Consider the following 144,179-nt stretch of genomic DNA (forward strand, 5'->3'; position numbering starts at 1 on the left):
TCTTTAAAGGTGAAGCAGCCAATTTATGTTTCTGCTGAGTCATATAGGGAAGTGAATTCAGTACCAACCATGATTACAGAATAAAGCACATTAAAACCTGCATACTAAAGCAACAGTACAATGACAGTAAATAAACAGCAATCTCCTGGGTATCACATATCTAATCCTATCATGTGTGATACTGTCTGCTGAGCCACTGTATCTAATCCTATCGTGTGATACTGTCTGCTGAGCCACTGTATCTAATCCTATCATGTGTGATACTATCTGGTGGGCCCTATATCTAATCCAATCATGTGTGATACTGTCTGCTGAGCCATTGTATCTAATCCTATCATGTGTGTTACTATCTGCTGAGCCATTGTATCTAATCCTATCATGTGTGATACTGTCTGCTGAGCGATTGTATCTAATCCTATCGTGTGATTCTGTTTGCTGAGCCATTGTATCTAATCCTATCATGTGTGATACTGTCTGCTGAGCCACTGTATCTAATCCTATCATGTGTGATACTGTCTGCTGAGCCACTGTATCTAATCCTATCATGTGTGATACTATCTCCTGGGCCCTATATCTAATCCTATCATGTGTGATACTGTCTGCTGAGCCATTGTATCTAATCCTATCATGTGTGATACTGTCTGCTGAGCCATTGTATCTAATCCTATCATGTGTGATACTGTCTGCTGAGCCACTGTATCTAATCCTATCATGTGTGATACTGTCTGCTGAGCCATTGTATCTAATCCTACCATGTGTGATACTGTCTGCTGAGCCATTGTATCTAATCCTATCATGTGTGATACTGTCTGCTGAGCCACTGTATCTAATCCTATCATGTGTGATACTGTCTGTTGAGCCACTGTATCCAATCCTATCTATAGTTGATAGGGTCGTAGTGCTATAGATATGCTATGCTGTCTCATATACACACATACATTTTTTTTTGGGGGGGACACATATGTAATGGGGCTATTTCCCCTGACATTTTAAGACCTTAGTGACGCCTGTAGCTGCTAGTGCTGCATTGTTGGGTCACTTAGGAGACCCAGCGATATAGCTGAAAGCTGCAGACCGTCGGCCATGAGAAGTTTGCGGGGGGGGGCCCAATAAGAACTTTTGCATCGGGCCCATGAGCCTTTAGCTACGCCCCTGACGCCAGGCACTAGGAAACAACGACTAACCACGCCCAATATCCCGCATTAACACATCAATTCACGGTCAGATCCTTCTGCAAATAGCATGTGCACATTGTCACTTCGGATCTCTAGTCTGTCTGGATATCACAGATATTATGGATCTGGTTATATCGTCTTTGTGCTACTTCTCCTATCTTGTGTATAACATTTGCTCATCACGGCGGCAGCAGCTGCAGGACAAACCAAAAGGCTGAGAACAATGAAAGTCAAGAGGAAGACCCTGTGGTTGATGACTTTTCAATTGACATGTAGCAGAGTTACCGGTCAATGGAAAAAATCATCCACCAGAGCCCCAACTTTGGATATTGCTCCACACACAGCCCCCCTGTAGATAGCGCCAGACAAAGCCCCCCTGTAGATAGCTCCAGATACAGCCCCCCTGTAGATAGCTCCGCACACAGCCCCCCTGTAGATTGCTACACACACAGCCCCCCTGTACATAGCGCCAGACACAGCCCCGCTGTACATAGCGCCAGACACAGCCCCCCTGTGCATAGCGCCACACACAGCCCCCTTTAGATAGCCCCACACACAGCCCCCCCTATAGATAGCACCACACACAGCCCCCCTGTAGATAGCTCCACACACAGCCCCCTGTATATAGTGCCAGACACAGACCCCCTACCGTAGATTGCTCCACACAGCCCCCCTGTACATAACGCCAGACACAGCCCCCCTGTAGATAGCTCCAGATACAGCCCCCCTGTAGATAGCTCCACACATAGCCCCCTGTAGATAGCACCACACACAGCCCCCATGTACATAGCGCCAGACACAGCCCCCCCCCAGTAGATTGCTCCACACAGCCCCCCTGTACATAGCCCCAGACACAGCCCCCCTGTAGATAGCTCCAGATACAGCCCCCCTGTAGATAGCTCCACACATAGCCCCCCTGTAGATAGCTCCACACATAGCCCCCCTGTAGATAGCTCCACACACAGCCCCACTGTAGATAGCTCCACACACAGCCCCCCCTGTAGATAGCTCCACACACAGCCCCCCTGTAGATAGCGGCACACACAGCCCCCATGTACATAGCGCCAGACACAGCCCCCCTGTAGATAGCTCCACACACAGCCCTCTGTATATAGCTCCACACACTGACCCCCTGTAGATAGCTCCACACACAGCCCCACTGTAGATAGCTCCACACACAGCCCCCCCTGTAGATAGCTCCACACATAGCCCCCCTGTAGATAGCGGCGCGCACACAGCCCCCCTGTAGATAGCGCCACACACAGCCCTCTGTATATAGCTCCACACACTGACCTCCTGTAGATAGCGCCCAACATAGCCCCCATGTACATAGCGCCAGACACAGCCCCCCTGCAGGTAGCTCCAGATACAGCCCCCCTGTAGATAGCTCCACACATAGCCTGCCTGTAGATAGCTCCACACATAGCCCGCCTGTAGATAGCTCCACACATAGCCCCCCTGTAGATAGCTCCACACACAGCCCCCCCTGTAGATAGCTTCCCACATAGCCCCCTGTAGATAGCTCCACACACAGCCCCCTTTAGAGAGCTCCACACACAGCCCTCCCTTTAGATAGCGCCACACACAGCCCCCCTGTAGATAGCTCCACACACAGCCCCCCTGTAGATAGCTCCACACACAGACCTCCTGTAGATAGCTCGACACACAGACCTCCTATAGATAGCGCCACACACAGCCCCCATGTACATAGCGCCAGACACGGCCCCCCTGTAGATAGCTCCAGATACAGCCCCCTGTAGATAGCTCCACACATAGCCCCCCTGTAGATAGCTCCCCACATAGCCCCATGTAGATAGCTCCACACACAGCCCCCCTGTAGATAGCTCCACACACAACCCCCCTGTACATAGCGCCACACACAGCCCCCTTTAGATAGCTCCACACACAGACCTCCTGTAGATAGCGCCACACACAGCCCCCATGTACATAGCGCCAGACACAGCCCCCCTGTAGATAGCTCCACACATAGCCCCCCTGTAGATAGCTCCCCACATAGCCCCCTGTAGATAGCTCCACACACAACCCCCCTGTACATAGCGCCACACACAGCCCCCTTTAGATAGCTCCACACACAGACCTCCTGTAGATAGCACCACACACAGCCCCCCTGTACATAGTGCCAGACACAGCCCCCCTGTAGGTAGCTCCAGATACAGCCCCCCTGTAGATAGCTCCACACATAGCCTGCCTGTAGATAGCTCCACACATAGCCCGCCTGTAGATAGCTCCACACATAGCCCCCCTGTAGATAGCTCCACACACAGCCCCCCCTGTAGATAGCTCCCCACATAGCCCCCTGTAGATAGCTCCACACACAGCCCCCTTTAGAGAGCTCCACACACAGCCCTCCCTTTAGATAGCGCCACACACAGCCCCCCTGTAGATAGCTCCACACACAGCCCCCCTGTAGATAGCTCCACACACAGACCTCCTGTAGATAGCTCCACACACAGACCTCCTATAGATAGCGCCACACACAGCCCCCATGTACATAGCGCCAGACACGGCCCCCCTGTAGATAGCTCCAGATACAGCCCCCTGTAGATAGCTCCACACATAGCCCCCCTGTAGATAGCTCCCCACATAGCCCCATGTAGATAGCTCCACACACAGCCCCCCTGTAGATAGCTCCACACACAACCCCCCTGTACATAGCGCCACACACAGCCCCCTTTAGATAGCTCCACACACAGACCTCCTGTAGATAGCGCCACACACAGCCCCCATGTACATAGCGCCAGACACAGCCCCCATGTACATAGCGCCAGACACAGCCCCCCTGTAGATAGCTCCACACATAGCCCCCTGTAGATAGCTCCACACACAACCCCCCTGTACATAGCGCCACACACAGCCCCCTTTAGATAGCTCCACACACAGACCTCCTGTAGATAGCACCACACACAGCCCCCCTGTACATAGTGCCAGACACAGCCCCCCTGTAGATAGCTCCACACATAGCCCGTCTGTAGATAGCTCCACACATAGCCCCCTGTAGATAGCTCCACACACAGCCCCCCCTGTAGATAGCTCCACACACAGCCCCCCTGTAGATAGCTCCACACACAGCCCCCCTGTAGATAGCTGCACACACAGCCCCCCTGTAGATAGCGGCACACACAGCCCCCATGTACATAGCGCCAGACACAGCCCCCCCTGTAGATTGCTCCACACAGCCCCCCTGTACATAGCGCCAGACACAGCCCCCCTGTAGATAGCTCCAGATACAGCCCCCTGTAGATAACTCCACACATAGCCCCCCTGTAGATAGCTCCAGATACAGCCCCCCCTGTAGATTGCTCCACACAGCCCCCCTGTACATAGCACCAGACACAGCCCCCTGTAGATAGCTCCCTGTAGGTAGCGCAACACAACCCCCTTGTAAGAGGTAGCTGGCTCTACTGCTGCCACTCTCCGCTCTGCTTTTACTCTCCGTCAAAAGAAGGCAGGAGTCTTGCGGCGGCGTTCTCACTGGTGTCAATGCCGGCCCGGCAGTGGACCAGTCCAGTCACATGACCTGTCACCTGACCGGTGAGGTCAGATGACAGGTCAGGTGACTGGACTGGTCCACTCCCGTGCATCGATCCCAGCGAGAACACCGCCACAAGACTCCTGCCTTCTTTTGATCGCTGCTGCAGTCGTCTGGCATGCAGGGCGCCTGTCAGCAGTGATCAGCTGTTTTCATAGAGCTGCAGCGCCCGGCGGGACATTTTTCAGACCGCCTGGGACGGCAGGACAGCGGTGAGAAACCGGGACTGTCCAGCCAGATCCGGGACGGTTCTGAGGTATGGTATCACCTGTATACAGCATCAAGGGAGTATCAGGGGAGTATCGTGCATTCAACCCTGTATCCTAGGCCTTAGGGACAGAGAAACACTCTCTGTATAGACAATCCATGGGATGTCTATTCACAATCTCTGCACTTCGTTACTCTGTCTGTGGTAGTTACAGCAGAGGACACGTAATCTCGTTGTAACCTGTCATTTACCGCGTAATCTCGCGAGATTACGCTTCCTCTGCTGTGACTACCACAGACAGAGTAACGAAGCGCAGAGATTGTGAATAGACATCCCGTGGAATGTCTATTCTCTGTCTAAACACTTCAGTATCATTAATGTGTTCGTATAAGACAGCGCATAGCGATCTAAAAGGATCCCTATGCGCTGCCTAAATGAATGGAGAGTAGTGCACGACGCTGATTGGTCAGCGTCATACACTCCTCTGTACAACGCCCACTTGGTACATAAGGAGATGGGCGCTATAATGTAGGTGACAGCAGTGCTTTTTATTTAGAAAAACGATCTATTTTTACCACATTATTAGCGATTTTAGCTTTATGCTAATTACTTTCTTAATGCCCAACTGGGCCTGTTTTTACTTTAGACCAAGTGGGCGTTGTACAGAGGAGTGTATGACGCTGACCAATCAGCGTCATGCACTTCTCTCCATTCATTTAGTGTGCTGTCAGTTCTAAAAAAACGGACATAAGACGGATGTGAAATACACTCATGTGAATCACGCCTTAGGCTTTATGAAGGGAAACAGAGGATTTTGGAGCTCTGTAACTGAACTTCAACCCACTATAAAGACACTGTTATGCCCGCAGAACTGCATCTTCATTTTGTCGTCTCCCTCCTCAGAGACACCGAAACACACGGCTGCAGCGCTGTCTTGTGTCTCCTAGGGTACGCGCACACGCTCATTCCCGGCCTCATAAGGGCCATCCCGCACACCTGTCTAAAGTTTCCCAATCAACCCAGTACATCCTGGACTTTACAAAGGGCTCCGTTGTTGTAAGTAAGCAAGTAACTACTAGAATGCACAGCTATGGCTAGATTCACTTTTTATTTCTTAACCCCTTAACGCACCATGACGTAACTGTACGTCATGGTGAGCAGTAAGTTCGCGCACCTTGACGTACAGTTACGTCAGTGCTTTGACAGTTAACCGCCGCGCGGCGCTACACCGCAGCGGCGGTTAACTGTGCAGGGTGTCAGCCCTGCTCTCCCCGTTGCCGATCAGCGGCCTGTCGCCGCTGATATCGGCAGTTAACCCCTTAATTGCGGCGCTCGATTTTGAACGCCACAATTAGGGTATGTGCACACACACTAATTACGTCCGTAATTGACGGACGTATTTCGGCCGCAAGTACCGGACCGAACACAGTGCAGGGAGCCGGGCTCCTAGCATCATACTTATGTACGATGCTAGAAGTCCCTGCCTCGCTGCAGGACAACTGTCCCGTACTGTAAACATGATTATACTACGGGACAGTTGTCCTGCAGCAAGGCAGGGACTCCTAGCGTCGTACATAAGTATGATGCTAGGAGCCCGGCTCCCTGCACTGTGTTCGGTCCGGGACTTGCGGCCGAAATACGTCCGTCAATTACGGACGTAATTAGTGTGTGTGCACATACCCTTAAGGTCTTTAGCGCCGATCGGCAGCCCCCATGTGAAATCACGGGGGCTGGCGATGGTACCCATGGCAACCGGACGCCAGACAATGGCTTCCGGGTTGCCATGTACAGAAGCCTATGAGGACCACCCCGAGGGTGGTCGTCGTAGGCTTCCTGTCAGTGTGACTGTCACGTCACAATGACAGTTAGAGTACATCACACTACGTGTGTAGTGTAATGTATTCCAGCAGCGATCAGAGCTGCAAGTCTAAGTGTCCCCTAGTGGGACAAGTGAAAAAAGTAAAAAAAAGAATAAAAATGTTTTAAAAAAAGTGTAAAAATAAAAGTTATAAGTGACATAAACAAGAACTGCTTTTTTTCCTATAATAAGTCTTTCATTATAGGAAAAAAAATGAACACGTAAAAAAAAAGTACACATATTTGGTATCAACGCGTTCGTAACGACCCCAACTATAAACCTATAATATTATTTTTCCCGCACAGTGAACGCCGCAAAAAAAATAAACGAAAAACAATGCCAGAATCACTATTTTTTGGTCACCACCCCTCACAAAATATGTAATAAAAAGTGATCAAAAAGTCGCACGTACGCCAAAATAGTACCCATACAAACTACAACCCGTCCCGCAAAAAACAAGCCCTTACACAGCTTTTTTGACTGAAAAATAAAAAAGTTATGGCTCTCAGAATATGGTGACACAGAAAATACATTATTTTCTAAATAAGTTATTTTATTGCTCAAACGCTGCAAAACATAAAAAAACGTATATACAAATGGTATCGCCGTAATCGTACCGACCCGCAGAATAAAGTATAATAGTCATTTATAGCCCAGGGTAAACACCGTCAAAAATAAATAAAAATCATTGTCAGAATTGATGGTTTTTGGTCACCTGGCTTGCCGAAAAATTGAATAAAAAGTGATCAACAAAATCGCATGTACCCCAAAATGGTACCAATGAAAAATACAGATTGTCCTGCAACAAATAAGCCCTCACATGGCTCCGGTGGTGAAAAAATAAAAAAAGTTCCGGCTCCCAGATTATGGCGATGCAAAATGTGCAGAGTGTTCCAAAAGTGGATAAGATCGGGCACCATTTATCAGTGCGACACCGGCCACATATCTGTGGATTATTATTTATTTACCCCATTATTATACCCTCTTATTATGCCCCTGATGTACTCTGCCCAGCCTACATGTGCCCCAACATTATAAACTGAAATACCAGCAAAACGCCAGAGCTACTACCAAGCAAAATATGCGCTCCAAAAGCCAAATGGCGTCCCTCCCTTCTGAGCCCTACAGCGTGCCCAAACAGCCGTTTATGTCCACCGATATGGCATCGTACCAAAAAATGGTACCAATAAAAACGACAGCTCGTCCCGCAAAAAATAAGCCCCCACACCGCTCTATTGACAGAAAAATAAAAAAGTAGTGGCTCTTGGAAAGCGGGGAGGAAAAACGAAAAAGCAAAACATGAATCAGTTCGTAAAGGGTTAATTACTTTCTAATGAAAAAACATTTATGACCACATGTGGGGTATTGCCGTACTCGGGAGAAATTGCTTTACAAACGTTAGGGTGCATTTTCTCGTTTATCCTTTGTGAAATTGAAAAAATTCAACATTTTATTGGAAATAATGTTGATATTAATTTTCACGGCCTAATTCTAATAAATTCTGCAAAAGACGTGTGGGGCCTAAATGCTCACTATACCCCTAGATAGATTCCTTAAGTGGTGTAGTTTCCCAAATGGGGTTACTTTTGGGGGGCTTCCACTGTTTCTGTCTCTCAGGGGCTTTGCAAATTCGACATGACACCCAAAAACATTCCAGCAAAATTTGAGCTCCAAAAGCCAAATAGCGCTCCTTCCCTTCTAAGCCCCGGTGTGGGTCCAAACAGTAGTTTATTACCACATATGGGGTATTTACGTAATCAGGAGAAATTGTTTTACAAATGTTGGGGGGCTTTTTCTCCTTTATTCCTTGTAAAAATTAAAAATGGCTACCTTTTTTCAGAAAAAAAGTAGATTTTCATCTTCACATACTAATTCAAACAAATTTAGCAAAAAAACTGTGGGTTCAAAATGCTAACTATACCCATAGATAAATTCCTTGAGGGGTATAGTTTCCAAAATGGGGTCACTATTGGGGGGTTTCCACGGTTTTCTTCCCTCCAGTGCATTGCAAACGCGACACGGCACTGAAAACTATTCCAGCAAAATCAGAAATCCAAAATCCAAATGGTGCTCCTTCTCTTCTGAGGCCTGCTGTGGGTCCAAACAGCAATTTATTACCACATATGGGGTATTGCTATAATCGGAAGACATTGCTTTACATATGTTGGGGTGTTTTTTCTACTTTATTCCTTGTAAAAATTTAACATTTCCTAATTTTTTCACAAAAAAAGTAGATTTTCACATTCACATACTAATTCAAATAAATTTAGCAAAAAAACTGTGGGTTCAAAATGCTAACTATACCCCTAGATAAATTCCTTGAGGGGTATAGTTTCCAAAATGGGGTCACTTTTGGGGTGTTTCCACTGTTTTTGCAGCACAAGGCCTCCTCACACCTGACATGGTACCTAAAATATATTCTAATAAAATAGAGGCCCAAAATCCACTAGGTGCTCCTTTGCTTCTGAGGCCTGTGTTTCAGTCCATGACCGCGCTAGGGCCACATGTGGGGTATTTCTAAAAACTGCAGAATCTGGGCAATAAATATTGAGTTGCATTTCTTGGGTAAAACCTTCTGTGGTACAGAAAAAATTTATTACAAATGAATTTTTGAAGAAAAAAAATGAAATTTGTAAATTTCACCTCTACTTTGCTTTAATTCCTGTGAAACGCCTAAAGGGCTAAAATACTTTGTGAATGCTGTTTTGAATACTTTGATGGGTGCAGTTTTCAAAATGGGGTGATTTATGGGGACTTTCTAATATATAAGGCCCTCAAAGCCATTTCAGAACTGAACTAGTCCCTGAAAAAATAGCCTTTTGAAATTTTCTTGAAAATATGAGAAATTGCTGCTAAAGTTCTAAGCGTTGTAACGTCCTAGAAAAATAAAAGAATGTTCAAAAAATGACGCAAACATAAAGTAGACATATGGGAAATATAAACTAGTATGTATTTTGTGTGGTATTACTATCTGTTTTACAAGTAAATACATTAAAATTTAGAAAAATGCTAATTTTTGCTAATTTTCTCTAAATTTTGGCGTTTCTTACAAATAAATATTGAATTTAATGACAAAATTTTTTCAGTATCATAAAGTACAACATGTCACGAGAAAACAATCCCAGAATCGCTTGGATAGGTAAAAGCATTCTGGAGTTATTACCACATAAAGTGACACATGTCAGATTTGCAAAAATGGGGCTGGTCCTGAAGGCCAAAACAGGCTTAGACACTAAGGGGTTAAAATACTCATCTAAACTGATTGAAAAACTGATGACATACAGTTGTTTTCAATCTGTCACCCATTGACCTCAATAGTAAAATAACAAAACAATAAACAACAACAACATCATTATGACCCCCCAGTGATGAGCTGTTATCTCTGGGAGAAGCTGTGGGTAGCCAATCATTTCACCTGCAAAGTTTTTTGTTTTTGTTTTATGGCTTTTACACTAGCAGAGCACACTGCTATATAAATATTGTAATTTTAGTGTTCTGTACCTGCAGAATGATAGGTATTTTTTGTACCTTTGCCATAAGTATAGTGTACTGCTCTATCACCTATTACATAGTGTTATATCATTCCATAGTTGCCAACAGTCCCGGATTTGCCGGGACTGTCCCGAATTTACAGAGACAATCCGGGCAAATTACTGTCCCGGACCGTGTCCCGGCAACTTGATCTAGCGACTGCTGTATTCAATTGTATACAATTTAATACTATGGCAGAGAAGGGAGCCTGCTCCCTGATCTGCCATTCACTAGGCTATAGGCCACGTTAGGCCTGCAGCCTATAAAACGCTGAGACAGGATCCCTGCACATGACAGCGCGATGACGTCACTGGATCGTGCTGGACTATGCAAGGATCCTGTCTCGACGGCTCATAAGCTGCAGGACTGAGGAGACTGTGGAGCTCCATTCTTCGCAGGAACGGGGCTAGGTGAGTATAAGTTTTTTTATTTGTTTGGGGGCACCCGGGCACTATCTACAGGGGGCTGTGTGCCTCTATCTATAGTGGGGATGTTTGGCACTATCTATAGGGGGCTGCATGGCACTATCTACAAAGGAAGGTGTGTTGCACTATCTATAAAGGGGGAGTGTGGCACTATCTATAAAGGGGGAAGTGTGGCACTATCTATAAAGGGGGAAGTGTAGCACTATCTATAAAGGGGGGAGTGTGGCACTAACTATAAAGGGGAGTGTGTGACACTATCTATAAAGGGGGTGTGTGGCACTATCTGTAAAGGAGAGTGTGGCACTATATACAAGAGGGGTGTGTGGCCCTCTCTACAGGTTTCTGTGTGTTGCACTATCTACAGGAGGCTGTGTGTGGCACGGTCTACAGAGGGCACTGTGGCACTATCTACAGAGGGCACTGTGACACTTTTTAAAAAGGGGGCTTTGTGGCACTATCTACAGGTGGCTTTCTGGCACAATTACAGGGGGCTGCGTGGCACTATTTACAGAGGGCACTTTGGCATTATCTACAGAAGGCACTGTGGTACAATCTAAAAAGGGTGTGTATGGCACTATCTACATGGAGGGGTGTGGAACTATCTACAGGGGTGAGTGTGGCAATATCTACAGGGAGCAGTGTGTGGCACCATCTTCAAGGGGCACTGAGTGTGACACTATCTACACTGGTTTACGCTACCAGTAGTGGTCAGCATATATCGCCTAGCCCTAGTGATAAAATGAGACATCCCCTGCCTGTATACAACCAGATAACCAGAGAGATATACTGGCTACCATAGTAGTTGTCAGCCAAACTAGTGCAGACATTGTTTATTTGCATGCAGAAATTCTGGGATAAAAGACATGCCTTATTAGCCACACCCACCAGATAAACCATGCCCCATAAGACATACCCACCACATAAGCCACACCCTAAGTCTCCATGGAAAAAAAATCAAAAGTTGGCAATGTATGTCATTCACGACTAAACAAATTGATAGAGATAACTTACTGAAATGTTTAGATCCGCTGATTAGGACACCTCCACCGCTGATCTGCCAGGACTTTTCTTGATTTATTTGTTTTTCCTCTGGACTACCAGAAGCCTTCTTAATAAATTCATATTTCATTCGGAAAAGGGAGCTACGTCTTCCTGACCGTAAATATTTCTGTGTGGCATCGCATATGACCAGAATAACAGACTGTTGTACATATGGCACTTTTAGATTATGGGTTCCTGTACAGCACGGCTTTTATCAACCCTCTTTGTTCTCCCATTGGCCCTACTTTCCACCTTTTCCATGCCTCTAAACATACTCGGTCCCAGCTCCCTTCCCTCTATAAACTATATTTAGTAATCCTGCCTTTTTTCTGGCGCTTGAAGATGGACATTTTAAAACTTAGTGAGAAATTCAAAACTGTCCATTTTCTATAAGCATTGTCATGGCTTTAGACCCTTTCTCTAACATCCCACCCCCCCCCCCCCTCCCCAGACCTCCTTCCCCACTGGTTTACATTTCAACTTCAACTTTTCCTGAATTTGTTACCTCCTGTGAGTGACCTTGTTGGCTCACCTATGAACTCCCTTTGAAACCATATGCTCTGGTCAAGGTACTGTCCGCCAATCAAACGTTCATTCTTGTAAATGGTTTCTCTCAGCCCAACTGAAACCGTACCCCTGCACTTTCTTTTGAAGTGGGAAAGATATTTAGGGGTCACGTTGTCAGTAGATGAGAGGCTCTACACACTATCCCACAAGCCATATATTAGTACTTGTCAGGAAACATGCTTTAACATTTTATCATAAGATCTTTCCAGGGCAGAAAGCGGTTGCTGGAGATGTAATGAGGATGTAGGTATTCTTCTGCACATCTTTCGGAGCTGCCCTCGGTAATAATCTTTTTGGTCGCAGGTTTGTGCCCTTACTTCCCGTATTATGGGTGACTCCAGTACTTTGCTCCTTTACAGCGGGATCCGTGTTAAGAAATATAAGTCATTTCTCCTAAACCAAGGTTTACATTCCGATTTATTGGACATCCACGGACCCCCCCCCCCCTGCAATGGGGGGGCATCTCATTTATATGAAACATTTGCTCCCGTCAGCGGAAGGCTCCTCTGTTCTCTCTTTTAGAAAACTTGGTTTTATTTGGTGGAATTTACTACAAATCCAGAATTTTAAAAATTTTATCTTCATCTTAAATGTGTTTGCTTTTATTTTTATTTATTTTTTCTTTTATCCTTTTCCCCTTAATTTATATCTCCCCTCATTTGCCTTCCCCCCCTACCTTATCCTATGTACTTTTATTGTTCCCCTTAGTCTTTCACTTTGATCCTCTATATAATGCTGTTTTATTCCATTCAATAACCGGTGTAAGCTTCGAGGTTCTTATCTGATATTTAGGAATTTACCTATAGTGCTCATGTTTGTCTACTTGCTCAGCTGTATTTGTGATCTGTTTTCGACTGTGGGCATGTTCAGACAAGGCGGAAATTTTCCATTGCGGATTTTACCGCAAATTTGCGGCAATCACACAACAAATATGCAGCAAAATTTGCATATTTCAGGGTTGGACCAGACATGGCGGATTTCGCAGTGGACTGGTACTTAATTTTTAACTAGATATCAAATAGACAGCCGGATTTGCCGAAATAAAAAGTTTATCCAACCTCTATTTAGGAGGTAAACTCTAAAGAAGAACACTTGATGCTGGAAAAAGAAGCGCATAAGTGTAAGGGGATGGGGTAGTGAGTAAGATGTGAACAATAGGTAATGGGAAAGCAGAGAAGGGGCAACAAGAATAGACAGGGGAGAATGAGGGGAGGAAGGGCTGGAGAGGGAGTCACTGACTGAGACGCATGCTGCAGCCCAGTGATATGTTTGAGCAGCAAGGGAACAGCACAGAGTGACTGGGAGGAGGGACACACGCCACAGACACTGGGACACACACACTGAGCGTAAGCTGTACGAGGATGAGGAGGGAGAGGAGCACACGGAGGACACAAGCGCAGTGAGTGTTGGATGTATTGCGGTCATACTGGCACAGCTGCATGCAGAGGGGACATGAAGAGCACAGGGAGCTGCAGTGCAGGCTGGGGTGCAGTAAAGGGGATGTGGGGGTCAATACGGAAACAATAGCAGGGTACAATTTACATTGTAATGTTTGGTAGTATCAATGGCATTGTGTAGAGTGCAACCATTAAACCAAAAAGAAGGATACTATATTATGTTAACACTAAACATTTAACGTAAGCTTTCAGTAAAACCCAAATATGTAATAGATATTATAACCTTGTACACATCATGTCATGTAGATATCTCTGACAGCACTGTGTAGAGGAATTGTTGTGTTGAGTGTATATTTATTCTCACCTTAGTGGAGCTCTTTTGAGAATGACTGCAATAGCTCTGCATGTTCAATGTGTACAGAAGACTTCAGGGCATGTGTTTATTGCTGCTACTATGCACAGAAAAAGGCAAATACCATATAGAGCAGTGCAACAAACAAGCAAATTTAATATTCCACTGAAGCAAAACACATGTAGCCAAGCATAAACTACACATTATGTAGAGGTTGATGATTTAAAATCTATTAGAAGTATTGCACTGAAAACAGAATATCATACGCACACTCCTAATACCAGTATATCATGCTCATAGGCAGTCAATATATTACATCACACACAGCCTCCTAATAACAGTATTTCATGCTTCGTTTGATAATAAGGGCATATTATATGTCAAGTCTAATACATGAGTAAATCATCCTCGAAGGATTGAACAGAGGATTGTAACTAATGCTAGGTTTTAGACGTTTTGTCCCCAACAGTAGTCCCAATACTTTATTATCACAACGGTTGTCTGAGCTGCCATTATCATACAAAAATATTTAGCTACAATGGAAAATATTTTTTTAGAGGAAAAGTCATTACCTTTGTAGTAAAATAAAATGCTTCTATTCCCCACACTGGGATTTTTTCTTTCACACTCAATTAATTATTAAGTAGGTCAGATCTATTCTCAATTTTCATTAGCATTGGATATATGTCGGCGGATTAAAGCAAAAATCAGTGTGTGTAAATGCCTCCTAAGTATATTATTTCACAATTTGCGTTTGACTTAATATGTAATTCCAATGACAAGTTTCGCACTAGGCGTAATGTCACATTATACACAATACATGAAAAAATTATTTAAATGATTCACTTAAAACAAGGTCAAACTAATAGGTACCATACGTGAGCTTGATATGCCATAATACGCCTCTGCATAACACAGAAGTAGACATTGCCAGGGCCATGGAATATAATATTGTGGCCTCTGTACAGTTTCAAAAGTAATTACATAATGGGAACAAATGGGAACAAATGCGAGGGCTGCTAATAACATAGTGCATAGTGCTCTAGCATTGCTTACCTTGATAATATATGACACATAGCATTTGGTAACCCACTGTTAAAACATGGTGCACAGTGCTTACCAGCCAGTCTGTGTCAGCTGCATTGAAAATGCCAGCACAAGCGGCTGAAATGTCTCACTTTTCTATACTGCTGAGAATCAATTTGTGCTTCATTAATGCTGTTAGGAAAATGTCTGCCACTTTTTATGTGTTCTTTGCTGATAACATGAAACAGCTATAGCTCTCAACCTACCTGCTGTATGTCTGTGGGTCCTACAGACGTCAGGAATCCTTTATATGTGCCACAGATTAGATATGCAGCGCTCTCAATCTGTGCTTGGGTTGAGGAAGTGTCCATGGTGCTGACATTTTACATTTTTGGATGTTTACAACCGTTTCTTTTCGAAGTCCTCATTTTAACATTGCTATGTACAACAGTGAAATGCAAAACAGTGTTTTTCATATCGAGTGCTTTGAAAAAGTATTTACCCCGTGGTGATTTTCTTGTTTTGTTGCATTACAACCTGGAATTTAAATGGATTTTAACTTTGATTTTATGTAATAGACCTGACAAAATAGTCCAAATTGTTATATAGGAATGAAATAAATACCTGGTTTAAAAAAAAAAAAAAAAGTCTAAAAACCTGAAACAATGTGAGCAGATATATGTTCAGCCCTAAGTTTCGGTTAAACCAATTAAATTTAGAATTCACATAATTAGTTAAATTAGATCCCCCTGTGTGGAGTCAAAGTGCCACATGATCTGTCACATGATGTCATTATAAATACACCTGTTCTGAATGGATCCTCCAAGCAAACAACATAAAGACCAAGAAGCTCTCCAAACGGGTCAGAGACAAATTTGTGGAGAAGTAAAGAACTGGGTTATGTTCTAAAAAAAAAATATCCCAAACTTTGAACATCCCACGGAGCACAAATAAATCCATTATAACAAAATAGAAAAATACGGCACACCTACAAACCTGACTAAAGAAGACTGCCCACCATAACTTACAGACCGGGCAAGGGGAGCATCAATCAGAGATTCAACAAAGACACAGAAGATAGCACTGATGGAACTCCAAAGATCCACAGTAGAGATGGAAGTATCTGTCTATTAAGAAACCAATTAGCATAAATCTAAAATTGCTCATAACTTGCTCAATAATGATCGTTTTTCAAAATAAAAACCACTGTTCTTATTTACAATACAGCGCCGATAAGATTATGTAGGAGAAAGGGCACTTATAATCTGGTGACAGAGCCTCTTTAAAGAAAAACATAAGATACAAATTCTGAGTTGGCAGACCCCCCAAACACATGGAAGAAGGTTCTCCAGTCAGATGAGACTAAGATTAAATTTTTGGGCCATCATGGGAAACGCTATGTGTGGAGCAAACCCAACACTTCCCATCACCCTAAGAACACCATTCCCACAGTGAAGCATGTTGGTGGCAGCATCATTCTGTGGAGAGGCTTTTCCTCAGCAGGGACTGGAAAACTGGTCAGGAGTGAAGTAAAGATGGATGGCAGTAAATACAGAGCAATTCTTGAGGGACAACTTGTTTCAGTCTGCCAGAGATTTGAGACTAGGATGGGGTTTAGCTTCCAGCAGGACAATGACCCTAAACATACTGCTAAAGCTACACTGGAGTGGTTTGAGGGGGAACGTTTAAATGTCTTGGAATGTCTGGGTCAAAGTCCAGACCTCAACCCTATTGAGAGTCTGTGATATGACTTAAAGAGGCTCTGTCACCAGTTTATAAGTGCCTGTACCGTAGTTAACAACAGTGGTTTTTATTTTGAAAAACAATAATTTTTGAGCAAGTTATGAAAAATTTAGATTCATGCTAATTAGTGTCTTAATGCCCAACTGGCCGGTTTTTAACTTTTTACCAAGTGGGCGTTGTAAAGAGAAGTGTATGACGCTAACCAATCAGCATCATACACTTCCCTTCATTCATGATTATGTAAAGGATCTGCCAGGCACAACTTCTGTGTTTACGCCCATAGGTAATCAGTCTGCACCTGAGTCTATGTCTCTGAGACTGACTCCATCTTCCACCACTCAGGATGGCAGGCTTAGGAGTGGGAGAGCCTATCGCAGCCTGGCTAGACGGAGCTAGCTCCCGCCCTCTGTCTATTTATACCTGCCTTTCCTGTTCCACCTTTGCTTGTGATTCTTCTCGTGTGGTTTCCTGGCCCAGCTACAGCTTCTGACTATTTGATCCTGCTCCATACTGACCCCGGCTTTCTGACTACTCTCCTGCTCTGCGTTTGGTACCTCGTGCACTCCTGGTTTGACTCGGCTCGTTCACCACTCTTGTTGCTCACGTTGTTGCCGTGGACAACTGACCCATTTCCCTTAGCTTTGTGTACCCTTGTCTGTTTGTCTCGTGCACTTACTGAGCGTAGGGACCGCCGCCCAGTTGTACCCCGTCGCCTAGGGCGGGTCGTTGCAAGTAGGCAGGGACAGAGTGGCGGGTAGATTAGGGCTCACTTGTCCGTTTCCCTACCCCCATCATTACAGATTAGCTTTACTCACAGCACAGCGTGATCTCGCGAGATCACGCTGTGCTGTCAGTTACTCCCACATTAACCTTACCAAAGTGATCACGCTGTTCTGTGAGTAAGTCCCACAGAAACTTTACCAAAGTGTCGGGAGGGTGAATAGACATTGCATCCTGGCTGGAGGCTATGTCTATTCACTCTCAAGACACTTCGGTAAAGTTACTGTGGGAGCATGTGACATCACAGTGTGATCTCGCGAGCTGGGCAGAATGAAGAGAAGTGTATGATGCTGATTGGTCAGCGTCAAACACTTTTCTTTACAACGCCCACTTGGTAAAAAGTTAAAAAACGCCCAGTTAGGCATTAAGAAGCTAATTAGCATAAATCTAAAATTGTTCATAACTTGCTCAAAAATGATAGTTTTTCAAAATAAAAACCACTGTTGTTATCAACATTACAGCGTCTATCAGATGAGGTAGGCGATAGGGCACTTATAAACTGGTGACAGAACCTCTTTAACCCCTTCAGGACCCAGCCTGTTTTGGATTTCAGGACCCAGCCAATTTTTTAAAATCTGACGTGTTACTTTATGTGGTAATAACGTTAGAATGCTTTTACCTATCCAAGCGATTCTGAGATTGTTTTCTCATGACATGTTGTACTTTATGTTAGTGAAAAAATGTTGTCGATAATTTTGGTATTTCTGAAAAACAACAATTTAGAAAAAATTTGCAAAAATTTGCATTTTTCTAAATTTAAACGTATCTGCTTGTAAAACAGATAGTAATACCACACAAAATAGTTACTAGTTCACATTTCCCATATGTCTACTTTATGTCTGCATTGTTTTTTGAACGTCCTTTTATTTTTCTAGGACGTTACAAGGCTTAGAACTTTAGCAGCAATTTCTCATATTTTAAAGAAAATTTCAAAAGGCTATTTTTTCAGGGACCAGTTCAGTTCTGAGGTGGCTTTGGGGGCCTTATATATTAGAAAATCCCCAGAAGTCACTCCATTTTTAAAACCTCACCCCTCAAGGTATTCGAATCAGCATTCACAAAGTGTTTTAACCCTTTAGGCGTTTCACAGGAATTAAAGCAAAGTAGAGGTGAAATTTACAACATTTTATTTTTTTTGCCGAAATTCATTTCTAATAAAAAAAAATTTGTAACACAGAAGATTTTACCAGAGAAATGCTACTCAATATTTATTGCCCAGATTCTGCAGTTTTTAGAAATATCCCACATGTGGCCCTAGTGCGATAAAGGACTGAAGCACTGGCCTCAGAAGCAAAGGAGCACCCAGTGGATTTTGGGCCTCCTTTTTTTTGGAATATATTTTAGGCACCTTGTCAGGTTTGAAGAGGTCTTGTGGTGCCAAAACAGTGGAAACACCACAAAAATTACCCCTTTTTGGGAACTACACCCCTCAAGGAATTTATCTAGGTGTATAGTTAGCATTTTGACCGCACAGGTTTTTCGCTAAATTTATTAGAATTAGTCTGTAAAAATGAAAACATAGAAATTTTTAATATTTACAAGAGATAATAAAGAAAATGCACCCCAACATATGTAAAGCAATGTCTCCCGATTACGGCAATATCCCATATGTGGTAATAAACTGCTGATTGGACCCACAGCAAGGCTCAGAAGGGAAGGAGCGCCATTTGGATTTTGGAGCATGGATTTTGCTGGATTGGTTTTCGGTTCCATGTCGCGTTTGCAACACCCTGGAGGGACCAAAACAGGGGAAACCCTCCAAAAGTGACCCCATTTTGGAAACTACACCTATCAAGGAATTTATCTAGGTGTATAGTTAGCATTTTGACCACACAGGTTTTTTGCAGAATTTAGTGAAATTAGGCAGTGAAAATGAAAATCAACTTTTTTTCTGAAAAAGCATAGAAATGTTACATTTTTACAAGGAATAAAGGAAAAAAGAACCACAACATTTGTAAAGCATGTTCTCCTTATTACGGCAATACCCCATATGTGGTAATAAACTTCTGATTGGACCCATGGCTGAGCTCAGAAGGGAAGTAGCGCCATTTGGATTTTGGACCACGGATTTTGCTGAATTGTTTTTCGGTGCCATGCCGCCTTTGCAACGCCCTGGAGGGACCAAAACAGTGGAAGCCCCCCAAGTTACCCCATTTTGGAAACACCCCTCAAGGAATTTTTCTAGGGGTATAGTGAGCATTTAGACTCCACGGGTCTTTTGCAGAATTTATTCGAATTAGGCGGAGAAAATTAATATCACAATTTTTTTCCACTAAAATGTTGAATTTTCTCATTTTCACAAGGGATAAAGGAGAAATAAACAACCAATTTTTGTAAAGCTATTTCTCCTGGGTACGGAAATAGCCCACATGTGGTCATACATTTTTTTTCATTAGAAATGAATTAACCCTTTCAGGACTGATCCATTTTTTGCTTTCTTATTTTCGTTTTTCACTACCCGCCTTCCAAGAGCCATAACTTTTTTTTTTTTCCGTCAGTAGAGTGGTGTGAGAGCTTATTTCTTGCGGGAGGAGTTGTAGTTTCTATTGATACCATTTAAAGTGCTGGGAAACTGGAAAAAAATAGGAAAATATAGGAATATAGGAAAAAAATCTGATTCAATTTTTTGGGGTTTTCGTTTTTACAGCTTTCGCCGTGCGGTAAAAAGGAAAACTACAGCGAATTTGGCGGTTTAAATTATTTACGTTTTTCACGGTGTTCACCATGCAAGTTAAATAATGGTATATTGTAATAGTTCGGCCTTTTACGGACGTAGCGATATCAATTCTGTTTATTTTTTTTACATTACTTTTGAAGAAAAATGGGAAAAGGTTTTTTTTTTTAACTTTAAACTTTTTTCTTTCTCACTACTGATAACTTTAATTCTTCTACACATTTTATTAGTCCCCTCAGGGGACTTGTACCAGCGATCATTGGATCCGCGCGTACAATATGCTGCAATACTAATGTGTTGCAGTGTATTGTTATTTTTACAGACTCCTGTAACAGCGCGATCGCTGTTCCTGTCCGTTAGTCCCGGGTGTCAGCTGTAATACACAGCTGACACCCGCAGCGTATGGAGCGGGCTCAGCACGTGAGCCTGCTCCATACATCACCCCCGCACCATGACGTGCTATTAAGTCATAGTGCTCAAAGGGGTTAATGCACAGCGGATGGTGTGAATATTGTAATTTTCCACTGATATGCCATTTTAGTGCATAATATGTCGTGCCCAGTTTGTGCCCCTGAAGACAAATACCTCATAAAGCGTTAAGCGGGTTCTCCCGGGTATGGCGATGCCATATATGTGGGCACAAACTGCTGTTTGGGCACGCTGCAAGGCTCAGAAGGGAGGGACGCCATTTTGCTTTTGGAGCGCAGATTTTGCTTGGTCGTTTTTCTGTTTGGGGTTTTGCTGGTATTTCAGTTTATAATGTGGGGGCATATGTAATCTGTGCGGAGAACATCAGGGCATAATAAGAGGGTATAAAAATGCGGTAAATAAATAATAATTCATAGATATGTGGCTGGTGTCGCACTGATAAATCGTATCCGCTTTTAGAAAACACTGCACATTTTGCATCGCCATATTCCTGGGAGCCAGAACGTCTTTATTTTTTCACCACCGGAGCTGCGTGGGGGCTTATTTGTTGCGGGACAATCTGTACTTTTCATTGGTACCATTTTGGGGTACATTCGATTTTTTTGATCACTTTTTATTAAATTTTTTTGCAAGCCGGGTGACCAAAAACAAGCAATTCTGACAATGTTTTTAGTTTATTTTTTGCGGCGTTCACCGTGCACTATAAATGACCATTGTATTTTATTCTGCGGGTCGGTACGATTACGGCAATACCAGATGTATATAGGGTTTTTTTATGTTTTGCAGCGTTTGCGCAATAAAATCACTTTTTTATAAAATAATTTATTTTCTGTGTCACCATATTCTGAGAGCCGTAACTTTTTTATTTTTCAGTCAAAAAAGCTGTGTAAGAGCTTGTTTTTTGCGGGAAGGGTTGTAGTTTTTATCTGTATTATTTTCGAGTACATGCGACTTTCTGATCACTTTTTAATTCTCTATTTTGGGAGGGGTGGTGACCAAAAAATAGCGATTCTGGTGTAGTTTTTTATTGATTTTTTTTGGGGTGTTCATCGTGCGGGAAAAACAACATTATAGTTTTATAGTTGGGGTCGTTACGAACGCGGTGATACCAGATATGTGTACTTTTTTTAACGTGTTAATGTTTTTCCTATAATGAAAGACTTATTATAGGAAAAAAATGCAGTGTTTGTTTATATAACTTATAACTTTTATTTTTACACTTTTTTTAAAACATTTTTATTATCTTTTTTTTACTTTTTTCACTTGTCCCACTAGGGGACACTTAGACTTGCAGCTCTGATCGCTGCTAGAGTACATTACACTACACACGTATTGTAATGTACTCTAATTAACTGTCATTGTAACGTGACAGTCACACTGACAGGAAGCCTGGGAGGACCAGCCGGAGGCTGCTCCTCCGAGGCTTCCGTACATGGCAACACGGAGGTCATTGTCTGATTGCCGTGACAAGCATCGGTAGCCACCACGATCACTTTGTGGGTGCTGCCGATGTGCTTCAAACCACTTAAATGCGGCGACGGCAATCCGTCGCCGCATTTATGGGGTTAATTGCCGAAATCAGTGGCGATGGTCCGCTGACCGGCAAGGCTGGAGTGTCAGCTGTCGGGGACAGCTGACCTCCCGGTTCCCGGACACTGTCCGTTAGGACAGTGTGTGCCGGGAACTACTCCGCAATAGTACGTCTGGATGCGGGAACTAACCCCTCTGCAGGACGTACTATTGCGGACCAGCGCGTGAAGAGGTTAAAGACTGTTGTACACCAACGCAATTAAGGACTTGGAGCAGTTTTCTCTGGAAGAATGGGCAGAAATCCAAGTGTCTACATGTGTTAAGCTTATAGAGACACATACCCCAGAAGACTTGCATCTGTAATTATAGCAAAAGGTGAGTACACAAAGCATTGACTTTCAGGGGGTAAATACTTATCAACATTAAAATTCTCTTTTTTTTGCGTTAATTATTGTTTATTACACAGTAAAAAATATTTTGCACCTTCAAAATGGTAGGCATGTTGTGTAAATCATATGGTAGAATCCCGCCCAAAAAAAACATAAAATCAAAACAGGTAAAACATCAAGGGGGTGAATACTTTCACAAGGCACTGTATCTTAGTGAAAACAAATCAACTAAGAAAAGTTTAACCTGTTAAAGACTTTTGTAACCCCAGTACAGACACCCCTATAGGCAATTATCGGTAAAAACTGTTATCCTACAGGTTAATTCTATTGCAATGGCACCAAAAATATCTGTACCCACATCATAATAATAAGAATATTATATTGTACTTCTTGTAACTTTATCAGGAGATAAATCTGTTTTAGCAATAAACTTGAAAATCTGACACATTGTAACCAAAGGGCCATTCAAATCAATGCCAGTGTGCTTAGAATGTTATGTCCAATTTTTAGTAATAGAAAAATCAAAGTCATGCCCATGTGATATATGGACAGATTAAAGGGAAGTCAAAGGGCATGGTTGCCTCCACTCCTATGGGGCTTCTACCAGCATTTCTCAGACAGTCTCAACAGCAAGACATGGGAGTTTAAAAATGTACCTCCAACAATATAAGTTTTAATATGTGTCAGAATTGGGGATATGCCGCTTTTACTAGAATTTATTAAGGGTCATAGCTTTGTTCTCCTTGCATGGAGGTCTGATGTTCCATCTGCCTGCATTGATGACTAGAAGAAATCCAGTGGTCAAGCATGCATGTCTATTGCAACAGTGCCATAGGGATAAGCACCAACCCAATACTACTGGCTCCACTTACCTCTCAGTTGAAGAAAAGATTATGCAGGTTGCAATCCAACATGCCATACCTTGTATTCCCCAAAAGCTGATGTGAGGGAACAGTGCAGAAATTCTTACAACTATAATGTTTTTGTCATAGATACACTATATGGACAAAAGTATTGGGACACACCTTTTAATCATTGAATTCAGGTGTTTCATTCAGCCCATTGCCACAGGTGTATAAAATCCAGCACCTAGCTATGCAGTCTGTCTTTATATACATTTGTGAAAGAATGGGTCATTCTAAAGAGCTCACTGAATTCCAGCGTGGTACTGTAACAGGATGCCAATGTTGTAACAAGTCAGTTTGTGAAATGTCTTCCATCCAAGATATTACACTATTAACTGTGAGTGGTATTATTGGAAGGTGGAAGTGTTTAGGAACCAACAGCAACTCAGCACTGAAGTGGCAGACCACGTAAAGTTACAGAGCGGGGCCGCCGAGTTCTGAGGCGCACATAAGGGGAAAGTTAGCAACATTTCTACACCAGTTATCTGGTGTAGAAATGTCACAAACAACCGAAAGTTGCAAAAATATGCTACCTTTGAGTGTTTTTTCCTACTCTCGCCACTTTTAAAAAAAGGTAGGCGGAGCGTATCATAAGGTTTGTGGCCACCGCAGCCAGACGCATCTACTATAGTTTACCCCAGAAACTGGCGTAAATGATAACAGAAATCTAGATTTTATTATTGTCCCACTGACAGCCGAAGATGCGACAAATTTATTAATACTGGCTTTGTCTTAATACATTTCCCCCATAGTGTATAATAGTCTTCGACGCTCTGCTGACTCAATAGCTGAAGAGTTCCAAATCTCCTCTGTCATTAACATCCGCTGGGCAGCGGGAGCTTCATTGCATGGGTTTACATGGCTGAGGAGCTGCATGCAAACCTTACATCACCAAGCACAATGCCAAGCGTCGGATGGAGTGGTGCAATGCATGACACAACTGGGCTCTGGAGGAGTGGAAACATGTTCTGTGGAGTGAAAAATTATGCTGCTCTGTCTGGCAGTCTGATGGGTGTGTCTGGGTTTGTCGAATGCCAGGACAATGTTACCTGCCTGACTGCGTTGTGCCTACTGTAACGTATGGTGGAGGAGGAATAATGCTATGGTTTTTTTTTCAGGGGTTGACCTAGGCACCTTAGTTTCAGTAAAGGGAAATCTTAATGCTGCAGAATACCAAGACATTTTGGACAATTGTATGCTTCAAACTTTGTGGGAACAGTTTGGGGAAAGCCCTTTTCTGTTCCAGGATTCTGTGCCCCAGTACACAAATCAAGATCCATAAAGGCATGGTTGGCTGAGGTTGGTGTGGAAGATCTTGACTGGCCTGCACAGAGCCAACACCATCAAGCATCTTTGGGATGAACTAGAATGGAGATTGCGAGCCAGGCTCTCTCATCCAACATCAGTGTCTGACCTCACAAATGCTCTTCTAAATGAATGGGCACAAATTCCCACAGACAGTCCAAAATCTTGTAGAAAGTGAAAAGTGTTTTAGCTGCATAGGTGGGACCAACTCCATACTAATGCCTATAGATTTAGAATGGGATGTCATAAAAGCTCCTGTAGGTGTAATGTGTAGGTCTCCATATAGTGTATCTGCCTTTGACATTGCTCTTGAATCTGAAGCTCACTATATATTGAATGCTTCCATGCGTTTTAGCTCAATCTCCATTTCAAAGCACATTGGTATTTATTTATTTTTTGCATTTTTTTTTTTTTGCATGAACTACAGATGTAGCCATCTTTAACTTGATTCTGATAACTTGCTGCAGCGTGATATCACACAACAAATGCCAATAAAAAGTAATTGAAAAAGTCAAGATAAGAGATCTAGCCATTGTTTATTTAATACGTTAAAAGTCAAGGTAAAGACGGCTACATCTGTACTAGTTTCCAATCTGAGCACCTCTGTCAGGTCTGGGGCGAAGTAAAGACTTGAATTTGTTTTTTTCTAAACCATTCAAATGTAGAGTTATGTATGTGTTTTGGCAAGTTGTCAAGGTCCGAGCCAGCAAAGTATTCATTCAGTATCAAATATTTGCAATAATAAATAGGGGGTATCTGGAAGAAGGAAAACATTTTTTTTTTTACTGCACTGTAGTTGTGAACAGCAGTCTATGTCTGAATTTTTTCATATTTGTTTCCCATTATTTATTTTAATTCTTCTTTTTGAGTTACCTAAACTATGTATATTAGCCATTATATTGTTTAAACATAGATGGTAGAAAATGCTTAGAGCAGGGTTCCAAAAATAGCTAGCAGAACAATCTAGGGACAGGGTACCAAATATAGTGTTTAGTGGTAATATGTGTTGTGACATTTCAGTAATATAATAGGAACTGTGGGATTGTCCAGAATTAGAAAAACATGGTTGCATTCTTCCAGAAATAGTGCCACACTTCAAATGAATGGGGCTGAGCTGCAATACCACACACAACCTTTGGGCAATTGTGGTACTGTTTTTTTTTTATTAAAGCAATCATGTTTTTCTTATCCTAGACAACCGCATTCATGTCAAGAGAGTGGTGTCACAATATTATATTGGATACAAAGACACATAATAGGACAAATACTATTTAAGAAATAAACTTTATTATAGGCAATAAACATGGATTATATTTTAACATTCATGGGGAGATCTATAAAAACCTGGGCAAAGGGAGACCGGAGTAGATGTTCATATTGACCATTCTCATTGCTTCTCTCATTTTAGTTTGCCATTCTATTGCATCAGCCATAGTAATTGGCTAGGAGAGATAAAATTGTCTTACCGGTAATTTTCCTTTCCTTGAATCCGAAGGAAGCACAATATATGGGTATAGTTCAGCCCCCACCTACTAGGACAGAACTACACATGAGTGGGTAATAGCAATTAATTAAACTTTAACCAATGAGGAGGCACTCCAGCACATATACACTGCTGACACAGGAAACCACTTGTATCGTATGAGCAAAAAAATAAATTTATTAGGGAAGGAAGCCTTTGGATTTAAGGAAAGGAAAATTGCTAGTATGACAATTCAATCTTTCCTTTTCATCTTTGGCAGCACAATATATGGGACTGAGAAGCAATAAGAAAATGGGAGGGATTACTAAATTACCGCTTGTAGCATCTGTCTGGGGATGACTGTTTCACTGGGCAGGGATATTGGCCTGTAGACACCTGAAATGGAACCTGGCCCATGGAACTGCCTGAGGACATCAGGTGGCCTAAAAGCTATCATGGTTATTTACACAGAAATTTTCTGCCGATGAATCAGTAATTTGACTCCACTCCTGATGCTGATTTTCCTCTCTTTGGACAGAGAAACTGAGAAATCTAGGGTGTCTATGATGAACAGCAAATACTGGAGTGTAAAGGGTTTGCCAGACACAGGTTCAACGCCCGGGGTTAATCAGCCTTCATCAGCTCAAAGGTCTGCTGTTGAACGCCCTTAAATACCAGTTAGTTAGCTATCCCACCTCTGAGTCTCTAGATCATGGCTATGGCTTTAGCGGTACGTCTTGACCGACATCTCAGGGAACGATGACTTGAACGTTCTGGTGCCTTCACCTCTGGCTCCCCTATGATGGCTTCAGAGGTTCCGTTGCTTCGTTCTTCCACGGAGAACTCAGATGAACAGATGCAACTCGGGGCCTCCGTGTCTCTCCAACAACGTAGAGATTTCCGCAGGAAGAATGGTCTCTGCTTCTACTGTGGGGATGACAAGCATCAATTGAACTCCTGTCCCAGGCGCAAGAATAAGCAGCCGGAAAACTTCCGCGCCTAAGTGACCATCGGTGAGGTCGCTTGGGAGCACAGGTATTTCCCATTAACATGAAGCCTAATAAAATCTTGCTTCCCTTTCAGGTCTCTTTTGATGGAAGGTCTGCCACCGGCAGTGCCTTCATGGATTCAGGGTCTGCTGTTAATATTATGTCTGTGGAATTTGCCATGTCTCTAGCTATGCCACTAATTGATTTGCCTAAACCTGTCCCGGTTGTGGGTATAGACTCCACTCCGCTTGCTAATGGTTATTTTATGCAGCATACCCCTGTTTTTGAACTCATTGTTGGCTCCAGTCATTTGGAGCAGTGTGCTGTGTTAGTGATGCAGGGGTTATCGTCCAATTTGATTTTAGGCTTCCCTTGGTTGCAGACGCATAATCCCACTTTTAACTGGAATACTGGTGATCTTGCTAAATGGGGTAATGAATGCATGACGTCATGTGTTTCTATTAATTTGGCTTCTCTCGCTGAGGAGGTGATCACTCTACCTAACTTTATTCAGGACTTCGCTGATGACTTTTCTAAAAAGGCCTGGGGGTCTGGGGGTATTTGTTGTAGTGTACCTTGATGATATACTTGTGTTTTCCAAGGACTGGTCCCCCCACATTCAGCATGTCAGGAAGATGCTCCAGGCCCTTCGGAAAAACAAACTCCTTGCAAAAAACGAAAAATGTGTGTTTGGGGTGCAGGAGATACCATTTTTGGGTCAAATCCTCACTCCTAACGAATTCCGCATGGACCCTGCCAAGGTTCAGGCTGTGGCGGAATGGGTCCGCCCTGCCTCCCTGAAGGCCTTACAGTGTTTCCTGGGGTTTGCTAATTATTACAGGAGATTTATTGCTAACTTCTTGGTCATCGCTAAGCCTCTTACAGACCTCACTCGTAAAGGTGCTGATCTCCACTGGCCTCCTGAGGCGGTCCAGGCTTTTGAGATCCTTAAGAGGTGCTTTGTCTCTGCCCCAGTGTGATTCAGCCTAACCAAATGGAGCCATTCATCGTGGAGGTTGACGCTTCCGAGGTGGGAGTGGGTGCTGTCTTGTCCCAGGGTACTAGGTCTCTCACCAATCTCCGTCCCTGTGCCTACTTCTCCAGGAAGTTCTCCTCCACTGAGAGAAACTATGACGTTGGCAACCGCGCACTCTTAACCATTAAATGGGCATTTGAAGAGTGTCGCCACTTCCTGGAGGGGGCTAGGCACCAGGTAGCAGTTCTTACTGACCACAAAAATCTGGTTTTCCTAGAATCTGCCCGGAGGCTAAACCCGAGACAAGCTTGACGGACGTTGTTTTTTACAAGATTCAACTTTGTGGTTACCTATAGGGCTGGGTCAAAAAATATTAAAGCTGATGCTATGTCACGTAGCTTCATGGCCAGCCCTCCTCTTGAGGAGGATCCCGCTTGTATTTTGCTCCAGGTATAATCATATCCTCTATGGATTCTGACTTAGCCTCCGAACTTGCAGCTGATCAAGTTTCTGCCCCCGAGAACCTTCCTGAGAACAAGCTGTTTGTTCCCCTGCAATTCCGGCTAAGGTTGCTCAGGGAGAATCATGACTCCGCACTATCTGGCCATCCAGGCATCCTGGGTACCAAGCTCCTCATTTCCAAAACCTATTGGTGGCCTGGGTTGCTTAAAAACGTTAAGGCCTATGTCGCCGCTTGTAAAATTTGTGCTAGGTCCAAGACTCCCAGGTCCCGACCTGCAAGCTTACTATGTTCTTTGCCCATTCCCCAGAGACCTTTGTCCCGTATCTCGATGGATTTTATCACCGATCTGCCTCCATCTCAAGGCAAGTCAGTGGTGTGGGTTATAGTAGACCGCTTCAGTAAGATGTGCCACTTTGTACCCCTCAAGAAACTACCCAATGCCAAGACGTTAGCTACCTTGTTTGTCAAACACATCCTGCGTCTCCATGGGGTTCCCGTCAATATTGATTCTGACAGGGGGTACAATTTGTTTCATTGTTTTGGAGAGCTTTCTGTAAGAAGCTGGAGATTGATCTGTCCTTTTCCTCGGCCTTCCATCCGGAAACTAATGGCCAAACTGAGAGGACTAATCAGTCTCTAGAACATTACTTAAGGTGTTTTATCTCAGACTGTCAAAATGATTGGGTCTCCTTCATTCCCCTCGCCGAATTTTCCCTTAATAACTGGGTCAGTAACTCGTCGGGGGTCTCCCCATTCTTCTGCAATTTTGGGTTTAATCCACGGTTCTCCTCCGTTTTACCTGGTGGTTCCAACAATCCCGAGGTAGATGTCGTTCATTGGGAACTGTGCACAGTCTGGGCCCAGATTCAGAAGAACCTTGAGGCGTCCCAAAGCATCCAAAAGACTCAGGCAGATAAAAGACGCTCAACTAACCCCCTATTTGTGGTCAGGGATCTGGTGTGGCTGTCTTCTAAAAATTTGCGCCTAAAAGTTCCGTCCAAGAAATTTGATCCCCGGTATATAGGGCCGTACAAAATCATTGAAGTCCTCAACCCTGTCTCCTTCCGGCTGGAGCTACACCTTTTCAGATACACAACGTGTTCCATGCCTCCCTCTTGAAAAGCTGCTCCCCGTCCTTGGCAACATCGAGGAAACCTCCGGTCCCTGTTCTCACTCCAGATGGGGTAGAATTCAAGGTAGCCAAGATTGTGGACAGCAGGATGGTCCAAGGCTCCCTCCAGTACCTGGTCCATTGGAGAGGATATGGGCCTGAGGAGAGGACTTGGGTACCCGCCCGGTATGTTCACGCCGGTATATTGCTCAGGAAGTTCCATCTTTGGTTCCCCAACAAGCCAGGCCCACCTAGGAAGGGTCCAGTGGCCCCTCATAAAAGGGGGGGTACTGTAAAGGGTTTGTCAGACACAGGTTCTGTGTCGACGCCCGGGGTTAATCAGCCTTCATCAGCTCCAAGGTCTGCTAGAGTGACGCGATCTGTTTACCACTCAGGCTTGCAGGCTGAGGAGAGGGACAACCTATCACAGCCTGGCCTGACGGTTCTAGCTCCCGCCCTTGGTCTATTTATACCCTCACTTGCAGCATGTTCCTTGCCTGTGATTCTCTTGTTTCCTGGCTCTGCTATTCCTGCTATTACCTGATTGACCGCTGTAACATTGCCTGACTATTCTCCTGCTCTGTTTTGCTACTACGTACTCTCCTGGTTTGATTCGGCTCGTTCACCTCTGCCTGTTGCTCACGGTTTTTCCGTGGGCAACTGCCCCTACTTCCCCCTTTGCTTCTGTGTGCCCTTGTCTTGTGTTGTCTGTCTTGCACTTACTGAGCGTAGGGACCGTCGCCCAGTTGTACGCCGTCACTTAGGACAGGCCGTGCAAGTAGGCAGGGACTGAGTTGCGGGTAGATTAGGGCTCACCTGTCGTCTCCCTACCCCGATTCATTACATGGAGCTTCTGAAACGGCTGAAGATGAGACTTTCTCTGGTTGACTAAGAACCCATATTGTTCTAGAACCTGAATAGTGATAGAGAGGTGAAATGACAGAAGATCTGCCGATGGAACTCGTAGGAATCAGTCGTCCAGGTACTGGACTAGGAAGATTCCCTGTAGCCTGAGGGCAGCTGCCAATACGATGATGATTTTGGTAAAGACTCGCGGAGCAGTAGAAATGACGAATGGGAGGCTTCTGAACTGAAGATGTGCCACTGCATACTTCCAGTCTCAGAAAGCGCTTGTAAGCGAGATGAATTGGGACGTGTAAATATGCGTCCTTGACAGGGGCATAGCTAAAGGCTCATGGGCCCCGATGCAAGAATTCTTACTGGGCCCCCCCCCCCGCAAACTTCTCATGGCCGACAGCCCGCAGCTTTCAGCTGCATCGCTGGGACTCCTAAGTGACCCAACAATGCAGCACTAGCAGCCGGGGGCGTCACTAAGGCTGGGTTCAAACATCCTATTTACGGACGGAATTCGGGCGTTTTAGCATGGAATTACGTCCAAAAATGCGGCTCAAAAGCGTTGGCAAACATCTGCACATTCATTAGAATGGGTCTTACGATGTTCTGTGCCGAGGGACATTTTTTTTTACGCGTCGCTGTCAAAAGGCGGCGCGTAAAAAAGACGCCCGCATCAAAGAAGTGCCTGTCACTTCTTCAGACGTAAATGGAGCCGTTTTCCATGGAAAAACAGCTCCAATTACGTCCGTAATGGATGCAGCGAAAAGCGCCTGCACATGCCATTACGGCTGAAATTACGGATTTTCTCCTGAAAACAGCACCGTAATTTCAGCCGTAACAGACGCTGCCGTGTGAACATACCCTCAGGGCTTAAAATGTCAGGGAAATAGCCCCAATACATATGTGTCCGCCCAAAAAAATGTGTGTATAGGAGACAGCATAGCATATCTATAGCACTACAACCCTATAAACTATGGATAGGATTAGATACATTGGCTCAGCAGACAGTATCACACATGATAGGATTAGATACAGTGGCTGAGTAGACAGTATCACACATGATAGGATTAGATACAGTGGCTCAGCAGACAGTATCACACATGATAGGATTAGATACAGTGGCTCAGAAGGCAGTATCACACATGATAGGATTAGATACAGTGGCTGAGCAGACAGTATCACACATGATAGGATTAGATACACAGCTCAGCAGACAGTATCACACAAGATACGATTAGATACAGGGCCCAGCAGACAGTATCACACATGATTGGATTAGATACACAGCTCAGCAGACAGTATCACACATAATTGGATTAGATACACAGCTCAGCAGACAGTATCACACATGATAGGATTAGATACAGGACTCAGCTCGCTAACATTGCGGCTCCAGCGCTGGACCCAGGACAGGTAAGAATAATAATTTTGCTTCTTTATGTGTTACTGATTATTTTTGTGTGTTTGTGTTTTTTTACAGGTTCGGTTGTTGGACTTCGGATTCAAGGACTTCAATGATGGCGTTTTTTTTATTCTCAATAAAATGGTTAATCAGGGTTGTGTTTTTTTATTTCAATAAAATATTTTTTCTATGTGCTTGTATCTTTTTAAACTTTATTATCACCGCCTTAGTAATGGCCGCTGGCTGATTGACAACCTCCATTACTAAGGCGAGGCTTAGGGTATGTTCACACGTTTTTTCCCCCAAATTACGTCCGAAAATAGCGCCTCAATAGCGCTGACAAACATCTGCCCATTGAAAGCAATGGGCAGACGTTTGTCTGTTCACACGAGGCGTAATTTACGCGCCGCTGTCAAATGACGGCGCGTAAATAGACGCCCGCATCAAAGAAGTGACCTGTCACTTCTTTGGCCGTAATTGGAGCCGTTATTCATTGACTCCAATGAATAGCAGCGCCAATTACGTCCGTTATGGACACGGCGTTCAAGCGCCTGCACATGCCGTTACGGCTGAAATAACGGGGATATTTTCAGGCTGAAACATCCCCGTAATTTCAGCCGTTACGGACGCCCTCGTGTGAACATACCCTTAATGTTAGCCAGTGCAAAGGCCAACACTAACCCCCATTATTACCCCGGTACCCACCACCACCACCAGGGGTACTGGGAAGAGCCGGGTACGAACCAGTACCCGACCATCTGTAGTGACGGGCAGGCACCGGGGTGGCCGCAGGCTGGTATTAGGCTGGGGAAGGCCAAAAACAGTGCCCTTCCCACCCTGGTAATGCTGCCTCCTGCTGCTGCTGCTGTGTTGCATCTGGCTGGTTATGAAAATTGGGGGGGACCCCACATCGTTCTTTCCAATTATTATTATTTATTTTTTTAAATGACTTGGGGCCCCCCCATTTTTCATAACCAGCCAGATACAATAAAGCAGCGGCAGCCTAGCATCACCAGGATGGAAAGGGCCACTGTTTTTGGCCTTTCCCCTCCTGATAATACCAGCCTGCGGCCACCCCAGTGGCCGACCATCACTACAGATGGTTAGGTACTGGATCGTACCCGGCTCTTCCCAGCACCCCTGGTGGCGGTGGGTACCGGGGTAATAAAGGGGGTTAGTGTTCGCCTCTGCACCGGCTAACACTAAGCCCCGCCTTAGCAATGGACGTCGTCAATCAGCCGGCGGCCATTACTAAGGCGGTAGTAATATAGTTTAAAAAAAAACACAAAGACATAGAAAAAATATTTTATTGAAATAAAAAAAACCCCACACAGCCCTCATTAACCATTTTATTGATTATAAAAAAAAAGCTGTCATCGAAGTAGTCCTGGAATCCGCCGTAGTCCAACGACCGATCCTGTAAGAAAACACACAAAAAACGATTAGTAACACGTGTGTTAGGCTTAGATACAGGGCCCATGTGTGATACTGTCTGTGGGACCCTGTATCTAAGCCTACCACAATGTAGGCTTAGATACAGGGTCCAGCAGACAGTAATCTTATACAGTATAAGATTACTGTGTGCTGGGGCCCTGTATCTAAACCTACAGTGTGGTAGGCTTAGATACAGGGCCCAGCAGACAGGATCACACATGGGCCATGTATCTAAGCCTACCATGTGATTGGCTTAGATATAGGGCCCAGCAGATAGGATCACGCATGGGCCATGTATCTAAGCCTACCATGTGATTGGCTTAGATACAGGGCCCAGCAGACAGGATCACACATGGGCCATGTATCTAAGCCTACCATGTGATTGGCTTAGATACAGGGCCCAGCAGACAGGATCACGCACGGGCCATGTATCTAAGCCTACCATGTGATTGGCTTAGATACAGGGCCCAGCAGACAGGATCACACAATCTGTGATCCTGTCTCATGGGCCCCCTAAGCCTGATACATCGTAGGCTTAGGGGTTGTGCAGTCCCTAAACATTGATGGCCTATCCACAGGATAGGCCATCAATAGCTGATGTGTCGCCCGGGACCCGCAAATCATCTGTTTTGAAGGGGCCGCAGCACTCATACGAGAGCTGCTTCCCCTTCATTTCACTACTCGCTCACACTGTGAATCGCCGACACGGATTCACAGTGTGACCGGACTGAAGTGACAGGAATGAAGGGGAGCAGCTCTCGTACGAGTGCTGCGGCCCCTTCAAAACAGCTGATTGGCGGGTCCCGGGAGTCGGACCCCGCCAGTCAGGGCTTACCTTACCTTCCTCTTCGGCCACGGCGGGAGTTCTGTCGTCTCGATGCTGTGCGCGGCGCATAGCGCTGTGACGTCATGCGCTGCGCACAGCGCCTGACGTCAGGACCTCCGCTGCCATCCGGAACCAGGAAGGTAAGTAAATTATGTTACTATAGTAACAGGGGCCCGCGACCCGAGTTACTATAGTAACTTTTTATTGATGTGGTGCGGGGGGCCGTGGGCCCCCCTGGCTTCGGGGCCCGGTCGCAATTGCGACCGCTGCGACCCCTATAGCTACGCCAGTGGTCCTTGAAGTCTATTGACACCATAAAATCTTGAGGACAGAGCATGTCTAACACTGATCTTATAGAGTCCATTTAGAACCTCTTCTTTGCGAGATGATTGTTCTGTTCAGGTAAGTAAGATACAAGACCAGACGCCATTGGCTTTGGTACCACGAAAACCAGGGAGTACACGCCGAAACTTCTTTTCTGAATGGGGACTTCCTCCAAGTCCCCTTTTAGGATGAACTCGTCCAGGAAATGTATTAGAGCAGGGTTCTTTTGGGAGTTCAGGAGAAACCTGTCTGGTTGAGAGGTGACTAATTCCAGGGGCGTGCAAGAGAGGACCCTGGAGTCTGATGTTGTAGATGCCCAAATGCTGGAGAAGATTAGGGGTCTTGGCATCATAATTGACCTTTGGATGGGTCATTATTCTTCCTTTTTTTTTTTAGAAAGAATCTATTGCCTTGTCTGGGATTGAACCTTCTTTGTCTGTGAGAATTTTTCTAATTTGGTCTAAGCTTAGAAGAGGTCTTCCTGATGGGATGAAAATTCCGCTGCTTCATCCTATTTGCTATCTGTAAGAGTCTCGAGAATAGGTGGGAGCTGAGGCCCAAACAGACCCTCAGGTTGGAAGGGCAGAGCACAAAAGTAATTTTTTTATGGCATGTCATCTGCCCACTACTTAAGCCATAGAGATCTTCTTGCAGAGTTGATTGTGACCATGTTCCTGGAGGATAGTTTGAGAGTATCCAACGGAAAGTCACAGAGAAAGTCTGAGGCCAATTTCAGATCAGGAATCAACTGTAGGAATCCGTCCCTGGGAATACCTTCCTGAAGCTCTTTAGTCAGTTGGCTGATAAGCACTCTGAGGGTTCTTGCTACAGGAACAGTAGCTAGGGAAGCTTTGTAAACAGAAGATGTGGTGGTGTAGGCTCTCTTCAAATAGTACTCAGTCTTTCTATCTATTTGATCCTTCAATAAGGAAGACTGGTCAGCTGGAAACACAGATTTGTTGGAAAGTCTGGCGACTACCAAATCCACTGTGGAAGGATCCTGCCATTCCTCACAAGAAGAAGAATCTAGTAGATAGACTGCCTTGAACCTCGCCCCAGGATCAGACTTCCTGTCTGGCTTCTTCCAGTCAGATTTAAGCAACTGACCTAGAACCGCATGATCAGGAAAGAGACGCCCTTTCTTTTTAGGAAAATAGTACAGACGCTCTTTTTTGGGCCTGTCTTCTCTGAGATCCTCTGTTTCCACCGTCTTTTTCACCAACTTAACAATCTGGTGGGTTCTATCCCTATAGAAAAAGTAACAGTCCTTGCTGTAACTACTGTCCGAGTCATTGGAAAAGATCTCCCCTTCAGAACTATTACTGACTGCCCTGGTGGAAACTCCTGAGGTACCTTGAGCAGCTGCAGAAGGAACTTAATAAGAATCTTTCTACACATGTTCAGCCGTAACCTGCCTGAAGGCCTGGAAAGCTTAGTCTTGAACCAAGCGAAGAACTCGTCAGCATCAACGATGATTCGATTTTTCTGGTTGAGAATATTATGGGCAAATGTTAGCGACCACATCATCAGGCATAGGCTGTTGACTACTGGAGCAGAGTCTGTGCCTGCTCTTGCACTTTCTTTTTCCATGGGACGACTGGCTGGACATCTTCAAGATAATAACAATGCTTTAGACGCCTAAAGCTAAACCAGTACAAACTAGACCAGCAGAGCAGCAGCCCACCTTAATGCTGCACAGGGTATCTGAATGGCAAGATGCCCAAAATCAAACTGAGCAGGAGTTTACAAAGGTAAAAAAAAACCTGCCCTACGGTGGGCATGACTGAACTGTTATAGCCGGCATCCAATGAGCATCAGAGTTGTAGATGTGTCATTACGCTCCAAGCATGCTTCCTCACATAACCCCCTGCACCGATAGCAGTGGTGCAGGCAATACCAGAGCCCCAGCGTGACTAGAATGCCACGTGCAACACCTGCTATCATAAATATGACTTTCCGGCAGCCACATGAGCGGGGATTCCGAACCCTTGCAGGGAGGATGGGAAGGACCAGGAGAAAGGCCAAACAAATGAGATTGAAACACCCCTCTCTCCAAGTAACAAGGATTCAAAAAGTCCTGTTCCAGCACAGGTGGAACCTCCTGACCACACCCCATCCACCAAGCAGACGCATAGGAGAGGGGGGAGGACAAAACAAGATGAATCTGTCACACAGTGTTTGTCTTAGAAGACAGAACAAAAAAAACGTGAGTGGTTTCCTGTGTCAGGAGTGTATATGTGCTGAAGTGCCTCCTCATTGGTTAATTCCAAAGGTATTTTAAACCTTAATGACCAAGTACTTTTTTAAGTTTTTCCATCGTCGCATTCAAAGAGTTATAACATTTTTATTTTTCCGTCAATATAGCTGTATAAGCACTTGTTGTATTTTTTAACAGCATAAATTCGGGGTACATATAATTTATTGATTAACTTTTATTAACTTTTTTTATATTCGTCTTTTTGATCACTTTTTATCAAGCTTTTATCAAGGCAGGATGAACAAAAAACAGCAATTCTGGCATTGCTTTTTATTTTATTTCTACGGCATTCATTGTGCAGGTTAAATAATGCAATAGTTTTATAGTTGGGGTACTTGCGGACGCGGCGATACCAAATATGTTTAACAACTAAAATCTGAGAAGACGTCACCTGTGAGTCACTTAATGTAAATGTTTATTCTGCCTCTAATCAGTACTGTAGTCAGTGTATGATCTGCAGCGAGATGATGTGTGGTACGAGTTTGTTTTTTTGTGAAAACATTCCTTGAGGGGTGTTGTTTCCAAAATTGGGTCACTTTTGGGGGGTTTCCACTGTTTTGGCACCACACGACCTCTCCAAACCTGACATGGTGCCTAAAATATATTCTAATTAAAAGGAGGCCCCAAAATCCACTAGGTGCTCATTTGCTTCTGAGGCCGGTGTTTCAGCCCATTACCACACTATGGGCTATTTCTAAAAACTGCAGAATCTGGGCAAAAAATATTGAGTTGCGCTTCTCTGGTAAAACTTTTTGTGTTACAGAAAATAAATTATTACATATGAATATCAGCAAAAATAATGAAATTTGTAAATTTCACCGCTATATTGCCTTAATTCCTGTGAAACGCCTGAAGGGTTAAAACACTTTCTGAATGCTGTTTTGAATACTTGGAGGGGTGCAGTTTTTAAAATTGGGTGTTTTTAAGGTTTTCAAATATATGGGCCGCTCAAAGCCACGTCAGAACTGAACTGGTCTCTGAAAAAAAAGCCTTTTGAAATTTTCTTGAAAATGTGAGAAATTGCTGCTAAAGTTCTAAGCCTTGTAATGTCCTAGAAATATAAAAGGACGTTCAAAAAACAATGCAAACATAGAGTAGACATATGGGAAATGTTAACTAGTAACTATTTTGTGTGTTATTACTATCTGTTTTACAAGCAGATACATTTAAATTTCGAAAAATCATAATTTTTGCAAATTTTCTCTAAATTTTGGCATTTTTCACAAATAACTACTGAATTTATTGGCCAATTTTTTTCACTAACATAAAGCACAATATGTCACGAGAAAACAAATGTCATGGAATCGCTTGGATAGGTAAAAGCATTAAAAAGTAATTACCACATAAAGTGACACATGTCAGATTTTAAAAAATGGGGCTGGTCCTGAAGGCCAAAATGAGCTTGGTCCTGGAGGGGTTAACTACTCTAACTGTAAAGAACACTTTCTTATATTGATGTGTGAAACGTCTTTCTTCCACACGCAATGGCTGTCCCCTGGTCCTTAGTAGAGTCCTTGGAAAGAATAGATTATGTGCTAGTTCTCTGTATTAACCATACAAAACTTAATAAGATCAGGTGCATTACTAGGTGCATTACTTTACATTTATCAACACTGAATTCCATTTGCCATGTTTTTTCCCATGCTGCCAGCTTATCTAGGTCTTTCTGTAATATTTTATAGTTAAGCTGAGTTTTAAGTATCCTACAAAGTTTTGTATTGTCAGCAACAACAGACACCTTGCTATCAATCCCATCAACAAGGTCATTATTAGAAAGATTAAAAATAATTGGGTCTAACACAGATTCTTGTGGTAACCCGCTGCAGACTTCAGCCAAATTTGAGTAAGTATCATTTATAACGACTCTTTGTTTTCTGTCCCTTAACCAATTCTTTACCCACTTACACTACCGTTCAAAAGTTTAGGGTCACTTAGAAATTTCCTTATTTTTGAAAGAAAAGCACAGTTTTTTTCAATGAAGATAACATTAACTTAATCAGAAATACACGCTATACATTGTTAATGTGCTAAATGACTATTCTAGCTGCAAACGTCTGGTTTTTAATGCAATATCTACATAGGTGTATAGAGGCCCATTTCCAGCAACCATCACTCCAGTGTTCTAATGGTACATTGTGTTTGCTAACTGTGTTAGAAGGCTAATGGATGATTAGAAAACACTTGAAAACCCTTGTGCAATTATGTTAGCATCGCTGTAAACAGTTTTGCTGTTTAGAGGAGCTATAAAACTGACCTTCCTTTGAGCTAGTTGAGAATCTGGAGCATTACATTTGTGGGTTCGATTAAACTCTCAAAATAGCTAGAAAAAGAGAGCTTTCATGTGAAACTCGACAGTCTATTCTTGTTCTTAGAAATGAAGGCTATTCCATGCGAGAAATTGCCAAGAAACTGAAGATTTCCTACAACGGTGTGTACTACTCCCTTCAGAGGACAGCACACACAGGCTCTAACCAGAGTAGAAAGAGAAGTGGGAGGCCCCGTTGCACAACTGAGCAACAAGACAAGTACATTAGAGTCTCTAGTTTGAGAAATAGACGCCTCACAGGTCCTCAACTGGCAGCTTCATTAAATAGTACCCGCAAAACGCCAGTGTCAACGTCTACAGTGAAGAGGCGACTCCGAGATGCTGGCCTTCAGGGCAGAGTGGCAAAGAAAAAGACATATCTGAGACTGGCTAATAAAAGGAAAAGATTAATATGGGTAAAAGCACACAGACATTGGACAGAGGAAGATTGGAAAAAAGTGTTATGGACAGACGAATTGAAGTTTGAGGTGTTTGGATCACACAGAAGAACATTTGTGAGATGCAGAACAACTGAAAAGATGCTGGAAGACTGCCTGACGCCATCTATCAAGCATGGTGGAGGTAATGTGATGGTCTGGGGTTGCTTTGGTGCTGGTAAAGTGGGAGATTTGTACAAGGTAAAAGGCATTTTGAATAATGAAGGCTATCACTCCATTTTGCAATGCCATGCCATACCCTGCGGACAGCGCTTGATTGGAGCCAATTTCATCCTACAACAGGACAATGACCCAAAGCACACCTCCAAATTATGCAAGAACTATTTAGGGAAGAAGCAGGCAGCTGGTATTCTATCTGTAATGGAATGGCCAGCGCAGTCACCAGATCTCAACTCCATAGAGCTGTTGTGAGAGCAGCTTGACCGTATGGTACGCAAGAAGTGCCCATCAAGCCAATCCAGCTTGTGGGAGGGGCTTCTGGAAGCATGGGGTGAAATTTCTCCCAATTACCTCAGCAAATTAACAGCTAGAATGCCAAAGGTCTGCAATACTGTAATTGCTGCAAATGGAGCATTCTTTGACGAAAGCACAGTTTGAAGGAGAAAATTATTATTTCAAATAAAAATAATTATTTCTAACCTTGTCAATGTCTTGACTATATTTTCTAGTCATTTTGCAACTCATTTGATAAATATAAGTGTGAGTTTTCATGGAAAACACAAAATTGTCTTGGTGACCCCAAACTTTTGAACGGTAGTGTACATATATGGTCCCCCAGTCCCTGCGTCTGTAGCTTCAGAACAAGACTGTTGTGTGGTGTGGTATCAAATGATTTGCACTTACCTCCTCATAGAAACCGAGCATGTCAGTTAGGCACGACCTGTTTTTCATGAATCCATGCTGATTATTAATTTATTCACCACTATATACTTTTGCAGTTCATCTCTTAGAATAACTTCAAATGTTTTACATATCACAGATGTTAAACTTACTGGACGTTAGTTACTCGGTTCCACAAAAGCACAAAAAGAAAAGGCCATACTCACTTGATACAAGGGCAGGTTCAAACAACATTTCCCAACCGGATGTAGACAAGCCACAATTGCTATATATGGGGAGATCCCACAGGTGTAAAATGCTGATAAACAGTCACTCTCATGCCTATTCATGAGGTGAGTGGGTGCTTAGTATTATCATTGAACATAAATAAGGCATCCACAAGTATGTCAGTCACACGATAACGTGTAGTGCACCATGCTGGCTTACAGTCTATTAGTTACGCCCATAGTATTCCGTCAGGCGGTCTGCCCACCACATACCAGCGCTTAGTGTGGTGCACCTGGTACAAGTGAGTCTAAGAGGATGAGATACAATGGCCTGTCCAATACTAAGCTTAACACCCATGGATAAATTCCATCTGGGCCAGGGGCTTTATCAATATGTAATTTGCTGAGACACAGCTGTACTTCTTCCTTTGTTGAGCAGGTAATATTGGGTGTGGAACCTTTCTTACTGTCCCCCTGAATATCTGGCACTGGGTGCTTATCAGTAAACACTGGGGAAAACTACATGTTTAATATCTTAGCTCTGCCTTTGTCCTCTACAATTATATTCCCATGGTCATCTTTAAGAGGGCCAATATCAGATTTTTTTTCTTTTAGGCATAAATATATTTATGATAAATTTTCAGATTCATTTTTATTTATTTAGTGATTTGTTTTTCTGTATATAACTTTGCTAACTTGGTTTCATTTTTACATTTCCTATTGAGAACTTTGTAAGCCTGGAATGCTTTTTCTGAGTCCTCAGCCTTCAATCTTTTGAATGCTTTTTGTTTTTGTCTTATTATATTCAGTACTTCCCTAGTCAGCCATATTGGTCTCCTTTTATTTCTAGACATTTTTTTTACAAGAGGGCATAAACTTGCTACACAATTCATGTAATATATCTTTTAAAACTCCCCATTTAGCTACAGTATTCCTATTTACCATTACATGATCGCAGTCAACAAGACTAAGTGCTTCCCTCAGTCAATTGAATTTTACTTTCCTAAAATTCCAGGTTTTTGTAGCTCCCCTTCGTACTGTCTTATTGAATATTATTAAATACAAAAAACAGAAAGGGAAGGAAAGGAATGGGGAAAGGGGGAAGGGAAAGGGCAGAGAAGGAACAAGGCAAAGGATAATCCCTGGTCAAACAGGTACTCGGCTCAACGTTAATATAAAAATATCAAAAAGTTTATTTGCAAAATCTAAATGATGATCTTCATCATTTTAACCCCTTAATGACCGGGCCTAAAAAGACCTTAATGACTAGCTCAATTTTTCTATTTTTGCCTCTCTGCCTTTCAGCAGCCATAACTTTTTTAATTTTTCATTGACGTGGCTGTATGAGGCCTTGTTTTATGCGAGAGAGATAGTATTTTTTTTTCCCCACATTTTTTTTAGGGTGTGAATATAGGAAAAAGCTTTGTTTATTTTTTATCCCGTTCACGTTTCACGCTAAATAACCCACTAGATTAATTCTTCAGGTTATTACGGTCGTGTATATACCTAATATGTGTACGTTTTTTGTTTTGATTTAGTGTAGGGGCAATAAAATGTATTTTATGCAAAATGACTCTTTTTGTCACTTTTTCTTATTTATTTATTTTTTTTGTTACTTTTTTTTTTTAATCCCATCAAGGGATAACTTTATTTGTAAGTTTTTTTTTTACTTGTAATGTATTAGCATACTCCTATGACACAGGCTGCTGATCGGGCAGCACATAGTGTGCCCGAACAGCAGGCAAACGGAACAGACAGCCCTGGGGTCCTTTCTAGGTCCCCAGGGCTGACTGCAGAGGGATTTCCCGGTGTTTGATCGCATCACCGGAATCCCGGTGATGCAATCAAAGAGGGGAATTCCCTTTGATCATGCCGCGGTCACGGACCGCGGTAATCAAAGGGTTAAACAGCTGAATGTTTTCCGACCCAAGCTGTGTTCAGGAGCCTGCTCTAAGATCAGGAGCTGTAAGTTACTCACACGAGCGCTCATCAGCCTCTCCTACAGCGACGTCAAAAGACGTCGTTGTAGGCTCGGGACCTGTACCGCCTGATGTCAAAAGACAGTGGGCGGTCAGGAAGGAGTTAAGAAGGAAGCCCGAGATCTAGCATTATGGTTTAAACAAAGGGGATACTCAGGGAAATGCATCAAGCGTGGATACAATAGGGTGTTACATATTGATAGAATAACCCTTCTATATGATTATAGACAGGGGAGAATGATTGATGATCCTCCAAAAAATATAGCCCTGATTCCCAATACACAAAATAAAGTTAGGTTTATCTCTAGATTTGGACAACACTGGGGAACAATAAGGGAGATCCTTCAAAAAAACTGGTCACATCTAACACTGTGTAATAAAATACAAGACATGATAGGTGATCATCCGAGCATGACCTCTAGAAGAGCTCCAAATCTACGTGATCTCCTTGTTAGATCAGAATTCAGAAGGTCAGATATTGCAGTCTGGCCTACTCACACTTAAAGGGGATGTTTAAGTGTGGCACATGTTCACAATGCAAATTTGTTAGGAAATGTAACATGTTCTTCGATTCCTTCAGTTGTAACTAATTCTATGTACGAAGCTTTCTTAACTGTCGCTCCTCGATGGTTGTTTACTTGATTTTCTGTCACTGTGGTAGATTCTATGCGGGGAAAACTATAAGGGGAGTACAACAAAGGATCTCCGAACATGTTAGAGATATTAAAAAAGGAGATGAAAGGAGTCCCTTAGTGATGCATTACAAGGAATGTCATGGACAATCGCCAGACAGCTTAAAGTTTATGGCTATATATCAGCTTCCCAAGGATAACAGCGGTGGCAACTGTGATCGGCTGCTGCTCCAAAAGTAAAATGTGGATTTACAACCTAAAATTTCTGAATCCGCTGGGTTTGAATAATTAACTTAAATTTCATGTTTCTCTAGATGCGGCCTGAGTCCCAAGACTCCGCCCACGCGACTGTATCCAGTGTGTGGTCTGACTCTTGGTACACAGTCCGCACCTCTCTTTCTTCTCTTCCACATTATTTTTCTATTTTTAATTTTATTCTATATCATTCTACTTTTTCGGGAGACATCCAACCAGATACAATTTGAAATTGATTACTGGCATGAAATTGATATGTATACTTACCGGAATCCATTTGGTGCATTGGGTTAAACTGGATAGAATATTTTTGGTCCGTAGCACTGTCCAATGATTGGCCGTCGAACTACTCAAATAGATCGTTATTGCTAGTGTTGCTATACACGCTCTGAGGAAGTCACGTAGTATTGCCTATGCTCTGACATCACACGCCGGGAATGTGTGGACTTAGCTGCTACTTCTGACTGGCACATGTGCGATCTGTGTCGTTTATACTCAAACGGGACTTTGGCCCCGATCATGCAACTATTACAGCCATAAGGAAAAGTAACTGCCTGGATGGAACATCTCTTTTTTCTGCATTTACCCCAACTGGGCTTACTTTGGGCTGCTGGTTACCATACTGATTGCTGAGATTGTTGAGAAAACGACACATTCACAACCAACTTACAGACTGAAGCTGTCAGTGGAATTTACTGACTATCTACTGGCTTACTTTCCAGAAACCACACTATACGGCGATAAGTATATGGTCTGGAAGACTAATGCTTTGTTTTTCAAATGCATTTGATTATTTGTAGTTGGCTTTCTGTTTTGACTGTCATGCCAATGTAGCCGTAACTACACCGCGGACCTAATATGGCTTTACTATTTACTGCTGTTGGCAATGTTGCAACAATTGTCTTTAACCCCTTAATACCGAAGGTATTTTAAACCTTAATGACCGTGCAATTTTTTAAGTTTTTCTATCGTCGCATTCAAAGAGCTATAACTTTTTTATTTTTGCATCGACATAGCTGTATAAGGACTTTTTTTTGTGGGACAAGTTCTATTTTATAATAGCACTATTTTGGGGTACATATAATTTATTGATTAAATTTTTAATTACTTTTTTTAGTGGGATACTGGAAAAAAAACAGAAATTTCACCATTTGTTTTGCGTCTTAATTTTACGCCGTTTACCGTGCGCTATAAATAACATAATAACTTTATTCAGTGGGTCGTTACGATTGCGGTGATAGCAAATTTATATGGATTTGTTTATGTTTTCCTACTTTTACACAGTAAAAACTATTTTTTCTAAAAATTATTTGCTTTTGTGTCGCCATATTTTAAGAGCCATAACTTTTTTATTTTTTGACCGATGCAGGGCTTTTTTTTTGCGGGACGACTTGTAGTTTGTATTGGTACCATTTTGGAGTAGATGCGATGGTATGAGCACTTTTTATCAAATTCTTTTGAAGGCAGGATGAACAGAAAACAGCAATTCTGGCGTTGTTTTTTATTATATTTTTTACGGCGTTCACCGTGCGGTTTCAATAATGTAATCATTTTATAGTTGGGTTCATTACGGACGTGGCGATACCAAATATGAGTAACTTTTTACTTTTTTTCATAAAGTATTTTGTAAGGGGAAAAAGTGCTTTTCTTTTAATTTTTTTTTTATTTGGGACATTTATTTCAAACTTTATTTAGCTTTTTTTTTTACTTTATGTTTAGTCCCACTGGGGGACTTTACTGTACAGACTTCTGATTGCTATTATAATACACTGCAATGCTTCGGTATTGCAGTGTATTATTACCGGTCAGTGTAAAACTGACAGGCACTTGTTACGTCATGCCTCTGGCATGGTCTAACAGGCAATTACTAAAGGCAGACCTGGGGGCCTTTATTAGGCCCCCAGGCTGCCATAGAACCCATCGGCACCCCGCGATGCACGCGGGGATGCCAGTAGGATGAGAGAGGGAGCCCCCTCCCTCTAAAATCACTCAGATGAGGCGCCCGCTATTCAGCACCGCATCTGAGGGGTTAAATATGATCGGAGAACACTGCTAGTGGTCGTTGCACTGAAGCCCGAGGCTGTTACTAACAGACCGGGCTTCAGCAGTACCCCGCACAATGCGGGGAAAGTTCTTCTGAAGTGCCGACGTGGAAACGCGTCGCTTCAGAAGAACTACCCTGAACGGCCGACGTAAAAACACTACACACCGGTCGTTAAGGGGTTAAATAGGTGACAATATTTACCTTATATCTGCGGCTGATACATTCCTATGTCCACGTGGTATTATACCAGATAGGCTGCTTGCTTCCCATTCCCTGCTGCTATACGGGATTCATATTTATCTTATCACTCACATGGTTTATATATATATGATCAACTTATCTACTAGGAATTGTAAATCAGATACATGCATGTGTAGCATGTTATGAGCAGAATTTATGCTTTCATAAGCGACTTGCTTAATTGTACTATGTGAGTTATTTTTAATTTCACCCGGCCGGGCTTGTGATGTCTATGTTCTCTTTTTTTTATTGTTTTTTTCTATTATTTTATACAGGATCACAATTGGTGCTATTCTTGTTTTTTAAATTATATTTTGCAAATAAACCTTTTGATATTTTTATATTAATGCTGAGCCAAGTGCCTGTTTGATCAGGGATTATCCCTTGTCTTGTTTCTTCCCTACCCTTTCCCCATTCCTTTTCTTCCTTTCCTCCCCTTTCTGTTTTTTTGTATTTGAGAAATTGTCACTCCCTGGTTGGCACCATATGACTTGTACTGAGCTCAAGCTGATCCAACCATGATCTGATATCCATATTTATTTTATTGAATATTATATTAAAACTTATATTGTGGTCACTATTGCCTAAGTGCTCCCGGACCTCCACATCTGATATTTTATCTGGTCTATTAGATAAGACCACATCTAGCACATTATCCCCTCTGGTTAGTTTATTAACCAATTGAGCGAAACAATTCTCTTGAATTGTATATAAAAATTTCCAGCTTTCAACACATCCAGCGGCCTCTATGTCCCAATTAATGTCAGGATAGTTAAAATCCCCCATAATAAGGACCCCATTATTATTTGCTGCCTTTTCTATTTTTTTGCAGCATTTCATGCTTAGCGTGTTCCACTATGTTCTGTGGCTTATAACAAACTCCAATTATCAGTTTACTGTTATTAACTGCGCCATAAATATTTACTCATAATGACTCCACACTGTCATTCTCTCCCAATGTCCTCATTCAGCACTTGTCTTAGGCTGGATTTTACAGAGAAACCCCTCCACCTTTCTTATCTTTTCTATCCTTTCTAAATACGGTGTAGCTCTCCACATTGGTTACCCAGCCATGGCTTCCATCCAGACAGGTTTCTGTTATGCCCACTACATCATAATCTATGTCGGTCATTAGAATAACCAATTTGTCCATTTTATTTTCAAGACTTCTTGGTATCGCCAGTCTTTATTTTATTTTACCAATACCTTTATTTTTCTTAGGTTCGTGTTGCAATTCTAAATCTTTGCAATTGTGGTAGAAAGCAGTGTGACATTGCACATCGTGCGACGCAGTCCATTCTATTGTATCTACATGTATGTGCAGTCCCTTACTTGCACTTTCCACCCCCTTCTTTCCTTTCTATGTGCCTGTCAGTCTTGTAAATGTTATTCCTTTAGTCATGCCCCTGTGACTATTTGAATTAGTAGACAAGTGGGTACCCTCTAAACTGGGTTTCCATTTATTTCAATGGAGCTCTCAGACACAGCTATAAAAAGATCATACAGGTTTCTAAATACAAAAAAAAACCTAGATATTAAAAAGTTCCAAGTAAGGACCTGACTACTCCATTTGTCAACGTGTATTTTGACACATTTAACACGCCAAAACATGCATTAAAAGCACGTCTAAATCTTTCCATTTACTTTAATGCACATAAGGTGTTTTTTTTTTACACGTGTGTAACTAAATTACGCATTATGTAAAAAAAAAAGAGTCATGCCAATTCTTTGCTCCTTTTTTCGCATCGTGTAGTCCATATATTTATTGCCTCCCATGTATTGAATTCAATGGGAGGCAACAAACACATGAAAAAATTCATCAAAAAATGCGTCAAAAATACATCAAAATACATGTATTTATCCAAAAAAAAGACTTAAAAGACACTTGTTTTTGACATGTATTAAAGGAAATGTGTTTTGTGTTTTTATTTAATAAAATATTATATTGACTTTATCTATTTTTTCACACACAATGGTTTTTTTTATTAACACTTTCTTACTTTACTGGGGGCCGCCATGTTTTATTCCACCTGGGTATGTGTCTCTTAATGGCACATACACAGATGGAATACGGCAGCTACAGGGCATATGACATAATGAACGGGACCCTTTCCTTATATCCTGTTATTCTGCTGTCTTGCAGAGCTGTGTGTGTGTAGCGGAGCTGTGTGTGTGAGTGTGCGCGTAGCAGAGCTGTGTGTGAGTGTGTGTGTGTGCATGCAGCAGAGCTGTGTGTGTGTCTGTGCGTGCAGCAGAGCTGTGTGTGTGTGTGTGTGTGTGTGTGCATGCAGCAGAGCTCTGTGCGTGTGCGTGCAGCAGAGCTGTGTGCGTGCAGTAGAGCTGTGTATGTGTGTGTGTGTGTGTGTGTGTGAGTGGCACGAAGGGTTTGTGGACCCACTGGGCCATACCACCTTGGCGGTAAGGCAGCTGGCCAACAGGGTGCAGGTGAATGTCTATAGTTCGTATAGGTACCTGTGGCAGCTCAGACAGCAGCAAGGTAGGCTCTCCTGGGACTAGGCAGCAGGTGGACTTCAGGCGAAGTGAAGCAGGTCAGACGTGGATACAGCACGACACGACTTTGGCACAGCATAGTGCTCGACCAGGATGGTATGGAATGCTAGGAACAGGAACAGGTACAGGAACAGGTAACACACAAGGAGGCCATCACATAGACAAACTAGGGAACAACAACAATGCTCAGGCATCGAAGCAGGGGGCTGGACCCCTCTTATAGTCCAGGGTACTCACGGGTCAAAGTTCCTCAAAAGATCTGGCTGAGGTGAGTGGACGCGAGCGCTGGTGTCTCCTGAGGAGGAGGCTAGGGCCAGCGCCTGCCGACTCATGGCTGCGGCTGTCAGGAGGGGACCGGAGCTGACAGCCAGCAGCCACGGACATTACAGTATCCCCCCTCTTACGTCTCCTCTTCTTGGGACCAGAGCGAGAGAGAAATTTCTTCAGAAGAGCAGGAGCATTGAGGTTCTCATCTGGCTCCCAGGACCTTTCTTCAGGACCAAACCCCCTCCAATCCACCAAATTAAAGGTCTTTCCTCTCACTTTTTTGGTGTCCAGGATCTCTTGAACCTCAAAGGTGTCTGAAGGGCCGCTGGAGGCAACCACAGGGCTAGGAGTCTTGGTGTAGCGGTTCAGGACCACCGGCTTCAGGAGGGAGACATGGAAGGAGTTGGGAATCTTGAGGGTAGGAGGCAGCCGAAGCTTATAGGCGACAGGGTTGATCTGCTGCAGGATCTCGAAGGGTCCGAGGAACCTGGGAGCAAATTTGCATGATGGCACTCTTAGTCGGATATTCCTGGAAGACAGCCAGACCCTCGTGCCAGGAAGAAACTGAGGAGGTTCTCTTCTCTTTGTGTCAGCCTTCCATTTCATGCGGTCGACTGCCATCAGGAGGGAGGATCGAGTTTTCTGCCAGATCTGTAGGAAGTCTCTAAAGGTGGAGTCAGCCGCTGGAACCTCGGAAGTATCGGGCACCGGGAGAGGAAGTCATGTGTGCTGGCCGTAGACAATGAAGAACGGTGTATTCCTTGTAGACTCGCTGGTGTGATTATTGTAGGTGAATTCTGCCCATGTGAGCAAATACACCCAGTCATCATGCTGCTTGGAAATGAAGTGGAGTAGGTAGTTCTCCAAGATCTGATTGATCTTCTCGACAGGACCATTGGACTGAGGATGGTAGGCTGATGAAAAGTCCAATTTCATACCGAGAAGTCTGCAGAGGGCTCTCCAGAACTTTGAGGTAAACTGAACCCCCCTGATCAGACACAATATGCTGCGGCAAGCAGTGAAGGCGGAAGATGTGCTGGATGAACAGCTTGGCCATCTTCGAAAATCGGTCCACCACCACCCAGACAGCACTGCATCCAGCAGAGAGAGGCAGATCCGTAATAAAGTCCATAGCTATATGCTGCCAGGGAGCATTGGGCACAGGCAATGGCTGGAGCAGACCAGAAGGTCTAGAGTGAGCGGCCTTGTTGGTAGCACATACAGAACAGGAAGAAACAAAGTCCATAATGTCCTTGGGCAGCGTGGGCCACCAGAAATGATGAGCAATCAGATCCCGGGTCTTATGGACCCCCGCGTGACCTGCCAGTCTAGAGGAGTGTCCCCAGCGGAGGATTCTTCCACAATCAGCCAGGCGCACAAAAGTGGAGGATAGAGGCTGACGTGAAGGCACTCTTCAGGCTATTGAATGCGGACTCTGCCTCGGGTGTCCACACCTTAACATTCATAACCTTCTTAGTAAGGTTAGAGATGGGAGAAGTCAGTGAGGAGAAGTTTGGAATAAACTGCCTGTAAAAATTAGCGAATCCCAGAAAGCGCTGTATGGCCCTCAAGTCTTGAGGACGTGGCCATTCCAGAACAGACTTTACCTTCTCAGGATCTATTTCGAGACCTCGATTCGAGACGATGTAGCCCAGGAAGGGTAGAGCATCTTTTTCAAACACGCACTTCTCCAGCTTGGCGTACAGACGATTCTCCCTTAACCGTAGCAGAACTTGACGGACATGTCTCTGGTGCGTTATAGGATCTGAAGAAAAAATCAAGATGTCATCAAGGTAGACTACTACACAAACATAGAGGAGGTCACGGAAAATGTCATTCACAGACACGTGGAAGACCGCGGGATCATTACACAGGCCGAAGGGCATTACTAGATACTCATAGTGTCCATCACGGGTGTTAAATGCAGTCTTCCATTCATCACCCTGGCGAATCCGGACTAGGCTGTAAGCCCCACGCAGGTCTAGTTTAGAAAAAATCTTGGCACCACGTATACAATCAAACAGTTCAGAGATCAGTGGCAATGGATATTTATTATTCACCATGATCTGCTTGAGACCTTGGTAGTCGATACAAGGACGAAGAGAGCCATCTTTCTTTTTGACAAAGACGAACCGGCTCCTGCCAGGGAGGAAGACTTTCGTATGAAGCCCCTCTCCAAGTTCTCTTGCACATAGGCGGACATGGACATAGTCTCTGGCAAGGAGAGAGGATATACCCTACCACGGGGAAGGGATGCACCAGGAATCAGCTCGATAGGACAGTCATATGCCCGATGTGGAGGCAATGTCTCCGCCTCCCTCTTGCTGAAGACATCCGAAAATGCTGCATAATAACTCGGCAATCCTGCCAATGACCAAGGTAGCGAAGGCTGAGCCAACAGAATCTGCACCAGGCAACGACCTTGACACTCAGGGCCCCACTGGAGAACATCTCCAGAATTCCAGTCCAGAACTGGGGCATGCAGTCGGAGCCAAGGCAGGCCCAGCAACACAGGGTTAACAGCTTTAGATAGCACATAGAAAGGCAGAAGTTCGGAGTGAAGGGCTCCCACTTGGAGCCTCAGCGGCTTGGTCACAGCTATAACTGGGTCTGGCAGAGGTAGTCCATTCACAGAAGCAACTGTCAACGGGTTCTCCAGAGGGGTGGTGGGTAATTACAGAAGATCCACCAGGTCTCTACGGATTAAATTAGCAGCAGATCCAGAGTCTAGATACGCAGAAACCTGATGCGTTTTCTCGCCGGACCCTATGGTCACAGGTATGGACAATCTAGATGGAAGTCCATTCTTACCCAAGGTTGTCACTCTTAGCAAGCCTAGGTTTTGGGATCTTTTGGGACACAGGCGCACAAGATGGCCACCGAGGCCGCAATAAAGACAGAGTCCAGATGTGCGTCTGCGTTGCCTCCCCTGGGTGGATAACTTATACTGGTTCCTTATCACAGACTCAGGAGGATTGACATCTGAGGGCAGCAGAGGTTGCTGGAAAGTAGGAGCCAAACTGGCAAGGGCTCCCTCCCGTCGAACTTCTTGGAGGCGTTCTCGGATCCGTATATCAATCCGGGCAGACAGAAGGATGAGGTCTTCCAGGGTAGATGGCAGATCTCGGGCGGCAAGTTTGTCCTTAATTCTAGAAGCCAGTCCATGCCAGAATGCAGCCACCAGAGCCTCATTGTTCCATAACAGTTCTCCCGCCAGGGTGCAGAAGAGGATGGCGTACTCACTCATGGAGGTGTCTCCTTGGCGTAGGTTAATCAAAGATGCCGCTGCAGATGAGACTCGTCCGGGCTCCTCAAACATCATGCAAAAAATCCGGAGGAAGGCTTGGAAGTCACGGGTCTCTGGACCTTGTCTCTCCAAGATAGGGTTTGCCCATGCAAGAGCCTTGCCGGTGTGGAGAGAAATGATGAAACCGACCCCTGCGCCATCAGACGAAAATGTCCTACTATACAGGCTGAAGTCGATCTGGCATTGATTAAGAAATCCACGACAGGTACTTGCTTCTCCATCATAGCGGTCAGGAAGTGTCAAAGAAACACGTGGGTCAACACTGCCAAGAGGTGTAGTCTGAGGATTAACACTGCCAGGAGGTGTAGTAGGAGGAACATCAGCTTGTGCCTCCTGCCGACGTGCAAGGATGTTTAACGCCTGGAGGAGTTGGTCCTGTCGAGACCGGAGGTCCAGCATATCCGCTCAGAATCCTGATCAGTTCTGTAGTGTCTGTGTGAGACTACAGCACAGCACAGCGAGATATCGCTGTAAATGACAGTTTATAGCGTAATCTCGTGAGACTACGCCTGCTATGCTGTAAATCACAGAGAAGTGCAGAGAAGTGGTCAGGATTCTGAATAGACATGACGTCCTGGCTGGAGGTAATGTATATTCATTGTCAGGACACTGCAGTAACGTTATAGTGTGTTTATGTGGCTGCACATTGTGATATAGATATATCGCTATCTGCTGTGTAAATGAATGGGGAGAAGTGTATGACGCTGATTGGTCACTAATTGGTCAGCGCCATACACTCCTCTGTACAACGCCCACTTGGCCAAAAAGTAAAACACGCCCAGTTGTTCATTAAGAAACTCATTAGCATAAAGCTAATATAGGTCATAACCGTCAAAAATGATCGTTTTTCTAAATAAAAAATGCTGCTGTAATCTACATTACAGCGCCAATCATATCATGTACAATATAGGCCACTTATAATGTGGTGACAGAGCCTCTTTCAACCATTATTTTTAAGTAGGTTGAAAAAACAAGACACATGCCCATCAAGTCCAACCCTAATCAGATAAATTATACGTCATTCAATGCTAAATTATTTATAATCCTCAATGCCATTGGTCATTAGATAAGCACCTAGCCCTTTATTGAATGCTGACAAAGTATCTGCCATTACTATAGGTTACTCTAACTATAAAGAACCCTTTACTACACAGATATCTATATTGCATTTCCTCCACATGTAGAGGCAGTTTGAACAGTTCTTAGAATTAATAAATCATGTGCTAGTTCTTTGTATTGACCACACATTTATGCATGTAAATAAGATACAGTCTCTCATTGTAAGAGACCTCGCATCCCATTTAATACTCTAGTTACCCGCTTTTGAACCCTCTCCAAGTCTCCTATATGCTTTTTACTATGTGGAGCCCAAAGATGAATGCCATATTCAACACAAGACCGTACAAAGCATTTATAGAGTGGTAATATTACATTTGAGTTACAGGTTTTTATCTCTCTTTTTATACACTCTAAAATCTTATTTGCTTTTGCTGCTGCAGCTTCACATTGAGTACCGATACTTAGCTTACTTGTAACCAGAATACCCAGGACCTTCCCTTGCTCTGTTTGCCTCCAGTTTTTTTCCATTTAATTAATGTATATGCAGTAATACTAATTACTGCAACCTAAGTACATTACTTTACATTTATCAACATTCAATTTTATCTGCTAGCTTATCAAGGTATTTCTGTTATAGTTCCATATTAAGCTGAGTTATTAAATATTCTAAAAAGTTTTTTATCATCAGCAAATACTAATACTTTACTCTTAATCCCATCCATAAGGTCATTAATAAAAAGATTAGAAAGAATTGGGTCTAACTGCTGACTTTAGCCCATTTTAAGTATGTACCATTTAAAAGGACCCTCTAACCAATTCTTTACCCATCTACATACATGTTATCCCAGTTCCTGCCTCAGTACAAGGCTGCTGTGTGGTACAGTATCAAATGCTTTTGCAAAATCTAGATATGTCAGTCGCATTACCAAAATCCAGATTTGCAGTTGTCTCCTCATAGAAACTGAGCATGTTGGTTAGGCACGACAAGTTTTCATGTTATTAAAATATTTACCGCTACTACCAGACAGTAGTGCTTCATTAAATGCGAATATTTTATTAAACGGCATGGAAATATTTGTAAGTTACAGGGAGATGGTATATAACCAAGGATCGGGTCTCACCAGGTCTGATTGCACACAAGCATCATCACCAGTCAGGAAGTCCTAGTGGGAACCACCCAGTACCACACAGAATGAGAGTCAGAGTCACCCTTAATCCCTTAATCACTGCACTCTGGCTGTATGTTACATAGGGTAAACTATTTCTGCAAGCTGGATCTGGCGAGTCTAACCGCTACCTTTCCCCTCAGATCACCTAGGTGGGCACAAGTTGTGAGACAACTACCCTATGTTTTGCTCACTAGGCGGAACAGTCTATTCACACTTACAGACACCATTCCAATTACATAAATGGCAACTGTAGAAGGGTTCCTTGACAGTAAGCCTCTCACAAAGTGTTACCCTGCCAAGCCCCTGAGTGATCTGCTGTAATTTTTGGGAAAACCTGTCAATAAGTGTTCAATTTCCCTGCAGTGTCACCAAAGGAGAAATACAGCATTATACAGTGCCCATTCAAGTCAATGTGATGTCTGCATAATGCAGGACAGGACAGATATTCCAGAGCGAGAGAAGCTCTTTGTAACCGCTCACCACTCTGGCCAAGAAACAAGGATCCTGAACAGGGACCCCCCCCCCCCTCTATAAACTCAGAATTCCATAATAGGGTATATGAAAATGGGTTTTATAAACTGGACGACCCTTTTAACACTACCGTATTTTTCATCCATCTGTAAATACTGTCTGTAAATACGGATCCGTAGTCATTTATAGTCATCCGTAAATCATCCGCATATACGGAATGGTGTCCGTACATATAGTCTGTAGTGCATCCGTAATGCATCCGTATTTACAAGACCACATAAAAACAGGGAGAAATCGGGTAATCTCCTGGCGTTGCATAGCAACGCTTCCATAATTACGGACAGCTACGGATGCACATCCGTAGCCGTCCATAATTACGGAAGCACTCATAGACCTCTATGGGGAGTCCGTGGCATAATTACGGTCAAAAAAGGACATAGAAATGAATGGCTCCGTAATTGTCGTGTGCATCGGGCCTAACAAAGAAATGTCAATTCCTTTAACGTTTAACGTTAACATATCACCTGAACAGCTACGAGTGGTTAAATTATCCAGCATAGGCAGCCACACAGGATATTCACAAATAGGGAGTGGGATCCCTTTTTGTAGTATAGGCTTTTACAAAAGAAACAGCTCACAACCATGGTTGTAACGATAGCTTTAGCAGCCACAGCAGCCGCTATGTAGTCCAGAGGCTGAGGGGGCAAACACAGGTGCAAGAACGTTGTTCTTTATTGTAGGGAAAAGCAATTTGACAGGTTTCAGCTATTTAGCCTACTATGTGAATTCTCCTTTGTGCAGAAGATCTGCTATGTAACACTACAATCCACCGCTTGGTTGCTGCTCAAGTAAAAAAAAGTTATTCCTCTGTTTCCATTTCTACAGTTTAGTTTACTGTCAACTACGTCGTGGAGGCCCATCACTGACTTTGCTATAGAACCCTGTAAATTCTAGTTACACCCCTGCTTACAACCCCTTTTAATGGCCAAACTTCTATGTCTATCCCCCACCAGCTTTAGTTTTCGCTACTACATGCTACCTCAGGCGGCGGTCTGCTGCCTCTCTGAGTGGGGGTGGCGCCACTGAAACCAGCCTCCGCCACCCCCTCCTGCAGCATAATTGTACCTGGGTCTATAGGATGCAGATACAAATACATGCACAAGCGCTGAATGATAGGGATCGTTCCGTGCCCTGTCATTCAGCGCCTTTCAATAACGCAAGCGGAGCAATGACGTCATCGGGCCACTTGCGTCTTTGAAAGGCGTTTATTGGCAAGGCCGAATGACTTGTCCTGCCATTCAGCACCTTTTAATGATGCCAGTGGTGCGATCCATCTGTGGTGCATACGAGGCTACTGAACGTCAGCTGAAAATGGGTCACACATAAAAGAGACCGTGGCTAATGAACATCACTTAGAGCAGGGCCGCACAGTTCATGAGGCGAGATAAGTATAGGATGCAGATACAAATACATGCACAAGCACTGAATGGTAGGGATTGTTCCGTGCCCTGCTATTCAGCGCCTTTCAATGACGCAAGCGGCGCAATGACGTCATCGCACCACTTGCGTCGTTGAATGGAATGGCTAGACACTTTGCCAGTCAGCGCCTTTCAACGATGCAAGCGGCGCGATGACGTCATTGCACCACTTGAGTCATTGAAAGGCGATGATTGGCAGGGCAGAATGACTTGCTTTGACACTTAGCGTCTTTTAACAACGCAAGCGGCGTGATATCACCATTGCGCTGCTTGCGTCATTCAGTCCCAGCAGACCTGCTCACAAGAGAGCAGGCCTGCATTGCAAGAGGACGGCGCGGGAACGGAATCAGATGAGTATGTAAAAGTTTATTTTTCTCTTAAAAGTGTGATTGGCATTATCTCCAAAAGGGTGGGCTCTATCTACAGGGGGCACTATCTACAGGGGGCTATATGTGGGCCGTTATCTACAGGGGGCTATATGTGGGACACTATCTACATGGGGGCCAGAATGTGGGGCACTATCTACAGGGGGCTGTATATGGGACACTATCTACCAAGGATACTATCTACAGGGGGATCTATGGAGGCCACTATCTACAGGGGGATCTATGTAGGGCACTATTTACAAGGGGCACTATTGGGGGACTATCTATTGGGGGATCTATGTAGGGTACTTTCTACAGGGGTCTCTATGGGGGGCAGTGTCTACAGGGGGCTCTATGTAGGAACTTTCTACAGGGGGCCTTATGTGGGTTACAGTCTACAGGGGGGCTCTATGGGGTCATTATCTACTTGGGGGCTCTATGGGGGGCACTATCTACAGGGGGCTCTATGGGGGACGCTATCTACAGGGGGCACTGTGTGTGTCTGTGGGACACAATGTATGGCGCTATTATATTTAGTGTGTGGCATCGTGAGAATTTTATCTTGGTTTATAGGTGCAGAAATGTTTGAAAAGCGAGAAGCTGAAGACATCTGAGTGGCAAACTGCAGAAATGGGCTGTGGCCGGGAGACGTCATCAGAGAGGTTTGGACCGGATGGAGAATAAAAGAGAAAAAGAACAACTAGCATCTGAGAAGGCGTCATCTGTGAGTCACTTAATCTAAATGTTTATGCTGCCTCTTATCGGTACTTTAGTCATTGTATGACCTGCAGCGAGATGATGGGTGGTATGATTTTGTTTTTCTTGTGAAACCGCAACACCTAAAATATCCTTACCATTGTTTGGCCCATGCTGGGAGCTGTAGTTTTATGCCATACAAAGAGCCGGCAGGAGTTGCACTAAATTGAGCTGCATTTATGCTGGTGCTGTATTTATGTACTGAGCTTGGTTCGGGTGTTGTATTTATGTACTAATCTTGGTTCTGGTGCTGTATTTATGTACTGAGCTTTGTTCTGGTGCTGTATATATGTACTGAGCTTTGTTCTGGCGCTGTATTTATGTACTGAGCTTGGTTCTGGTGTTTTATTTATGTAGAGAGCTTGGATCTAGTACTGCATATATGTACTGAACTTGGCTCTGTTGTTGTATTTACATAAAGAGCTTAGTTCTAGTACTGTATATATGTACTGAGCTTGGTTCTGGCACTGTATTTATGTAGTGAGCTTGGTTCTAGTACTGTATTTATGTACTGAGCTTAGTTCTGGTGTTGTATTTATGTACTGAGCTTTGTTCTGGTGCTGTATTTATGTGCTGAGCTTGGTTCTAGTACTTTATATATGTACTGAGCTTTGTTCTGCAGCGCCACCATGCGGTAATACATGACATGACAATATTTCCAAACATTCCCTTGTATGTTTTTTTTAGATGCAGCAAAATCTATAAAATCAACTTTTAATACGGCACACACTATATGCTAATTACTCATTAAAGGTTCATGGGCCGGTGCTGCTATTATCCTGAAGAGTCACATAGTCCTGCCTCCAAACACACCTTTCCATGCTTGATTGACATCCCCTGGCTGTTATACATCACTACAAGTCTACTCCAACTTTCTCGGATGTGCAATTGCCTTGTACTACTTGGGCACGCACCGTGCAGCGAGGTGTATTCTGCCTGGCTTCATCGCTGCACCACACATGCCAGGGGAGTACAAGGCAATGGTGCATCCGCAAGCGTTTGAAGAGTCTGCTAGCGATGTAGAACAGGCAGGGGATGTCAATCAAGATCTGGGTGGGCGCCATTTAAATTTTTGCCTCAGGCAGCAGAATAGCTGGAATCGGCTATGGTGATGACGTGTCATTCTGACGTGACCACAGCATCCAAACACTGGCCACATCGGTGACGTGTCACTGACTTTCATGTAGAATTTTTAATTTCATTTAGTTGATTTGAAAATAGTGGGACAGACAGTGTAAACTTCAGCAAGGCAGTCTGAAGATGAGCCAAATTTATCATAGTGTTGCATGCTGTTTGGCATCTTGCTGGACATGTTAGCCACTTTTCTTTTCCTTATACCACCTCTTGGTTGACTTATTTTAAGCCAGCTTTTTGGTGCAATTTTAACGCACAGCATTGCATTTTAAGGCCCTTTTCCTCTAGATCTCGCCCTTTTTATCTAGGCCTCGCCCCTTGCCAAGCGAAGTGCAAAAAGTGCATGAAGCAGACAATAAATGTGGTACATGTCATGTGCACCAGAATTGTGGCTCAATTTGAGACAGAATCCTGGTGCATGTTAATTAGTTAATATGCCCCAATGTGTATTCTGGCATGCCCAGCACCAATCTGTATCACGGACTGTATGACCAAAGTATCCCTAGAAAAAAAATTCTAATGTTGCCAGCTATTGCCACAGAGATTGTTACAGTATTACATGGTGGGTTTAACATCCTCTGTAGCAATTTAGTTCATGCACCAGAAGTAAACTAACAATGTAACAAATAATTACAGGCTTCTTTGTGCCATCTGCAGCTGTGCCCATCATTTAAGTATACAAGGAGTATGGTTTGATGCAAGTCATGATATAGCTATGCTATAGTGAATTAGTTATGGGCCTACACTGACTTCAGTGTGTGTGTGATGGCTGAGCGAGCCATTACCTGTGTATCTGAACAGGTTACACAGCAGGCGCAGATATAAGGTTTCTACTCTTTTCATGTATTACAAGTTCTCTAGTTTCTCTTTGGCTGCTTGCACAATACCGAAAAAGAACCGGAGTGACCTATCTGTCTGACATGAATAATTTCATTCACGCTTCCCTCACCATACCCATTGTGAGGTAAGCAGGAGTTAATTTACCAGATGGCGTACACCAATGCCTGTCACATGGTAAATGCAGCTCAAAACACAACCCCTGGAGTGTTCTTGAACAGACGGCTGTATCCCAGCTCTTTTTTCTTTATTTAATGTGTCCATATTTGTTTTCTGGGGGTCTCCTGAATGAATGTACTATGTTGTGTCCCTTTATTTTATCAGAAGTTATCACAGCTAGCATGACAGGACTAATATGTACTCATGAACTCATTATTACTAAGATTAGTCTCATTTAGAGAATGAGTAAACACGCCCCGATGTACACACATAATACACGCCCAGTTGTACTTTTACTTTTCAACATGCCCAGTTGTACTTTTGCAAGCCTCATTTGCATAAATACAAAAATGACCATAACTTGGCCAAAAATGCTCGTTTTTTAAAAATAAAAACGTTACTGTAATCTACATTGCAGCGCCTATCTGCTGCAATAGCAGATAGGGGTTGCAAAATCTGGTAACAGAGCCTTTTTAAGTTACAAACAGGTGCAAGACATCAAGCACACAGCCATGCAAATTTCATAGACTAACATTACATAGTTACATAGTACAGTTGAAAAAAGACACATGTCCATCAAGTTCAACCAAGGGATGGGAAAAGGGAAGGGATGAAACACGAATTCTACACATTGACATAGGAGCTGATATTTTTTCATTCTAGGAAATGATCTAAGCCTTTTTTAAAGCCATCTACTGTCCCTGCTGTGACCAGCTCCTGTGGTAGGCTATTCCATAGATTCACAGTTCTCACAGTAAAGAAGGCTTGTCGCCTCTGCAGATTGAATCTTTTTTTCTCCAGACGGAGGGAGTGCCCCCTTGTTTTTTGAGGGGATTTTACATGGAACAGGTTTTCACTATATTTCTTGTATGTGCTAATTATATATTTATATACGTTTTTCATCTCCTCGCCCCCTTAGTCGTCTCTTTTCAAGGCTAAATGAGTTTAATTCTTTTAATCTTTCCTCATAACCATGCCCCTTATTAGCTTCGTTGCTCTTCTTTGTAGTTTTTCCAACTCCAGGACATCCTTTCTATGAACTGGAGCCAGTGGTGGATTATCATTAGGGCGGTTCGGGCGGTTCGAACCCCCTCATGCCCAGTGGCGCCGCTAGCACCGGAGGGAGCCCCGGTGCCAGGACCGCACCTGTCATGAGACGAGGGGAGCTTCGCTCCTACTTAGCAGCCGTGGTCTCTGCTGCTTTAGAAGCTCCCCCTCCAGCCCCCCTTCCCTGCTCTAAACATCTCTCCTCCGGCTGCTAGCTGTCGGGACATGGGGGAGGGGAGACTGTCGGCGGGCTCTGTGTCGGGCTGTGAGCAGGAGAAGAGCTGCAGTGAAGACTCACAAATATCCTACATAAAAGGTAAGTGCATGTGTGTTTACAATGTGTACTTTATATGTGTATAATGTGCATATTCATGTGTACTTTATATGTGTATAATGTGTATACTCATGTGTACTTTATATGTGTATAATGTGTATACACATGTGTACTGTATATGTGTATAATGTGTATACTCATGTGTACTTTATATGTGTATAATGTGTATACTCATGCGTACTTTATATGTGTATAATGTGCATACTCATGTGTACTTTATATGTGTATAATGTGCATACTCATGTGTACTTTATATGTGTATAATGTGCATACTCATGTGTACTTTATATGTGTATAATGTGTATATATATATATATATCGACAGCAATTCCGCAGAAATTAGCAGAGATTCTGCTGCAGAAAATGGTGTGTATTTTGTTGAGTTTTTCTCAATGATGGGGGAAGGTGACGTCTCCTCTGAAAAAACGCAGCAATTCTGTCCACTTTCCGCAGCAGGAATTGCCATGCTGCAGTACGAGAAATACGCACCGCAGGACAAAATGTCTAGTCGGAAATTTTACGCAGCGTCTGGATGAGATTTGTTAAATCTCACTCACTTTGCTACTACTGTATTCTGCGTATTTTCTGGGCGGAAAATACGCAGCAATTCCGTTAAGTGTGGACAAGCCCTAATACAGTAGCAGCAGAGTAGATTAGATGTGAACAATTCTGATCCACACGCTGCGTAAATGATAAGTGGGGAAAAAAAGCTCAGAAATTGACCTGCGGTGCGTTTTTTTATTCCGCAGCATGTCAATTGTATTTGCATAAATGCTGCTCATTTGTTTCAGGTTTTCCCCATTTAATTCAATGGGGAGGTAAATCCCGCAACAAATAGCAGATGTTATGTAAAAACGCAATTTATAAAAAATAAAAATCTTATACTTTCCCAGAATTCTGTTTCTTCGTCCGGGCTGGCCTCCTGGGATGACGTTTCACCCCATGTGACCGCTGCAGCCAATCACAGACTGCAGCAGTCATATGGGATAAAATGTCATCCCAGGGCTGCAGCGTAGCAACACTGTGTAGCACTATATACAAGGGGGGAGCGCTGTGTGGCACTATATATAAGGAAGGGAGCACTGTGTGTTGCTATCTATAGGGGGCTGTGTGATGCTATCTATAGGGGGCTGTGTGATGCTATCTATAGGGGGCTGTGTGACGCTCTCTACAGGAGGTTGTGTGTGTGTGTGACGCTATCTACAGGGGTGTGTGTGTGTGTGTGTGTGTGTGGCTCTAGCTACAGGGGATGTGTGTGTGGCGCTGTCTACATGGGGGTTGGCGCTTTGTCCCTGCACAGTGTGATACTGTCAGTATGTAGGGACACAGCCCTGTGAAAGGGGAATCGTAACACCCATTTGTTAATGCTTCTGCAAAAAGGTAGTGTTAGAAATAGTTACGGCGTGGCAGGGTCGCGGTGGAGAAGGGGGGCCCAAGTTTGGGTAACAGCCCGCGGCATGAGGGGGCCCATGTTGCCCGCCGGCACCGGCCCCCACCATGGCCGCAGGCTCCGCTAGCAGCCGCTATGGCTGCTACAGCGGGACGCCACTGAACACTACGGCAGAGCAGGGAGGTATCTCCCCGCTCTGCCATTAAACAAAAGACATGTATCCACTATCCACAGGATAGGGGATACATGTGTGATCGCTGACAGCGATAGGGAGAACGGGGGACTGAAAGTCCCCTGAAGTTCTCCATCACAAACCTCGGACTTCCGGGGTCTGTATCGGCAGCTCCGTAGAAATGAATGGAGCGCCGGTCGCGCTTGTGTGCATGCGTGACCAGCGCTCCTTTCACTTTTATTGAGCTGCCGACACAGACGCCGGAAGTCCGAGGTTAGTCATGGAGAACTTCAGGGGACTTTCAGTCCCCCGTTCTCCCTATCAATGCCAGCGATCACACACGTATCCCCTGTCCTGTGGATAGGGGATACATGTCTTTTATTAGGTCTGCAAAGTCTTTATCACACTGTAGGTCGCATTTTTTGGGGAGGGGGGACGCTGTATGGCGTTCCCTACAGGGGGGGGACGCTGTATGGCGTTCCCTACAGGGGGGGACGCTGTATGGCGTTCCCTACAGGGGGGGACTTGTATGGCGTTCCCTACAGGGGGGGACGCTGTATGGCGTTCCCTACAGGGGGGGACGCTGTATGGCGTTCCCTACAGGGGGGGACTTGTATGGCATTCCCTACAGGGGGGACGCTGTATGGCGTTCCCTACAGGGGAGCCTGTATGGCATTCCCTACAGGGGGGGCTGTATGGCATTCCCTACAGGGGGGGCTGTATGGCGTTCCCTACAGGGGGGCTGTATGGCGTTCCCTACAGACACCCCCTGTAGGGAGCGCCATACAGACTCCCTGTAGGTAACGCCATACAGTCCCCCCTGTAGATAACGCCAGACAGCCCCCCGTAGATAACGCCATACAGTCCCCCCTCTAGATAACGCCATACAGCCCCCTCTGTAGATAGCACCATACAGTCCCCCCTGTAGATAGCGCCATACAGTCCCCCCTGTAGATAGTGCCATACAGTCCCCCTGTAGATAATGCCATACAGCCCCCCTGTAGATAGCACCATACAGTCCCCCCTGTAGATAGCGCCATACAGTCCCCCCTGTAGATAGCGCCATACAGTCCCCCCTGTAGATAGTGCCATACAGTCCCCCTGTAGATAACGCCATACAGTCCCCCCTGTAGATAGCGCCATACAGTCCCCCTGTAGATAACGCCATACAGCCCCCCTGTAGATAGCGCCATACAGTCCCCCCTGTAGATAGCGCCATACAGTCCCCCTGTAGATAATGCCACACAGCCCCCCTGTAGATAACGCCATACAGCCCCCCTGTAGATAACGCCATACAGTCCCCCCTGTAGATAGCGCCATACAGCCCCCCTGTAGATAGCGCCATACAGCCCCCCCCTGTAGATAGTGCCATACAGCCCCCCCCTGTAGGGAACGCCATACAGTCCCCCCCTGTAGGGAACGCCATACAGTCCCCCCCTGTAGGGAACGCCATACAGTCCCCCCTGTAGGGAACGCCATACAGTCCCCCCGTAGGGAACGCCATACACTCCCCCCGTAGGGAACGCCATACACTCCCCCCCGTAGTGAACGCCATACACTCCCCCCGTAGGGAACGCCATACAGTCCCCCCGTAGATAACGCCATACAGCCCCCCGTAGATAACGCCATACAGCCCCCTCTGTAGATATCTACAAATTGGGCTGTATGGTGTTATCTACAGGGGGGCTGTAGGGCGTTATCAAAAGGGGGGGTTTGTAAAAAAGGCACTATCTACAAGGGGCGGGGGTTGTGCGACACCCGGGGGAGGGGGGCCCCAGTCAAAAGTTTGCTATGGGGCCCAGTCTTTCCTAGTTACGCCCCTACCAGGGCCCATGGTCTTCTTAATCCGCCACTGACTGGAGCCCAGAACTGAACTGCATATTCTAGATGAAGCCTCACTAATTCTTTGTAAAGTGGTAGTATTATATCCCTGTATTGCGGACTCGGAGGCCAACTTGTACGTCTGTGTCCCCAAAAGCCCCAAAGCCCAGGGTTGGTAGGAGAGACAGCCTTGGGCAAAGAGGAACTCCCATCTAAGTTGTCCATACCCGTGACCATAGGGTCCGATGAGAAAACGCATGAGGTCTCTGCGTATCTGGACTCTGGATCCGCTGCTAATTTCATTTGTAGAGACCTGGTGGACCTTTTTCAATTACCCACTACCCCACTGGAGAGACCGTTGATGGTTGCATCGGTAAATGGACTACCTCTGCCAGACCCAGTTATAGCTGTGACCAAGCCACTGAGGCTCCAAGTAAGGGCACTCCACTCCGAACTTCTATCTTTCTATGTCCTATCCAGGGCCGTTAACCCTGTGCTGCTGGGCCTGCCTTGGCTCAGACTACTTGCCCCAGTCCTGGACTGGAACTCTGGAGAGGTTCTCCAGTGGGGCCCCGAGTGTCACAGCCGATGCCTGGTGCAGATTTGTTCGGTCCAGCCTCCTCTGCCTCGGTCATTGTTAGGAATGCCTGGTCATTATGCTGCATTTTCGGACGTCTTCAGCAAAAGGGAGGTGGAGACACTGCCCCCACACCGGGCGTATGACTGTCCTATCGAGCTGATCCCCGGTGCATCCCTTCCCCGTGGTAGTATATATCCTCTCTCCTTGCCAGAGACTCTGTCCATGTTCGCCTATGTTAAGGAGAACTTGGAGAGAGGCTTCATACTAAAGTCTTCCTCCCCGGCAGGAGCCGGGTTCTTCTTCGTCAAAAAAAATGATGGCTCCCTGCATCCTTGTATTGACTACCGGGGTCTCAACCAAATCACGATGAAGAATAAATATCCGTTGCCGCTGGTCTCTGAATTATTTGATCGGATAAGTGGTGCCAAGATTTTTTCCAAACTAGACCTGCGTGGGGCTTATAACCTAATCCAGATTCGCTGGGGTGACGAATGGAAGACTGCATTTAACACCCGTGATGTACGCTATGAGTATCTAGTAATACCCTTCGGCCTGTGTAATGCTCCCGCGGTCTTCCAGGAGTTTGTTAATTACATTTTCCGTCACCTCCTCTATGTTTGTGTTGTGGTCTATCTTGATGACATCTTGATTTTTTCTCCAGATCCTATTACTCATCAGAGACATGTCCGTCAAGTTTTGCTGCGGTTAAGGGAGAATCGTCTGTACGTTAAGTTGGATGAAGTGCGTGTTTGAAAAGGATGCTCTCCCCGTCCTGGGCTACATTGTCTCAAATAGAGGTCTCAAGAAGGATCCTGAAAAGGTAAAGTCCGTTCTGGAATGGCCACACCCTCAAGGCTTGAGGGCCATACAACGCTTTCTGGGATTCGCTAATTTTTACAGACAGTTTATTCAAAACTTCTCACTGACATCTCCTATCTCTGACCTCACTAAGAAGGGCTTGAATGCCAAGGTGTGGACTCCTGAGGCAGAGTCTGCATTCAGTAGCCTGAAGAGTGTCTTCACGTCAGCTTCTATCCTCCATAATCCAGACATTTCTCTACAGTTCTCGCTGGAGGTAAACGCATCCTCTGTCGGTGCTGGTGCACCCCTGTTCCAGAGAGGTTCCAAGGGCAAGTCTATGGTATGTGGATATTTCTCTAAGCTGTTCTCTTTTGCAAAACGCAACTACTCGATTGGGGATCGGGAGTTACTGGCCACCAAGTTGGCCCTGGAGGAGTGGAGACATCTACTAGAGGACGCAACTCATCCCATCATTTTTACGGACCACAAGAACCTCACTTATCTCCAGACGGCCCAACGGCTGAATCCTCGTCAGGCCAGGTGGTCGCTGTTCTTTACCAGGTTCCAGTTTGAGCTCCATTATCGACCGGCCGACAAGAATGTGAGGTCTGATGCCTTGTCCAGGTCTTTCGAGACAGAGGACACCATGGAGATGCCACAGAGCATTATTGATCCATCTTGTATTGTCTCTATCAATGCCCTGCAAGTTGAGGACATTCCCCCAGGGAGGACTTTTGTGCGCCTGGCTGACCGAGGGAGAATCCTCCGCTGGGGGTACTCCTCTAGACTGGTAGGTCACGCGGGGACCCGTAAGACCCGAGATCTGATTGCCCATCATTTCTGGTGGCCCACGCTGCCCAAGGACATTTTGGACATTGTTTCGTCCTGCTCAGTGTGTGCAGCTAACAAGGTCGCTCACTCCAGACCTGCTGGCCTGCTCCAGCCATTGCCTGTGCCCAATGCTCCCTGGCAGCATATAGCTATGGACTTTATTACTGACCTGCCTCTCTCTGCTGGATCCAGTACTGTCTGGGTGGTGGTGGATTGATTTTCGAAGATGGCCCACTTCGTTCCTCTGACCGGTCTTCATTCTGCTCCTCTACTGGCCAAGTAGTTCATCCAACACATCTTCCGCCTGCACGGCTTTCCGCAGCATATTGTGTCTGATTGGGGGGTTCAGTTCACCTCGAAGTTCTGGAGAGCCCTCTGCGAACTCCTAGGTGTAAAGTTGTACTTTTCCTCGGCCTACCATCCTCAGTCCAATGGTCAGGTCGAGAGGCTCAATCAGATCTTGGAAAACTACTTACGCCACTTCATCTCCAAGCAGCATGATGACTGGGTGCAGTTGCTTCCGTGGGCTGAATTCTCATACAACAATCACAGCAGCGAGTCCACACAGAAGACACCGTTCTTCATTGCCTACGGCCAACACCCACAAATTCCTCTCCCAGTGCCTGATACGTCCAAGGCACCAGTTGCTGACACGGCTTTTAGGGACTTTCTTCAGATCTGGCAGCAGACTCGATCCTCCATCCTGCTGGCGGTCGACCGCATGAAACGGAGGGCGGACACAAGGAGAAGAGAACTTCCTCAGTTTCTTCCTGGCGCGAAGGTCTGGCTGTCCTCCAGGAATATTCGACTGAGGGTGCCATCGTACAAATTTGCTCCCAGGTTCCTCGGACCCTTCGAGATCCTGCAGCAGGTCAACTCTGTTGCCTACAAGCTTCGGCTGCCTCCTACCCTCAGGATCCCCAACTCCTTCCATGTCTCTCTCCTGAAACCAGTGGTTCTGAACCGCTTTACCAAGACTCCTAGCCCTGCGGTTTCCTCCAGCGGCCCTTCAGACACCTTCGAAGTTAAAGAGATCTTGGACACCAGAGTGAGAGGAGAACCTCAATGCGCCTACCCTTCTGAAGAAGTTTCTCTCTGGCTCTGGCCACAAGATCAGGGTGCGTAAGAGGGGGGATACTGTCATGTCCGTGGCTGCGGGCCGTCAGCGTTGGCCCCAGTCTCCTCCTCAGGAGACGCCAGCGCTCACTTGCACTCTCCTTGGCCGGGGTCCCGTAGGGTGTGCGTGCCCGCTCGTGCCCGCTCTTAAAGGGGCAGCGCGCGCACCGGACTTTAATGTTTTAGTCAGCCCATGAGTGCCCTGGACTATAAGAGGGGCCCAGCCCCTTGATTCCATGCCTGAGCGCTGTTTGTCATATCCTAGTTTGTCTAAACAAATGGTCTCCTAGTGTTTTCCGGTTCCAATGTTCCCTGTTCCTGTATCCCGTATCCTGTATCCCGTGCTATCCTGTTCTAGTGCCATGCTGTGCTGTAGTTGTGCTGTGCTGTATCTACACCTGTCCTGCTGCTCCACGCCTGACGTCTACTCGCTGCCTAGTCCCAGCCGAGCCTGTCTTGCTACTGTCCGAGCTGCCACAGGTACCTTATACGAACTGTGAACTGTGACCTGCACCCTGTTGGCCAGCTGCCATACCACCAAGGCGGTACGGCCCAGTGGGTCCACGAGCCTAACGTGACACCCATTTAGTAACTCTGCCTTCTCTTTATCCCCTCTGACCAACTCTCTATTACCACTATTTAGGGTTCCTACATGTTCAGATCTTGGCTTTTTTGCATTTATATACTTGAAGAATGTTTGGGGATTTGTTTTGCTATCCTTGGCCACCTGCCTTTCATTTTGTATTTTTGCTGATTTTATAACTTTTTTACAGATTTTATTAAGCTCTTTATAATTTCCAAAGGCTACAGCTGTACCCTCAGATTTGTATTTTTCAAATCGCCTTTTTTGTCATATATTGCCCTGTTTACAGAAGGTGTAAGTCATGTGGGGTTTAATTTTTGTCGTTTATACTTGTTACCTATAGGAATACATTTTGTACTATAATTATACAAAGTGGATTTTAAGACCTCCCATTTTCCATTTGTACCATTATTTGACATTAGTTGTTCCCAGTCTATGTCCTGAATTGCAGAACCTATAGAATGTAGGGTACAATTAACACAATGCAATTTAGAAAAAATGTATAAATTTTATTAAAGATAACAACATTACAAGATGAGTCATGCTGAGCATGAATAAAAACGTCTGTCAATAGCAGAGGACAATTACATATAACAAAAAATGACAATAAATGACAGTACCATGGGTGGTATATTAATGTACTTCCAAGATAATCAGTCTATCCAGTAAAATAGTAACAGCTTCTGTGTGAATAATGGCATGCAAAATGCAACATGTGTACAGAAACAAAGAGGTCTATACTGAAAAAGACTGCAAACAGCTCAAGTACAGCATCAAACATCAGCCTTATGCTGGAAACCAACATATGAAATCAAACTGACAATTACAATGCAGTCAGTGATGGTAAAGGCAGTTTAAACGGAGTGACATGTGGAAGACAGGAAACACAACATACCCATGATAGCCCTCTGCAAGGAGAGAACGTCAGTCCCGACGCGCGTTTCGGCCAAATGCCTTCGTCCGGGGGTGGCGTCTCTCCAGCAGGGGCCTCTCTTTTAAGTAAATGGCCGTCCAGTCATATCTGGGGAAGTAAGTCACATGAAGCAGTAGGTTTGTGGTAAATGGCGTCATGTGCCAGGAAAGAGAAGGTCCATCGTGATCCCCCGACCGCGCGTCACCAGGGGGGCGTGGATCAACGGCGACTGACGCCGCAGAGACACGCCCACCCGGATGCAGACGCGCAAATCGAAGGGAAGCTAGACCACTCCCCCCGACACAAGCGCACGGACAAACACTGCTGAAAGGTAAGGAGAAAACCTATAGAGTGTTAAGGTATAAGATCGGACAGCTGAATCTGAATGAGCAGCCATGAAAAATATTAATGTGCCTATTAGTAAACCATAATGTGTAGAGTGCACGAAACGTAAATAGTGATGGAAAAACAATATCCATGCAGAAAAGCAGGATAAAAAAGTGCAGATTGAATCTGTATTAAACAGATGATGCAATGCAAAAATAGTCACAAAGGACTTATAAAAAACCATATATATATATATATATATATATATATATATATATAGAACCAGTGTATATTGACAATATAGTTGGTGAACATAAACATATACACAATAATAATACATAAGTGATAGCACTATAGATTTAAAAATACATATAATTAGATGTATAGACTAGTTTTTATTGACTATTATATGGATGATGATAAAGTGAAAAAATGCATATAAAAAATGTTTTATTTGTTTATAATGGTGAAACAAATGTGTATTAACATATCACATAATTAATATCACTTATAAAACTAAGTACGTGGTATCTATGTAGAATAAAAACATTTATTAAATAATTCTGTTTACATTTTGAAAAAAGGAAAAGATGAGAGAATATGTATATATAAGGTGAAAAGTGGAAAAAATAAATATTTAAAACAATAAAGTGAAAAATACGTAAATGTAAAGGTTCTAAAGAAAACCCGCATAAAATATATATACGACCAGAAAAGTGTAAGTGTACGCAAAAATTATGTAGATATATATAAAAAAGAAATTTATAAAATCACATATAAAAACCAGTGTGGTGTATCCATTATGTCATAAGAGGGAAATTAAGTGAGAGAGGTCACTTGAGAAAACAGATGAGACAAAAAATAACAAATGAAACATCAATAGTGAATATTATTCTTCATGGATGTAGATGGTTGTTCATGTCGCAGCATTCGTAACTTATTATTCTCCGAATTATATAGGGTCAAAGACAATCTATAATAAAAGGGAGGCAATTTAGACAAGCATAAAAAACTTAAAATATACTTAAAATAACCCGCTGGAGGTCAATGGTCAAAAAAATGGAGCAAAGTTTAAATTCTCATTGTCCCTAGAGTCTAGATCCACTTAGATTCGCATTTTGCCAAGTTTTTAGAAACGTCACCCCTTCGAATGTGTTTTTCAATACAGTCGATTCCTCTTACTTTGAATTTTGTTGGGTGACATGAGTGGTAAGCCCTGAAATGTCTTGCGACAGGTTTCAAGGTTTCAGGAGTCTCTATTTCACTGGCTAAGACAATATCACGGACATGTTCCCTGACCCGAGTTTTAAGTTCACGAGTAGTGAGACCAACATATATCTTAGGGCAGGGACATGTAGCGTAGTATACAACTGCCCTAGTTGAGCACGTGATGGAGTGAGTGATAGTGAAAGTGTGTTTACCCGCTGAATCAATAAAAGATGTTGCTTTCTCTATATTGGGGCAGGCAACACAATGTCCACACGTCTTACAGCCCCATTTCGGGCCCTTAGTACCGAAAGGGAACTTCTGATTTTTATGTTGGTAATGGCTTTGGACAAGGTGGTCTTTAAGATTTTTTGAGCGTCGTGCCGAGACTGTTGGATATTTAGAAGTATATTTCTCAATGGTGGGATCTGTGAGTAATATAGGCCAGAACTGCTTCAATATTTCTTTCATTTGGAACCACAGTGAATGGTATTCCGTGGTGAATCTTACCTGTGTCTCTAGTTTGTACTTTGATTTGGGGAATAGAAGATCATCTCTAGATGTATTTTTCGCACGATGATAAGCCTTTTTTATCGAGCGTTTGCTATATCCACGAGCAAGAAACTGATTGGTAAGATCGTAAGCTTGTTTCTCAAATACCTCCATGGAGGAACAGATCCTCCTGAATTGCAGCCCTCATCCTGGGGAAATTGGCCTTCTTAAAATTAAGTGTTTTTGCCCTGTTTTTGTTTTTACAGTATAGGTAAAATGTAACTATATAGTGATCACTGTTACCGAGGTTTTCACGAACAGTGACATTCCCAATTGGGCCATAAAATTTTCCTGCAAAAGTTTGAGGAAATTTCTCCCCTTTGCAGTTGTAGCAGAACCATGACACCAATTAATATCTGGGTAATTAAAATCTCCCATTATCACTACAGTACCAACCTGTGCAGCCCGCTCCATCTGTTTATATAGCTGACCTTACATCTCCTCAGTTATATTAACTTAAGCTTAAGATTCACTTGTTGAGAAGGATCTGGGTGTACTTGTAAATCATAAACAAAATAACAGCATGCAATGTCAATCAGCTGCTTCAAATGTCAGCAAGATATTGTCGTGTATTAAAAGAGGCATAGACTCGCGGGACAGGGATACAATATTACCACTTTACAAAGCATTAGTGAGGCCTCGTTTAGAATATGCAGTTCAGTTATGGGCTCCAGTTCATAGAAAGGATGCCCTGAAGTTGGAAAGAATACATATAAGAGCAACGAAGCTAATAAGGGGCATGGAGAATCTATGAGGAAAGATTAACCCCTTAGTGACCAAGCTTGTTTGGACCTTAATGACCAAGCCAAATTTGTCAAATCTGGTATGTGTGACTTTATCAGAGAATAACTCTGTGAAAGTTTTGAATATCCAAGTAATTCTGACATTGTTTTTTCGTCACATGTTGTACTTTATTTTAGTGGTAAAAGTAGACTGATACGATTTGCGGAAATAACTTAAAAAATAGAAAAATTGAAGAAATTTTGCAAAAAATCATCATTTTTCCCTATTTTTAACTGCAATATGTCACATATGTACACACATACTGTACAATTTTTTTAATTAAATATATATTTCCATCTCTTTACTCTATTTTGGCAGCACTTTTGAAAAAAAAAAAAAAATTTTCACCAACTATTTTCTCTTTTACACTCGCCTTTATATATCTTCTGACATACAGACATATACCACCGCCTTTCCTATTTGCCCTGTCTTTCAACGATAGAGTAAAACCCTGTAGATTTTCAGCCCAGTCATGTGAAGAGTCTAGCCATGTTTCAGCAACACCAACTATATCAAAATGTTCCTCCAGTACCAACAGGGGTGGGATCCGGGCGGTTCGCCCCGGTTCTGCTGAACCGGTTGTTAAGGGTGAAGCGGTAAACCGGAACCGGTCCCCTGCACTGAATTGTATTTATGTCCTTAGGACATGAATACAACTGAGTTGACTAGCGCTGCCCTAACGAGGCACGTGATGCCTCACCATTCGGCGCTTTAGTGATGATGCAGTCAGCGCGATGACGTCATCGTTCAGCTGGAGGATGGCGTGGCAACAGGACATGTAAGCATATGTTTGTTATTTTCCTTTTACTGTGGGAAGTGTTGGGGGCCTTAACTATAGGGAACAATAACTACAGGGGTGGACTATATAGGGGACAATAACTACAGGGGAGGACTATATAGGGGACAATAACTACAGGGGATGACTATATAGGGGACAATAACTACAGGAGAGGACTAATATAGGGTAAAATAACTACAGGGGAGGAATATATAGAGGACACTAACTACAGGGGAGGACTATATTGGTGGCACTAACTACAGGGGAGGACTATATAGGGGGCACTAACTACAGGGGAGGGCTATATAGGGGGCACTATCTACAGGGGAGGACTGTATAGGGGGCACTAACTACAGGGGAGGACTATAGGGGGCACTAGCTACAGGGGAGGACTATATAGGGGGCACCAAATACAGGTGGAGGACTATATAGAGGGCCCTATTTACAGGGAACGCCTCAGGGGGCACTATCTACAGGGGACGCCACAGGGGGACACTATCTACAGGGGATGCCACAGGGGGCACTGTCTACAGGGGACACCACAGGGGGCACTATCTATAAGGGACGCCGCAGGGGGCACTATCTATAAGGGAAGCCACAGGGGGCACTATCTATTGGGAACAATAATAACGCCACAGGGGGCCCTATCTACAGGGAATGCTACTATCTACAGAGGGCACTACGGGGAGCACTATCTACAGAGGGCACTATGGGAAGCACTATCTACAGAGGGCTCTATGAGAGGCAATATCTACAGGGGGCTTTATGAGAGGCACTATAGGGGGTTTTACACTTGGCGACTATCGTGCAGACCAGCGTTCATAGAACGCTCGTTGCCGATAATTGCCCTGTGTAAAAAGGTCAGCTCGATCATCTGCTGGTTGTATCATTTTAAAAAAGTTAAATATTATCATTGTCGGCAGCACATCTCCCTTTGTAAACAGGGAGCATACGAAGGAAGAAAAAAGGAGGATCCTATAGGGCGCTGCTGCGTGGTTGTGGTGGAAAGTCAATGAAAAATAGAAGATATATAACAATTATTTATTGAACAATAGGTGGCTACGCGTTTCAACAGTGAACTAGTGTCTTCCTCAGGCCAGGGAGACGTGTTGCCGACATAATAATAATGTATGGGGACGAGCAATCGGAGTAAAGCCCGCTCGTCCCCATCCATAGCTCTGTGTGACAGGAGAAAACTAGCGCCGATCAAGGATCTATCTTAGATCGGCGCTTGCTGCACCGTGCGTATATCGGCAGGTGTAAAAGCCCCTTATCTACAGGGGGCACTGAGTGTGGTGCATTACTTTACATTACTTTACAGTGTGTGACACAATTTTATTCATGGACATAGTGTATGGTACTATTATATTCAGGAGCACAGTGTATAGTACTATTATATTCAGCACAGTGTGTAGCATTATTATATTCAGCACAGCGTGTAGCACTATTATGTTCGGCGGCACAGTGTTTGATACTATTATATTTAGGAGCATAGAGTGAGAATTTTATCTTCCTTTATAGGTGTGTAAATGTTGGAAAAGTGAGGAGCTGAAGACATCTGAGTGGCAAACTCTACAGAAACGGGTCATGGCCGGAAGAAGGCATAATAGAGAACCAACGAAAAGAGAAAAAGAACGACTCCAATCTGAGAAGTCGCCACCGGTGAGTCACTAAATGTAAATGTTTTTTCTCCCTGTGACTGATCAATACTGTAGTCACTGTATGATCTTCAGTGAGATGATGGGTGTATTGTTCTTTTTTTGTGAAACAACAAGTCCCAGCTTATCCTTACCATCGTTCTGGCTATACTGGGAGCTTAAGTTTTATGCCCTACAAACATATGGCAGGAGTTAAACTGAATTTGCAAATGATCTCTGTACTAAGCTGCGTTTGTGCTGTATTTATGTACTGAGCTTGGTTCTTGTGCTGTATATATGTACTGAGCTTGGTTCTGGAGTTATATACATCATAACAACCAAGCTCAATACATATATACAGCACCAAAGAGAAGCTCAGAACATTTATACAACGTCAGTACCAAGCTCAGTACATATATACAGCATCAGAACCAAGCTCAGTACATATATACAGCATCAGAACCAAGCTCAGTACATATATACAGCATCACAACCAAGCTCAGTACATATATACAGCTCCAGAACAAAGCTTAGTATATATATACAACATCAGAACCAAGTTCAGTACATATATGCATCACCAGAACAAAACTCCTTATATATATACAGCATCAGAACCAAGCTCAGTACATATATACAATACAAGAACTAGAGCTTTGTTCTGGTATTGTATATATGTACTGAGATTGGTTCTGGTGCACTACATATGTACTGAGCTTTGTTCTGGTGCTGAATATATGTACTGAGCTTTGTTCTGGTGTTGTATTTATGCACTGAGTTTTGTTCTGGTGCTCTATATATGTACTGAGCTTGGTTCTGTATATATGTACTGAGCTTGGTTCTGGTGCTGTATATATGTATGAGCTTTGTTCTGGTGTTGTATTTATGTACTGAGCTTTGTTCTGGTGCTGTGTATATGTGTGAGCTTGGTTTTGGTGTGGTATTTATGTACTTGGCTTGGTTCTGGTGCTGTATGTGCTGAGCTTGCTCCTGGCACTGTATCTGTTCATTAGCCGGGAGAATTGTCGCGGCTTACTGCGCGCGCCGCACTGTCCTCCACCCTTCTCACAGTCCACAGCCTAACTAAATGGGATGAGCACGCTTAGGATATTGAATGTGTGCATCTAGGTCTATACGAAATGGGTGAGTTTAATATAATGAGCATCGGTAGGCAGGTAGGTATGTACGCTTATGAAATTATATACATAAAACATTCTGGACAGGGAATTTCTTTATTTAGAGTCCACTTTAACATAGGGCGTATTTGGAATATCGTAATTGTTTTAATTTATTATTAGAATCATTTTCCATGGAGCGATACACCTCAAAACACAGTGACCCCCCCCCCCACGCATATGTCTTTCTCCGCAAAACAGGGAACCTGTTGTTTTAATCGCACCCCTGAGTACCAAGGCCTCAAGCTCCTCCATTTTGCTTACTAGACTTCTGCCATTTGTGAACATACACTTTAACTTGCCTTCCAATATTTCACATTCAGTATCAGAAATGTGATTATTTGACATTTTGTGGGCATTTTTATCTTTTATGTTGTCTTGTAACAAAAGGATCTCCTTATCTTTTTGCCTAATCCTCCCCCCCCACAGTCCATTTCTCGACCCATGAACATAGTCTGACCCCTCTCTAACTAAACTACCCCTTTATTTTCTACATTGACCTCCCTCCTCAGCCATAGTTTAAAGAGGCTCTGTCACCAGATTTTGCAACCCCTATCTGCTATTGCAGCAGATAGGCGCTGCAATGTAGATTACAGTAACGTTTTTATTTTTAAAAAACGAGCATTTTTGGCCGAGTTATGACCATTTTTGTAGTTATGCAAATGAGGCTTGCAAAAGTCCAAGTGGGTGTGTTTAAAAGTAAAAGTCCAAGTGGGCGTGTATTATGTGCGTACATCGGGGCGTTTTTAATACTTTCACTAGCTGGGCGCTCTGAAGAGAAGTTACATCCCCTTCTCTTCAGAACGCCCAGCTTCTGACAGTGCAGATCTGTGACGTCACTCACAGGTCCTGCATCGTGACGGCCACATCGGCACCAGAGGCTACAGTTGATTCTGCAGCAGCATCAGCGTTTGCAGGTAAGATCAACTTACCTACAAACGCTGATGCTGCTGCAGAATCAACTGTAGCCTCTTGTGCCGATGTGGCCGTCACGATGCAGGACCTGTGAGTGACGTCACAGATCTGCACTGTCAGAAGCTGGGCGTTCTGAAGAGAAGAGGATGTTACTTCTCTTCAGAGCGCCCAGCTAGTAAAAGTATTAAAAACGCCCCGATGTACGCACATAATACACGCCCACTTGGACTTTTACTTTTAAACACACCCACTTGGACTTTTGCAAGCCTCATTTGCATAACTACAAAAATGGTCATAACTTGGCCAAAAATGCTCGTTTTTTAAAAATAAAAACGTTACTGTAATCTACATTGCAGCGCCTATCTGCTGCAATAGCAGATAGGGGTTGCAAAATCTGGTGACAGAGCCTCTTTAAATACTCCGCTACCCCTGGTAGAATTCTCTCCCCCACCACAGCGGACCCCCTTCCATTCAGGTGCAAATCATCTACAGAATACAGTTTGTACCCCAATGAAAAGTCAGCCCAGAGCTCTAGGAATCCAAAGCCTTCTTTTTTACACCAATACTTAAGCTAAACATTAAACTCCCTGAGTAGCAAGAATGATATTGAATAGCTTAGTGAATTTAAACATCGCACTGTTATCGGTTGCCACCTTTGGGACGAGTCTGTTTGTAAAATTCCTGTTCTGCTAGATTTGCACTAGTCAAGAGTTCCAAACATCCTCTGGAATTGACATCAGCACAAGAACTGTGCATTCGGAACTTTATGAAATAGGTTTCCATGGTCGAGCAGCTGCACACAAGCCTAAGATCACCATGAGCAATACCAAGCTTCAACTAGAGTGGTGTAAAGCACGTTGCCATTGGATATTAGAGCAGTGTAAACGTGTTCTCAGGAGTGATTAATCACATTTTCCTATCTGTCAGACTGATAGATAATTCTCGGTCTAGCAAGTGCCATTAGAATACTGCCTGCTGGAATGTATAGGACCTACTGTAAAATTTGGTGGAGAAGGCATAATAGTTTGGGGCTGTTATTTACGGTTTGGGCTGGACCCCTTGTTTCCAGTGAACGGTAAAAATAATGCTACAGCATACAAAGACATTTTAGTTCAGTATAATTTCCCACAGACACACTCCAAAATCTTGTGGAAAGCCTTCCCAGAATAGTGGAGGCTGTTGTAGCGGTAAAATGGCCCCTCGGAACAGAACGCCGTTTTTCCCATTGAAATAAATGGGCAGATATTTTTAAGTAATCTGCTTCCGATTTTTCAGCCGTTTTTTGGGACGTTTACGGCCCGAAAAATGGCTGAAAACACTCCGCGTGAACATACCCTGAAAGTGTAAAAAAAAATAACACATACACATATATGGTATCGCCACGATCTAAACGACTTGAATAATAAAGTTAATACGTTAATTAAACTGCCGGGTGAATGGCGTCCAAAGAAACGCAAAAAAACAACGGCAATACTCCTATTTTTGCCATTCCCCCCATAAAAATAAAATAAAAGTTAATCAATAAGTCCCATGGACGCCAAAATTGTACCAATAAAAACTACACCTTGCCCCACAAAAATAGCCCACATATGGCTACATTGATGGAAAAATAAAAGTTATGGCTCTTGGAATGTGGCGGTGCAGAAACAAGTAAATTTCTTTTTAACCCCTTAATGACCACCGATAAGAATTTTCACGGCGTTCATTAGTCGTCTTTATTCTACAGCGCCGCCATTCCACGGCGCTGCATCAGAATAAAGTAAACAGAGCAGGGAGCTGTCAAATCTCCGTGCTCTCAGCTACCAGACGGTAGGGCTGGGGGCGTCCCTGCTCGACCGGGTGAGATCGATATTAGTATCGATCTCACCCGTTTAACCCTTCAGATGTGGTGCTCAATAGCGTGCACCGCATGTGAGTGGTTTTGGAGAGAGGGGAAGTAGCGCTCGTACGAGCAATGCACCCCCTTTAAAACGGCTGATTGTCGGGGGTTCCGGGAGTCGGACCCCGACCCATCATCTATTGATGGCCTATCCTGAGGATAGGCCATAAATGTTTAGGGACTGGACAACCCCTTTTAAGCCTACCATGTGGTAGGCTTAGATACAGAGCCTCAGCAGACAGTAATCTTATACTGTATAAGATTACTGTCTGCTGGACCCTGCATCTAAGCCTACCTTAGGCTTAGATACAAGGTCCAACAAACAGTATGCACATGGTCCCTTTATCTAAGCCTACCATATGTGTTAGGCTGTGTTCACATCACCGTTGCCCTTCCGTTGAGGGGTTCCATCGGAGGTTTCTGTCAGGTAACACCTCAACGGAATGGCAATAGTCCACTGCGCTAGTGATTCCGTCAAAACAATGGAACCCTGTCACAACGGTGACAAACGGAAACATTTAGCAACGTTTCCATCCCCATGGAGACCAATGGTGAGGGAAACGGAAGCTGAGGTTTTGCCTTTCCGTTGAGGGGTTACCCGACTGAAACCTCAGACGGAAGGGCAGCGATGATGTCAACAGGTCCTTACTAATTCGTTTTTTTTTTGTGTTTGTGTTTTTTTAAAGGTTCGGTTGTTGGACTACTTCGGATTCGAGGACTACTTCGATGACGGCTTTCTTTTTATTATCATCAATAAAATGGTTAATGAGTGTTGTGTGGAGGGTTTTTATTTCAATAAACCTGTTTATTCTATGTCTCTGTATTTTTTTAAAACTTTATTACTACCGCCTTATTAATAGCTGCTGGCTGATTGACATAATACCAGCCTGCGGTCGCACAAGTGCCCAACCATCACTACAGATGGTCGGTTACTAGATCGTGCCCGGCTCTTCCCAGTACCCCTGGTGGCGGTGGGTACCAGGGTAATAATGGCAGTTAGTGATAGCCTCTGCACCGGCTAACACTAAGCCCCGCCTTAGTAATGGACGTTGTCAATCAGCCAGCAGCTATTAATAAGATAGTAGTAATAAAGTTTAGAAAAATACAGACATAGAAAAAATATTTTTTTTTAAATAAAAATTCCACACACAACCCTCATTAACCATTTTATTGAGAATAAAAAGTTATCAAAGTAGTCCTCAAATCCGAAGTAGTCCAACAACCGAACTTGAAAAAAAACAGAAACACACAAAAATAATTCGTAACACATAAAAAAGCAAAACAGTTATTATTCTTACCTTTCCTGAGTCCTGCGCTGGAGCCGCAATGTCAGCGAACTGAGCCCTGTATCTAATCCCATCATGTGTGATACTGTCTGCTGAGCCACTGTATCTAATCCCATCATGTGTGATACTGTCTGCTGGACCTTATATCTAATCCTATCATGTGTGATACTGTCTGCTCTTTATTCTATGTCTTTTTTTTTTTTTTTAAACTTTATTACTACCGCCTTATTAATAGCTGCTGGCTGATTGACAGCGTCCATTACTAAGGTGGGGCTTAGTGTTAGCTGGTGCAGAGACTATCACTAAACTCCCATTATTACCACGGTACCCACCACCACCAGTGGTGCTGGGAAGAGCTGGGTACGATCCAGTACCCGACCATCTGTAGTGATGGTCAGGCACTGGGGCGGCCATAGGCTGATATTATTAGGCTGGGAAAGGCCAAACACAGTGGCCCTTCTCACCCTGGTAATGCTAGCCTGCTGCTGCTGTGTTGCATCTGGCTGGTTATGAAAAATGGGGGGACCACACATGATTTTTTAAAAATAAATAAATAATTGGAAAGAATGATGTGGGGTTCCTCCATTTTTATAACCAGACAGTTATATTAGTTGTATCTAATCCTATCCATGGCTATAGGGTCGTAGTTCTATAGATATGCTGTCTCCTATATAAACATATACCTACACGCACACACATTTTTTTTGGGGGGGGGGGGGTATATGTATTGGGGCTATTTCCCCTGAAGTTTCAAGACCTTAGCGACGTCCCTGACTGCTAGTGCTACATCGTTGGGTCACTTAGGAGACCCAGCGATGCAGCTGAAAGCTGCGGGCCATCGGCCAAGAGAAGTTTGAGGGGGGCCAAGAAGAACCTTTGCATCGGGGCCCATGAGCCTTTAGCTATGCCCCTGGTTACTTACTAATGTACTTTCTGTATCTAAGATCCCTCTGTAAGTCAGTCACACATGCAGTCACATGACCATGCTTCTGGTGTTTAGCTGCTGCTTGTGTGATGTTCTGTACACAGAACACGTGGTTAGCTCCCCTCTCCCCCTCCCTGTAGTACAGGACGTCACACATTACATGCCTCTTATCTCCGCTGCTCCCTGATTTCTCCCCACCCACCCAGTCTCTGGAGGGATTGTATTTCCCATGCTGGGAGAGCTATGTCTCAGTAGCAAATAGTGAGTAATTACAGCACTACTTTACACCTTTCAATAGAAGGGAATACAGGCAGCTGTAAATATAGCCAATGTCTGTGAGACCTTAGAGTAATTATGGGAACTGTAGTCCTTTACTTGGTATCACCGCCCACAGTACGCAATGGTAGTATCAAAACAGAGATGCTGTACAGAGGCGGTGATATAATGTAAATGAAAAATACTTACTTTTGAGCTATGGTGAAATATCCTGATGAGCATTCAGACACATATACTGTAGGTACTTCTGCATTTCATTATAAGGTTGCAAAACCTCTTTAAGGCCAGGATCACGCACGTAGTTTTAATGGCATTTTTGTGCAGGTTTTGGCTCAGTTTTTTTAGCCAAAACCAGAAGCGGATCCAAAAGTAGGGAATGGTATAAAGAAAAAGCTAATGCATCTCCTTTCTTTTGTGTCCACTCCAGTGTTTGGCTCAAAAAACTGAGTAAAAACTCCACCAAGAACTGCATCAAAACTGTGTGTGTCATCCTGGCCTAAGGTCGGGTTCCCATGTAGCGTAAGTGCTGCAGAATTTCTGCAACGGAATTGTGTGCGGAAATTTACGGCCCGAAAAACGGCTGAAAACACTCCCTGTGAACATACCCATATGCAATAAAACACGAATAGTACCAATTTTATACATTTCTAGGTGCATTAGATAAACATTGCATAATCATACTCTGGTTATATCAGTATATATCTATTATTGTATCAAAAATTAAAACATAAAACATAAAATATATATCAAAACACACCAATAAAATTTAATATATAGACGGAATTAGTGGCTACCGGAATAAAAATATAATAACATGCGTGGGCCACTCGCGATGTTTTGTTTAACTGCTAAAATTGTACATAAAATTGTACATAAAATTGTAATAAATGCCAATATGTTGCAAATATATTTGGATATAGGACCATAGACGCAACTTTATCTCGTGCCACCCTAGAGTTCTGGTGATGTTACTGGTCTGTTTGTTTGAATATTAGAACTTGCCAGATAAATGTTGTATTAGCCAAGCGAGTATGACTGTGCACAAGATTGTACTACTCACTGTTCCACTGATGGTCTCGAACTATGTGCATGCTTAGTTGCCTAATTGGTCTAACCAATATAAGCCTGGACCTTCCAGTACCTTCTTGCCAGACTATTGAGTTTTCTGCTTGTGGTCTAGTTTCTCTCTGCCTCACATTACTACCAATTGCTCTTTATCTGTGTACCGAATTTGGATTGTATCCTGACCACGTCTCTGATTGACGTAACAACCCATTAGTGTATATCTGTGTCCCGAACTTGGACTGTTTCGTAACCACATCTCTACGTCATGTAACTACCTATTACCGTTTTTCTGTGTACCAAACCTGAACTGTTACTAGATTTTTGCACCCTCCTACCTGATTGTTTCAGCCACTGGATTCCGAATCAGCCTCAGTCCTTGATACTCAGCAATACAAAATCCAGTCCTTAGTGTCTTAGCGGTTTAGGCTTCATCCCATGTCTCCAGGCATGTGTTGAGCTCAATGTCATGGCCCAGTGGCATGACAAATTGTGCCAATTGTAACATCTTTGAGTACACCATATTTTAGCTTGGGCCAGTGTTTCAATCAATGTCCCTTTTATAACAAAGGTGCAGTTAACAATTTTGATACCTTATTGACAACCCAGCCTGTTTCATAACCACATCTTCAGCCTGAACTCTGCCCCTGATTTGTTAAATGATCTGACGGTACTCCACCTTTCCTACCTACTGTTACAACCAATTGCAACATTGTATCTTGCTCCAAACTTCTGCCTGCTAATCAGCTGTTGCCTGCAGGGATCTACTCCGCATGCTGAAGGGAACATTTGACAAAGAAAGTTCGTGACTTGCAGGAGATAAGGGTGTAGAACAGGAGTCACCTTAGACTGTGCTCCCTGGTTTAACCAGCATCAACCCTGGTTCATGTATCTGTTTTCCAATATCGATTACCCATTTCAAATCTCTTTGTAGTGCTCTTTCTTTTCGTTAGTGAATTATGTCAGTTATATTTAGCCTCCTCTATTTGTTACTAACCTGTTAGTTCCATGTTATTAGAGCCCTTGTCTGTGTATTGGTTACATCTGAAGATCTCAGGGTAACAAATGTATCAGAGTTTTGTTACAGAAAAAGAAAAATCATAGCTTTAACTACTAGCATATATTTAGAAAGTATGAAAATATACAAACCAATACTGATAATTTCAGCATTATTATATTACATTTGTGCATTATTTGAAAGATAGGTTCCCATTTACATTTATTTGTACTGTTTCATTTACTCAAATTGTAATTGCAGATGAAACAAGACAGCTAGGTCTGTCAAGGCACATCAATAGTACACTATAACATGTGGCAATACAGGTTTTATTTATCTTTGGGATGAGATGGGTAAGATATTATCCGATTTTCTGGATTTATTTTTGTGTCACAATCTACTCGACTTTCATCCCCACAAAAGATAATTTTATAATTTAGAGTGAAGTTTTACTTTTATCCCTACAATTCAGGATAATTTTAGGTTAGTTAATGAGATTCTCACAATCCACTGCTTTGGTTTTCTTAACTATTTTGTGATTAGAAGGAGCAAATACATTTATTGCATTTGTTTTTCAGGGTATTAAGAGCATTTACCAACTAACTAATTCACTGCCTTCTATTCATTTGTTAATTATAATAATTACAGACACTTCTTTACTCTTCAAACAGACTTTTGTGCTCAGACTTTTCAACGAGTTAAGCAAATCCCTTAGAACTCCATCCTTTACCATTACATCATCCTCTTCCATCATCCTATTTTGCTTAAAATCACAATCTCAAGTGGAAAAATTGTTTTAAAAATTCCCAGGAGGTATTCGTTTTTAGTGATACGGGCATGTGAACAATTGGTTTGGGAAAAGGGGTGCAATTTAAGTTTCTGTGTCTGTAGAAACTTGCTACAGCAAAAACCTATCCTCCTCGACTTTATCGGCAGTAGAACCCAAGCAAGGTTTAGTGCTTGTGCACACATGGCATCGTGATGTGGCTGGGAAATGTCAAAGAAAACCATGATCTTGCATTTACACATAGAAAATAACACCTATTGATGGCTTTGCAGTTTCTTTTACTGTCCATACTAGTCATTGGGAGAACATGCTGCATCTAGAACAAACAGCACTTTACCCTTAGGCCGGGACCACACGCACAGTTTTGATGCAGTTTCTGCATCCGTTTTTTAACCCAACACAGGAGTGGACACAAAAGAAAGGGGATGTATTAGTCTTTTCTTTATACTTTTTCTTCCTTTTAGATCCACTTCTAGCTTTGGCTAAAAAAAATGTAGCCAAAAACTGCACCAAATACTGCGTTCGTGCTCCTGGTCTTGCAAACATAATTAACCAAGGTGCCATTTATGTAGTAAAAACCTTAATGCCATGTGTCAATAAGCCTTTAGGGCTCATTCACATAAACGTGAATCTCGTCTGTGTGTTGTGCATTGTAACAACGCACAGCACACGGCCCCATTGATTTAGATGGGGCTATTCACAAATGCATGAGTTTTCGCGCAGCGAGAGTCTGTTGCGTGAAACTCGCTGCATGTCTTATATTGGTGCGTTTTCACGCACCTAGCCGCCTATTGAAGTCAATGGGTGGGTGAAAACTACGGACAGCATACGGATGCACATCCGTGAGCTGTCTATGTTTTATGCATCAATTACATTGTAAAAAAAAATAAAAGTGCTTGCGAGTGCGTGAAAAACACATGCCACTAGCAAAGCATAACGCAATGCACACAGGCAGATTTACGCACGTTTTTCACGCGTGTAAATCTGTCACGCACGTGTGAATGTAGCCTAAGTCATGACCCTTTCACTAAACCCCACCTACTACTAATGTTCCAAATTTAACATGAAGAAAAACAACAGCTGTACCCCACTGTTCCTCTAGCAGATCTCTACAAAACAATGCTGTCTTCTTTGTGTTCTCTTTTTTCCCCCATCAATTTCTAGGTTTGAATAGATGAAAAGTAAAGAACAGCTGTTGCTCTGCCAGGGAAAAAGCTGACAACAGAACATATTATTGTGCATTATCTTTCCCCAAGTCTCTCTTTTTCATGTGTGATTCATTTAACTATATGTCAGATTTTTCCAAGAGTTAATTTAGGCTAAACAGAAGTCACCATTAGCATTGATCTTCTTACAGCAACCCTTAAATGGAAACACACATTTCCCTGATGTTTCCCCATTCTCAATTACACAATGAAGTTACTATATATTATCTTAGCGTACTAATAATTCCATACAAATCCTCTTAAATGACAAAGGATATGGAAAATCTTTTATTCTGCATGACATATTGACCTATTTTACTAAAGCTACATAATCAGTAGTATAGCTGTTGTACTATAGACAGCATGCTTTTCTCCTGCAGCGATGGGACATCCCATCCATTATTTTGTTTTAGACAGTCCATGATATTATAAAAAGTTTCAGGGTATCACGGTAAAAGTGGTAAGCCATTGAGGTGGCTGCTAGGGCACCATTAAAGAGACTCTGTCACCAGATTATCAAATCCCTATCTCCTATTGCATGTGATCGGCGCTGCAATGTAGATAACAGTAACGTTTTGTTTTTTTTAAAAACGACCATTTTTGGCCAAGTTGAGAGCAATTTTATATTTATGCAAATGAGCCCTTCTAATGGACAACTGGGCGTGTTTTCTCTTATTTCCAACTGGGCGTGTATTGTGTTTGTAACATCTGGGCGTGTTTACTTGTTTTACTAGCTGGGCGTTGTGAATAGAAGTGTGTGATGCTGACAAACATCACAGGCTCGGCTAACAAGGGGGTGTGACTTTATAACAAGAGAAAACGGCACCGAGTTTCTAAGACGTAGATATTAGTAAGGTGCATAGATTCATCTTCCCCACACATTTGTTAATATTAGACATAAAGTGACCAACCTTGTTAAGCTCTATTATTAGTATTAGTAGTAGTTGCAGCAGTAGTATTATAGCATTGTTATTAGTGATATATAGCCATGGAAAGATTGATTCTATGGTTCTATGGTTATTTTGTACTTTGACATTTAGTATATGTGCATTTATATGCGGCTTCATATCCTTGGTGTTGTACTTTTGGCTCATTTACATTATATATGATTACATTATTAACATTTTTATATGTTGATAGTTATTTCAGCTTGTGCCAATGTTTTGGACACATAATGTATATTTCCTTCTATAGGGGAACATGTGACCTGTTTTTTTTCCATTTAATACTATAGCATGTTTATATAGGTTCAATAGTTACAGCACTCCCGAGGAATGTCTTCATCTATTTCCTTCAATAAGAGGATTTAGGATTCTTATGTTCAGACAAGTTATTTATGCAGTCACTAGGCCCAAAGCCATTTTGGTTGGTTGCTTGGCAACAGAATTGGTATTCCTGGCCTGGAGGTTATGTTATGTAGCTGTGTGTTACCCTCTTTGATGGTCCTTTTCTCCACCTTGATATGCAGTTCAGGGATCTACACCATTTGCCACAATTGCTGCCATATGATATTACTACCTACTAGGAAGACTGATACAGACTTAAAATGTAAAAAATTATGTTACTTTCAAGAAACACTATCAAAATGGAGGAGAATCAAAACCCCAAACAGTAAAATAGATAATATAAAGTAGATAATATAAAACAAAACACACCTGGGTTTACCTGACCAGAGGGATATAACCTTTATGTTATTCTTATATTCACATTTTTGTAATGTATAATATCAATTGTACAACATACTTTAAGGCTGGAAATCATAATTAACTGACTCTTGACAATTCATTAATGAAGGATTAAAACTAGAGAATAAATTAAATCACGTTGCTCACTTGCTAGGACACTCATTAAAACACAACAGATGTGCTGTAGCGCATTCCTCCAAGGACGTCTCCTTGTATCATAGCTATAATAAACCGAGTTATCATCTATGTCGTTTTTGCTAAATATTTAAAGTGGATCTGTCAGCTGAATATGCAAAGTACATCCTTTACCACCTCCTCAAGATGTTTTTTTCGGCTGTAGGAACTATGCACCAAAAAACTACATGGTAGACATGAAAAAGAGTTTCCGTATGAAGGTGTTGGGTAGAATTCCCTCACTTAAACTAGACTGTTTTTTTGGCCAGTGAAGGCATTGTCAGTATATGTTTGTACATATGATAAACAAGATATGCTTATTTATATGCACTGTTCCTTTAAAGAGAACCTTTCCCCTGCCCATATATGTGCAGCTGAGTGCGCCATCTAATAGGTAGTGCTGGACAAACCCCAGGACAAAAAATCTAGTCTCCTCCGTTATTTAGATATCGGTGCCATTATATTTGGCGCCTGATATGTAAATAAATCTCTGAACTGTCAATGGGGCGTGTAAATGGCAAGGGGGCGTGTAACATCGCTGTGACACTGTCCAATCAGCTGCACTGTACACTGTATACTGTATTTCCTATATATACTTGGCACTATGCACTTTTGAATTAGCTTGAGAAAGGTTCAGGTGTGAACCAAGACATTGCTCATTCTGTTCACTTTGTGGTGAATAAACCAACCTCTATCCATCTTTGAAGTCCTGGTGCTGTAAAAACAGCTCCTGAATTTCAGACGTTTTTGCATGTACTCTCGTCTTTCGCGGTGTCTTTTACGGACGTAATTGGAGCTGTTTTTCATTGGAGTCAATGAAAAACGGCTCCAAAAACGTCCTAAGAAGTGTCCTGCACTTCTTTGACGCGGGCGTAATTTTACGTGCCGTCTTTTGACAGCGATGCGTAAAATTATACCTCGTCTGAACAGAACATCGTAAGACCCATTGCAAGCAATGGGCAGATGTTTGCAGACGTATTGGAGCCGTCTTTTCAGGCGTAATTCGAGGCGTAAAACGCCTGAATTACGTCTGAAAATAGGTTGTGTGCACATACCCTTACTTGTTCTCTGTTTCTGCCGTTTGCTACATATATATATATGTGTGTGTATATATATATATATATATATATATATATATATATATATGGACAAAAGTATTGGGACAAACCTCTTAACCCCTTCCCGACATTTGACGTATCCACACGACATAGTCGGGTAGGGGAAGTATGGAACAGGCTCACGGAGTGAACTTGCTCCATACGATGCAGGTGTTGGCTGTATGTTACAGCCGGCACCTCAGAGTAATGAGCGGGATCGCACTCGTTTAACTCGTTAAATGCCGCAGTCAATAGCGACCGCGGCATTTAAATCGTTAAAAAGAGGGGGCGACCCCCTCTAACAGCTCATAGCGCCCCCCGCAATGCAATCGCAGGGTGGCGATGGTTCCTATGGCTGACTGGGGGCCTAATGAAGGCCCCCAGGTCTGCCATCTTTGTTTTCCTAGTAAGAGCTGCCTCCGACAGGGCTTAATAGAAGCCTGTCAGAATCACGATATATCACGATATACTGGTTGAAGTCCCCTAGGGCGACTAATAAAAAAAGTAAAAATTTGTAAAATAAAGTTGTTTTTTTATGTAAAAAAAGAATATATATATATATATATATATATATATATATATATTAAAAGTTCAGAAAACACCCCCTTTCCCATGTTTTATTCAGTCACATTTCCACAGGTATAAAAAATCCAGTATCTAGCCATGCAGTCTGCCTTTACAAACATTTGTGAAAGAATGTGTAATGACGGGGTAGGGAGACAGACATGTGAGCCCTAATCTACCCGCCACTCAGTCCCTGTCTACTTGCACGGCCCGTCCTAGGCGACGGCGTACAACTGGGCGACGGTCCATACCCTCAATAAGTGTACGACAGACAAACAGACAAGGGTACACAAAAGCTAAGGGAAATGGGGCAGTTGCCCACGTGAGCAACAAGAGTAGTGAATGAGCCGGGTCAAACCAAGAGTGTACGAGGTACCAAACGCAGAGCAGGAGAGTAGTCAGTAAAGCCAGGGTCAATTTGAAGCAGAGGTCAATAGTACTAGCAGGAACAGCAGAACCAGGAAACCAGACAGAATCACAGGCAAAGGAAGAGCAGGAAATGAAGGTATAAATAGACCGAGGGCGGGAGCTAGCCCCGTCTGGCCAGGCTGTGATAGGTTCTCCCACTCCTCAGCCTACAAGCCTGAGTGGTAGCAGATCGAGTCACTCTATCAGACCTAGGAGCAGATGCAGACTGATTAACCACGGGCGTCGACACAGAAGCTGTGTCTGGCAGTTCCTTTACATACTTAGATGCAGCAGAAGAGCTACTTGTACATACTACAAGGGGAGAGGATTACTGCAGAGCCAAGGGACTGAGGTGAGCGGCTACTGGTATTTTAAGGGCATTGTAGCTAACACTGAGAGATTCTTCTGGCTGGCAATAGGGACTGTATCTGGCATTTCGACGAGCGGGTCATGTTATTGAACCAGTGATTGGCATAAACTTTATGTTCTCTCATTCTATAAGAGGTCCCACAGCTGATGTGAGTATTATGAGGAATAATGTTCCCATTACTATAAATTTATTAAGGGTATTATATCGGTAACAGAGCAGTTTGCAACTTCTAATGTCCTTATAATTTACAGTAAGGGAGATACTATCCATACATACATACACACATACATAAATACATACAAACATACATATACAAAGAGAGCGGTACAGTGCATTTGGAAAGTCTTCAGACCCTTTCATGTTTTTCACATTTTGTTTTGTCAAGGCCTTGTGCTAAAATAAAAAAAATCACGTTTTTCCCCATTATCCTGCAAAGAAAAACTCAAATTTCGCATGGACATAAGTATTCAGATCCTTTGCTATGACACCTGAAATTTAGCTCTAGAGGCCTCCCATTTCGCTAGATCATCTTTGAAATGTTTCTACACCTCGATTGGGGTCCACCTGTGGTAAATGCATTTGATTGGACATGATTTGGAAATCCCACCCCTGTCCATATAAGGTCTCACATCTGACAATGCATATCAGAGCAATAACCAAGCCATGTGGAGGAAAAACCTGCCTGTAGAGTTCAGAGACAGGATTGTGTGAAGGCACAGATCTGGAGAAGGGTAAAAACAACATTTCTGCTGCACTGAAAGTTCCCAAGAGCAAAGTGGCCTCCATAATTCTTTAATGGAAGAAGTTTGGAACAACCAGGACTCTTCCTACAGCTGGCCGCCCCACCAAACTAAGTAATCAGGGGAGAAGGGCCTTGGTAAGAGAGGTGACCAAGAACCAAATGGTCACTCTGGCTGAGCTCTAAAGATCCTGTGTGCAGATGGGAGAAAGTTTCAGAAGGTCAACCATCACTGCAGCACTCCACCATGCTGGACTTTATTGTAGAGTGGCCAGAAAGAAGCTTTTCCTCAGTAAAAGACACATGAAAGCCTGTCTGGGGTTGCGAAAAGCACCTAAAGGACTATCAGACAGTGAGAAACAAAATGTTGTGGTCAGATGAAACCAGGATTGAATGTTTTGGCCTCAGTTCTAAGTGCCATGTCTGGAGGAAAGCAGGCACTGCTCACCACTTGCCCAATACCATCCATACAGTGAAGCATGGTGGTGGCAGCATCGTGCTTTGGGGGTATTTTTCAGCGGCTGGGACAGGGAGACTGGTCAGGGGATGAGGGAAAGATGAATGGAGCAAAGTACAGAGGTATTCTTAATGAAAACCTGATCCAGAGTGCTCTGTAACGCAGACTGGGCCGAAGGTTCACCTCTCAACAAGACAATGACCCTAAGCACACATTCAAAACACACAGGAGTAGCTTAGGGACAACTCTGTGAATGTCCTTGAGTGGCCAGACTTGAACCCAATCGAACATCTCTGGAGAGACGTGAAAATGTCTGTCCACCGACGGTCCCCATCTAACCTGATGGAGCTTGAGAAGATCTGCAGAGAAGAATGTCAGAAAATCCCCAAATTCAGGTGGGCAAACCTTGTGGCATCATACCCAAGAATACTGGAGGCTGTTATCGCTGACAAAGGTGGTTCACCTAAGTACTGAGTAAAGGGTCTGAATACTTATGTTAATTATTTTTATAGGGTTTTTTCATGTCCTTAATGTTCAGAAATGTGAAGGGTAGAAAATAAAAGAATCTCTGGGAATTTGATACAGTAATTTCATATATGCCATCTAAAATAAAAGGGAGTTTTATATTTGCTGTAAACGTTTTTTCTCAAGGCTATTTTGGTGTTTCATTTCAAAGCTACTGTAGCCCTATCATCATATCATTCAGCTTAAGTGAGCAACCTATCATTTCAATACATAGTATAATAGCATAGCGTGTACTGTAAATAAACTGCACAGATTCACCTGCCAACAGTAATTATATCATGCAATGTATTTTATAAAGCTAAAAACTATGCAAAACCACAACACACTAATATTACAATATTTAAATTTACCATATATTCTGTAGCCAAAACTCAGTGTTGAATGAAAGCATAGAGCTTTCATTCAGGTCAAGCGACCTCCATAACCCTAGAATCCATTTGTGCATCATGATATTGCGTAATAAATAAATCCTACTGTGCTCTGTAGGATTTATTTGCTGGTAATACTGGAAGCCAAAGAGATGAAGCAAATAAACTGCCATTTTATAATCCTTGACTGAAAAATACACAAATTGGAATACATTATCTCGGCGGTGGCAGCAGCAGCGGGGGATGCAATCATTTATGGTGAGATTATAATTGATATTCAAGATCAAGAAGTTACATGTGCATGACGTGATTTTGTATAGTACATGTAATCTTTATTTTGATTATTTTATAACTATATTATCTTTCCGTTACTATGACTGAACAGTACATTGTTTGTATCCCAATGTCTGGGGTTTAGAATTTTTTTGGTTTATTTTTCAATTTTTTTCTTTTAACTTTCTGCAATGGCAGATTGATTTAAGAGAACTTCAGGATACTCTAATTTTCTATAGGCGACTTCTAAGTTCTATATTATTATTTATTCACACAGAAAATAGCATCAACCTTGTGGCTCAGCAGCTGCATACAAATAATTACTAGGATAATTACAATAAACAAAAAATAAAGAAAAACCCAAATATTTGCCCTAGTAGGTGGCAGGTAAATTTTATGACAAAACACAATATGCCCATAAGGCAATTAAGGCTTCGTTCACATCTGCGTCAGAGCTCTGTTTCAACGTTCCATTGGAGCTTTCCGACGGAGTCCTGACTGACACAAACGGAAAAAATACCATTTCCATCACCATTGACGGATCTGGTGGCAATGGTGTTCGTTTGTCTCCGTTGTGCAGGGGTTCCGTCGTTTTGGCGGCATTAATAGCATAGTCGACTGGCACCGGATCCGTCACCTTTGAAATCAATGGTGATAGAAGCAGAAACCTATGGTTTTCGTTTGTGTCAGTCAGGGCTCCGTTCCGACGGCAAGCTCAGACGGAACGTAAGAACGTAGCCCTGACGCAGATGTGAACGATGCCTAACCCTATTTTCCACACTACAAACAGAAGGTATTGAATTGTTCTATTCACATAATTCCTAATAATGAAGATAACCTTTATTAAAGGCACGTAGCCTATATTCTAATAACATCCCATGAGCTCAGAAACGTATTAGGCTGGGGAAGGCCAAATACAGTGGCCCTTCCCACCCTGGTAATGCTGCCTGCTGCTGCTATGTTGTATCTGGCTGGTTATGAAAATTTGGGACCCCACATCGTTCTTTCCAATTATTATTACTATTTTTTTTAAATGACGTGGGTTTTTCATACCCAGCCAGATACAATAAAGCAGTAGCAGGCTAGCATTACCTTGGGGGGGGGGCGCTGTTTCTGGCCTTTCCCAGTCTGATAATACCAGACCGTGGCCGCCACAGTATCCGACCATCACTACAGATGGTCAAGTACTGGATCGTACCCAGCTCTTCCAGGCACCCCTGGTTGCTGTGGGTACCAGGGTAATCATGAGGGTTAGTGTTAGCCTCTGCACCGGCTAACACTAAGCCCCGCCTTAGTAATGGACGCTGTTCATCAGCCGGCGGCCATTACAAAGGCGGTAGTAATAAAGTTTAAAAAAAACACAAAGACATAGAAAAAATATTTTATTGAAATAAAAAAAACCCACACAACCTTCATTAACCATTTTATTGATAATAAAAAAAGCCATCAGCGAAGTAGTCCACCGAGTGGTAGGCTTATATACAGGGCCCATCAGACAGGATCACTCATAGGCCCTGTATCTAAGCCTACCATGTGATTGGCTTAGATACAAGGCCCAGCAGACAGGATCACACAATCTGTGATCCTGTCTCATGGGCCCTCTAAGCCTGCTACATCATAGGTTTAAAGGGGTTGTCCAGTCCCTAAACACTGATGGCCTATCCTCAGGATAGGCCATCAATAGCTGATGGGTCGGGATCCGACTCCTGGGACCCCACCTATCAGCTGTTTTGAAGGGGCCACAGCGCTCGTACAAGAGCTGCTTCCCCTTCATTTCCCTCACCGACACGGATTCACAGTATGAGTAAGTGACCGGAATGAAGGGAGTCGGACCCCAACCTATTAGCTTCAGCAGACAGGGATATTAATCTTACCCTCCTATTCAGCCGCAGCGGAGGTCCTGTCCTTACTCTATCCAGGGTCGGGATGTTGTACGCGGCACATATAAATGTGACGTCATGCGCTGCACACAGCGCTGTGACATCAGGACCTCCGCTGCGCTCCAGAACCAGGCGGGTAAGTACTGTCAGGGGCCTGGGGCCCCAGTTACTATAGTAACTTTTTATTGATGTGGTGCAGGGGGCGGCGGGACACCCTGGCTTCGGGGGCCCGGTCGCCAATTTCGACCGCTGCGACACCTATAGCAACGCCACTGACCAGAACCAAGCTCAGTACATATTTACAGCACCAGAACCAAGCTCAGTACACATATACAGCAATAGAACAGAGCTCAGTGCATATATACGGTACCAGCACAAATACAGCTCAAAAAGAGATCATTTGCAAATTCAGTTTAACCCCTGCCCTATAGGTTTGTACGGCGTAAAACTACAGCTCCCAGCATGGCACAAACAATGGTAAGGATATGCTGGGAGTTGATGTTTCGCAAGAAAAAAATCATATCACCCATCCATCATCTCGCTGCAGATCATACACTGACTACAGTACTGATTAGAGGCAGAATAAACATTTACACTGAGTGACTCACTTCTCAGATTCTATTCGTTCTGTTTCTTTTTTCTTCTCCTTCCAGTCTAGACCTCTATGACTAGAGGTCTAGACTTCTCCCAGCCACGGTCCATTTCTGCAGTTTGGCGCTCAAATGTCTTCAGCTTCTTATTTTTCAAACATATCCACACCTATAAAATTCTCATGGTGCCACACACTACACCCCTAAATATAATAGCACCATACACTGCACACCTAAATATAACAGCACCATACACTCTGTCCCACACACACAGTGCCCCCTGAAGATAGTGCCCTCATAGAGCCCCCTGTAGATCGTGCTCCTCATAGAGTCCCCTGTAGATAGTGTCCCTCCATATGGCCCCTGCAGATAGTGTAACCCATAGGGCCCCTGTAGATAGTGCCCCTCATAGAGCCCCCTATAGATGGTTCCCCACATAAAGCCCCATGTAGACAGTGCCCCACATAGAGCCCCCTGTAGACAGTGCCCCACATAGAGCACCCTGTAGACAGTGCCCCCTATAAAGCCTCCTTTAGATAGTGCCCCTCATAGAGCCTCCTCTACATACTGCTTCCCATAGAGCCTCCTGAAGATACTGCGCCCCATAAAGCCTCCTGTAGATACTGCTCCCCATAGAGCCCTCTGGAGATAGTGCCCTCTGTAGCTTGTGCCCTCCATAGAGCCCCCTGTAGATAGTGCCCCCATAGACCCCCCTAGAGATAGTGCCCTACATAGATCTCCCTGTTTACTAAAAAAAAACACAAAACTGTATATACTCACCTGATCCCCTTCCAGTGCCATCCTCTAGCAATGCAGGCCTACTAAGCAGGTCTGCTGGGGCTGAACTACGCAAGTGGCGCGATTACGTCATCACACTGCCTGCATAATTGAAAACCACTGCTTGGCAGGGCAAGGAACTAATGTTCCTTGCCCTGCCAGAGCTATTAATTGTATATGCGTCCTATAGACGCAGATACAATTATAGTTCAGGAGGGGGTGGCGGTTGTTGGTTTCAGTGGATCAACCACCCCCTCAGATAGGCAGCAGGCCGCTGCCTGAGGCAAGAGGCTCACCTCGCCTCATGCACGGTGCGGCCCTGAATGTTTCTACTGAATAACAACAAGCAAAGATCTTGCAAACCGTGAGGAATTGATACAGAAAGTATATTGGAAAATTATATAACTTTTAGTTATACAAATAAAAATAATATTAATTTGCTGAAACCGAACAACCCCTTTACAGATACATGTATGGATGTTTATGAACTAACTCAAAATAAGACGAATCCTGTTATTTTATACTTTTTAATGCCTAAATTGATTACATAAAAATACTACTTTAAATATAATGATGCAGCCATTTCCCTTTTAGCCCTTCAGTAATTCATTTTTATGTAACATAACGTATGCTATTTGTCCACATATGTCTATGTAACACTTTTTTAGTACCATCCGTGTCTTCAGAAGTGAAAGATTGAGTAGATTAAAGACACAGAATACAAATCTTCAGGGTTTGAGAGACACTTAGACATCAGCCTGATGAAGTCGTTCCTGCAGATTATATCTCTCGGATTTATATGTAACATAATATTGCAGATTTTCAGACATTAGACAGGATTAGGGAGAAGCAACAGATGTCATTTTCTGTAGCTGGAAATTTCGTGTGTTTTCTCTTGCTAAAAGAATTAACCCTTTAAATTTTATTATATAAGCACTAAATAAATGGTTGTTGGGAAAGGAGAAGGTGGCATGCAAACCTTTAACGTATATATTCTTTTGGGTTATGACATTAATGACAAATGCATATTAGTTTGATTAAAAAAAAATACCTCTATGACAGCTATCTCCCCATGCTAAGGTTAAAAATTAAATTATATTAGAATAATCTGGAAATGTATACAAAAAAAATATACAGAGAATACATAGACATACATAAACTCAATGTTTTAAATTGATGCTGGCACTCCTCCAGACTAAACACTAAGGCCCTGTTCACACAGAGATTTTTGGCACTTATTTTGACGCAGAAACCGCGTTGGAACCAGCGCCAAAAAGAGGCAGAAATCGCCCCCTATTGATTTCAATGGGAGGCAGAGGCCCTTTTTTCCCGGGTGATGTTGGCCGCTCATGGTTATAAAAAAGAGGCATGTCCTTTCTCATTTCCGAGCATTTTTCGTGAAAAACGCCTCGAAAACCGTCAAAAAAGCGTAGGCAGTTAAAAATATGTCTCCAAATTTCTGAAGGAATTCTGAGGCAGATTGTTTCTGCCTGCAAAAAACTCAGTATCAAACAGGGCCTAAACATACTTTCTGCATACGTATCTACAGCGGCTTACTCCCTATTGAGTACACATGCATGTGTATGGTGGAGTCGGAAGGAATAGCTTTCAGCCGAACGAGCGTTTGGCCAACAGCTATCCAAAGTGTATGGGCATCTTTAGAGGGTATATGGAAAGTTAGGGCACGATACCACGTAGCGCTGGTCACAGACAGCCGAAGGCCTGCTCACTTGCAGTGGCAAATGACCACACAATTTTGCTGGGTCTTGCCATTTTATTATTTGCAACAACAAAACCTAAAGTTCGGAGTCTGACACACTAAAATAGTAATTAAAACAATTTTATTTTTAGATGTATTCAATAAAGTTTCTTTGTTTTAATTACTATTTTGGTGTGTCAGACTCCGAACTTTAGGTTTTGTTATTATTCAGCGGGTTCCACCGTTACTACCATGCTTCAGTCCCCATAGACACTATGTATTTTGTCAAATCGATGACTACAATAAATGAACAGGGGTATTTTTTCTGTGGTGTTCTTCATTTAGGTATAACATTTTATTATTTGGAATTGGCCATTGAATACCACATGCTACATGGGACTGTACCTTAGAGTTGTTAAGAAACATAGAACTGCACAGAAATATAGATCAGGCTAACCTAGTATTTGTTTATGCGGGCAACTATATATACTATATACCATATATAGATAGTATATATACCATTGGCCACTAGGAGACTAACGCTGACATAAAAATAACACATTGATTCTTCTTTCTCTTTAAAAGGCCTCCTTCAGGACATTAAATCTGCAGATAAGATTTCTTTATTTATTTTTTTATACTGTCCAAGCATTATATATCTTTTAGAATGATCACAAATGTATTAACTTGAACATTATTGCTCTTAGAAAAGTGCCATTAGGCATTGCTTTTTTAGACTGTTTTGCCTATATTTTTGATACAAGTCCGAGAGGTTAGCCTGGACAGACTTTTATCAAGTTTTATATTTTACTACGTTACTGTTCAGTCTTTAAAATGATGGCAAATAGTACTAGGTACTACGTAAATCTATGCCACTAATTGTGTTAAAATGTTGTGTATTATAAATGTATTGTCGTTTTAATGGTTGATCATATTCAGCGTGTTGTTATAGTTATTACATTATTTAATAAGGCTGTACTAAAGAGAACCTTTCAGCTCTTCTGACTTGTCTGGTTTAGTAAATACATGTACTTCCCATGAAATAACAATTCTAGAGCACCTTTACTTCTATCTCTGTATTGTGCCATTATTCTGTTATTCCTCCTAGAACTGTATGAGTAAATTAACAACTGGGGGTTATCATTCCCCTTGTCAATAGGATTTGTTACTTAACATAAGACGAACAAGGAAACGGCACAATGTATAGTTCTAAAAAGACATGTCCCAGAATTTTTATTTATGGGGAATGGAAATATTACTTAAAGCAGCCAGCAGAGCTAAGTACTGTAATGATCAGGGTCTTTTAAAAAAAAAAAAAAAAGATACTAGTAATTAGGATTTTTTTTTAAATCTTACACTAAAATGCATTTTATTTGTGACACACGCACAGTTACTTCTAAATACTGTAAAAATACACAACACCCAACTGTTATGGAGTGGTTGTGGAAGGTTAACTTATTATGAAGATGGAAGAGTTGGCAGTCAGATTCTAATGACGCCAGTAAATTCCTTATTATGTGGCAACCCTGGATTACTTTCCAAACTCCCCTGAGATACAGTACCAGATTGTATAGGGATGTATTTTCTTATACCCTCTGCCCTGAGCCAGCTTCTTCTTCATTCTTCTTTCTGTTTTTGTTTTTTTTTCTATTTCCTTTCCTTCCCCTATTCCCTTTCCCCTTCCTATTCCCTTTCCTTCTGTGTTTCTCCTTTTTCTACCTTTGTTGTTTGGTGTATGGGTGTGTACTAGTAAGGTGTTTACATAGGACTAATTTTCTCTGTTAGGGCATCCTAATTTATACACTTGAGTCAGGTCACACGGTGGTATTGCATGGCAGGTCCTGCCGCAGAATTAGTCCTGACGTCGGCAGAAAGATTCCTCCTCCCTTTGACTTCAATGGGAGATTCGGGTGGAATCCGCCCTAAGGTCGAGTAGGACCCTTCTTTTGCCCGCTAGCTGAAAAAATCAGCTAACGGGAAAAAGAAGCGTCCAGCTCCCATTGAAATGAAAGGGAAGTGGAATTTCGTCACGGAAATGTTGCAGTGTGAACAGACCCTTTTTGCTCATTATGCATCGACTGACCCTTTGTACACCTTTCTATTTATGTGTATTGTTGAAATGTTGTATTTCTTTTATTTAAAAACAATAAAAAAATTATTAAATCATGCATTTTACGCCTTGGGAATTCAAAAGTAAGTACTAAAAAAATGTATAAACAATTAGAATATTAAAATATAACATCTAAAAAAAAAGCTAATTCACCAAGCTGAAGTATGTACTAATAGCAAACAAAGCACACATTCTAATTCCATGTCCCAAGTTTTAACCCTTTCCTGCACCTTTATATTCACCAAAAGTATATGGACACCTGACCATCACACCTATACACCTTTCAGTCATAATGGGTAAAGTGAATAACATTGATTATCTCGTTACAATGGCACCTGTCAAGGGTTAGGATTTATTAGACAGCAAGTCAACAGTTAGCTCTTGAAGTTGATGTGTTGGGAGCAGGAAAAATGGGCAAGCATAAGGATCTGAGCGATGTTGACAATGGCCAAATTTGACGACTGGGTTAGATTATCTCCAATACGCAGATTTTGTGGGGTGTTCCCGGTATGCAGTGGTAAGTACCTACCAAAAGGGGACCAAGGAAGGACAACAAGTGAACCAATGACATGGTCATGGGCTCCGAAGCGCCTACAATGGGCACGTAAGCATCAGAACTGGACCATGGAGCATTGGAAGAAGGCGACCTGGTCTGATGAATTATGTTTTCCTTTACATCATGTGGACAGCTGGATGAACTATTAGAAATAGACAAGCCGGCGGATGCAGTGCGATGCTCTGGGCAATGTTTTGCGGTGAAACTTTGGGTCCTAACATTTAGGTGGATGTTACTTTAACATGTTACATCTACCTAAACATTGTTGCAAACCAAGTACACCCCTTCATGGCAGTAATATTCTCTAAAGGCTGTGGCCTCTATCAGCAGGATAATGCACCATGCCACATTGCCAAAATTGTTCAGGAATGTTTTGAGGAACATGACAAAGAGTTCAAGGTTTTGACCTGGCCCCCAACATCTCCTCAATTCAATCTAGCATGTCTGGGATGCTGGAATAAAATTTCAGATCAATGAAGTCTCCACCTCGCAACTTGCAGGACTTAAATGATCTCCTAACATGTTTGTACCGGATATCACAGGACACCTTCAGAGGCTGTGTGGAACACATGCCTCGCTGTTTTGGCGTCACAAGGGGGACCTACACAATATTAGTCAGGCAGTTTTAGTGCTATTGCTGAAAGGTATATGAGTTTTCTGGACATCGCATTACGAAACCACGGGCGTTAATACAGAGTTTTGCCCACTTTTTGTTGCGATAACAGTCTCCACTCTTCTGGACAGGCCTTCCTACAAGATTTAGAAATGTGTCTTTGGGAATTTTTTGCCCATACAGCCAAAAGAGCATTTGTGAGGTCACACACTGATGTTGAGTGAGAAGGTCTGGCTCACATTCGGCGTTCCAATTCATCAACAAGATGTTTGATGTGGTTGAGGTTGGGGCTCGGTGCAGGGCACTTAAAGAGGCTCTGTCACCAGATTTTGCAACCCCTATCTGCTATTGCAGCAGATAGGCGCTGCAATGTAGATTACAGTAACGTTTTTATTTTTTAAAAACGAGCATTTTTGGCCAAGTTATGACCATTTTCGTATTTATGCAAATGAGGCTTGCAAAAGTACAACTGGGCGTGTTGAAAAATAAAAGTACAACTGGGCGTGTATTATGTGCGTACATCGGGGCGTGTTTACTACTTTTACTAGCTGGGCTTTCTGATGAGAAGTATCATCCACTTCTCTTCAGAACGCCCAGCTTCTGGCAGTGCAGATCTGTGACGTCACTCACAGGTCCTGCATCGTGTCGGCACCAGAGGCTACAGTTGATTCTGCAGCAGCATCAGCATTTGCAGATAAGTAGCTACATCGACTTACCTGCAAACGCCGATGCTGCTGCAGAATCATCTGTAGCCTCTGGTGCCGGTGTCCTCGCTCGTCTGACACGATGCAGGACCTGTGAGTGACGACACAGCGTGATCTCTGGAGAACACGGCTGTGTCTGCACTGCCAGAAGCTGGGCGTTGTGAAGAGAAGTGGATGACACTTCTATACACAACGCCCAGCTAGTAAAAGTAGTAAAAACGCCCCGATGTACGCACATAATACACGCCCAGTTGTACTTTTACTTTTCAACACGCCCAGTTGTACTTTTGCAAGGCTCATTTGCATAAATATGAAAATGGTCATAACTTGGCCAAAAATGCTCGTTTTTTAAAAATAAAAACGTTACTGTAATCTACATTGCAGCGCCTATCTGCTGCAATAGCAGATAGGGGTTGCAAAATCTGGTGACAGAGCCTCTTTAAGTTATTTGGTCATAAATTAGCGTTCAGTAGAGCAGTATATTTACATGCGGAAGATTTGTTGGAGCAATTCCCGTGACTGTCCTATCCTTCTGAATGGAATTTGAAAAAAAATCAATACACAGATGCAATTTTTTTATGAAATACATGTTTTTTTTTTTTAAAAGATGCCCCTTACATATTTGTTGTTCTCATAACATTACCATATAAATATATATATATAGTGTTTCAGGTAAACAAAGTACAATTTGTCCCAAAACGAGCAACAACAAAAAACACTTATATGGCTGCAAAAAAAAAGGTAAAAAAAAGTTCTGGAATACTCCCATGAAAAATAAAACATTTTGTGTGCTCCTGAACCCAAGCTTGATCCTATAGGGGTTAAAGGAAATGCTGCATTTTGATAGCTGCAATTAGCTAAGATACATTTTGCATGGTGCTTTTAAACCATATTGCATATGCCGAAAATATCATATGGCAAAAATATCAAAATATCACTTTAAAATATCTTTGAACAATGTTTAATGTAACTCAACATTTGTTAATGTCTCACAGATTTTTGTTTCTAATTTCTAGGTGCCTGACAAAATGGTAGCCCCTCTGATTATATGATGCCTAGTAAAATGGCATCATGTTGGCCCTCTATCTTAGTTTTTCACCTTCTGCTACTATATTCAGAAAGAAAGACTCTCGGATGCCCTGCCCGTTGTGATTGTGCGCCTCAGATCCGGTCAGTCATCTGCCACCGCAAACGCCTCACTACTATCCCGGAAGGGATACCATCTGAAACAAAACTTTTAGACCTCAGCAAGAACCGTATACGCTGCCTGAATCCTGAAGAACTGTCCTCATACCCACAGCTAGAAGAGTTAGATCTAAGTGAAAATATTATCTCAGTAATAGAGCCAGGAGCTTTCGCCAACCTCTTTTATCTTCAATCCCTTAAACTGAAAGGCAATCAACTGAAACTTATTCCAACTGGAGTATTTAGTAAACTAAGCAACTTAACTTTACTGGATATCAGTGAAAATAAAATTGTCATTCTCTTAGACTTTATGTTTCAAGACCTTCGGAATTTAAAAAGCCTTGAAGTTGGGGACAATGAACTGCTATATATTTCACAGAAAGCCTTTTCTGGATTGGTAGGCCTAGAGCAGTTGACAATTGAAAAATGCAATCTAACCTCTATATCCCCTGACTCACTTTCCTACTTGCAAGGCCTTGAGGCCCTGAAACTCCGACACTTGGGCATCAGTTCATTGGAGGAACAGAATTTTCAGAGACTTTCCAACCTCAAAGGACTAGAAATTGATTGTTGGCCTTTTTTAGAAGAAGTCTGCCCAACTGCTTTCCAAGGACTAAATCTTACTTCCATTTCCATCACCTATACCAATCTCACCTCAGTGCCAGCAGCTGCTCTAAGGAGTCTTACATACCTAGAATATCTGAATCTTTCCTACAATCCTATTCGAGTTATTCAGCGGGGCTCCTTCAGGGACCTTGTCAGGCTAAGAGAGCTCCACATGGTTGGGGCTTCTCTCACTGTTGTGGAATCCCAATCATTTTATGGTTTGAGACGGATTCGTCTGCTGAATGTCTCCAATAATCTGCTTTCAACTCTGGAGGAGAGTACTTTCCAATCAGTCAATACTCTAGAGACATTGCGAGTGGATGCAAACCCTCTTGCCTGTGACTGCCGTTTACTATGGATTTTGCAGAGAAGGAAAACCCTCAATTTTGATGGCCACCAGCCTGTATGTTCTTCTCCTACTGAAATTCAAGGCAATGCATTGTGTGATTTCCCAGATTCAATACTTTTTGAATACTTTACATGCCAAAAACCCAAAATAAGGGACAGGAAGCTCCAACATATTACAGCCCATGAAGGTCAGCCTGTATCATTTCATTGTCGGGCTGATGGCGAGCCTGTTCCATTTATAGTCTGGGTCTCACCACAGAGAAGGATGATTACCAGCAGGAGTGTGGGCAGATCTACTGTGCTACCAGAGGGTACCCTTGAGATAAGATATGCTCAGGTTCAAGACAGTGGTACATATATATGTATTGCCACTAATGCAGGAGGAAATGACACTTACTTTGCTACACTGACTGTAAAAGGTGACAACTCACCATATGCTAACCGAACACTATATCTCGCAGAATACAATGATACCTACCACAATGACACCCATGTTTTCTTAAAGTTTACTCTGGACCTGAAAACAATCTTGGTATCAACAGCCATGGGCTGCATTACCTTTTTGGGAGTGGTTCTATTCTGCTTTCTTCTACTTTTTGTATGGAGCAGAGGAAGAGGACAACACAAAAATAACTTCTCAGTTGAGTACTCTTTCCGTAAGGTTGATGGGCCTGCCACTGCTGCAGGACAAGGTGGAGCTAGAAAGTTTAATATGAAAATGATATGAAATTAATTAATGAGTTATATCTAATGGTTTAGACACTGTGATTTTTTCCCATTACATGTAGTGAGTTGAAAGTGTGCCTCATTAATGGGCTTAGATAGCATTTTCATCTATGACATCATTATTCTTCCATTAATACAAGGGCTATTTGTTTGCTCTTGCCAAGTGAGTTGCCCTAACCAGCTACACTCAGCTATTTTTGTAAAATATAGAAGGGTTGGTTTGATATCTAAAACGCAGCATTCCAGAAGCCGGGTGCCTCTCCTATAAAATGTGATAAAGTAATGAGCAATGACTTTCAGTCAATTTAAATGACATAACTATATGAGGCCAAGATTCAGGAAAGCACAAATAAAACTGAATTTAGATAAGGAGTCTAAATTTTTTGAGGAATTATACAATAACGCAGAGACAACATAAAAAGGTTTTTTATTTTTATTTTTTAAATTGAGTAATGATGGCTGCATCCTAACATAAAAAAGAAGATTATCCAGATCCATAAATTTAAAAAAAAAAAAGTAAATCTAAAACAATTATAATACAGTAGGGGAATTTCTCAGGATTTATCAGACATTATCTTGAGCCAACAAGATTATTTTAGATATTATTATCGACACATTGTAATGTTGAATGTTACATATATATATATACACATTTTTCTAATTTCAAAAGTTGTTATAATAGAAGCAGTGAACTAAATACTGTATCTTAGTTATATTATTATAAATACCCTCAATTTATTTACTTCTCATTAACCATCTGAATATTGATGTACACAGATTTGGAACATGGTTAATTTGAGGCTTGAGCGTCAAATTATTTATTACCCTTTGTCACATGACTGATTGAGAAAAATATTCAAGCATTAATATACAGTATACTTGCAAATTGTGTAAACATTGACAATTAAGTAGGTGGGGCTATAATTATAATCTATAAAAGATTCTAGATGTTTAGAAAAAATAGATTTTTTAAAATAAATATGAAGAATTAAGATTAACAGTTTATCTTGCAGATGCAATAAAAAAAATGTAATACATAGAATATGCACAGAACTCCAAATGTTGCACGATTGTGGGCAATCAATATTGCCTATGGCAGAAGGAGTATTATGGTGTACTCACAAATGGCGTATGTGTCTCGAAATTCTGCAGCTTAAAAATATGCTCCGCAAAACTTTGCAATGTATTCCTGTGGGAAAAATATTCTGCAGTGCAGGAACTAATAAATCTGTCTGAGTTGCATAATATTTTTTTTATAGGCATACATTGTAGCTTTAGTAAAGGCACATACGCTATATGTCAGTGCATGCTAATATATCCTTTTATAACAGTGTTGAAACAGAGCAAGGCCTTCTTAAAGGGGGTTTCCCAACATTAATGACATATCCATAGTTCTGGGACAAGCACCTATATCAAGAAGGGAGTCTCCAGACCCCCGTTTCTCCTGGTGTGGTGGCTCTTCCTCGTCTGTTTTCGGAACTTCCATTGAACAGAATGGAGAGAGCAGCACGCACATGCAACCCTCTCTCCAGTACTCCTCATCTGGATTCTGCGGCCAGAGGCCAGCGCACCGGCCGAAACGGGGGTTAGGAGAACTTCTCGATATAGGTGCAGGTCCGAGAGCTGGGACCCGCATCTAACAAACATTAATGGCATATCCTATGTATATGCCATTAATGTCTAAGTTGGGAAAACCCCTTTAACCCCTTAGTGACCCGCCCATTTTAGGCCTTAATGACCAAGCTATTTTATTCGTTTTTCTATAGTCGCATTCAAAGAGCTATAACGTTTTTATTTTTTCGTCTACATAGCTGTATGAGGACTTGTTTTTTGCGGGATTAGTTGTGCTTTTTAATAGCACCATTTTTGGGTACATATAATTTTTATATTAACTTTTATTAACCTTTTTGGGGGGGATTATAAAAAAAACTGAAATTCCGCCATTGTTCTATGCGTTTTTAAATTGACGCCGTTCACTATGCGACGTAAATAACATGTTACCCTTATTCTATGGGTCGGTACCATTACGGCGATACCACATATGTGGAGGTTTTTTTATGTTTTACGACTTTTGCACAATAAAAACACTTTTGAACTAAAATTATTTGTTTTTGCATCGTCGCTTTCCAAGAGCCGTAATTTTTTTATTTTTCCATCAATGTAGTGATTTTTTGGGCTTGTTTTCTGCGGGACAAGACGTAGTTTTGAATGGTACTGTTTTGGGGTACATGGGACTTATTGATTCATTTTTATTATGACTTTTTTGGGGGGCAATGGAAAAAAATTGCAATTTCGCCATAGTTTTTTGCGTTTTTTTTTTACGGTGTTCACTTTGCGGTTTAAATTACATATTAACTTTATTAATGGAGTCATTACGGTCGCGGCGATACCACATATGTGTACTTTTTTTTTTTTTTACACTTTTACTAAATAAAACCACTTTTTATGGAAAAAAATGGTTTTATTTATTTACTTTATTTACTTTTTATTAATAATCTTTATTTCACTTTGATGACTTATTTCATTAGTCCCACTAGGGGACTTTACTGTGCGATATTCCGATCGCTGCTATAATGCTCTGGTATACTTCGTATACCAGAGCATTATTGCCTGTCAGTGTAAATCTGACAGGCAATCTGTTAGGACGTGCCTCCGGCGCGTCCTAACAGGCATATGTCCAGGGCAGACCTGGGGGCTTTTATCAGTCCCCCGGCTGCCATGACACCCCATCGGAGACCCGCGATTGCATTCGCGGGCCGCCGATGGGTGACAGGGAGCGCACTCCCTCGGTAAACAAAGTTAAATGCCGCGGTCGCTATTGACGGCGGCATTTAACGGGTTAAACGGCCGCGATCGAAGTAAACTTCGATCGCGGGCGTTGGAGCAGGAGCTCAGCTGTCATCAGACAGCAGAGCCCCGGCTCCTGCCTGCACGGGAGACCCGTGCAGGACTTAGACTAGGCTGACGTGAAAAGGCGTCAGCCTAGCCTAAAGCCCATTAGTGAATCACGTAAAAAGGCGTATTAGTGGTCACTAAGGGGTTAATAAATAAGAAAGTATTTACATATCTTGCTTACATCGAATATCAAAAAAACAAGGCAGTCAAGCCTCATTCTGGGATAGTGGGTGGAGACATGTAAATAGTTTATTTTATGTCCCTGTGCATCCAGAAATACTGGTGTACAGCACAGAGACAGCCTTAAGCTACAGAGCATGAATTCTATGTTGTAAGAAAATATGATAGATAGAAACAAACTAACACTGCGTTAAAAAGGTTTTGCTCTGTTTATCAAAGGGCTTTTCAGTTCCTTAAAACAATATCTATACATTTGAATGCCATTTTAGAATTTATATAAAAAATAAATACATAAAAACTTGAGTAACTTTGTAAATTCACTGCTTTATAGTGCAGTCCACATCAAAATTCTGCTGGTTGTTATTGGAAACAGACAACAAACTTGTTGTCATACATATCCCTAACAGTTTAACAATGCAGTAGGTGATTTATTTTTAACTGTACAGTGCTTGGTGTAAACTTTACACTTCACAGAATATAATCACTGAAGCAAGCAGGGAATGCTTGGAAATTTCAGCTCTGAAGTCTACAGAATTATGAATCTGGGCTATAAACCCCTGGATATACTCAGGATAAGTAATGCAATGTATTTACAATGTTTCTCGAAATTTTATGTCGATTCTTTCTAAATATAAACTATAACATTGAAATTTGGACTGACGATTTAAGCCCTAATCACCCTAATCTTGCAGACTAAACAATTCCGAGGGAGGGGACCTCACATGCTATATCAAATAAAATCTAAAGAAGTAAGATGCAGATCTATAAAAAATATGATGATGATGATAAGAATATTCATGTGAATTTATTGATTTTTTTAATATTCATAGCTGATATTTTGACTGAAAAGTATGTCATATCACATTTCATAATGAAGCAAGCAAAACAGCAGATGACCTGAACAATTTACCAGTGCGACCAATGCCTGTTTATGCTTCAGCGCTGTCTGATCATACTGTTTACTCTATTGGTACCTTACACACATCTCTATTTTAAAGGCCTGAGCCATTGGACTGGAGGGACTCATCAGGCTGAGCACCGGTATTTTTAAAACTTTATTTAAAAATCATTACATTATTATTATTTTTTCATAGGATTATGTGTTTTCAAGAGTATGGCAACAGATTATAAACCAGTCCAATTATGTATGTAAGAAACTGCTACTCCATGTCTACGCAGTCACATATGCTGTAGTTTTTTTTACAAAAATTACATGACAAACATTTTATTTGAGGAAAGAATGCTCTTCCTTTTTTAATTATGTATCTAGTATCTTAACATTTCCCTTTAGGGGGCACATCCGTCTCTTAGTATAAAAACAATACTGAATTCCTCACTAGCTTACTACATTAACTAATAAGCAAAATAGGTTAGTTTATCTTTATAGTATGATATACATATAGTACATAAATGTCCCTTGTAGAAGAGACAATTCCACAATGCTTCCACAAATCTTATCACCATATATAAATCTAATAACACATTTTATCTCATTTTCTCAGTCCTCTATATTATGGATTTGATACGCAAGCTTATGCATGTCTTCTGTTTTGCTTCACAAAGGCTTATGTCATGTTATTGTCTGTATTTATTTGCAGTATATACTTTTAATATATCTTTTACATGTTTGTTGCTCTTTTGTGTTTGAGAAAGTTAAGAAACCTTTTTATATTACATTGGCTGTATTATGTGCAAAAGAAATATTTTTACAATTATTACAACTACAATTGCTCAGCTCCTGCATGTACTCTAGTAAATGGCAAACTGCAGAATGCCGTTCACAGTGAGATCCGTCAGACTGTTTGTCTGACGTCTCGTTCTTTAACCCCTTTCTCTCCTCTACTGAACGCTAATTTATGACCAAATCAAAGTTTAACTTTTTTTTAGCACATAATATAGCTAGTGCAACATAAAAAAAATGGCCCCAAAGGTATCCATAGCCTTTCAAATAATTGGATACCCCAAATATGATAGGTTAGCAAAATTTTATTATTATCATTTTAGTCCACATAACATAAAACTTAACACATGTTTTTTTTGTTTATTTAAGTGCACATTTGACCGAAATAGATTCAGAATGTGCAGTGTCAATGTGACCCACACTGGAAGCCCTATCCAGGTTTGGAGCTATCTGAATTTGACTATGTGCTGAAAACAACTACGAGTATAACTTTAAGATATTGCTGTATTTATAAATGGACAGGGTTGGATTGGCCATCCAGTGGATCCTTCGATGGGGCCATTATTATTATCATGAGTCCATGAGGTCTAACAGTGGACAACCATATATAGAGCTGTCCATAGAACAGGTAACTTCCTGTTAGGGTTTAACAGTTTTTTGGTTGTTTCACAAATAATATATTAGTCCTTGCTGACAATATAACCTGTGTGCAATACTAAATGCAGAGGTTACAATGCAATTAAAGTAAATATTCACATGTTCTGCATAGCTAAACTGTGGGCTCTCAACCATTTCCTCTGGTGGGCAAGTGTCAACCCCTGAATACCATTTTATTTTTTGTCTTTTTATCTATCTAAGCGGGTTCAAAATTCTGTGCTAATTAATTTTTTAATGTATCTTTATAGCCGTTGGAACTTCATTTTTCTGATACAAAGGTCCAAATCTCCTGCATAGTCATGGATATTTACGAATAACATGCTGGCTACCTGCACCCGATAATAGAGGGAGTTTAGAGGCTAATTGCATACTGTTATACGTTGACTAAGTGATGAGACAGTATGCAGTTAGCTCACATGCTCCCTCTTGTGGTGGCTGCAGGCTGACAATATGTTATCTTACATAAAGGTCTCTGCAGGGGATTTGGACGTTTGTATCAGAATTCCAACATCTATAGAGATAAATCCAGAAAATTAATCAGCACAGTATTTTAAGCCTATTTCGATTTTTTTTAAAAAGGCGAAAAACAAAATTGTATTCAAGGGTTGACATTCACAGAGCTCAAAAGGCTAATAAAATATATTATAAAATACCTGACATACTGCTTTATGAGCCACTGCACACTTTATTGTTGTTTTCAGGGGACTATCTGACCTACCCTTCCCATTCGCTGTTCTTTCATTGTTTTAACTGCTTTCATAGACAGAGTTGCAGCTCATGACTACTATGTCCTACTTCACTGGCTACTTTTAATGTATGTTACAATAGATGGGAGCAAAATAAATATGATAGATTTAAAACAAAGACAAAATGTAATTTTTAATAAATTAATTAATTTGGCCTGTTTATATGGATACAACCATACACTGCTACCTCTTTACTCAATAAAATGACCATCCAGCTTCTACACAGCAAGAAATACAAACATGAACCATCTTTATCCATGTATGTTGTATCTTCAGAGAATGTCCTCTTTCTTTCCTACTCAACCTATAGACCTGTTTCCCTTTCTCTAAAAGTCTATACTCTTAATGCTAGGGCTGCACAACTACGTAAATGCGACTCTCATGAGATGTCTGCTATTCTCTATGGTGGAAAAGCTGCATTTGGTTATCGCAGAAATTTCCAATACATGGATTTTCTACAATTTTCCTGAAACTGAACCAGGAAAGCAGCTACATGATTGGCTTTATAGCCAACTGTTCCAGTTTTAATTTACACCCCTTTTGTGTAATAACCATAACCATAACCATGGGCTTAGCTATTCCACCAGGTTATGTACTATGAATAGGCCGTTTTGCTGAATTTAAAGGGTGCCTCCAATATTGCTGGCTTTTTTATTTCCCATCAGATGCTTAAATCCGGTGGCAGGGGACACAGTTGGCAGATTTGGCAGCACATTTGCTGTGGATACTGTAGGAACGTAAAGCCTTTTCTTCATGGGAACTTTGCATTATAGGCTTTGGGCATTGTATGGTTGTCTTTGCAAAAGGGCCACCCGATCTGCTGGCTGCGTCTCCCCGCTAGCAGATATGAACTTCTGTAGGGAGATGAGAACACTAGCAACATTCCAGGTACCCTTTAACTTAGATCCATAAGGAAGCCTAAGGAAATATGGTATTGTAAATTATAAAGATGCTTGGATTTAACTACTAGTTTACAAGGTTAAACAGTCGGCTACTATGAAAATTTCCTGAGACAAATATAACTATGGAAAGCTGGACAAGTTAACAAAACTAAAACAGCAAGTATACGGCCTGGCATCATTCTTGTAAAAAAAAAGGCAACTAGATTTCTTAATTGTCAGGAATGTCATTTAAATCTATCAAACAAAAAAAACTTGATAGCAATACAATCAATTCATCAATAAAAGGATATTGCGGGGCATTGTAAATAAATAATAAATATGTCAATAACAACTTAAAGGTTAACTTTACAAAGAAGAGGGAGTCAATTGTTTGTGAATTGTGAATTCTTGAACTTTCACTGCCAATTCCACTGAGATTAATAGTAATGAAAGCATTCACAACTATGCATTAGGAAATAAATATTTGTATTTGAATGCATGCAGTATTGTAACACAAATTGCAATGTTGCTAGTAGGACTTCCAAAGGTAGGGACTTCCATAGAGTAGGACTTCCATAGATTAGACACATGTATGTGGTAAGATGTGTTGTATCAATGCACGGCAGAGAAATACAGAAAATATAGAAATTTGACTGAGAGGAAAATGTTTAGAAACACTGCACCCTGCAGAGTACTGATTCCGGATCAACAAAAAGGGGAAACGAGGGGTTAACATATGTACATCTCCAACATTTAATTGTAAAACAGCAGCTCCATGTACTTAGCAATGTAGGAGCCATAGTCTGTGGTAGATCTGCCATAAATGATGAATTCTCAAACTTCCTCATGCAAGTACATAAGTCCTAATTAGAACTAATTACATCATTAGCTTTTTAGCGTAGGCTGAGACACAACCAGGCAATTTGTGTGTTTACTTTATTAAAATATATTTCTGTTGTTGTAAACAACAATCTTTTTTCCTTGATGGATTTTTCTCTGTGACTTCCTCAAATAAAGATGTGGTTAACAAAGTGCTGTCCACTTTATTCTTTGGGTATAATAACTTGAACTTGGATTGAGAGTCAAAACGAAACTTAAAATCTGATTATTTCATCCAAATGTGTAATTAGAAAAAGTCACACGCACGGAGCCTGCAGGTTAACTGAAAGTCCTGATACGGAGTAGAGGTAATCAGACAAGCCACGGTCAAAATCAGCCAGGAGCGGATAATCGGTAAGCAGAGGGTTAACGAGAGACAAGCCGAGGTCAGTATACACGAAGTCCAGAAAAGAGAAGTGCAGGAGCAGTCAGGAGCTTGATCAGAAACCAGGAGATAGGAAAATTCACAAGCAAAGACAGGTGGAAAAAGACAGGTATAAATACAACCCCCCAGCTGATTGACAGAAGGACAGAGAAAAGAGATAGGCTCAATGTAAAAGAAGAACCGCCCAGAAGCTAGACAGGTTGTTATAGCGACCTTAAGGGAACAGGTGTTTTCCTAACAGTACTCCCCCTTCCCCTTCTACGAGGGGCCTCTGGAACCTTAAGCCTTGGCCTAGGTTTCAAAGGAAACTTCAAGTGAAAATTTTAACCAAACGACTGGCGTGTACTGAATGGGCAGGAACCCAAGTACGTTTTTCTGGCTCATACCCCTTCCAGTGTACCAAGTATTGTAGAGTACCCCCTGACCCTTCTAGAATCCACAATTCTCTGACCCTCAAACTCCATATCTCCTTCTACCTGAACTGAAGGGGGAGGTTTCTTGAGTGAACCAGATGATGGAGAAATTTGTGAAATACATTATGTTATGAATCCTAAAGGATGCAGGAAGAGAAAGACGAAACGACACAGACTTAATTATTTCAACAATTTCATATGGACCAATAAACCTAGGGGCAAACTTACGAGAAGGCACTTTCAGTCACAGAGTTTTCGTAGAAAGCCGAACTTTTTGACCCACACGAAATACAGGACCCACAGTACGTTTTTTATTAGCATTTTTCTTTTGAATAACTTGGGAGTTCTTCAGGTTCAATTGAACCTGAGCCCAAACTGTGCACATTTTATTTGATTCAACTTCCATCTCAGGGCTATCACTAGAAGAGTTGGAAAATTAACCAAAACGAGGATGAAAACCATAATTACAGAAAAACTGTGAGGATCAAGAGCAACATGGTGGTGATTATTTATAGCAAACACTGCTAAAGGAAAATATGAGACCATTCAACCTGGTTGTCAGCAATATAACACCTAAGATATTGTTCCAAGGTTTGAATAAAACGCTCGGTTTGACCATTATTCTCAGGGTGGAATGCAGAAGAGAAGGATAATTGTTCACCAAGTTTTTTACAGAAAGCTCTCCAGAAGCTAGCCACAAATTGTACACCTCTACGACAGACAATATTTTCCGGAAAACCATGCAGATGAACCACTTGATCAATAAATAGTTTAGACAAGGTTTTGGAATCAGGGAGCTGAGGCAATGGAATGAAATCACACATCTTACTAAAACGGTACAGCACAACCCAAATGACAGTTTTCCCTTCGGAGGGAGGTAAATCAGTGAGGAAATCCATGGACATATGAGACCAAGGTTTCTGTGGAACAGGCAATGGCAGTAATTCACCCATAGGACGAGTTCGAGGAGTCTTAGCACAAGCAGAGACATAGAAACTCACATCACGAGACAAGGATGGCCACCAATAGTCCCATGAGACCAATGTTTTAGTACCAGTTATCCCTGGATGACCACACAAAACAGAATCATGTAACTCATTGAGCAAACTAAATCTGAATATTGAGGAGGTACAAACAAGTACTCAGCAGGAATAGTTTGCAGAGCAAGTTCTTGACATTCTTTAATTTCAGTTGTAAGATCAGATGATATTGCAGAAACCACTAACCCCTTAGATAAAATAAGTTCAGGATGAAAGTCGGGGAGCTGTGAGGAACAAAAGCTTTGCGATAATGCGTCGGCCTTGACATTTTTAGACCCGGTCTGTAGGTTACAATGAAGTCAAATTTGGTAAAAATAAAAATAAAAAAAAAGCAAGGCCCACCTAGCCTGTCTTGGATTGAGTCTTTTGGCAGATTCTAAAAAAAGTCAGGTTTTTATGGTCAGTCAGTATATTAATTTGATGTCTGGCATCCTCTGGAAAGTGGCGCCACTCTTCAAATGCCCACTTAATAGCAAGAAGCTTGCGATTACTTATATAATAGTTTTTTTCAGTGGAAGAAATTTTACGAGAAAAAAAAGCACAGGGGTGTAAGTTGGTTAATACAGAAGATCCTTGAGACAACACAGTCCCCACACCTATTTCTGAGGCATCAACCTCAAAAATTAAAAGAACTAGAAAGGTAGGGACTTCCATAGAGTAGGACTTCCATAGATTAGACACATGTATGTGGTAAGATGTGTTGTATCAATGCACGGCAGAGAAATACAGAAAATATAGAAATTTGACTGAGAGGAAAATGTTTAGAAACACTGCACCCTGCAGAGTACTGATTCCGGATCAACAAAAAGGGGAAACGAGGGGTTAACATATGTACATCTCCAACATTTAATTGTAAAACAGCAGCTCCATGTACTTAGCAATGTAGGAGCCATAGTCTGTGGTAGATCTGCCATAAATGATGAATTCTCAAACTTCCTCATGCAAGTACATAAGTCCTAATTAGAACTAATTACATCATTAGCTTTTTAGCGTAGGCTGAGACACAACCAGGCAATTTGTGTGTTTACTTTATTAAAATATATTTCTGTTGTTGTAAACAACAATCTTTTTTCCTTGATGGATTTTTCTCTGTGACTTCCTCAAATAAAGATGTGGTTAACAAAGTGCTGTCCACTTTATTCTTTGGGTATAATAACTTGAACTTGGATTGAGAGTCAAAACGAAACTTAAAATCTGATTATTTCATCCAAATGTGTAATTAGAAAAAGTCACACGCACGGAGCCTGCAGGTTAACTGAAAGTCCTGATACGGAGTAGAGGTAATCAGACAAGCCACGGTCAAAATCAGCCAGGAGCGGATAATCGGTAAGCAGAGGGTTAACGAGAGACAAGCCGAGGTCAGTATACACGAAGTCCAGAAAAGAGAAGTGCAGGAGCAGTCAGGAGCTTGATCAGAAACCAGGAGATAGGAAAATTCACAAGCAAAGACAGGTGGAAAAAGACAGGTATAAATACAACCCCCCAGCTGATTGACAGAAGGACAGAGAAAAGAGATAGGCTCAATGTAAAAGAAGAACCGCCCAGAAGCTAGACAGGTTGTTATAGCGACCTTAAGGGAACAGGTGTTTTCCTAACAGTACTCCCCCTTCCCCTTCTACGAGGGGCCTCTGGACCCTTAAGCCTTGGCCTAGGTTTCAAAGGAAACTTCAAGTGAAAATTTTAACCAAACGACTGGCGTGTACTGAATGGGCAGGAACCCAAGTACGTTTTTCTGGCTCATACCCCTTCCAGTGTACCAAGTATTGTAGAGTACCCCCTGACCCTTCTAGAATCCACAATTCTCTGACCCTCAAACTCCATATCTCCTTCTACCTGAACTGAAGGGGGAGGTTTCTTGAGTGAACCAGATGATGGAGAAATTTGTGAAATACATTATGTTATGAATCCTAAAGGATGCAGGAAGAGAAAGACGAAACGACACAGACTTAATTATTTCAACAATTTCATATGGACCAATAAACCTAGGGGCAAACTTACGAGAAGGCACTTTCAGTCACAGAGTTTTCGTAGAAAGCCGAACTTTTTGACCCACACGAAATACAGGACCCACAGTACGTTTTTTATTAGCATTTTTCTTTTGAATAACTTGGGAGTTCTTCAGGTTCAATTGAACCTGAGCCCAAACTGTGCACATTTTATTTGATTCAACTTCCATCTCAGGGCTATCACTAGAAGAGTTGGAAAATTAACCAAAACGAGGATGAAAACCATAATTACAGAAAAACTGTGAGGATCAAGAGCAACATGGTGGTGATTATTTATAGCAAACACTGCTAAAGGAAAATATGAGACCATTCAACCTGGTTGTCAGCAATATAACACCTAAGATATTGTTCCAAGGTTTGAATAAAACGCTCGGTTTGACCATTATTCTCAGGGTGGAATGCAGAAGAGAAGGATAATTGTTCACCAAGTTTTTTACAGAAAGCTCTCCAGAAGCTAGCCACAAATTGTACACCTCTACGACAGACAATATTTTCCGGAAAACCATGCAGATGAACCACTTGATCAATAAATAGTTTAGACAAGGTTTTGGAATCAGGGAGCTGAGGCAATGGAATGAAATCACACATCTTACTAAAACGGTACAGCACAACCCAAATGACAGTTTTCCCTTCGGAGGGAGGTAAATCAGTGAGGAAATCCATGGACATATGAGACCAAGGTTTCTGTGGAACAGGCAATGGCAGTAATTCACCCATAGGACGAGTTCGAGGAGTCTTAGCACAAGCAGAGACATAGAAACTCACATCACGAGACAAGGATGGCCACCAATAGTCCCATGAGACCAATGTTTTAGTACCAGTTATCCCTGGATGACCACACAAAACAGAATCATGTAACTCATTGAGCAAACTAAATCTGAATATTGAGGAGGTACAAACAAGTACTCAGCAGGAATAGTTTGCAGAGCAAGTTCTTGACATTCTTTAATTTCAGTTGTAAGATCAGATGATATTGCAGAAACCACTAACCCCTTAGATAAAATAAGTTCAGGATGAAAGTCGGGGAGCTGTGAGGAACAAAAGCTTTGCGATAATGCGTCGGCCTTGACATTTTTAGACCCGGTCTGTAGGTTACAATGAAGTCAAATTTGGTAAAAATAAAAATAAAAAAAAAGCAAGGCCCACCTAGCCTGTCTTGGATTGAGTCTTTTGGCAGATTCTAAAAAAAGTCAGGTTTTTATGGTCAGTCAGTATATTAATTTGATGTCTGGCATCCTCTGGAAAGTGGCGCCACTCTTCAAATGCCCACTTAATAGCAAGAAGCTTGCGATTACTTATATAATAGTTTTTTTCAGTGGAAGAAATTTTACGAGAAAAAAAAGCACAGGGGTGTAAGTTGGTTAATACAGAAGATCCTTGAGACAACACAGTCCCCACACCTATTTCTGAGGCATCAACCTCAAAAATTAAAAGAACTAGAAAGGTCAGGCTGAACAAGAACAGGCACTTTCATAAAACACTGTTTTAAGGTTTCTACTGCAGAGACTGCACTAGGTTTCCAATTAACAAGATCAGAACCCACTTTAGTAGGATCCGTCAAAAGTTTGGCAATGGAGAAAAATTCTAAATACATTTTCGGTAAAAATTAGCAAAACCCAAGAACCTCTGCAGAGCCTTTAATGAAGTGGGTTGAACCCAATCAAGGATTGGTTGAACCTTAGCCGAGTCCATACGAAAATCATGAGGAGACAGCACATATCCTAAGAATCGAATTTCCTAAACTCCAAAAAGACATTTTCAAATTTCGCCTCAGTATTTGAAGGACTGACCGTAAATGTTGAACATGAGAGGACCAATTCTAAGAAAATACAAGAATATCATCCAGATATACCACCACAAAGCATGCAACAAAATTCCTGAAAATATCTTTCACCAAGTTTTGAAAAACTGCTGGAGCATTACTTAAACCAAGGGGCATGACTAAGTACTCATAATGACCGCCTGGAGTAATAAAGGCTGTCTTCCACTCATCCCCTTTTCGGATACGTACTAAATTGTAGGCCTCCGCGTAAATCTAGTTTAGAGAACCACCTGACTCCTGAGATCTGATTAAACAGGTCTGGGATGAGTGTAAGAGGATATTGATTCATAACAGTAAGGGTATGTTCACACGCAGTGACCAAAAACGTCTGAAAATACGGAGCTGTTTTCAGGCGAAAACAGCTCCTGATTTTCAGAAGTTTTTGTAGCGACTCGCGTTTTTCACGGCGTATTTTACGGCCATTATTGGAGCTGTTTTTCAATGGAGTCAATGAAAAACAGCTCCAAAAATGTCCCAAGAAGTGACATGCAATTCTTTTTCGCAGGCGTCTTTTTACGCGCCGTATTTTGACAGCGACGCGTAAAATTGCACCTCGTGGGAACAGAACACCGTGAAATCTATTGCAAGCAATGGGCAGATGTTTGTAGGCGTATTAGGGGCGTTTATCAGGCATAATTTGAGGCGTAAAATGCCCGAATTACGTCTAAGAACACTGTGTGTGAACATATCATAATTTTATTCAATTCACGATAGTCGATGCAGGGTCTTAAACCTCCATCTTTTTTTTCAACAAAGAAAAAGTAGATGGGCAAATATGACACTTACGGAGACTGTCTTTTATATAATCTTTTATGGCCTGTCATTCCGGAGCAGAAAGATTATAATTCCGCCCCTTGGGCAGCTTAGCATTAGGGAGAAGTATGATAGGACAGTCGTACGGTCTATGAGGAGGGAGAGATTCAGAACCAACTTGAGAAAAGACATCCTCATAATCTTGAATATACTCAGGCAATGATGGTGTGATGCAAGCGATATTAGTAGTAGACAAAGACATGCAAAAACGTAACATTTAGAACTCCACTTAACTAAATCTGCTTTCACCCAATCAATAACTGGATTGTGTGTCTGCAACTATGGAATACCCAATATTACTTCAGAAGGCAAATTTTCTAAAATAAAGAAAGAAATCTGTTCAGCATGCAAAGTACCCACTTTCAATATAATAGGCGGAGTAGAGAACTTAACTGACCCCTGAGCGAGAGGAGTACTATCAATAGCAGAAACCTTGACTGGGGTACTCAACTGGACAAGACAGATAGCCAATTTTTTAGCAACCTGAAGATATAAGAAATTTGGTGCAAAACCATAATCCACAAATGCTTGTCCAGAAACACAAACATTATCAAAACACAAATCAACAGGCAACAACAATTTTGTTTTTTAGAAAATGTGGGAAAATCCTGACTGCCCAGATAGCATTCCCAGGGGGCATCAAGGCGCTGCAGATTTACGGAGCTGGGCGTTTTGGGCGTTTGGAACAGTTTGGAACAGTTCTTAAGTGTGTGACCAGTGTCCCCAGCCCCTTTGCGTTTTTTTGAAAAAGTCTCCGTTCCTGAGAAGACATAGTGGAGCCCAACGGCATGGGTTTTTGTGCAACGTAAGAGGGGCTCTCAGTGCAGGGAAGGGGAGCAGCCATAACAAATGTTTCATTTTTTTCGCTCACGCAGTCATCGGTCCAGACATTCCACCAAGGTCATAATATCCTCTAGAGTAAGGGGTGGAGGAAAACTAATCAAGAGATCCTTTAAGTTTTCTGAAAGGCCTCGGCAGCATTGGCAATAGAGCGCAGCATCATTCTACTGAGAAGTAGACCATCGTCTGAACTCTGAAAAATAATCCCTGCTGGAGAGATAACATCTTGGCCTCCGCTACTGCAGTGACATGTGGTTCTCCATAAATTAAACCCAGAGCTGCAAAAAAGGATTCCACAGAAAATAGTGCAGGAGCATCAGGTCCCAATGAAAAGGCCCAAGTTTGAGGATCACCCTCTAAGAGCGAAATAACGATACCCACTCGCTGCTGCTCAGCTCCAGAGGAGATAGGTCTCAGACGAAAATATAATTTACAACTGCCCCGAAAATTAACAAAAGACTTACGATCTCCAGAGAAGCGATCAGGTAAGTTCACTTCCGGCTCCATAAAAGATGGAGCGAGTGCTCGGGCCTGCGCAGTTTCCTGCTGTTGAACCTTTACAGCCAGACCTTGCACCAGCTGAGTCAAACCTTGCATCTATTCCACTTGAGATTGCATGGGTTCCATCATGGAAAAAATTATATATAGGGCTTGTGAATATGTTATGGAAATGCAAGTGGAACGATACCGCAAGGCTACTGGAGTCTGCCGGGAGAGAGCGTGTACGTAAACCCGCAACCTCAAATTCGTAACCACTCTGATCGACAGTGTCTAAGGCTACTCTAAGGTGTTCACCAGAACCAACCGCAAAATGGGATGGACTTTGCTTCTTAGAACCCAGGTTGTCTTAACAGAGTGTAGTTTTGGATAAGAGGTGCAATGCAGGCAAATCTGAGCTGGAATCCAGACAGTCAATAGGTTAACTGAACGTCCAGAAACAGAGTAGAGGTAATCAGACAAGCCACGGTCAAAACCAAGCAAGAGCGGATTATCAGAATCGGTAAGCAGAGGGTTAACGAGAGACAAGCCAAGGATAGTATACACAAGGTCCAGAAAACAAAAGTGCAGGAGCAGTCAGGAGCTTGATCAGAAACCAGGAGATAGGAAAATTCACAAGCAAAGACAGGAGGGAAAAGACAGGTATAAATACAAGCCCACAGCTGATTGGCAGAAGGACAGAGAAGTGAGATAGGCTCAAGGTAAAAGATGAACTGCCCAGAATCTAGACAGGTAGTCATAGCGACCTTAAGGGAACAGGTGTTTTCCTAACAGTATGGAGCCATAGATTTCTATTAGTGCTGTATTACTGATCTATACATCATGGAAGGCTGTGTGTTGTATTATGGTGTGAAGTAAAGAAGTATTAAAATGATGATGGTCTTTTTTGTTTGATCAGGGGTTCTGGTCTTAGAATGTTTTTGCATGATTCCTATCTTTATTCACCTATATCAAAGCACGTGACTGCAGCAATTGTAAGATGTATTCAACCCGATGTGCTCAGGAGCTTCGCCACTATATACTATAACAAAGTCTTTTGCACATGGTGTTGTGTATCATGTAGATGTAGAATGCGAGCGGGAGTCCAGAAAATGGAGGGGACAGGCGTAGGCCCACAAAATGGAGGCCGGCTGGGCTCTAAGTGCGGCTCACATTGACTAACAGGCCTTCCCACTCTCAGGCCTTGCTGACAGCTAGTCATAAGGGGGTTTGCATGGGTTAATAAGTCACTCCCTTAATCCCCGGGACGCTCCCTGTGTCTGCTCCTGTCCTGATGGTGTATTAGGATGTCCTTGGTGTTAGGTGTACAAAGGAAGACAGGAGGCTGTGGTGGCAGTTAAACAGACTCAGCTTAAAGCAGACTTTACTTAGTTGCAAAATGTCAGTTACAAAGTTACAAGTCCACACAAAATGGAGATACAAGGTCTTGTGATAATGTCAATCCACAACACAGCGAAGTGCAAGTATGGCATTTTCCAGGCTATGGTAGTCTACTCTGCTGCTACCCGTGGTTGATTCCAGGAATATATGCTGTAAAGAGCTTCTCTAACCCAAATCAGTACCTCTTTATCCTGTCAGGCTCTCTGGTTCTGTTTCCAATTCCTGGGGTTACTTACAGTAGCTTCTCAGATTTTGTAGTCAAAGGCCCTAGCATGTCTTCGGGGGCTTAACTGCTATGTGCTGATCTTCCTGCAGAACTGGTCACTACTGGCTCCAACCAGCTCCAACTGTCAACCAGCTCCAACTGTCACTCTGAGGGGGGGAGGGTCCACTAAATATAAACGACAAAATTTTAAACTAATTTGCTGTTAAGCAAACAAAAGCCCTAATTTACGGCTGGCTACAATAGTGTGGGCTAAAATATAACTTTTATTATTTATTTGCTAAAAAGACAATGCAAAGAAACACATACTTTAAAAGTTAGCCAATGCTCACTGACAGTGAGAAGTTTGCATGACACGTTGCTATGAAGCACTCACTCAGTGCAGCACTAAGTGTCAAAGTAAAGACAGTGCCTGCAGAACGCTGTATTAGTATGATTATGTAGAAAGTATAACTGACCGCCAATAGAACATTGAATTAAAGCATAGAACGAAGCCCCCCCCCCCCCCCCCGACTCTGTAAAAATGAAGCTATCATTATAAAAACATCCGATAAGGGGGGCAATATCGTGATTATGGACCGGCATGATTATGTATGTATGGTCCATAGACTTTTGGACGATAGTTCCACCTATACCATTCTTGATCATAATCCTACTGACCGATTTTTGTCAGAATTACGTCCCCTTCTCATGGAGGCTAAATTACAAAATCAAATTACTCAAGATGAGTTTAAATGGATGTTCAATCCAAATCCAACCTTGTCAACGTTTTATGCCTTGCCTAAAATTCATAAAACATCTCGTCCTATTCCCGGCAGACCTATCGTCTCTGGTAATGAAAACCTGATACAGGGGATTAGTTTGTACGTTGATGAATTACTTTCATCATTCGTCACAGCCCTGCCCTCTTATCTAAGGGACACAAAGGACACTGTCACCAGGATCCAGGAGATTTCTGTTACATCTACTACATTGATAGCTAGCATTGATATTGAATCTTTATACACGAACATTAGACACGATTTTGGTTTAACCGCTGTACAATATTTTTTAAGCACCAAGGGGATTCAGTTCCAAGCACATAATAAATTCATTTTATCACTATTACAATTTTTGTTGACTCACAATTACTTTATTTTTTATGGCAAATTTTACCATCAAATTAAAGGTACTGCCATGGGCACATTTTGTGCACCCACCTATGCCAACCTTTTTTTAGGGTGGTGGGAAAACACTTCTGATTTCACAGAAGATTTCCTTTGCTTTACATGTCACATATTGTTTTAGGAAAGGTACATTGATGATATTTAGATTTTTTTGGGGGATGGGGATAAGACACTTTGTTTGGATTTCATGGAAATTCTCAACACCAATGCTATAGGGATGAAATTCACTCACGAGATACATGAGAAAGAAATCCATTTTCTCGATCTAAAAATCTCCTTGGACCCTGGTGGCGGTGTTCACACTGATATTCACCGCAAGGTTACAGCTACGAACAGTTTCCTACATTGGGAGAGTTTCCACCCATTACCCCTCAAGAAGGGCAACCCCATCGGGCAGTATCTCAGAGCTAAAAGAAACTGCTCTGATGAGCAGTCTTTTCAATCCAAGTGCAATAATCTTTATATCAAATTTTTGGCTCGAGGATACCCCAAAAAGACACTGCACAGAGCATATGCCAGAGCTAGGGCTGTCACTAGAAGAGAATTACTCTTTGGTAAAAAGAGAGGAACTATCTGTCCCTCTGCTCATATTAGATGCATAGGGAATTTCGATATCTGTTCCCCTAAAAATTTTCAACATTTTGCGTAAGCATTGGCCCATTCTCCAAGCTGACCCTGACCTTAAGGACGCTATATCTATCACCCCTAGTGTCACCTATCATAGGGGAAAAAATCTGAAAGAATTCCTTGTACATAGTCACTATTCTAAACCATCTAGTCTGAGAAGCACCTGGTTGCCCTCTCCTGTGAAGGGGTCTCATTCATGTGGAAAATGTTCCTTTTGTGCTTTTATGCCAACCACTAAGATCTTTGATAACCCTGTTGATGGGAAATCCTATAGTATTAAACACTTCATTAATTGTCAGAGCAGTGGAGTGGTGTATGCGGCCAGATGTCCCTGCCCAAAGCTGTATATAGGTAAAACCATACAGCAACTTAGGAGAAGGATCTCTAAATATATCTGCACTATCAACAACAAAGAAGACACCCCCCTATCTAGGCATATTAGATCAATACATGGTGGGAATATTAAAATTCTTCAATTCTGGGGTGTTGCCCAAATTAAAATGGAACCCAGAGCTGGTAATCTTGACAAAAAACTTTTACAGGAGGAAGCGCAGTAAGTTCTCTGAGCCCTAATGGCCTAAATGAGGGCTTTACTTTTGTAGCCTACATTTAAATCAAGGAGGCTTGCCCTATTAATCTGATACATTCATTATTAAGTCATAATTTGAACTTGTGGCCCTACACTTTCTTATGTTTTTCGCCCATTATTATTTTTCACTCTTGATTTAATACACAATATATTGATTATTACTATCTTTACACAATTTATCACACACATTTCTTTATTATAGCCTTAGTAAAATACTTAGGCTTTAAATTTGTGTTCATGTCAATTTCTTCCCAATAACCTCTTTTGTAATTATGTATGATCTCATTTACATATTAATTTCATTATTATTATTAAGATTTTCTGTTTATTTATTTTTATTTTTCTAATTATTTCTTTATATGATGTCGCCATTAATAAGTGTCTAGGACTAATAGCACTTGGCACTCTTATATATTACGTGAATTACTGCAACATTCTGTCTCATTAATATAGTCTATATGTCAGAACCCGCTTTTCTCTCAATCCTGACGATTCGTTTTGTACTAATAATATTATGCTTCCTTAGAACACTTGACATCACCCCAGCAATAATTTTCATTAGCATCGGTACTTACCTTCTGTACGTCCGAATCTCTCTTCAATTCTTCTAAGTGTCTAGACATGCGCAGTAATAACTTTTTGACACTTCTGCCCTTCGGTGATCGGTACTTACCTTCTATACGCTCGAATCTGTTCTCAATTTTTCTAAGTGTCCTGACATGCGCAATAATAACTCTTTGACACTTTTTCCCTTCGGTGATATCTATGCGCTTAGTACGCATGCGCGTCGTCACTGTTCTTGATAGGTGGATGTTTCCAGTTCCGTTGAGTGGCTGGATGTCCTTTCCGTCTTAGAGAATAGGGGCTCGTCCTATGGCCCCTATCTCTATTGGTCTCTTTTGATTCTACACCCACTGTCATGGCATCCAGAGGTTATAAGAAGGGCTGTCTGGAAACACGTTGTCAGTAGCTCCATTTTACCCCCTGAGGATGCTACATTCGTAGCGAAACATATCGGGGGGGGCTTCGTTCTATGTTTTAATTCAATGTTATATTGGCAGTCAGTTATACTCTCTACATAATCATACTAATACAGCGTTCTGCAGGCGCTGTCTTTACTTTGACACTTAGTGCTGCACTGAGTGAGTGCTTCATGGAAACGTGTCATGCAAACTCCTCACTGTCAGTGAGCATTGGCTAACTTTTAAAGTATGTGTTTCTTTGCATTGTCTTTTTAGCAAATAAATAATAAAAGTTATATTTTAGCCCACACTATTGCAGCCAGCCGTAAATTAGGGCTTTTGTTTGCTTAACAGCAATTAGTTTAAAATCTTGTGGTAATATAATGCCCGTTGGCTAGCCGGGTCTCCTATTGCTTTACTATATATAAACTAAACTCCTCCCACTTTCTGGAAACTTCCAGGAAAACACCAACTTAGGCTCGATGCACACGACCATGCCCGTAATTACGACCCGTCCTTACAGCCGTCCCTTTTTACCGGCCGTGCTCCCATTATAAAGTATGGGAGCACGGTCCATAAAATTATAAAATAGGACATGTTCTATTTTTTTCTGCAAGTTTCTACGGCACGGACACCTTCCCAAAGGTGTCCGTCGGACATAGAAACGAATGGGCCCATAATTATGGCCGATTTTACGGTTGTGTGCCTCAGAATACATTTACAACATATTGTATTGTATGTTTTAGGGGACACTATGTAGAGACTCAGCATTCCCATATGGATATGTAAGCCACTACAAAATGATGACTTAAAGATGGACTGAGTTTTCATACATTCCGGTATTGTGTGTAGCTTGTTTTTTTATTCTTCCTAAAATAGGTGTTACCCATGCTAAACCGTGCATAAGACTCTCCTATTTTCACCAATGATATTAAACTTTTAATGCCAATTTTCTGCTTCTACATACTCCAGAATTAGAACAGTCCACCTTCTGGTTTTTTTGGTCTTTTCTTTTGGCAAATCTGGGTGTGTGAATTTTCAAATTACCGTCATAAGAGTCCCAGTTTAGGAGCTAACGGCAGTCTACAATACAGTTACAGTATTAAAAAAAAAATTAATACGATGTATGCCCAACACATTTTTTTTGTCCTAACAGTTAGCAGTATATCACATTTTTTATCAGCTCCTATTAAGAGCTTAATAGGTGCAAAAAGATGGCAGACCTGGAGGCCTTCATTAGGCCTCCAGGCTGCCATGAAAACAATCGGCAATCGTGGCATGGGTGATGGGTCATTGGAGGGGGCCATCCCCTTTTTCTAACGACTCAGATGCTGTGGTTGCTACTGACACAATGATAGCGCAGTCGACTACGGTATTGATTCCGTCAAAATGACAGAACCCTTACACAATGGTGACAATTGGAAACCATATGCACCAGATCCGTCACCATTGAAATCAATGGTGATGCAAAGGAAACCTATGGTTTTCGTTTATTTCAGTTTGGATTACGTTCATGGGTTTTCCTGACAAAAAGCTCTGACAGAACCCATGAACAGTCCATAAGTTCCGCAAGTAAATTACTACGATTCCACACATTTAACCCCTTAGATGCTGTGGTCCGTAGCGACCGCAGCATCTGAGTCGTTAGAAAATGGGGGCTGTCCCCTCCAACGAGCCATCACCCATGCCGTGATGCAATCGAGAGTTGCTGATTGTTGTCATGGCAGCCTGGGGGCCTAATGAAGGCCTCCAAATCTGCCATCTTTGTGCTCCTATTAAGCCCTTAATAGGAGCCAATAAAAAATATGATATACTGCTAACTGTTAGGAGAAAAAAATTGTGTTGGGTATACATAGTGTTAAAAAAAATTTTAATACTGTAACTGTATTGTACACTGCCGTTAGCTCCTAAACTGGGACTCTTATGATGGTAAATTGAAAATTCACACACCCAGATTTGCCAAAAGAAAAGACCAAAAAAAAACAACTATGGCTTCGGTTTGTTTAAGTTTGGATTTCGTTCATGGTTTCCCTTGACAGAAAGCTCAGACGGAGCCCATGAACATAGCCCGACGCAGATGTGAATGAAGCCTTTGCCTGTGAGCCCGCTCGAAACTTTCGCTCCCAGCCTCCGCCATATATATACAGCCGATGTCGGGAAGGGGTTAATATGGAAATAGATTTTCTGGAATATCAAAAATATTATCAAAATAAGTTCACATGTTGTGGAATTATTTTTCCGTTTTTGTTGCGGATTTGACGCCTATTTCACCCTTTTGCGTTACAAAGGGTAAAATGTACAATGAAGATCTGTGACAAATACGCAACTTGTGAACTCAGCCTAAGGAGATGGAGTAATAGAAAGTACACAGAAAAAAACTATTAAAACTACAAGAGCTTACTAAAAACTACATGCACATAACTCCAGCAATTCATCTTATCTTTTAGAGCCTTGTACAGAAATCAATTATCATTTCAGATGATTTCCCCACACAATATTAGAAATATATGTAAAGAACACAAAACAGCAATCAAGATCTATTTAGGCGTTTGATAGATAAAATAAAAATTCAAGCCAGGAAAATGAAGACTAGCAAATAAGAACAAAAAAAGTTCTTAAAGACTTACAATTAAGATGGCTGATGCCCAACTTGTTGGTGGCTGGCGGAGATGACCATCTTACAACCTTCAGGGGAAACAATAGAATAGAAAAATCCAACATGTTTGCTCTTCTTACAGCCTCCAACATCGAGCGAGGCTCTATCACATCCAGAAGAATTGGATTATTGTCCGATTTTGTTGATTTATACAATTTTATCCTATGTACATCCAATGTCTAGGTGCAACTTATATCTTAAACTGGCTTTTTCAGAATATTATGGTCATGATATGGTCATTGCTGCCCAAAAATCCCTATCCTCAAGAATGACTGCACTGGCGCTGTGCTTCCCATGTGCATAAGTGTAACACCGACAGTGGGCCCCGCATCTGCCAGCGGTCTCGTGCCTCTCTCGGCGCTTCCCGTCTTCTGTGGCTCACGGCTGCTAAATCCTTAGTGCATGCAAAATTCTAAAAGTTACCCAATCACCCCTGCTGTATCCCCTGCTGTATCCCAGGACTGTTTAAGGCACCTCCTCCATCTGCAAAGGTTCCATAGCCTGTTCCGTGACGACTTCAGTATCCCTGCCCAGTGTCCATGTCAACACCAGTGTCTGTAGCGAATTCGGTATCCGTGTCCGGCATCCATGTGATGTCCAGTGTCCGTACTGGGAGAGAAGAAATGGCACATGTAAAAAATTGCACACACCCAAAATAATAAGAAAGGGATACGAAAAAATGGGAATGAAAAGACCAAACTTTATTATACACTACATACAAAATATAAAACCATTTAAAAAAACAGAAAGATTCAGCAAACCTGTAAAAATGAAACTGGACGCAAACCACAGACAGAAATCTCAAATAGGATTCCAAATGGGACAATATGAGCCATTATCAAAAGAATACAATACAATAGCCGTATAAATGTATTACCTGGAAGTAAACCACATGCTGAACCACACACGAATACAAAGTGTAAGATAATATCTATGCCCCAATGAGGGGAAACTATAGCCAGACAAATATGAAAAAATATATATATTTGCTTGGTGAACATATCTGCAATAGGTGGGTACAGCACTGACCACTCGTCGTCACAAGCCACACCCTTGCATTTTGTATTCTTGGGTGGTTCAGCATCTGGTTTACTTCCAGGTTTACTAGTTGCACATAATACATTTATACGGCTATAGTTTTTCAGTTTTTTTGTAACCCTTTCTTATTATTTTGGGTGTGCACAACTTTGTACATGTGCCTTTTCCTCTCTCCCAGTATGCATATTTTTTTGCATGTTACTGAAGCACCCCATATAGATTTCTTTCATACATAGTGGTGCCCATACATCCCCATCTTTTCCAAGTCCAAACTTCAGTATCTGTGTCCGCTGTCCATGACAGGTCCAGTATCTGCGTCCAGTGTCCGAGACCAGTTCTGCTTTCGATAATCCAGCACAAACCATCTTCCGCTAATTCAGCACAAGCCAGTTTCCGCTAATCCAGCACAAGCCAGCTTCCGCTAATGCACCACAAACCAGCTTCCAGCTATCCAGCACCAGCCTGCCAACCAGGTACCACCGACCAGTGATTGTCCTATATTTGTTTGACCAGCTGCTACTCTGCTAAATTGGAGTGGCCCAGTGGGTCCACAACCCCGGGGGGCCTGACAGTTTGCTCTGGCCCTAGACCCTGCTGGTCAACCCAAGACTGCAGTTCAGGCCATGCAGGTGAACATGCAAGACCTTCCTTTATGCTTCTACAAGCAGTCAATACCATTGTCACGCACCTGGGCAAATCCTATCTGGGAACATGAAGGACCGGAGTCGTCTAATTTGCAGCTTTTCATTGATACTTTCCGCATCGTGTTTGAGGAGCCTGGTCGTACTTCATCAGCAGCTGCTACGCTTCTGGCTCTATGCCAAGGAGGTTTGAAGGTAGGAGGGTACGCCATACAATTCCATACCTTGGCAGCAGAGCTTGCTTAGATCAACGAGGCCTTGGTGGCAATCTTCTGGCAGGGATTAGCCAGTAGCGTCAAGGATTAATTGGCGGCTCGTGATCTTCCATTTACCTTGAATTCCCTGATTACTCTGGCTACACGCATTGATATGAGGTTCTGAGAGTGCTCCCATGAGGTCCTTCGAGCGAAAAAGTCCTGTAGGCTGGCACCTAATTTTCAGGGACCCCTGTTACCTCCTTCTGCGGCGACCTCTGAAGAACCTATGCAGGTTGATCGGGCCAGACTGTCGGATCAAGAGCGGCAGCATAGACGTGCCGCTAATCTCTGCATGTACTGTGGAAGAAAGATTCATTACATGCATCAGGGTCCCCAGAAGCCGGGAAACTCAAGCGCCTAGGGTTGATAGGAGAGACTATGCTAGGTGAATCCATGCCCTCTACAGAATTCTCTCCTAGACTTTCTACTACAGTCCTTATCACAATATAAAGCATCTCATCCTGTTCCCGCTTATCTGGATTCTGGAGCAGCTGGAAATTTTATACATCAAGACTTAGTGGATCGTCTCCATTTGCCCACGACTCCACTGAAGAAACCTCTAGTAGTGGCTACAGTGAATGGACATCTGCTGCCGGATCCAATTGTCTCCACTACTGAACCAGTGAAGCTACAAGTAGGAATTCTTACTGAACAGATAGCCTTCAATGTTCTTCCTGAGGCTATTATCCCAATATCACTGGGACTTCCCTGGCTTCGTAAACATGCTCCGATACTTGACTGCAATTCCGGAGAAATCCTCCAGTGGGGATCTTGGTGTTTACATGATTGTCTGTCCCAGGTTTATGCTGTTCGACCTCCTGTACTTCAGTATCTTCCTGGTCTGTCACCACAGTATGCTTGTTATGCTGACGTGTTTAACAAGAAGGAGGCCGAAATTTTGCCTCCGCATCGTTCTTACGATTGTCCAGTCAATTCGGGACTTCAGTCGATTTGGGACTTCACCTCCTCAAGGACGAGTATATCCTCTCTTTCTGCCTGAGACCCAAGCCATGTCAGCATACCTCAAGGAGAACCTTGAGAGGGTGTTCATTAGAACGTCTACTTCTCATGCCGGAGCCGGTTTCTTCTTTGTCAAAAATAAATAAATGGATAACTCCGCCCTTGTATAGACTATCGTGGTTTGAACCAAATCACTGTCAATAACAAGAACCCCTTACCGCTGACCTCTGAGCTCTAAGCTCTTCGACAGAATACAGGGGGCCAAGATTTTTACTAAGCTGGATCTATGTGAGATTTATAACTTGATCGTTATTCATAAAGGTGACGAGTGGAAAACCGCATTCAACACCAGAGTGGGTCCCTACGAATATCTCGTGATGCCCTTTGGACTGTGTAATACAGCTGCATTCCAGGAATTCATGAATGACATATTCCGGGATCTATTGTATGTCTGTGTGGTGGTGTATCTAGACGATATCTTGATCTACTCACCAGATTTAACTACTCACTGGAAGCATGTTCGCCAAGTCCTGACGCGGTTAAGGGAGAACAATCTCTACTCAAAATTCGAAAAGTGTGTATTCGAAAATAAATCCTTGCCCTTACTGGGGTATATAGTTTCTGATCATGGACTCCAGATGGATCCAGAAAAGGTAAAATCTGCCTTAGAATGGCCTCATCTTCAATGTCTTCGTGCCATACAAACTTTTCATTACTCACCGCTCCTATCTCTGCTCTCACCAAAAAGGGGGTGAACGCTAAAGATTGGCCTCCTGAATCGGAATCTGCATTCACTAATCTCAAGAGGGCCTTCACTTCTGCCTCCATTCTTCACCTTCCTGATATCTACCGGCAGTTTTTGCTGGGGGTTGATGCCTCTTCCATTGGTGCTGGAGTACTTCTCGTTCAGAAAAACTCCAAGGGTAAAGCTGTCTCCTGTGGCTTCTTCTCGAAATGCTTCTCTACAGCCGAAAGGAACTACTCCATTGGAGATCGTGAGCTACTTGCCATCAAATTTGCCTCAGAAGAGTGGAGACATTTACTAGAGGGTTCTGTTCACCTAATTGTCATCTACACTGATCACAAGAATCTCACTTATTTACAGTCTGCACAACATCTAAACCCACGTCAAGCCAGATGGTCACTTTTTTCCAGATTCAAATTCTAACTCAATTTCTGTCCGGCTGACAAATATGTGACGGCTAATGTACTGTCTCCTTTGTTTGAGAAAGATGACCTTGAAGAGGTCAACATATTATTGACCCTTCCTGTATTATTCCTGTTAACCCTCTATAGATCAAAGACATTCCCCCTGAACAAAATGTTGTTCGCCCAATTGACAGGAGGAAAATTCTCAGCTTGGGTCATAACTCCAAGTTGGCAGGTCACTCGGGCATTCGCAAGGCTCAGGACTTTATCTCTCACCACTATTGGTGGTCCACGTTGCAGAAAGATGTTATGGATTATGTCTCCTCTTGTACCAAATGTGCTCAAAATAAAATTACTCACTCCAGGCCTGCAGGTCTTCTCCAGCAATTGGCAGTTCCGGACAACCTTTGGCAACACATAGCCATGGGTTTCATTACAGACCTTCCTCTCTCTGACTATTTGTATTATTGTGGACCGTTTTTCCAAGATGGCACATTTTGTTCCTCTGTCTGGTCTTCCCTCAGCTCCTCGTCTGGCAAGTCTTCAACATGTTTTTTGTCTGCACGGATTGCCCCTCCATATCGTGTCTGATCGGGGCATGCAATTCACTTCCAAATTATGGAGAGCCCTGTTCAAACTTCTAGAAGTGAAATTGGACTTTTCTTCTGGATACCACCTGCAATCCAACAGCCAAGTGGAAAGAATTAACCAAGTGCTTGAAAATTATCTTTGAAATTTTGTATCTGCTCAACAAGACAACTCCTTCCATGGGCCAAATTCTCTTATAATAATCACATGAGTGCATCTACTGCAACATCTCCATTTTTCATTGTTTATAGCCAACATCCATGTGTCCCTCTTCCTGTACCTGCTACATCTCAAGTGCCTGCAGCTAATGCTTCTTTTTGAAGTTATCTACAGATATGGCAACAAACCAAGTCTGCGATCCTGCAGGCGGTGGATCGCATGAAGAAGTATGCTGATAAGAAAAGAAGGCCGCCTCTTAAGGTTCCTTCCCGGAGTTAAGGTCTGGTTATCTTCTAACAATATATGCCGGAAAATGACCTCCTACAAATTTGCACCTAGGTTTCTCGGTCCCTTTGAAGTCTTGCAACAGATTAATCCAGTGTCCTACAAGTTACGTTTACCTCCTACCCTCAAGATTCCCAATTCCTTCAATGTATCTCTCCTGAAACCTGTGATCCTCAATCGGTACAACAAGTCCTCCAATTCTACTGCCCCAGGGGTTCAGCTTATGTTTTTGAAGTCAAGGAGGTTCTGGACTGCAAGAGGGTTGGAGGAAAGAACATAGTTCTCATCCTCCTGCCCTATGGATCTAAGAAGAGGGGGGCATAAGGGGGTACTGTAATGCCAATAGCGGGCACAGCATCTGCCAGTGATCCCCGCTGCCAGGTCTCGTGCCTCTCTCGGCAGATCCCTAGTGTGCGCAAAATTTTACAAGTTACCCAATCGCCCCTGCTGTGTCCCAGGACTATTTAAGGCACCTCCTCCATCTCCCAATTGCCTGAGCAATGTTGTTGCTAACCTTGTGTTAGTCTGCAAAGCCTCCGTAGCCTGTTCCTGTATCCAGTGTCCGTAACAACTTCAGTATCCATGTCCAGTGCCCGTGTCAAGTCCAGTGTCCGTGACGACTTCAGTATTTGTGTCAGGTGTCTATATCAAGTCCAGTGCCGTGACGACTTCCGTATTCGTGTCTGGTGTCCATGGCAGGTCCAGTGTCCGTGACGAGTTCAGTATACTTGTCCGTAAAAAGTCCAGTATCTGCGTCCAGTGTCCGAGACCAGTTCTGCTTCCGCTAATACAGCACAAGCCAGCTTCCGCTAACCCAGCACAAGCCAGCTTCCAGCTATCCTGCACCAGCCTGCCATCTTGGTACCACCGACCAGTGACTGTGCTATATTTGTTTGACCAGCTGCTACTCCGTTACGGCGAAGTGGCCCAGTGGGTCCACAACCCCGAGGGACGTGACAATTAGCAACTTGCTGAGGAAACCAGTGATGTAATGTACACAAGAATGGGGTAAGGCCAATGTGCAGGGCTAGTCGTGGAAAGATGGACCGGAGACCAGGATTGATGGCGAAACAACGTCACTTTACTAGGACCAGCGTTGCGTTTATACAAGGTCACAAAGCAAACAGCAGCACAAATCACTTCTCAGATTAAAAGTACAGTTTCTTAAACTCTGGTTCAACTTGGTTCAAGCTAATTATTTTTATGTAACCTATAATTATCTTCTAAGTAGGCTCTGTACCTTTAGCATTCCCTTTTATAGTGTTCCTGTGTCGTATGCTAATAAGCATAAAAGAGTCATATCGTTGTTCGAAAATAGTCATATCTTCATTCCTCAAGCCATTCCGAGTTAACCTTGCCTCCTTACTTTTGATTGACATCTCCTCACCTCCCCCCAGCACAAACGAAAACCAGCGCTTGCGCATTGATGTCCTGTTCTGGTGCGTGCGCACAATGGGACACCATAGCGGCGCATGCTCAGTAACTAGATTTGAGGCCCGGACGAAGCAGGGAAGGGTGTTAGACCATACATTATGGATCTCAGATGAGATTTTGTCATTCAGGGCTGGCTAGTTTTCGGCGGTGGGCAGGCATAAGAAGAGGAACGAACGGATTATTACCATAAAAGGCACAAAATGTTTGCAGACCATTATTTACGGTCGGAGTAGTTTAGGAAAGGGGATAACAGCAATGAACTTTTGACAGCAGTGGCCAGCGAGAGGTGAGTAGAGTTTAATAGGTGAAATGCTGGTGACCAGTTCCCTTTAAGCAGCACTTCCACCAATAAGGGCCGTATCCTGCACACTAAACCCCGTTAGGTGGGAACAGCCTTATTTTAATCTCAGTGACAGGCATGCTATCTTTCCATGCTAGTTGTGTCCTGACTGCTGTTATGGTGGAGAAAATTCTCTTGGCGCTTAAATTTAAAGGGACCGCAGCCACAATTGCCTGTGAAGAGAACCGAAGTACATTATTGTATAGATGACAATGAAACACATGCACAAAAGTGCATAACTTAAATACACTATACTCTGGTACAATATATACAATGCAAACAATATAACTGAGGACCCGTTGTAGAATGGGGGGGTCACTCCAACACTCTTACTATGTCACGGGTGTCCTATGAAGAGCGGTAGGGAACAGTGGGAGACACATGCAGCAGGGGGCCATGTGCAAGAACATCATTAGCCCCGGTACCCCTGAGGACGCTACCCCGTGTAGCGAAACATGTCGGCGGGGCTTTGACACTCCTATTTTAAACATATGTATACCTCCGCTGGTAGCCTTTAGATACATTGTTGGTTGGGCTTGGCGTTCTGCAGCCACCGGCCCATTGACACTCCATACTAATTAACTAAGTGGCACTGTCTGTTACTATTTTCCAACGGAGGAGATATATACTGATTTTAAAACAACATTTATGTGGTTAGTCCTTTGCTTAATAAATCACAATAAAGTTTTTTACTTTTACCATATTTGACAGTTGGAAAAAAAAGGTTTGTTTTGCCGCAGGCAATTTTTGTATATAATGTGCAAGAACAGCAAACCAGAAGCAATGGGAAAGGGACCAATCAGAGTTCGCACTACTCTTTTCAGGGGCCCCAAATCAGCCACATGGTTTACCTCTACGGTATATACAGGGCTGGCGTCAGGGGGGCAAACTGGGCAATTGTCCAGGGCCCCCATCCTGTTACGGCCCCAGGCCTGCCCGCGGCTGCTACAAGGCCCGCACCGCCCGGCCCATAACATTTATGGGTCGGGCGGCACGGGCCCCCTCATGCCTAGTGATGTTGCTAGCAAAAGCCACATTCACTTGGACGCAGATACAAATGAATATTATAGGCTATAAGGCGCTGGGAAGACTCCCTGTACAGGCCGGCATGATGACGTCACTGCATCAGGCTGGTCTGCACATGCGTCCCGCTTGGAGGCTGTGTATCGCTCCATTGCGGGAAAGGGGCAAGGTAAGTACAATTTTTTTTTTGGGTGGCTGTGTAGCACTATATACAAGGGGGGGATGCTGTTTAGCACTATATACAAGAGGGACACTGTGTAGCACTATATACAAGGGGGGACACTGCATTACACTATATACAAGGGTGGGATGCTGTGTAGCACTATATACAAGGGGGGGACACTGTGTAGATCTATATACAAGGGACGATGATGCTGTGTAGCACTATATACAATGGGGGCGCTGTGTAGCACTATATACCTATATACAAGGGGGGACTCTGTGTAGCACTATATACAAGGGGGGAATGCTGTGTAGCCCTATATATATAAGGGGAGAACACTGTGTAGCACTATATACAACTGGGGGAACGCTGTGTAGCACTATATACAATGGAGGGGGTTGTGTAGCACTGTATGCAAGGGGAATGCTGTGTAGCATTATATACAATGGGGGGGCGCTGTGTAGCACTATGTACAAGAGAGGGTGCTGTGTAGCACTATATACAAGGCAGGGGGCTGTGTAGCACTATATACAAGGGAGCAGTGGTGTAACTATCGCGGAAGCAGCCACAGCGGCTGCTACGGGGCCCGCGGCTCGAGGGGGCCCGTGCCGCTTGCCGACACGCACCCCCCATATGTCCGATGGCGCCGCTAGCAGCCGTTATGGCTGCTACAGCTGTAGCGACGCTACTACTGGGCCCGTGCCGCCTGGCCTCTAACATTTACGGGACACGACACAGGCATCGGAAGCACCGGAGGGGGCCCCGGCGACAGGCATCCCCTCTTGTTGTATTTGTACCTGCGTCTATAGCACGCAGGTACAAATACAAATGCATGCATTAGCGCTGCATTAGCGCCGCTTCCGCGCTTGAAAGGCGCTGATTGACGGGGCAAGTCATTCTGCACTGCCAATCAGTGCCTTTAAACGACGCGGGAACGGGATCATGTGAGTATGTAAAGTTTTTTGTATTTTTCTAATAAAACTGTGAGTGGCATTATCTACAGGGGGGTCTATATGTGGGAATGGTGGCGACTGTATACAGGGGGGTCTATATGTGGGCATGTGGGGCACTACACCGTGTTCCAAATTATTATGCACATTGGATTTAAGTGTCATAAACATTTAATTATTCGTTTTTCAATTAAACTCATAGATGGTATTGTGTCTTAGGGCTCTTTGGATCATTGTAATCAATCTCAGACACCTGTGATAATTAGTTTGCCAGGTGTGCACAATCAAAGGAAAACTACTTAAGAAGGACGTTCCACATTATTAAGCAAGCCACAGCTTTCAAGCAATATGGGAAAGAAAAAGGATCTCTCTGCTGCCGAAAAGCGTGAAATAGTGAAATACCTTGGACAAGGTATGAAAACATTGGATATTTCAAGAAAACGTAAGCGTGATCATCGTACTGTGGAAAGATTTGTGGCTGATTCAGAGCACAGACGGGTTCGTTCAGATAAAGGCATAATGAGGAAGGTTTCTGCCAGACAAATTAATAGGATTAGGAGAGCAGTTGCTAAAATGCCATTTCAAAGCAGCAAACAGGTATTTGAAGCCGCGGGTGCCTCTGCAGTCCAGCAAACCTCAAGGTGTAGGATCCTCCAGAGGTTTGCAAGTGTGCATAAAGCTATTATTCGGCCACCCCTAAACAATGCTCACAAGCAGAAACGGTTGCAGTGGGCTCAGTAATACATTTTCAAATCGTGTTGTTTACTGAAGAGTGCCGTGCAACCCGGGATGGTCCAGATGGATGGAGTAGTATATGGTTGGTGAATGGCCACCATGTCCCAACAAGGCCACGACGTCAGCAAGGAGGTGGCGGAGTCATGTTTTGGGCTAAAATCATGGGGAGAGAGCTGGTTAGCCCCTTTAGGGTCCCTGACGGTGTGAAAATAACCTCGGCAAAGCACGTAGAGTTTATGACTGACCACTTTCTTTCGTGGTACAAAAAGAAGAACCGTGCATTCCGTAGCAAAATTATCTTCATGCATGACAATGCACCATCTCATGCTGCAAAGAATACCTCTGTGTCATTGGCTGCTATGGGCATAAAAGGAGAGAAACTCATGGTGTGGCCTCCATGTTCCTCTGACCTCAACCCTATTGAGAACCTTTGGAGCATCCTCAAGCAAAATATCTATGAGGGTGGGAGGCAGTTCACATCAAAACAGAAGCTCTGGGAGGTTATTCTGACATCCTGCAAAGATATTCAAGCAGAAACTGTCCAAATACTCACAAATTCAATCGATGCAAGAATTGTGAAGGTGATATCAAAGAAGGAGTCCTATGTTAACATGTAACTTGACCTGTTAAGTTTTTTTTTATTGAAAGAGCTTTTGATTTCTGTAAATATGACCTCCTGATGCTGCAAATTCAACAAATTACCATTTTAGTTCTCTTTACAACCTTTAAAATGTTTTGATCTCTGTTGTGCATAATAATTTGAAACAGTGCATTTTTTGTTTTTTACTTCTAAAAAATAATCTGTTATCATTAGATTTGTTCAATAAAATTTGCATTATACTCCAACGGTTGATGGCTTGAAGATTATACTGACTGTCATTTGCATCGACTACTTAGGAAAATCAGAGAAAGATAACATTTGCATAATAATTTTGAATGCGGTGTATATACAGAGAGTCTATATGTGGGGATGTGGGCCACTATATACAGGGGGGTCTATATGTGGGGCACTATTTACAGGGGGTCTATATGTGGGGATGTGGGCCACTATATACAGGGGGGTCTATATGTGGGACACTATCTACAGGGGGGTCTTTATGTGAGAATGTGGGTCACTATCTACAGGGTGTCTATATGTGGGGATGTGGGGCACTATGTAAAGGGGGGGTCTATATGTAGGGATGTGGGCCACTATATACAGGGGGAGCTATATGTGGGACACTATATACAAGGGTGGGCTATATGTGGAGCACTATCTATAGGGGAGCTATTTGTAGGGCTCTATCTATAGGGGTGGGCTATATGTGGGACACTATATACAGGGGTGGGTTACCTGTGGGGCACTAGCTACAGGGGGGCTATATGTAGGGTACTGTCTATAGGGGTGGGCAGTGGCGTAGCTATAGGGGTCGCAGCGGTCGCAATTGCGACCGGGTCCCGAAGCCAGGGAGCCCAAGGCCCCCCGCACCACATCAATAAAATGTTACTATACTAACTCGGGCCGCGGGCCTCTGTTACTATAGTAACTGACTGTACTTACCTTCCTGGTTCCAGATCGCAGCAGAGGTATTGACGTCACAGCGCTGTGCGCAGCGCATGACATCACAACGCTATGCGCCGCGCACAACATCGAGAGGACAGAACTTCCGCCGCGGCTGAAGAGGAAGGTAAGATTAGTATCCCTGACTGCTAAAGCTGATTGGCGGGGTCCGACTCCCGGGAGCCGGCCAATCAGCTGTTTTGAAGGGGCCGCAGCACTCGTACGAGAGTTGCTTCCCCTACATTCCGGTCACACTGTGAATCCGTGTCGGCGATTCACAGTGTGAGCGAGTGGTGAAATGAAGGGGAAGCAGCTCTCGTACGAGTGCTGCGGCCCCTTCAAAACAGCTGGTTGGTGGGGCTCCCGGGAGACGGACTCTGACACATCAGCTATTGATGGCCTATCCTGAGGATAGGCCATCAATGTTTAGGGACTGGACAACCCCTAAGCCTATGATGTAGCAGGCTTAGAGGGCCCATGAGACAGGATCACAGCTTGTGTGATGCTGTCTGCTGGGCCCTGTATCTAAGCCAATCACATGGTAGGGTTAGATACATGGCCCATGTGTGATCCTGTCTGATGGGCTCGGTATATAAGCCTACCACACTGTAGGTTTAGATACAGGGCCCCAGCACACAGTAATCTTATACTGTATAAGATTACTGTCTGCTGTACCCTGTATCTAAGCCTACCTTGTGGTAGGCTTAGATACAGGTTCCCACAGACAGTATCACACATGGACCCTGTATCTAAGCCTAACACATGTGTTAATAATCGTTTTTTGTGTGTTTTCTTACAGGTTCGGCCATTGGACTACGTCGGATTCCAGGACTACTTCGATGACGGCTTTTTTTTATTATCAATAAAATGCTTAATAAGGGTTGTGTGTGGGTTTTTTTTTATTTCAATCAAATATTTTTTGAAAACTATATTACTACCGCCTTAGTAATGGCCGCCAGCTGGTTGACAGCGTCCATTGCTAAGGCGGGGCTTAGTGTTAGCCGATGCAGAGGCTAACACTAACCCCCATTATTACCCCGGTACCCACCGCCACCAGGTGTGCTGGGAAGAGCTGGGTACGATCCAGTACCTGACCATCTGTAGTGATGGTCGGGCACCGGGGCAGCCACAGGCTGGTATTATCAGGCAGGGACAGGCCAGAAACAGTGGCCCTTCCCACCCTGGTGATGCTAGGCTGCTGCTGCTTTATTGTATCTGGCTGGTTATGAAAAAGGGGGGGACCCCACGTCATTTAAAAAAAATAAAATAAAAAATAATTGGAAAGAACGATGTGGGGTCCCCCACAATTTTCATAACCAGCCAGGAACAACACAGCAGCAGCAGCCTAGCATTACCGGGGTGGATATGGGCCACTGTTTTTGGCCTTCCCCAGCCTAATACTACCAGCCTGCGGCCGCCCCGGTCCCTGACCGTCACTACAGATGGTCAAGTACTGGTACGTACCCGGCTCTTCCCAGCACCCCTGGTGGCGGTGGGTATCGGGGTAATAATGGGGGTTAGTGTTAGCCTCTGCAACGGCTAACATTAAGCCCCACCTTAGTAATGGAGGTTGTCAATCAGCCGGCGGCCATTACTAAGGTGGTGATAATAAAGTTTAAAAAAATACAAGCACATAGAAAAAATATTTTATTGAAATAAAAAAACACAACCCCCATTAACCATTTTATTGAGAATAAAAAAACGCTGACATTGAAGTCCTCGTATCCGAAGTAGTCCAACAACCGAACCTGTAACAAAACACAAGCACACAAAAATAATTAGTAACACATAAAGAAGCAAAATTATTATTCTTACCTTTCCTGGGTCCAGCGCTAGAGCCGCAATGTCAGCGAGCTGAGTCCTGTATCTAATCCGATCATGTGTTATACTGTCTGCTGAGCCACTGTATCTAATCCATATCATGTGTGATACTGTCTGCTGAGCCACTGTATCTAATCCTATCATGTGTGATACTGTCTGCTAAGCCTCTGTATCTAATCCTATCACGTGTGATACTGTCTGCTGATCCACTGTATCTAATCCTATCATGTGTGATACAGTCTGCTGAGCCACTGTATCTAATTGTATCATGTGTGATACTGTCTGCTGAGCCACTGCATCTAATCCTATCATGTGTGATACTGTCTGCTGAGCCACTGTATCTAATCCTATCCATAGTTGATAGGGTCGTAGTTCTATAGATATGCTATGCTGTCTACTATACACACACGTACATTTTTTTGGGGCGGACACATATGTATTGGGGCTATTTCCCCTGCCATTTTAAGTCCTTAATGACGCCCCCGGCTGCTAGTGCTGCATTGTTGGGTCACTTAGGAAACCCAGCAATGCAGCTGAAAGCTGCGGACCGTCGGCCATGAGAAGTTTGCGGGGGGGGGGCAATAAGAACTTTTGCATCGGGGCCCATGAGCCTTTAGCTATGCCACTGGGGGTGGGCTATATGTGGGACACTATATACAGGGGGAGCTATATGTTATGTACTATCTACAGAGGTGGGCTATATGTGGAGCACTATCTATAGGGGGATCTATGTGTAGGGCACTATCTACAGGTGTGGGCTATATGTGGGACACTATATACAGGGGTGGGTTACCTGTGGGGCACTATCTACAGGGGGGCTAAATGTAGGTCATTGTCTCCAGGGTGGGCTATATGTGAAGCACTGTCTGCAGAGGTGGGCTATATGTGGAGCACTACCTATAGGGGAAGCTATATATAGGGCAGCACGGTGGCTCAGTGGTTATCACTATTGCCTTGCAGCTCTGGAGTCCATATGTGGGCACTATCTATAGAGGGCTGTATGTGGGGCACTATCTACAGGGGCTTCTATGTAGGGCACTGTCTACAGAGGCTCTATGGGGGTCACTATCTACAGGGGGCTATGAGGGCATCATCTACAGGGGGCACGGTGTGTGTGGGACACAGTGTATGGTACTATTATAATCAGGGACACAGTGTATTGCGCTATTATAATTAGAGGTGCAGTGTATGGTACTATTAGAATCAGGGACACAGTGTATGGCGCTATTATAGTTAGTGCTGCAGTGTATGGCACTTTTTTGTATTTAGAGGTGTTGAGAATTTTAACTTCGTTTATAGGTGCAGGAATGTTTTAAAAGTGAGAAGCTAAAGATATCTGAGCGGAAAACTGCAGAAATGGGTTGTGGCTAGAAAAAATCCATCATAGAGGTCTGGACCAGAGGGAGAAGAAAACAACTAGAATCTGCAGCGAGATGATGGGTGGTATGATTTTTTTTGTGAAACCGCATCTCCCAGCATATCCTTACCGTTGTTTGGGCCATGCTGGTAGCTGTAGTTTTACGTCGTACAAACCCATACGGCAGGGGTTGCATTCAATTGAGTTGTATTGTTCTGGTGTTGTATATATGTACTGAGATTGGTTCTGGTGCTGTATATTTGTACTGAGCTTGGTTCTGATGCTGTATTTAAGTACTGAGCTTTGTTCTGGTGCTGTATATATGTATGAGCTTTGTTCTGGTGCTTTACATATGTACCGAGCTTGGTTCTGGGCATGTATATATGTACTGAGCTTTGTTCCGGCTCTGTATATGTGTACTGAGCTTGGTTCTGGGGATGTATATATGTACTGAGCTTGGTTCTGGTGCTTTATTTATGTACTGAGCTTGGTTCTAGTGCTGTATTTATGTACTGAGCTCGGTTCTGGTGCTGTATATATAATTTGAGCTTTGTTCTGGGGATGTAAATATGTACTGACCTTGGTTCTGGTGCTGTATTTATGTACTGAGCTTGGTTCTGGGGCTGTATTTATGTACTGATCTTTCTTCTGGTATTGTATATATGTACTGAGCTTGGTTATAGTGCTGTATTTATGTACTGAGCTTGGTTCTGGGGATGTATATATGTACTGAGCTTGGTTCTGGGACTGTATTTATGTAATGAGCTTGGTTCTGGGGCTGTATTTATGTACTGATCTTTCTTCTGGTATTGTGTATATGTACTGAGCTTGGTTGTAGTGCTGTATTTATGCACTGAGCTCGGTTCTGGTGCTGTCTATATAATTTGAGCTTTGTTCTGGGGATGTAAATATGTACTTAGCTTGGTTCTGCTGCTGTATTTATGTACTGAGCTTCGTTCTGGGGCTGTATTTATGTACTGATCTTTCTTCTGGTACTGTATATATGTACTGAGCTTGGTTCTTGTGCTGTATTTATGTACTGAGCTTGGTTCTGGGGATGTATATATGTACTGAGTTTGGTTCTGGGGATGTATATATGTATGAGCTTGGTTCTAGTGCTCTATTTATGTACTGAGCTTGGTTGTGGGGATGTATATATGTATTGAGCTTGGTTCTGGATCCTTATATGTCAGAGCTTTTATTATATAGAATATATTTATAATAATAAAATTGTCAGGCAGATGGAATTGTTTTCAATTCATTGTATATTTAATGGGAACCTGTCTTGTAGTTTTGACCCCTTGAACCGCCACCATGCGGTAATACATGACCTGACAATATTTCCAAATTTATGTTTTTTTCAGATGCAGCAAAATCGTTAAAATCCACTTTTAAAACGGTACACACTATATGCTAATTACTCATTAAAGGTTCATGGGGCGATGCCGCTATCCTGAAGAGTCACATAGTCCTGCCTCCAAACCCAACTTTCCATGTTTGATTGACATCCCCCTGGCTGATACAACTTTCTCGGATGCGCCATTGCCTTGTGGCACTATACACAAAGGGGGGGCTGTGTGGCACTATACACAAGGGTGAGCTGTGTGGCACTATCCAAAAGGGGGAACTGTGGGGCACTATACACAAGGGGGGCTGTGTGGCACTATACACAAGGGGGAGCTGTGTGGCACTATATACAAGGGGCTGTGTGGCACTACTAAGGGGGGGCTGTGTGGCACTATCTACTAGGGGGCTGTATGGCACAATTTACAAGGGGGAGGGCTGTGGCTCTATCTACAGGGGGCTGTGTATGGCGTAATCTACAGGGGTCTGTGTGTGCCACTATTTACTAAGGGGGGCTGTGTGGCACTATATACAAGGGAGGGGGCTGTGTGGCACTATATACAGTGGGAGCTGTATAGCGCTATATACAGGGGGGCTTTATGGCAATATCTACAGGGGGGCTGTATGGCACTATCTACAAGGGGGAGGTGGAGGGCACTATCTACAAGTGGGGTGTGACACTGTCTATAGGCGGGGCTGTATAGCACTGTCTACAGGGGGCTTTAGGGCACATTCTACATGGGGCACTATCTATAAGGGGGGGCTGCTTGTGGCACCTTGGTTCTGGTGCTGTATTTATGTACTGAGCTTGGTTCTGGGGCTGTATTTATGTACTGATCTTTCTTCTGGTATTGTATATATGTACTGAGCTTGGTTATAGTGCTGTATTTATGTACTGAGCTTGGTTCTGGGGATGTATATATGTACTGAGCTTGGTTCTGGGACTGTATTTATGTAATGAGCTTGGTTCTGGGGCTGTATTTATGTACTGATCTTTCTTCTGGTATTGTGTATATGTACTGAGCTTGGTTGTAGTGCTGTATTTATGCACTGAGCTCGGTTCTGGTGCTGTCTATATAATTTGAGCTTTGTTCTGGGGATGTAAATATGTACTTAGCTTGGTTCTGTTGCTGTATTTATGTACTGAGCTTCGTTCTGGGGCTGTATTTATGTACTGATCTTTCTTCTGGTACTGTATATATGTACTGAGCTTGGTTCTTGTGCTGTATTTATGTACTGAGCTTGGTTCTGGGGATGTATATATGTACTGAGTTTGGTTCTGGGGATGTATATATGTATGAGCTTGGTTCTAGTGCTCTATTTATGTACTGAGCTTGGTTGTGGGGATGTATATATGTATTGAGCTTGGTTCTGGATCCTTATATGTCAGAGCTTTTATTATATAGAATATATTTATAATAATAAAATTGTCAGGCAGATGGAATTGTTTTCAATTCATTGTATATTTAATGGGAACCTGTCTTGTAGTTTTGACCCCTTGAACCGCCACCATGCGGTAATACATGACCTGACAATATTTCCAAATTTATGTTTTTTTCAGATGCAGCAAAATCGTTAAAATCCACTTTTAAAACGGTACACACTATATGCTAATTACTCATTAAAGGTTCATGGGGCGATGCCGCTATCCTGAAGAGTCACATAGTCCTGCCTCCAAACCCAACTTTCCATGTTTGATTGACATCCCCCTGGCTGATACAACTTTCTCGGATGCGCCATTGCCTTGTGGCACTATACACAAAGGGGG

The 144,179-nt window shown here is 42.8% G+C and overlaps 1 protein-coding gene across 2 annotated transcripts; it reads left to right on the top strand.

The window, feature by feature from the left end:
• Positions 1 to 13,640: 13,640 nt before the first annotated feature.
• Positions 13,641 to 111,346, top strand: LINGO3 (leucine rich repeat and Ig domain containing 3). 2 transcript variants are annotated; one of them, XM_075864337.1, is made up of 3 exons: positions 13,641 to 13,754; positions 101,440 to 103,202; positions 107,362 to 111,346. In XM_075864337.1, the coding sequence occupies exons 2-3, from the start codon at positions 101,472 to 101,474 to the stop codon at positions 107,365 to 107,367; spliced, it is 1,737 nt and encodes a 578-aa protein (XP_075720452.1). In that variant the 5' UTR covers positions 13,641 to 13,754; positions 101,440 to 101,471; the 3' UTR covers positions 107,368 to 111,346. The 2 variants fall into 2 exon arrangements, with proteins under 2 accessions (XP_075720452.1, XP_075720448.1); XM_075864333.1 differs by lacking the exon at positions 107,362 to 111,346 and having other exon boundaries at positions 101,440 to 103,887.
• Positions 111,347 to 144,179: the final 32,833 nt, after the last annotated feature.

This window comes from Rhinoderma darwinii, chromosome 1, assembly GCF_050947455.1.
Source record: "Rhinoderma darwinii isolate aRhiDar2 chromosome 1, aRhiDar2.hap1, whole genome shotgun sequence".
NCBI lineage: Eukaryota > Metazoa > Chordata > Amphibia > Anura > Rhinodermatidae > Rhinoderma > Rhinoderma darwinii.

Bases quoted from the DNA above. Each gene is read 5' to 3' on its own strand.
- LINGO3 (XM_075864333.1), top strand. From the start codon at position 101,472: ATGATGCCTAGTAAAATGGCATCATGTTGGCCCTCTATCTTAGTTTTT.